This window comes from Leptinotarsa decemlineata, unplaced genomic scaffold (genome assembly GCF_025532065.1).
Source record: "Leptinotarsa decemlineata unplaced genomic scaffold, Ldec_3_MD MMD2_tig00000218_RagTag_RagTag, whole genome shotgun sequence".
In the NCBI taxonomy this organism is placed as follows: Eukaryota; Metazoa; Arthropoda; class Insecta; order Coleoptera; family Chrysomelidae; genus Leptinotarsa; species Leptinotarsa decemlineata.
Window position 1 is genome coordinate 6,146,058 of NW_027412545.1, and position 144,179 is coordinate 6,290,236.

Here is a 144,179-nt window from a genome sequence, read left to right on the forward strand (position 1 = left end):
CTTTGTCAAAATGAATATCTCTGAAAATATTTTATGGAAGCATGTTTTTAATACGTTCGCTCCAAGATGAATATCAGCAAATGGGGAATGTTCCTCCTGACGAAAATCAAGTAGTTTTCATAAAAGAGCTCTAAAACAACGCATTCTAAACTTATCATTTTAACCTTTTTCTTTAAAAAATAATTTAAATATTTAAAAAACAGGAATGAAGTAATGCATTCAACATTTAAAGGGATTCGTTTCTATTTCACCATTTGACAACATCGGTTATAGCTAATAAAGGACAGAATCTGTTACCTGAATGAGACAAACAAAGATGAAATATTCCAGAGACGTGCTGTTCTGTTTACTTATCTTCCGAGTTTCGAGACATTCTGTGATATATGACATTTTGTGCACCTAACTAACCTATCTTGCTCTATACATATAAATAAATAACAAAACAACTGTTGTTTATGTGGCTTGTGGAGGTGGTATTGAACTATGATTTATATTTTGCCTCAATTGTTGATTTATAAAGATAATTTTCCTTTTTTAAAGTAGAATATCAAGATAACCTGAACTCCGATCTAACATTCTAGGCGCTGTTGCCAATATGTGAATTTGAAACAAATCCTTTCAAAAATGAAAACCCAACATTTGAAACATCAATTCGACTACTTTTTGAAGTGAATTTGAAAAACTCATGAATTAAACTCAACTTTATTTTGTTCAAACTTGCATTTGCTGTAATAAACCAAATTGAAGAACATTCCACATTAGCTATTGATAAGTATGAGGCTTGCATATTAATTTAAAACTCCTGGGAATTATTTTATGTGGCTTGTATGTTCATTTGAAATCCTTCTACTGAGGATTCTTTATGTTTGCAGCAGTCAAAATCAAACTGTATTCCTACCCTACTTCATTGTTATTTATAGGTAGGTACTAAACGAAATATTTTTTGCCTCGATATATTTCTTCTGAATATTATTTGTCTATAAAGAAAATGTTCATCCACTTACTTAGCTGTTTGAGAAATGGAAATGAAATAGACATGGAATGTCATCTGTACAAATATACCAACTTAAAAAATATGTGACCCAATTCTGTGACTCTACTGAATGAGTGTACTCTAATTTTTTTCATTAATTCACAAAAAATAAGTCATTTGTGATAAAAATCCGATGTATAACAATGGACAAAAAAATAATTTCACTTCTTGAAACTGATTTGTATTACAAACTCATGTGACGAACAAATTTTCAGCACATACAGTTACAGTACCGTAACTTCAAAAGTAATTACATCAATCTCAATATGAAATTCTGTAAACCTCCGAATCCGCGATTTTCTATTTAATCCAATAAATCGATCATTTTTGAAGCTAGGAAGGCAGGAAAGTAGGCAAAAACTTTCCACAACTTTAATTTTTCCGGGATCAAAAGTTTTGTTAATCCGGACTATAATATTAGATCAGATTAGATTACGATATTAGTAGGATAGGATTAGTTACTCCTAACCGAATGACCAAAAAACAAATATCACTCAATCTAATTTTTCACATCCTTGACATGAAAATCGTAGGTATACCAAACTTATAATAACAAATTTTCCATACACACAGACTCGGTACGTACCATTCAAAATATTTCTAACAAACTCAATACAAAATTCTACCCCTGAATATATGATGTATATTCCTTATTTTTATGGAAATTATGGCAAATCCTTCAATGTAACAAATTTTTTATAATTCAATATATGTGTAAGTTCAGGATATAAACTCTACTTTGAAAATCCAAACATACAAATTCAAATTTATAAAATTAGTAGGATTATTCTTGTGTTTTATGATATATGAAATAATGAGAGCACTTTTTACTGACTGATGTGAGTTAATTACGTGAAGAAAGAACCTTCTTTCTGTACATGATCTATACTCGTACAAATATGTGTAAAAAGTTTTTCACTGTGGATATTTTGTTTTTCCTTTCTTTGGAAGTTTCCCGCATTTGTTGTATCATGTTGATCTTTTAAGTTTCTTCTCATCTTTACGTTGTTTAAGAATTCCACTTACACAGTAATCTATCAAATTCCTAGTTCACTTAGAAGTTTCTGGACCTCTGCTTCAGAAAACAGGAGGAATGTTTGGAGTATTAACTGAATGAGAACCACGTGGTTTCCTTGTAGTTATTATTATCGTACTCGTAGTTATGTTCTCTCTTCCGTTCTTCTGAGGTTTCCCACAATTTTGTTCAATGGTGCGGAAGTAGAAACCAATTTTTTTGACAACTTTACATCAATATCTCAATTTTGATAGTTGTTAAGATGCCACAGGAAATTTCTTATTGATAGAAAAGAAAAAAAAAAAAGAAATTATTCACAGAAAAGAATAATTAATACTGCAATAAATCATCATCTTCGTTTAAAATAGATACGAATTGAGAGTATAATAAATGGGAATCGTTATTTTCATTCGACAGTTTGTTTCATTCCATTTTTGTAATGTCAGGTTCAAGTTTTGTCAATATTTTCAGATAAAAGAGTCCAAACCTCTAGAATTCAACAAAATATATTGTCAATCACTCTCAAGGTGGATTTATCTATGAAGCGGGATACACTATATAAATATTCATTTTATTAGTTAGTGAATATGGTATCCACGTGCATATGGAATATCGGAAAAATAATAATAACACTGGATTATTTCGAAAAAAAAAACGTTTTGGCTCTCACTTCTATACATAGTCATATAAAAAATTGTAGGGAACTTCCAATGGAAGTGAAAAAAGATTATGTTCAAAATAAACTTTTCACAAAGATGTGTAGATCATGCATGAAAATTAGGTTAGGTTAGGTCCGAAGTGAGTGGGTCTATCCGACCCTAAATCGCAACCCGCAAGGGTTTATTGTGGCTCACACCTATTCACAAATAAACCCAGCATCTTGACGAACCTATTAGTTTGTATGGTGAGTGGTCTTTCAGGTCAGATGAACTCTAAAAACTTGATTCGGTCCCCAGTGGGGAAGGAACAAAGTATATGCTCTGCTGTTTCATCGTTAATGAGGTAGTCGGATAGTCAAGGTGCAAGATTCCCACTTTGATACCAGCGACAATCTTCCCATTCAAGGGTTTCTGCACGTCAGCTACACCTGACAATGCCTTAGATTCGCCCTTGCAGGGCTTTTTTGCTTCTGGTTTTGGTGAATCATCACTTGAGCGCAAACGTTTGCTAACCTATTCATGGGGGGTTTGTTCCTCCACCTGAGAGTTTGGTGCAAGGCGGTTCCATAAGGTACCCCACTCTTGAGGAGACGACTCAATCGTTTCCTGACTGCACCACCAAACCTTTTTTTTTAGGTTCACTTATTGGATCAGGAGTTGGAGAGTTGAGAAGCTCTCGTTCCTGATCTAAATTTACAGCTAAGTCAGTTGGAGTCGTAAGCTCGACATCCATCTCCTCTGTAAACTCTGTGGACTCTGTCCATAAAAGTCCCACGAGTAGCTAAGGAAATAAGGTTAATCACAGCAGAGCCCCCGCATTACCGTGATGTTTCGACGAGAGGGCGCCCGGTATCTCGAAGGTTCCGTAGTGACAGCTGACAGGCTCAGTGTCATTCATCCTCTCAACACGGATACACACACCTTGGGATTAAGCCATCGTTGGGATGCCATTTAGTTAGGGAATAACAGAACCACAAGTGATTCTGTCATTCTCGTATCCAGCGGGGCTACGTGGAAGCAGGCATTCGATGGCCGGTTTGTTCAACCCCCACATCCCAAGCCAATGCACTCGCCGAAAACAGCATGCAAAGTGGTTCAGGCAGTGAAAGATGAACAAGGACAGCCAACCCGCCTGCATGAAAATTGCTTTCAGATACAAACTGAAAAAAGCCTTCTCAAAACAACTACTTTCATATGAACATTGAATTATACAAAAATCACCTGTTCCTATTCAGTTTGTACTCCAATCATTACTTGAGGAATTGAATCAGATATCATTCATAGGAAAGCTACACGATATTGCATGTGAAAGACATGAAACTTAACTTACATACATAGTCCTGTCATCCTCTATCATATACAATATTGTACAGCTTTCCTATAAATTACATCAGTTTCAATTCCATAACGATTGTTTGGAGTACAAACTGAAAAGGAATAGGTGTTTGATTTTTGTGTAATTCAAATTTCATATAAAGTAGGTAGTTTTTCAGAAAATATTTTTCTTTCGTTCAATTCAATATTTATATGAAAGTATAGTTTCGAGAGGGTTTTTTCTTCTTCCTGTTTTTATCTGAAAGTTATTTCTTTGCATGATCTACACATCTTTGCGAAGAGTTTGTTTTGAACTTGATTGTTTTCTTTCTTCCTTTGGAAGTTGCCCACATATTGTTAGTTACCCATTTCTTGATTTTTGGTTGTTTGACCTGAGTCCTGACTAACTTCTGGATAGTATCTGCGTTGAATCCATTATTATGACCTATCTGTGTAATTATATCTACATATAATAAAGTAGATTTTGTCCAATATGTTTATGAATATGATAATATCCTATATTAAAATATATTTCTTCTTGGGTTATTTCATGCATTTTTTCACTTTTTTCAAAAGAGATATAATATTAAGTGTGAATTATTTATATGCCCTGTATATTATTTTTAAATATTGAAATGCCGAGTCCATCATTGATAAATAAATTGATAAACAATATTCCATATTATGTTTTCTGCAAGATTTTCTTCTTGCACATATACCTATTGAAAATTTATATTTTTGAAAAGTCTTGACAAGGAAAAACGATTCAATAATCAATATTTATAGGTACCTATTACATTATTCACTGTCATTTCTTTTCGAGTTTGAAAGCCGTGGATTTTTGGAATATCTTCCTGCGTTTCGCTGGCGCGAGTGGCTAGCTTCTTCAGAGGCTTGCAATCCGACAGCATCGGACAGCAAGAAGGACCTCTGAAGAAGCCAGCCACTCGCGCCAGCGAAACGTCAGGACGAAATTCCAAAAATCCACGGCTTTCAAACTCGAAAAGAAATGACACTGAAAACCTCAGCCGTGAAAGTCTAAACCATTTTGTCTATTACATTATTTTTCAAATATGGATTCACCCCGTTGGAATTCATGAAAAAAGTATTTTCGAGAATTATGTTCCCACTCAAAAGATACGTCTCTGGATGAAAACCAATTTCGACACGTCTTTGTTGATAATTGTCGGATTATTGACTATGAATATAGGTGCGGCGGCTTTTCAAGTCTATGAGGTAGGTATAATAAGATTTCGACAAGCTGTGAAGAGGAAAAACAAGTTTATTAGCCATTACGCAAAATATGGCGTGTTTTGAAATTATTATTTGTTGAATACCTGTATAGTTTTCGATAAGCGTTTCAGGTTTTTGATGGAAACATTTTTTATTGTATTGAGGAGCATCCTAGTTGAATATCGCCTTTCCATTTACCCACTTTAATAAAATAGGTTTTTGATGATAATAAAGACTTACATTCAACGTGAAGCATTCGTGAATGAAAAATGTGTGCGTCTCGGGATGCTTGACAGAAGTGATAACTTGAACTCTAAGTTGAACTATTTAATATTGAAATTGTTCAACTTGAGAAAAGCTTAGGTTATTACTTAAATTTTAAATTATATATTGAGATAATATAAGGAAAGGTTATTTATTATTAAAATATTTTATTGATTATTTCGTGTATGTACATATATTATAGCTACCATAAGCCAATTGTTACTTTTGTAGGAATAAATAATGATACTAATAATTGGGAAAGAAAGTTTTTGGCTTGCTACTACTCCATCTTGATACAAAAAACAAGGACGAGGGAATCTTCCAAGGAAAGGAAGGAAGTAATCAATTTCAAAATAAGTAACTCTATACATGGATGTGCAGATCATGCAAAGAAGTAACTTTCAGACACAAACTGAAAGAAAGTCCTCCTGAAACAGCTACTTTCATACAAACATTGAATTACACGAAAGAAAACGATTCTTTCGAAACAAATACTTCTATATGAACACTGAATTATACAGAAGATACTTTTCTCTACTCAGTTTGTATTTCAAACATTCGTTGTGGAATAAAAAACTGATATATTCACATGAGTTCTACTTTAAATGAATGGTAATAAATTGTACTCACATGAAACACTGTCACCCTCACTGGTATACACCGATGTTTCGCCTTAAGACACTTGTCCCAAGGCTCTTCAGTACCAAATTAGATAACATTATAGAAAATACACACAGTTATTCATTCACAAATTACGATTTTAAATGTCACGGAATAAGATTGATCTGCTTATGTCATCGATGACATCGTAATGTCATTCATTCACCTATTTGATTTAATCCCAGCCAAGAGGAATCTTATTTGAATTGGAGGGGTTATATTTTTAGGAGTGATTAATTTTTGGGAAAGTTTTTGGCTTTCTACTATTCCATCTTAATACAAAAAACAAGGACGAGGGAATCTTCTAAGGAAAGGAAGGAAGTAATCAATTTCAAAATAAGTAACTCTATACATGGATGTGTAGATCATGCAAAGAAGTAACTTTCAGACACAAACTGAAAGAAAGTCCTCCTGAAACAGCTACTTTCATATAAACATTGAATTACACGAAAGAAAAAATTCTTTCGAAGCAAATACTTCTATATGAACACTGAATTATACAGAAGATACATTTCTCTACTCAGTTCCCAAAAATTAATCACTCCTAAAAATATATCCCCTCCAATTCAAATAAGATTCCTCTTGGCTGGGATTAAATCAAATGTGTGAATGAATGACATTACGATGTCATCGATGACAAGCTCATTCCGTGACATTTAAAATCGTAATTTATGAATGAACTGTGTGTATTTTCTATAATGTTATCCAATTTGGTACTGGAGAGCCTTGGAACAAGTGTCTTAAGGCGAAACATACCAGTGAGGGTGACAGTGTTCCATGTGAGTACAATTTATTACCATTCATTTAAAGTAGAACTCATGTGAATGATATCTGTTTTTTATTCCACAACGAATGTTTGAAATACAAACTGAGTAGAGAAAAGTATCTTCTGTATAGTTCAGTGTTCATATAGAAGTATTTGTTTCGAAAGAATTTTTTTCTTTCGTGTAATTCAATGTTTATATGAAAGTAGCTGTTTCAGGAGGACTTTCTTTCAGTTTGTGTCTGAAAGTTACTTCTTTGCATGATCTACACATCCATGTATAGAGTTACTTATTTTGAAACTGATTACTTCCTTCCTTTCCTTGGAAGATTCCCTCGTCCTTGTTTTTTGTATCAAGATGGAGTAGTAGAAAGCCAAAAACTTTTCTTTCTTTTCCGACGAGAGAAGAAGAGCCTGCCTACCGCTGACGTATGCGTGAGAGAAACGGAAGCCTGTAATGTATGTTGCAAAGTAACACCGCCAGTGTTCCAAAATGGTTTTTCAACGGTTTGAAAATTACCTGTATCATTGATTTTTCGGTTGGCCAACGATTGTAGTGTAACATTCATTGTATACTAGTAATTTTGGTATTGTCACCCACCAAAAAGAGGCAATTTGTGACATATTTTGTAATCTGAAATCGGAAAATATGAAATGTTCCATTGAAAAAACGATGATAACATCATTATTCGAAGGTATGGATCACCCTATATATTACAGAATTTAAAAGCTATAAACCATATATACGATTGAACCACATCATATTTCAATTTCACTAGTTCGGACTTCCATTGTAATATATAAAATGATTTGAAACCCTGAAACAAATAAAAAAAAGAATTAAAGATAAATAGCTGTAAGTAACAATTATATTGAACAAAAAAAACTAAAATGAAATAATAGTGGAATATATAACAAGTAAAATTAAAACAATTGAACAAAAAATAAAAATAAAGGAATACAAAATGAAAATAAAAATAAAAATAAAAAAGTTAAGAGATATCAAGCCGAATTAGTTCACGACGTTTCGATTGTTAGTATCCACAATCGTCTTCGGGTGATGACCGCATCCACAATCGAAACGTCGTGAACTAATTTGGCTTGAAATCTCTTAACTTTTTTATTTTCATTTTCATCTTTATTTTCATTTTGTATTTCTTTATTTTTATTTTTTGTTCAATTGTTTTATTTTCACTTGTATTTCATTTCACTATTATTTCATTTCAGTTTTTTTGCTCAATATAATTGTTATTTACAGCTATTTATTTTCTATTCTTCTTTTTTAGTTGTTTCAGGGATTTCAAATCATTTTATATATTAGACAATGGAAGTCCGTACTAGTGAAATTCATCATGAAACATTGTCAATCACCTTCAAACACATCATATTTCAGTTTTGAAGAATGGAGAGTGTAAAATAGTCGATTGAAAGTATATCGATTAGTGTTTTATTGTTGATTTTGAAGTGTAATCAATTGAAAAAGGAATATTTCAACATTCTTTCATTAATTTTCGAGAAGGTGTATTATTCAGTTCATCACATGAAACTGTGTTTAAATACTAATTTTAATAATTATTTCCAATTATTGACAATAATACGCTTATTTGAGGAGAAAATGGGGTTAACAAAATAGTCAAGTTGAGGTGATGTAAGTAATTTCACTTTCTTTTGCTTTCTAGGTAATAACAACAGCTGTCAATTTTGGACAAATTATAATAAGTGATTAGTAGAAAGATTCAATTTACAATTATGTTGACAATCACAAGAATTACATAAGTTAGGTTTATTATTTCCGGTTTTTTATTCGAATTTTCACTACACTTTGAATGGTCGAAAAGTCACTTGGCTGGTATAAAAAAATTAAAGTGGTTTTATTGCATGAAATAGAATATAATCAGTTGTTATTTATTCAATACTTGGTCAGATTCATTTTCACGAAAGATATTTGGGAAAAACTATTATTGGGTGCTTATTATCTTCATTAATATATACAATGGAACTCTTTACAATGATTTTTAGAATTTTTACATATTAGTTATTATGGCCAAGGGCCCATATATTATTAAGTAAAATGGAAGGGTATTCCAAAGTAGAACTATCATCATTTACACCATTTTTATTACATAAATGTACCTTCGAAATAAGAAAATACTCAAAAAAATAGTTAATCATAACTACATTTTGAACATACAAATGAAGGTTAGGTAGGCAGGTAGTCACCTTCTTTAGTGTATATTATGTATTGAACATGTCGCTTCGAAGCTATAAGCATAGATATGACATTTCAATATCTCAAAATTTTCACAATGGAAATGCTATGTGAGACGTGAATCTCTTCATCTTTTTTTAGTTGTTGGAGTCAATGTTCTCACTTCAATGGTCAGTCCATATTATGACGTCCCTGGGCTATAGATAAGTACTACGTATTCTCCACATAAATGGCAACAGCCAGTTTCAAATGCCTTTTCTGTTTTTTTTTCTTCATCATTTGTTTTATTTTTTTCATGAAAATATCTGTAGTTAATTTTTGGATAGGTACTGTAATTTATTAAAATAGGCTTTATAGTCCTAACCATATACTTATATTAATTAAAATTATTGCGATCTGACAATGAATCTTCCAATCAAGGTATTTGTCTACCTACAGGTATAGATATAAGATGTTTCAAGGAATTCCCTTGAATCTACATTTTTTAAATCGAATTATCAATTGAATTTTGATTTGCAAAGCTTTCTGTATGGGATAAAAACGAGTTAAATTAGTTATATTTTCTGGATTGAAGAATACATCGTTGATCCACACCAGCTGTATGAAGTCTTCAAAACAATGTTACACTTCAATTTCAGGATGTCACCTTTTTTTCTGATATTAAAATATTAGAAAAAAAGTAGTAGGTATACTCTCTATGCATAACAAATAATTCATAATGGACGTAAGAAAATAAATGAAAATTGTCTATTTGGTACATAGTTTCATTTCAAGTTTATTATCAAAGTTGCAAGATAAAAATGGAATCTGAAATACTATATGAGGTTCTCGATTAAATCCAGAAATCAACATCTGATTAATGTATCATTGCCTTCGAAATTATTCAGAATACGTAACTATCTACTTACAATGCAATATCTGAAGGTAAAATGACCTTTAAATGAAAACTTGCACAGTAAAAACATGTTGGAATGTGAAATTTCGCTGTAAAATCATGGTGGGGTGTAAAATTCCATTGTAAAATTATGGTAGAGTATAATATCACGATAGATATTTATATCGCAAATTCAGCCTATCAAGTTTTATTTCATCGCGAAAATGGGTACACTCAAAATGAAAAATCACAATGAAAAATTCCACATTTCTTTTCGTGGTAGAATTACCTACATGGTAATATTCCGCATGGAAAGTGAGATCACATACTCGTTAATTGGGCGGTAATTACATTGCCGAGGGTACCGGCGGATTTTTTTTTACCAGTACCTAATTATGAGGAGTTGCAAACAATTATCGATATTTTTTTTCTAATTTCTTCCGAGACAATTCAGATAATCTGATTGATTATTTTTATTTTATGGTTCATTATCAAAACAGTCTTGTGCCCTTTACTGAGATCGCTGAAGATTCCAACAGGATACTCGCTTGTCTTGATCAATTGATCAAGTTATTTATAGTAACAAGGCTGAATTTGTGGATATGTTTGCACGGAATTATTTGTCAATAATTTCTCTTCATTCTAGAAATGCATAAGGTCTAGAAAGCTTAAATATCTTTGAAATACTCGCGGGTATTGTCACAGGCCTATAGGTAGTTGTCTTTTTTTTGCCTATTTTGGTTTTTGTGAAGTGATGGAATAAATTTACCCGTCTTCAGTTTATTTGGAAATATTCCGGTTTTGAGGGATATATGTTTACCTACAAGAAACGTGATTGATTCAATAACACAGTCAATTAATTGATTTTTACAAAGTTTACATATCAACGAAAAGGTAAGTGGTGAGCGACCTGTTAGAGGAAGGAGAAACAAAACTTCAGAAAGATTAAATTAATGGATATAGCCACTATGTACATGGTATAGCGGATCATCATGAAAAATGAGAAATAAAACTTCCTATGATTTTATACCACTTGAATTCATTTAGTAGGTAGGTTACATCCGCAAGCGTAGGTATATGCTCATGAATTTTCCAGGATTTCAAATAATTGGAATAGAAAGTTTTATTTTCCCACGTTTTGCCTCCCCAAATTTTTGGGAAGGCATAACGAGGCGTCTCCTGATGGGTCCGCCGGCCATGATGATACCTACCTAAATTCTGACTTCAATGTATAATACAGATTTGTCAAAACTCATTTTGCATGGATACCTACCTTCAAACTCTGAATTTATCATTTATTTCACACCATCCTAAAATTTTAATCTATTTTTATTAAACCCTCAGATCATAAAATATTTTAATGATATACCTACCATAAGGATTGGGTAGGTACAGGAGTTCTTATTTCACGTCTTTCAAATTTTTATTTAGATGCAGTATTTTGTACAAAGAATTTTCCTAAATATGTAAATGCTTCAATATGATATGTACCTTTATCTATCATGTAGGTATATTTTACCTTAAAAGAATGGGTTTTTAGGTAAGGTATTAATTCATTTAACGCAGCCTTGTCATAAAATAAACTGAATTCACGTCAACTATAAAGCAGTTGAGTGTAAAAAGTCGTAAAGAAAAATAATTTACATTAAACACATGCTAAATAATCTCTTAAAACAAAATCTCATTTATCTCCACTCCAACAAATGACATAAACGGCGAAGTACAAATTAGACAAATGATTGGTAGGCAGACACATAAAACAAAACGCCATGTACCACACCTCTGACCAATCGCGGGATACGTCGGCATTTTTATAAAGGAGCGTCACTTTACTCCTAGCACTCCATTGGCGCGGGCATTAAATAGCGGGCGGGGCTTGCTAAAGAGCTTGTGTCGAGTAGATTGGCATGTAGACCTTCACTTGTTACCAGATCTGTTAAAGATACGAAGGTACTTCACGTGCTGTCTATACCTTATTAACGTTTGACGTTTTTTGTTATTGTCGTCATAACACTAGTGCTCTGTGAATAAGTGACTGAAACTGTTTTGAGTTCCGTGATGATGATGTGCTATTCGAGAGGCCATTAGTGGTTTATGGACTGCTTAAATGAACAATGCAAGATATTGGAAATTCGCCGAAAAACTTGAGTACCGCAATGTCGCCATACCTTGGATCAAAATACGAAAGCCCTATTTCATCCCGGTCGCCTAGTCCCAACATCATGGATCATTCTTCGAACCCGAATGACTCGAAATACATGTCAGACGATGAAATCAGTGTGGGATGTCCAAGCCCGGCTTTGAATCGGTCCAGGGAAGTTAGTCCAACCTATTCCACTAGCTGCAGATGTCCCGAGGACCCCGAAGATTACTTCAAACCTCTCAAAAAACTGAAAATGGTGGAGGTTGAGGCGGAAAGACGAATCTCACCGACCGTGGAAGTGGAAGAGCGGCCCGATGGCGTGAAAAGTTTTTCCATCGTGGACATTTTGAACCACAAACCCTCGAAACCGCAGTGCAATCGGATCGTGAGGCCTTGGGACACCGATCCTGAAATTGAGGCTCACCAGCAAAGGTTAGAGAATTTCCATAGACACTTGAAAGTTCAGCAGTTGGCTCTGCTCAGGCCAGAATTCGCGGCTTTTAACGTGAGTTACACTTCAGAGACTGGAAGTGACAGATCGTCGAGTGTGGCCAGCGACTGTTGTTCTCCAGACATCGTTGCTCCGTCGGCACAGAGACAAAGGCATCAGCAACAAGGGAAGCAGCCTGGTGGACCTTTGGATGCCCTCTTCCAAATGACATCAAAGACCTTCGATTCCACCGCGGGAGAGAGTAGTACAGGTAGGTTTCAAAACATGTTAGTTTTTACAGGAGTTTCATTATTATCAGTTATGCCTATATATTTCATGTTCCCACGACGATTCACGAACGTGTTTCATTATATTTTGTTAATTAATACCTACTTATAGGCACAAAAGTCAAAATGAGGATTAGCCTCATGCACATGAAATTTTTTGAAATAAGGCACATTATTAATTTGATACTGTGTACAACTTCACGTTGTTTTCGACAACTCAAGTGTAAAAAGTGGTCAAATTAACCACCTGTAGATATCTGTATAGATACTTATAGAATCAAAGTCAAGACATATTCAAGCCTTGAATTTTTTTCGTGTCAAATAAGGTTTTCAGTGCCTATATAAATGAATAAATTTAAAGACGGAAATGGCAAAGGTATTCTAGATCAGTTTCGAAACCCCGCAATTTGCATCATTCGCTCTTGTTTCTGAAAAAAAAAAAACAAAAAAACGATAACCTATTCTTTGTTCGGATCTGAGATTTTATATTCGTTTTATTATTATACCATATATCTATACAGTATGAACTTTTTGCCACAATTCCTAAACGAAAATAGTATATTCTTATACAAAGGCAAAAAATTATATATATTCACATTCATCCAAAAATCCTTTACCACCCGTGTGTCATATACGCTATATTTTAAAAATGGCTAAATATCTATATCATTAAAAAAAGTACTGAAGTATTCATCTATTACAATTGCCAAGGACAAAAAGAGAGCAAATGAATTTGGTAACAAACTTGCAAAAGTGTCACTTTTGAGATACTCAGGTTTTTCAAGTACTTCGCCTGAAATATAAAAAACGGCAAGTACCTATATAGATATTGCTTGTAAAAACTTTTTTCCGGGCCAAAAAGTAAGTTGATTTTTCGCACACCAATCGACTAAAAGGTAAGTACTTACTATACCTATGATGTTCTATATCGAACCTCTTTGTTTCATAAGCTATCTATGTATCTACATAAATTCATTTGAGCAGTGTAAATTGACCGTTGGACCAGTGAATGATAATTTAAACACACGGCTGTTTTGTAAAGTGTAGATAACATTTTGGAATGTAGGTTTTCACGGCTGGCGTCAATATTTTGGTTAGTTTCTTGGTTTCTTCTTTGGTTATGGACTGCGGCAGTCATCTCCAGTGACGCGGTTGAAGTAGTCTTCTAGAAGTGTCAACTGAAATGACCACGCCACTGAAGATGACTATTGCAGTTGTAGTTGAAACGTTTGGAGATTATAAACAAAGAAGACCGCGGCAAAATCCAGAGACCAACCAAAACATGTAGATGAAATTGTCACCAAAAGATACCTACCTATGTCATGAAATTTCATGGCTTTTGTTTAGTCCATCGGATACTTATATATTTGAAAGAATTTTTCAAAATAATCATCAGTTTGATTTGAGAATAGAATTACACAATTTTGATTGAATTGGTAGATTTGAATATTTGATTATCGAACAATTGAAAGAAGACGAAAAATATTACTTTCGCCATATGTAGATATACTCCTATAAAGGTACCTACGAAAGAAAAACCGAATTATTTTTAATTTATATTTATATCACAGATGATTTTTTTTCAATTCCAAAAATTCCATTTTCTCTAACATTTCATTCGATTTTATCGGTCTAAACAGCACTATAATGTAAATAAGGATGTCAGAACACCCTGTTCTCAATATACCTACAATATGCAACAAAATATCTTATATTTTGGTAGGGAAATATAAATACATTACCGTACCTATAGGTATGTATAATTTCATATTAGTTTCATAGCTTTAGAGCCATCCGTGTTGATCTTGCGTGACGAAATTATGGTAAGAAGCATTGTTATTTGTTCTCTACCAATAATACACCGGGCGATAGATGATATTGCCATCAAACCAAAAAGCTGAATAAACATTGCGAATACTCATCTTCTCATTATTTGGTCATTTCGTAGGACGTTTATTGCACTTTTGGTACCTATAGAAGGTGTAATAGGTACACAAAGTGTGGTGTTCTGAAATTGAAAAAGAGTAGTTTCGAAACCTAAACATCATGCATGAAACTTATCTAGGGATATACCTATCTATATACTTACCACAACTCAGTCAATCAATATGTATAACGACTCACTTTTTCTAAACATTCACCTATATTCAACACAAAATTCTTGGAATTCTGAATCGCTTTTATCATAGAGAATGGATGTATCAAAATTACTGGAGTCTTTTCCCAACAAAACACCGTTATTTTAACACCTCGACACGTAGTTCGATCACCAGGTGATCATCTTCAAGAGGAAGATCAAACTGGAGGATCAAGAGGAAGATCAGTTTGATCTTCTTCTTGAAGATGATCACTTGGTGATTGAAACACGTGTCGAGGTGTTGAAATAACGGTTTGGTGTTGGGAAAAAATTCAGTAATATTCATTACTACACCAAAGGTTCCAAACAGTGCATCTCGAATGGATCTATACCTACATCGAAGAATCCAACAATTTCCAAATGTGCTTTTTTATTGGTGTAATTCTGCTTTGTTTATTTGATAAAATTGTCCGATGAAAATCCATAACTAACATATTCAAAAAACACTTCATTGTGAGATTTTCACTAGAGTTTTACAAAAACGCAACACGTGTTTCGTCATACAATGGCTTCTTCAGGCGTATCTTTACTCCCTGAAGAAGCCCGATGAAGCCATTGCATGGCGAAACACGTGTTGCGTTTTTGTAAAACATGTTTAGTGAAAACCTCACAATAAACTATTTTATTCATACGTCTGCTTTGTTATTTTCTATTTCTGTCAGAACTTGTTTCCACTTGTTATAGTAATTCAAAATTTTTTAAAATCAATTTTTCCTTACCTTCCATCTTCTTCGATTTATTTATTCTCTTTGTTTCAAGTCATAGTGAAATTACACAGAAACCTAGAACCTTCTGGTAGTGGTTTTGGCTTAATTCAAAGCATCAGATCATGAGTGGCAAACATCACCAGTATTGTGCAATTTTATCTCGGAAAAGTTTTGTCATCAACTCTGGCGTACTCCACGATTCAATTTTTATCATGATATCCCTTCTGCTCCACTCACAAGATGTTTCTTTTTGTTTTTTACAGTCAAAAAGAGAGCTAACGAAAGCTACTTTGAAATCATCTGGTGTCTTTTCTGAATGTATATATGATATTTCAAGTAATGAAATTAATTGAAGTGTCATCAGTTCCATCATGATGATTCATTTTGATATACATAATAGGTACCATATTTTTTGTACAGAACTGATATTAAACTATTCTGGATTCTCGGATAATCGGGTGAGAGACGTCTTAGAATGTTGTACAAAATGCTTCGGTCCCGTCTCTTAACCTTAAGACCTCTAGGTCTTACTATAGTCTTAATCATTGATGAAAGAATTGAAAATTCTGCCGATTTCTCAAAGAACAATTAGGATCAATAAAATCCTCTATCACTTTACACTAAAATGCCAAAGATTAGTAACGTCTGATGTGTAGGTATTTCAGAATCAATTTCTTCTGAAAAATCCATGCATCACATCTTCATCAGCCTTCGTATCAGTAGATATTGAAGAAATGTTCGTTTTTGTTAGACTCAGTATTACTGCTCGCAATGTTCGTGTAAATATGTTTGCCACAATCAAATTTGCTTCCCGATTTCTGGCAAAAAACACCTCTTGATTGTGAGCACATAATAATTACGACCTTTCTCGAGTACTATTATAATTTCATTACAGAAATATTATACGGGGCAGCTGTTGTTCTTAATTTTCATCTGAACCTCTGTTCTTACAAAAGCAAAGATAAATAGCTCTTTTTCCAATCCGTCAATTGTAGAACGTCATCACGGTTTTCTCTTGAAACAAGGTACTTATGATGCACTGTTTGGAACCTTTGGTGTAGTAATGAATACTACTGATCATCTTCAAAGAGGAAGATTAAAACTTAATCTTCCCCTTTGAAGATCACTTGGTGATCGAAACACGTGTCGAGGTGTTAAAAATAACGATTTGGTGTTGGGAAAAAACTCCAGTTATATTGAAACAAGGTACTGAATCAAACTCGCAGGGGTCAGGATCGGTTTCTGCTCTCGGTATGTTTCATTGGACATTAGACAATCAAATATAGTTCTGTAGGTTTTTTTTTAACTGGCCACATCAATGATGTCACAATATGGCTATGCATGTCATTCATATCAACAAGCTTGAATATTCTTTGGATAATGAAGGGATTACCAGAGTACATTTTTGGCATATAGATATTGATGAGCTTTTCTTGAATTATTGAATATAAGCTTGTGTTGTGAAACTCTGGGCTTCTGACATTCATATGAATGATAAAATCAAATGAAATCAGTATACTTCCGTTAATTGCAAGCTAAATTTTATTAATGGCGTATGGAACCCACGTCATAAGATTATAAAAGTTGTGTAATTTTAAAACATAAATTCTTGCCAGAAATTTGGGTATAGTTGATTGAATATTTATTCATAAATAGGTACTTACAATACTAATTCTTAGGATCTACTTTCTTTAGAGTTGAATATTTTTTGTCGTTTATCCCAATGACACACCAGAAATGGACCATTACTTGGCAGTACGCAAAATATATACAATTGTCGATAGATAGAACTTTTACACTCAATAATTGAGCATGGACATCTTTCTCCGGCCCCTGTGAAGATGCCATGTTAATGGGATCGACAAAAACTCAATCATTCATCCTGACGGCCGGGTCCCCCGTTGGTCTCTTGCAAATGCAATATACTGCAACTTCCACACGAAAAAGGCAACTAGATGAAACCATGGAGTACAAAAATGAAGCATTCGTGAACAAACGGCTCATTCCAGGACATCGGCTACGGAGGCATATCTTTACCGGCATCAGGATTTCGAATTGGAGTGAGAGTAACCAGATTCAATTCAATACCACAAAAACGCAGGCATCGGTTTTCTCCAAGAAGATAAATGTTTCCGAACCGGATATGTCAGGTCAGACAATTCTACTTTCTGCTTCGATAAGTTTGTTGGAGGTTAAAATGGACACCAATATGTCTTAGCACAATCATGTCGCTAGAATAACAAAGGCTGCTTCTCAAAAGCTTGAAACACTGTTCCGAACCAGAAAACTGCACACACCTCAGCGACATTTGATGCTTTAATAAACTCAGATCAGACCTTCTTTGCAGTATTGTTCTCATGTATGGAGGTCAACCCCCAAGCATATCCTGAAGTTTCTGGACTCCATCTAGAAAAGAGCTATTCGCCTTTTTGGAGAGGCGAACATCACATGCAACCTTAATAGCCTGTAACATAGAAGAAAAATTGGAGATTTGTCTCTCTTCTGTAGATACTTCAACGGGAAGTGTTCAAGTGACTTGGCACAGTTGAATCCACCAAGAACGGTACATATCAGAAATATGCGACGGACTGTGGCTGCTCATCGTTTCGAGGTTCAGCTCAGTACACCTCGAACTTCACTGTTTGAGAATTTTTCATCTGGAGAACTGCGTTTATGTGGAATAAACTTCCTGAGAAAGTTTTTCCAAATGGATTTAATCTCCAGCGATTCAAATCCAATGTGAATCGCTACTTTCGCACAGGCAACGCTCTGAGAACGCCGTTAGGATTTTCCTGTTGTGCTTGTGTTTTGTCTTAAAAAAAACACTGATAGCTTTGTTTCGAACTGTCATAGGTCTCATTGGTGGTATTAGGTTTTAGGCTGAACCAATAATGTTTGTCTTCAAAAGACAAGCTTCTAAAAAAAAATAACCGTGGACAACCCTTCTCACAAGCTGGATCATCTATGGGATCAGCAAAAAACTGATATCGTGTTTATTCGAGATGAATAAAGATCTCTCTATGTAGTCTGTTGCAAAGTCAAGCACTGTATTGACCGCTGAACGAAAACTTGCAGTTTTTACTGCAATGCAAATAAATGAAACCAGAGCCAAATATAATATCAGGTAGCTGTTTCGACCTGCGATATACATATTATCAGTGGGGTTGGTACCATCGCAGTGAAAAATTGTACAATATTATAAATAACTCTACAGTATTGCAATTAGATCCTGATGCATTATTGATGACAAGATGGGATGACCTAGATTTATTCAAATGAGAAGACAATTGAACTGAGGCACAGAAAATAAGGAATGAAATAAGTTAGTAAATGTTACGCTAACCAAAACTGTTTTTATCAAACATCTTACTATATAAATATGTAACGATAGGTATATACAGACTCTTTGTGTCAACTAGATAATACCAAAGCCATTTTCTCCTAAATATTTTCTGTTCAAATATAAATGTTTCAGTTTCTAATAGATACAGCTGGATATATAAAAATATATTTGATTTAGAATGCACTTTTCATGTGACTAATAAAAAGATATCTCATATGTCAACTAAAAGTATTGGACATCGATTTGAATTACACTAGGTATAGAGAAAATAATGATTTATCAAAACTCAATACTTGACATACAAATATTTATTGATAGTTTGACTTATTATTAAATCAATTTTATTAGCAAAACTGCTACTAATTCTGCTGATAATGTCTAAGATTTGGTGTCAGAAGTGTATTTTACTTTCATACAACAATTCTTGCCTTCGAATCATAAGTTAACATGCAAGACTAGAGGTTTTCATAAAAATTGTGCACTTAACCAATGCAACCCCTTCGGAAATTTCTGTAACAAATTCCAGATTATTGTGCTTGATTTTTTTCTTAAATATAGATTTTGGGTGTATAATTATCCAATAATGAATGATTGGTTGAGCTTTGATATTCTGTTATTCAAAATCATTTATGACTGGTGCGATATATCTCCACAGTTTGGTGTCAGGACTGTGGATTTCTTCTTATAATAGAAACATACTCGCCACTGAACCATCTTGTAGATATAGCTGGAACCATTCAAATCAACACTTCAACAATTCATTCAACAGAATTTGCCTTTCATAACAATGTCAAGTTGTGTATTTTTGGTGGAAAGAATATAGAGGAGACGCATGTGATATACTTTGGAGGTGGGAGCTTACAACAGAATTTTAAATACCACTTGCCAGCAATAACCATAACCCACACATATATTTGTATAATTTTCTCAACAGTAATATATTTTGTTGGATTTGATTTTAATAAAAAATCGATTGAACTTTGATATCCTCTTATTTAACATCACTAATGACCGGTCCGATACTCCTCTAGAGTGGAAACAGCACGGCAATTTTTTCCAAACATCAAATTTTTAATCCATAATCGTGCCGGTTCACGCCTTCTTCATAACAATAATTTCAGATGATAGATGATTAGTTCTAGTTCTGTGCACCTTTTATAGCGAGCTGAAGGCGATGCAACGCGTATTCTTCCTCCGTTCTCCGCACCTTTGCCAAGGAACACTGTAAGACCCCACACAGCGGCAATTTTTAATTTAAGACCGGACTATCGAATGCTGTTACATTAGTAGGTGATTTCTTAATATAATGTAGTTATAACTTTACATTCGGTTTAGCCGTCCCTATGGGTTGTTTATCTTCTTCTTTTATCGATCGACCACCACCGATAATTCACATATTTGAAGTGACGCGTTGAAAAAGGTAATTTCACTTCTATTTCTAATATTGCTTATTATTATTATTTTTTTTACCGTAGTATGTGCTGGTCAGGCCCTATCCCCCGAAGCCCCGATACATTCGGGAGGGCGCGCCAGCATTATCAACCAACGACCACTCCCCACTCGGTGGGGTAAGTGATCATTGGATCCGAGAATCATGTGCCCTGAGCAAGAACAGTGAGCCGAGAATGACAGCTTTCTGCATCTGTTCGGCTCAGATTTCTGCCTTAGTGCGGCAGGCCGGTATGATTTTGAGATTCGAAAGTAGAGAGGGCATCATTCCACCAAGGACTCCAATACTCAGAACAACCATCATGATAAAGTCTGCGGAAGTCGAAGAGAAAATCTTAATATTTTATCCGTTTTTTCCTGCCCATTCGGAGCTGAAAACTCCTGGACAAATATCGTCTTGCTCTGGTGGTCGAGAAGGACTACATCAGGCTTATTAAGTTGTATGAGCCTGAGGGTGGGGAACGAATAGTTCCAATAAATTCGGCACTTCTCGTTTTTCACAACGATTCAATATCCCCCGAAGCTTAGAGCAACACCGGTGTCTCGTCAATACCGTAAAAGTGGTTAGATGGTAATATAGCACTCTTAGGGCCGCGTTATGTCGATGGATATTGGCCGAGACCGCATATGCTGGACATGCTGATCAAGTGCATTAGGGTCTCGGGCTCCCCGCGGCAGGACCTGCACCTTGTGTCAGGAACCTCTATACCCATCATGCAACTGCGGTAGACTAAGGTTTTGAAAACACCATCCTGGTAAACCCTGATGAACCTTTCAGTTTCCGACTTCAGCTCACTCGACTTGAGGAAAGCGAAAGTCAGGCGCTTTGATAAGTCAAGATTATTAATGTTATTGAAGAAGACCACATTCATTAGCTTATACTTGTGTTTCCGCAGAAGTGAGGTGATCTCTTATATAAGCTTTTTGCTGAACGGGTTCCAACTCGGTGATAGAGTTGAGGTCACCTCGTTCAGTGTCGAAAACTAAACCGAGTTCATCAGCTGCTCGGGCAGCTGCCCTAAAGAAAAATGCTCCAATTGCTGCTCTCTCATGATCACGGACCGTGCAGAGAGCAAGGGATCCGAACTCCTAACAAGTTTACAGGCTATATCCAGTACCATTCTCCAAACTCGAAAGTCCAAGGCCTCCTTGTTGTCGGGGAAGTACATCTGTGAAACGGACGACTTGGGATGCAAAATCCTATAGAAATGCATCATTTTTCGGGTCAGATAATGATGATTTTCAGAACTAGATAATTTTGAGATTCTTCACATGACTCCTACATAATCTGAATTTTGAAAGTTTGTGTGTTTATATTTTCGCTTCCTTCTCCTGGAAATAACTAACACATAATCCTCATACACCAAGACTAATCGACCGAATTTTTCAAAATTTTACTTTAAAGCAAACAATTCAATGTATAATAATAATTCACCAGAAACTTCCTCAATCTACGGCCTCAGGATTTGATCAAATTGCTACACACTTAGGTATCTTGCATAGCAAAATTTCGAAAAATATGGATTTGCACACATTTTATTCGATTAAACTTGGTGCCCCCGGCATAAAATTCTCGAATAATTTTACTGGCATTGTAAATCACTGTCTTTCTCCAACATACTCGAAAATAATACCTTGGTCAGTTTTTCATTATTAATTTCAATGTTATAAAAAAAAACGGAATATTGGAATCGATAATAAGTTTACATCAATTATATATGTTCCACTATTACGTCAATCATAATTTTCCGAGCAGTTTTTGTTAGATTGAATTTTTGATTTGAACATTTGGTAAAAAAAATAAACATTTTATTGTCAATAATTCTTTTTAGGTTACCTGGATTTATCGACTTCATGAACCGTAATGACAATGATATTATCTATATAAGTGTTTTCAATATCTATGTTAAATTTTTCTTTTTGAAACTTTTGCATTTTTGAAAAGTACTCAACATGTTTATCCAGAATAGCATTCATAATGTTTATGTCCTATAACCTTCCATAATATAATTTATAAATAAATACTCATTGTTTTGGATAAGGCAACCGGTATAAAAACAACTGATTTCCGATTCAAGGCTAGTCAATTTTATGGTCTTGTTGACAAATGTTTTCAACCACATAAAAATATTTCACGACCTGAATGGTATTTTCTTGTTTTCTCAAATTTCATTTTTACTGAGTATTTTCACTTTATAATCTCGATAACGAATTCTTATCGTTTGCACACGAGTAAAGTGTCAGAAAACGTCTAAGTAGTTTATAATTATTAGTTTCCAGTCCGCTATACATTACTTACAGCTAATAACAAGCTGCTCAGAAAATGCCTATAAAAAACTCGTTTTAATAAATTATTCACGGTGCGACCTTGGCGGATACGAGTTCTAATCACTCCAACGTCAAAATACATCTGTTTGATACATTAACGAGATTACGAAATAGTTGATAGGTGCCTTATGAGGAATATACCTACTTGGAAATGATTTTTCAAGTAGAAAAACTAGATCTATCGATGTTACTTGGGAATTTCGCTATTCTTTGGGAGGAATATTATTGAAATTGAACAGAGAAAATTCGTATATATTCAAGCAACATTTCCTTGTGGAATTTTCACGGTTTTGTGAACTGTTAGGTGGGAATCTCACGATAAAATTTTGCTTGAATTCTTTATGGATTTTCATCACATGTCGCCCTATAGAGTCAAAAGAATGCCGTTGGAATCTGTTGTGACCTTAGCAGAGCATTTGACTGTATCCATCACGACATACTACTGGAAAAGCTGTATAAGCGTGAAATTTTTACTTAAACGTACACAATATGTAGCAATCGACAATCATTTCTCACAGCAAACTGAAACAGACAGTGGTGTCCCTCAAGGGTCCATATTTCGGCCAATTCTGTTCCTGTTCTATATTGATGATTTGGATAAACTTTCTGTACCTGCATCCTTCACAATGTACGCTGATGATACGTCGTTAATCATGTATTTGAAAAAATGGACTCTTCCTTGCGTGATAAATGCAATGAGGTGTTGACTCCTTTGAATGAATGGTTTTCAGCAAATTACTTGTTTTCAAATACTTCGAAAACGGAAGCACTGAGGTTTAACCATATCCAAAAAGAATGTAAGTTGTAATTCCAAACAAAGTAGTTCGGATCAAACAATTTTCTTGGGATTACGAATAGATAAAAAACTCAATTTTAAGGCTCACTTCCATTACCTAATATCAAAGTTGAATTCGATTGCCTTTCAATTTAGAAATTTGTATTGATCAATAGATACAGCTCTACTAATCATTAGTTGGGAGTAGGCTACTATACGATGTGATATTTTGGGGTTTACCTACCCTGGCAAAAGATATCTTCGTGGCACAAAAACGAATTTTACGATCAATGACGGGTTCAAGAAACTGAAAATATTAACATTAACATAGTCATATCAGAGTTGAGTATGCTAGTATTCGACAATAATGATGAAATATATGTGAGGAACAAAATCATAGTTTCAATACAAGACAAGAGAATTATTTTTCAATTCCATTTGTAAAATTCAAAATAACTCATCAATCTCCCAGTCATAGGGCGCCTAGAATATACAATGTTCAAATGTGAGAAACTGCTTGACAAAACAATCATTCAAACATAATTTGAAATACTTTTTGACAGAACAGAGTTTTTATAAACTGGAAGAATATTTGTCGTGGCAATTTGTGGTGAAATCAATTTTTTAGTATTATTGTATTTTAAATGTAAGCAACTGACTTTTTCCATATGGTTTGTGACTGTCTTAAGGAAATGAATGACTATTGTTATTATTATTATTATTATTCCATTACATGAAGTTTGTATTTCTGTATAGGCAGTATACAGTGCATCAGGTTAATGGATCAGGATATACAAGTAAGTTTGTCTAAGCTGGCCAGACATTATTTTGGAGCAGTGCTAACTCATATTGCCATTCGAATTGCTGTCAATAATGAAGGTTTCTATGAAACGATCTCCAACCTCCAAACATTAAAACTTTTCATGTCATTAATATGCTTTTTCTCATCGAGAGATAATATTTCCTAGTCCAATAGTGACAATTTTGTCGATTGGCCATGATTTCGAATGTAAATCACTGACCAGAAAACAAAACATATGTTTTAATTGAATAACATTCTCATTTAACATTGCCATCTTGATCACAGAAACACGTTCTTCTTTTAAAATCGTTTTCCATGAGTTTCTCAGTATGTTTTATCTATTTTCAATCCATATGTTCGAAAAATTTGTAGAGTTGTTATTTTACGCCTTTTTGTTGAATGAACCATTTTTTATATGCAGTTAACGAAATTGAAACGACTATAATACTGATAAATAATGTTGTCATAACAGTCCGGCATGAATTTAATAAGGCTAGGCAGGTTAATTTAGGCAAACAAAAATTTTTTTTTAGTTTTTTGTTTAATATCGATAGAAAGAAATGCTGAAATGAATTTTACTTACTTTCTCATTATTATAAAGTAAATGGGAAATAGGTATTGAGTGTATTGTAGGGAATTTTTGTCAAATAATTTTTTTTTTATATGTTAATGTTTCACAAGAAAGTTGTTGTATAAGCCAGTTATATGATCAACCTTGAATAAATGATGCCTTTATCAAATGATGTCCCCATTTATTTATTATTGATTGGCTGATCGCCTCATAAATTTACCCACCCAAGAAACGAATTTTAGCACCTCTTCTGCCGGAGTAAAAAAACTTTCTGTAAGAGCTGAGGAAAGTTTCAGTTTTCAAGTGTATAGAATTCATAATTATCTATTGAAGTTTTGAATCAGAAACTCAGAAAATATAAATATGATTTGAACTCTCTAGATAAACAAGTAGATAATTACTGCTAACTTGACTGATACCAAATGTCAGCTGTCTTAAGAAATACCGACCTACATACAAATGTAGAATAATACATTTAGAGTCTTCTGGATTCCTTGATTTTTTTTTTAAATCACATGTTGGTTAACAATAGAAATTACCGGAATGATAATTCAATTTGATAAACGGTTTAATATATTATGAAATTAAATCCATATGCCGTTCTCATTTGATTGGCCAGGTGATATTTTGCTGGAAGCAATCAGAAAATGTATTCATGTAGAGATTATTGTGGATTCGGATTTCAAGCATCTGCCTTTACCTGACTCCACTTATAAAATGGTCGTCTTATTAGGATTTCAAAATGGTTTCTAAAAAAAATTAAGTGGTGACTGTTCCGATATAGGTAAAGTTTAACTCATACACATACATAGATGTGGTATTTCAATTCAAAATATGATTACATTATTTTGAAGATTCATATACGGACATGAGATTCGGTGAAAAATCCTGTATTTAGTTATGGCCTAAACTTCAATATAACTGACTTGGAACGCGTAAAAATATGTTTTTGTTATCGTCAGTATAGGTTAGTTGGCTAAATATGACAAGACGATACGGCAATGATATACCTGATACTTTATTTTTTAATTTAATATGTCAAGAAGATGCAAATGAACAAGAAATGAAAACAGAATATTTTGGGGTTTCATGGGTTCAATTGAAAACAAAGACACTTGAAAGGATCATTTTACATACAAATTTAAATCAGAAAAAACTTCCTATTTATGAAAGATAGGTAAGAAGGATTAGGAAAAATGATAGAAAAAAACTTGGTGAAGACAAATCAACTTAAGAGAATAGTGGGGACAAACCACCGATAATATAAACATCAATAAAAGTAAATAAGGAAGGGAACTGAAAGTAACAGAAAACAATTTTGATTCATAGACTATGTTTCACAAAGGCTACTCTTAAGTCCCCCAAAATGATTCAGGAGGTGATAAATAGTTAATATAGAAAGATGACAATAGTAGTATATAAATCAAAAGTAACAGTGCCAATAAATGAACAAATATCAGAAAGTTGCGATAAATAAAACGAAAGGAGGCTACTTTGCTACTCACAACAATACGAGTGAGAAAACAAAAACTACAATCACCTTATCTTATATGGCTGAAACCAATACAAGAGGATACGTTTATGCTCCATGGATAGCTGAGAAATAAGCAAAACGAATAGAACACACAAAGAGAAAAGCAGCGTACTGCCAAATAACAAGAAATAAGAAATATGTGATAACTTGGGTACTATAATTAGATAGAAACAAGAAGTTAACAAGAAACTTATTCACCTTATACTATGCTGTTACTATTTTGAAATAAGGTACAAGTAGAACTGGAGGTAAACAATTCAATGGCCATAAAATGGATAATAGCGAAGAAACAAAAGAATCGAATAACCTCAATGAAGATCAAACAAGTACCCATACCTGACAAAATTGAAAATAACAAAAAACATCTGAAGCAAAATGTTGCGAGAGAAAGAGTAAAGAAAAGTTAAGGAATGAATGAAAATGAAATAGGTTGAGACAAACTAAGTGTATGGTTTCCTTCCCCCCTGTAATAAACCACACACTTTTTGGGACTATGTCATTAAAAAAACATAGTCTCCAATTACACTTCAGTCATGTCAAAAATTATATAAAGCACGCAAAAAGTTTCAGCACTCTCGCAACATCACCCTGTGTGTATAAAATAAGTTGTTGGTCACTCAATTAGCTGAAAACCGCTCAATATTTCCTTCCATCGGCGTCTTTGACCATCTAGCCTCTCCAATTAGTGTGAACCGTCGCCCGAGGCACCGGCGGCTTCTTTGATGTTAAGAATTACCTGTTACCGCTTAGACTGTGATTAACTTTCTTCATGCCACCCGGACTACCTCACAGTCCGGTTGTGTTGCCAATAAGAATGTGATTAAAATATTTTAAAGTGTTACTCATTAATATCTTTTGGATATTCGGTCACCGTCTAAGAGTGTTTAGTTTTTTAATGTCCCAGTCGTGTATATCGTCAGTTTGAATTTGAGTTAATCGCATTTTTGAGTGAATGATACAAGCCGGATTCGTTTCAAGAATTCAATAGGTACGAAAGTTGTAGGGTATTGTTTTGGAACGTAGCTAATTGATTTTCGTTGTGTGAGCGTAATTTATTGTTGGATTATTTTTGCCTTGGAGGCAGTACTCGAGAAATTTATTACAGATTTATTCGTTGATCTTTTATCGTGCATGGAACATAATCGATTGATGTACTTGAGGTTTTAAATTCATTTTGTTTTGAGGATATTGAAATATATCAATTATTTTCTATATATTTCAAGGTCACAATAAAAACTGAATACAATATAGTCCAATAATTGTATGCCTGTTCGATAACTATAATATTGGTTGCACTTAGAAAGGCCAAGACAAACAATAGTCATGGCAGGTACCAAAAAATATTAATTTCATCGTGAAAAATACTATTTGGAGAACTAAACATTATTCCCAAATATAAAATCATAACCGCCTATTGGAGTTTTTATTATTTTTTGAAAAATTTTGAATTACTTCCGTATAATATATATTTTTTCATTGTTTGGAATCATTTAAATTTCGGAGGAGCCAAAATACCACATAGCCATAATAGCAACTTCTGTTTAACTTTCGTCAAATTTAAACATACTTGTACTTCATATTTGTTGTAGCAATATTGTAATTTTTGCAATATATTTGTAAACAAACATAGTGAAACTAAAATATAACAAACATTTTCAAGCAAGATTAGGCCGATGCTTCTGAAGTTTTAGCTCGTTTAGTATTGGAAAAGAAGTCATAAAATGAGACTACAGGCAGACTGTACAGTGTATTTCTTTAATGTCCCCCCCTCCCCTTTTATTTTCTGAATGGGTCAACTCAAAAACTTGAAATTTGGAATAATGAAATTATTGCATGGATACTTTATTTTGAAGTGAAATTGACAGATGAAACTCTCAAGATGGCGACTGAGAGCAATCTGGTAAAAAAATTTAATGGAAAAGGGGGGTTTTGTGATATCATTTTGAAGCTCCTTACGAATGAATCACAACACTAGAAAATGAAGTCAATATCTTCACCTACTACAAAATGGCGGAACATTTAATAATTCCTGAAGACAAACACATTAATATCGATATCTCTAGAAATATTCCTTTTTATCTGTCATATGGCAATTCCAACAACCCGATAAGATTGTTGGAAATGCCAGTACGATAAAGAACATCAAAGTTCAGTTAGAATGTTCTCATTTAGTTTTAGGTTCTGCTAGTAGAAAGGTACCACGTCCATATAATCTCTAAAATGGTCAATTCTCGTCCACTGCAAAAACAATTTTAAGCGATTTTTATTTACAGTGCGACGTTTAACTTTCACGAGACCAAAAATATTTTCAATGAACGTTTTCCAAATCATCCTATCTGTAGAAAATATTTGAGGGAACTTGTATTCAAATTCACAACTACCGGTAGTGTACATAACAAAAAGCTCCCAGGTCATCCGTCCATTCCGGAAGAACAGCAGCAAATAATTGGTGAGATGGTAGTAAATCCTGAACAGTCAATTTATTCCGTCGCGAATGTTTGTGAGGTGTCTCCTTCCACTGTGTGGAGACTTTTGAAGAGGAATAGGTATCATCCATACGAATACCAAGTAACTGAAGATGACCCTGATCGAAGAACACAATTCTGCGAAATCATGACGGAAGCCATTACAGGGCATCCTACCTATCTCCACAATATTTGTTTTAGCAACGAATGCACATTTTTTTTAAACGGCAATGTTCACAGACAAAATTGCCGTTATTGGAGTGACACCAACCCTCACGTTTTCCGGGAAACACATACCCAATATCCAGAAAAAATTAACGTTTGGGCAGGAATATTGGGAAACCATATTGTAGGACCTCTATTTATTGATCAAAATTCAGAGGAACAAGGAACTGTATTTGAATATGCTGGAAACTACTGTTGGCCCTCTCATCACTGAAATCGTCGAAGCGAATCCTGATGATTTCGATGTGGATATTGTATTCCAAAAAGATGGAGCACCACCACATTACTCCAGACAAGTAAGAAACTATTTGGATACTACTTTTCCCGGTCGTTGGGTTGGCCGTCGAGGTCCTACGGAATGGCCAGCCCGCTCGCCAGATTTGACACCTTTGGACTTTTTTATGAGGCTATTTGAAGCAAACGGTGTACGAAATTGAACCTGCTTCAATATTGGATATACGGTAGAGAATAATCAACATTTGTAGATATATTGACTGTCACTGTGTTCGAAAATGTCCGGGTGAAATATCGGATAGGGTGTTTATTTGTCAAGAAGTTCAAGACAATTATTTCGAGCATCTTCTGAACTGACCTTAAGCTTATTACCTCATATTATGCAGTTAAATTTCAATGTATTCAGGCAATTATTAAAAGTTCCGCCATTTTGTAGTAGGTGAAGATATTGACTTCATATTCTAGGATTGTGAAGTATTTGTCAGGAGCTTCAAAATGACGAGTCACAAGACCCCCTTTTCCATTTAATTTTTTTCCCAGATGGCGCCCAGTCGCCATCTTGAAAGTTTCATCTCTCAATTTCACTTCAAAATAAAGTATTTATGCATTAATTTCATTATCCCAAATTTAAATTTTTTGAGTTGACCCGTTCAAAAAATAAGAGGGGGGGACGTTAAAGAAATGCTCTGTATTTTCTAATACCCCGACACTAATTTTTCACAAAAATCATTCCGAACAAGAATTTTGTTTCTAACGTAATATTGAAATTTTAACGAATATTTAGATAGATAATGATAGAAAGTACTATCCTTCTTTCTCTTAACCGTATGATATGTAATTTTTTTTAATAGTAGAAACTTTGGATTGTGAAAAGTTAATAATGGAGGTGTTTGAAAATATAATACCTTTCTACTTTGTTTTATCGTCATTTCACCCTAAACGACTCTTCATACCTTTAATGAATTATCAGTAAATCAGCTCAATATGCCCTAACAAAAGGTGAAATATTCATTCAATAAATATTTGTTCAAGCCAAGTATTCTTATCAATATTACTGATCTGGTGTTATTGCAGTTTCAAGTGCAATTCTTTGTTCAATGGTGTGAAAAGCAAGTCAAACTGAGAATGGTGATTATTTATTTCACACCATTGAAATAATCTTGAGTCAATATGACCGCGGAAACTTCTGAAATTCAAGGAAACATTTGTTTTGGATCAAGGGCGCTTATATGAAGCCAAACCAACAATCGGATCTACGATTTTTACAGGGATTCCAATAAAATGGGACAAAAGGGTGTGGAATAATGGGGTGTTAGTAATAAAAAATATCATGAGCACTGGTAGATTCGTGTCACAAAAAAATATCAACATTCATGATGTTTTAGACATGATTTTTTTGGCTAAGTAAGAACTAAACTATATTTGAAACAAACGTTTAGAGCGCTATTTATAGACTCATGGAATATACATCATACAAGTTGAGCAAAATATTAATTTTTTTGACTGTAATAATATTTTTGTGAGAAGAGAAAAGGATTTACAATACTGGTGACAAAACCAATTAATATTTTTTTGTTCCTGGAATATCTTCATCACGAATAGAACTTACTAAATCAAAACTGGAAATAAGTGGATACCAGTAAAAGGGTAATTAAAGGGTGGTTGATTCATTATATACAGATAAATGATTACATAACTAATAAAACACAAATTTGATCAAGATATACAGTTGGGTTGACGAAAGAATACGCATGCGTCATCAATAAAATACACATATAAAATTAAAAGGTTTGCTTTCCATCATTTGGCAGTTTAAATTGCTTACATGTTGTTTCTTGAAAAGTTTTTATGATTTCATTTCCTTCATACTTCACAAATATATGTTCTCATAACTAATATAGTGTGTAGATAAATTTTATCGTTTCGTATACTGAAATATTTAAATTGCCAGATATAGAAGTTGAAAAATTAAATATATAATGTTTTTACAATAAATAAAGTGCTAACGAATTTTATGAAACTGATCCAAAAATATAACATGGGAATGTCACCTAGTGAATTTAAAAAATAAAAGCAATAGCCATATCATCACGATATGTTGACTCAGATCAGATGCACATATTGATGACGCATGCATATTGTCAAATATGGAAAATAATCATGAAATAATTTTAATTCATTTAAGCGAATACACGAATTGGGAGATGTTCCAACCTCAACTTCAATATTCTAAAACAAAAACACTTAGTATTTAGAATTCCATATTTTAATATTCCAAGCTCATAGACAAAATGGATACGATCACAAGATATAGAAATATAAAACATTTTCCAAATACGCAAATTTTGCACAGATTGCATACTGAGCATTTTACCTCAGTACAGTGACCTGATCAAAGTTGTAATGTCACAGCGTATAAATCTTCATAAATATTGAGGGAGGTCAAGATCATAGACAGGCAGTATTGAGAAATTCATTCAGTATATATTGATCTTCAGAAAAGGCTCCAGAAATGCAGCACATCTTCTTTTTTTCGATCCTGCTGGGTGGCAGTATGATGTAAGTTTTTGGTGATTTATTGTATTTTTGATTAACATCATAGTGTAAGTTCATTCCGGAAATATTTTCCCCGTTTCGTTACAATAAATATTTATTTATTTTTTTAAATGAGTTCTTTCATTATTTGGATGATGAATGGGTGAGACAGCGAAAGAAATCCTCTCGTTAATAAGTCAAGCGAGTACTGAGTTGCGACAATATTCTTTCGTGGACCCAACTGTATGAGGAAACATATCAAGTCAAAGTCAACATAAGAATGCTGCTAAAGACGAAATGCCATAAAGTCATAGCCACTTCGGCTATTAAAAATTTACTATCCAGATAAGCATCATTTCTTGGTCTCTGATCACAGATTTGAGTTTTTAAGAGTGTAAATCTTGATAATATTCAAGTAAATTGTCATCTCTATAAAATATTATGCCTATATGGCATATTTATACGGTTACCTTCATTTCAACTCACGAACATAATAAAGATAAAAACATTTGAATGTAAAGTAAAAAACGCTGTAACCATTTTACGAGTACTTCATGTGTTTGAAGCCCTGAAACCATTAATTGACATTAGAAACACTTTAGAGGTCTTTGTCGGCTGCCCTCTGGCGGTGAAATTAAGTTTCATAGTCGTAAGAAGGAGTTATGGCTCCTAACTTTATTGTGCCCCTCTGGAAAACTATTTCAGCTGAATTTATGGTGACCATTGTCTCGGTTTAATTTCTTCGACATTAAAACCTGTCAACTTGTGGTGCGAAATACTGTTCAAATTATATAAATTGTAACAATTTGAACTATGTCAATAAATTTGTTTACTTTGATTAATTCTTCATTGTGACACACGTAAAGATGCAACTGAACAGAATTCACTTTCGTTGCTTCATCTTTTTTATCATGTTCATGATGTTGAGTGGTTTAAAGATTTCACAAGTTTATTGAAAAGGTTTCTTCATTTAATGTGTTTTGGATTACTAAACATTGTTTTTTCCTCCTTGTTGATATGTCCCCTAGATCTAGATTGCAAAATCATTTCATGTTTAAAAAATGTATCAGTATTTTTTCAAAGATCCCATTTTTATAGATTTTGAAAACCTTGATGAACTGGGTGAACCCAGAAAAAAAGACTTAGACTTGGCTTGCAGAAGAAATAATAATTTAAGCAAATTTATTAAAAACAATATAGACAAAACTTCAGTAATGGATAGATCAGGAGTGTATAAGTTCACTCGTGGTTCTATGCACAATACTTTATATTGGCCAAACAGGGAGAACCTTGTCCCAAAGAATAAAAGAACGTATGCGTGGTTTCTTGAATATGAAGACCACTTTCATATTTACGAATCATATTTTGGAAGAGGGACATCAGTTCAACCGTGGCTATGACATATTACATTTGGAAAGGAAAGGTTTGAAACTCAGTATTTTGGAATGCTTGGTAATTGATAGATTTAAGACATTGGATTGGACATTAAATATGTACTAGTAGATCATATATGATTCAAATTGTTTTAAAAAGCACATCCTAGGTAGAATTTACTCAGTATGAACACGTCTTAGGCACGTCTATATAGTTTACACTGAATAGTAAACTATTCAGTGTACACTATAAAGTGTTTCTTAAATATTTTCGGAAACGTTTTTAGTTAGATCAGCTACTCTAAACAATTTGTAGATATAAAATGAAAAAAAGTTAGATATCTGGAATTACCAAACACATTATAATTCTACTGTTATTTCGAACGCTATACTATTATTTGTAATAATGGCAAATATAAAGGTTTTACGATTGATATATGATAATTATAATAGTCTTTACCGTGATCAAACAGTGTTCATAATCACTTCAGGTGGTCCGTAAATGCACTTATATTCATCTTCCTATATTTTTTACTATGCGTATATTGAGTACCTCAGAAGGAGATATGTCAATCTTGTTTATTATTTTCCAAAGATGCTTCAGTACAATTTGCAAAATCTGTACTTGTAATGAAAGGTAGAACTAGATTTTTCTGGTCTCTAGATCGAATATGTGCTACGTGTTCTTTGAAATCAGTATTGACAGTACGTTTAGTCCGACCGGTGTATTTTTTCCACAGTCCCTACATGTTATTTCATATATTCACGACTTCTTGTTTTCCAACATCTCATCATTAGGGTTTTCCCTAACATTTGTTGAAGATAGCAAAACGTTTACGTTCAACTTTACGAAAGCTGACTGACATTGAATATTTGTGACAAGGAAGCTCTAACCAGTAAACTTTTAGGATTGTTAGGATTTTAATACTGACTCCACTTTTGGAAAACTACATTATCCACAGACGTAACATTGGGGGTCCAATCGAGTGGATTAGTTATTTTCTGTAGTAATTGAAACACACGCGAAATTTCTGAACCACCTGGATCTTATATTCACTGTTAACACAAGGTAAGTAGAGAAAAAATCAAAGGAACTGTGAAAGAACAAATCCACATTGAGGATAAACCTGTTGCTGTGAATAGTTTTCAGTGACGGAAAAGTCACTGAAAGTCATGGTGTTCCAAGTTTTCGATGAGCTACCTTTTTGCTATTCCAGTGAACTTATTATGACAGAATATACTGAAGATCAATTTGATAATCTTATAATTGATGCAGCTAGTAGAATTCTTTGGAATTTCCTTAGAAAATATTTGGTTTCTCATCCTTAAATTGTAAGTACTTATTTATAGTCAACCCATTTCATCAGATGTTCATCAACATATAAGACAAATGATGGGATTTCTCATCTTTTCTAATGAATCATAAACTTGATTATTATCTGGAGTCTGGTGTTTGTCAATATTCAGTCATCGAATAACAAACTCAAAACGGTTTCGGCTCTAATTATGGAAAGAGGACAATGTAATAAGTAAAGGGCAATATATACTTTTTTAGTTAAAAAAATGTAAATGTGATTTGTAACAGAAGTTAGAAACGACCTTTCTCAGCTGATAAATAATGAAAATTGAGATTAAAATTCTAATTTATTTGTAATCCTTTCACAATTTGCTTCAATCATACCCAGTGTTTTTTCTGTATCGATTCAATTAAAATTTGTCTGTTGATTTGTCGCTCTGCTGCAGAAGAAAGCAAATCAACACGTCATTTCGTACCGAGCACGGGTGTCTAGATATATTCATGTTATGATACCATTAGTTGTTTTGTTGTCCACATCAATTGAAACTGATTCAATTTCAAATTCCATTCTCTCTTTCGAGCTTCAAATGAGGTTTATCCGAAAAAACAACAACCATTCAACGCCGAACACCGATGCGGAACGTCCCTCTTGTTTAGACATTCACTAGACCAAGAAAATTATAAAAAATACGTCGTTAGGTTTAACAAGAATAATTCATTCTGATAGATCTTTATCGGCGTTGATGAAAACGAATAGTTCGTTGTTGAAGTGATTTGCAAAAAACGTAATGTAAGAACTGATTTTGAAATTACAAAAGATCGAATATACGAGAGGATTTGTCGAAAGTAATACCGTTACTGGTTGCTCTAGATTGGTTTTCCTCAAAAATAACAAAGATTTAGATAAAAAAATGAATATTTATTTGAGAAGATTTTCAGGACGAGTTGAATTCGTTAAAATTATTTCCTGAAGTATTCTCATCTGAATGCATCGATATAAGAACAAAATTTCAATTCTCAATTTAAACCAATTTCATTGAGGCTTACAGTTAATTTTATCGCTATTTGGCAGAAGCCTTTTATTGCGGTAAAATTCTGTTTTGGTAGCATTTGGTAGAAATTATCATTATAAAAACTTATTTACGAAGGTGTATATCTGAACTGCTCTTATCATTACAGACAAACCCCAGTGAAACGCTTTTAAGTTTACTGACAAAGTCTCTCAAAGTCTCTCAAGTATTGAAAGAATACAACAAAAACACTATTCTCCTACACTAGAATTGCAACACTTTTCTCAAACTTTTCATTAACCAAGTTGGCGTCGTGTAGGGTCTATTAATATATATTTTGTCAGTATGAACGCGATAAACTCAAAAAATACTGATGGGATTTTCATACGGTTTCAACTTATGGAAGGGGTGATTTAAAAGGAAGGTGTTTGTATATAAGTTATTAATGTTTTGTGAGAATTGATTGAAATTTGACGATGTTATGCATGAGAAGTCTACATTTTTATCAGGAATATTTCCGAATGTTCCAAACTAATCACAAATATTCCAGAATGTTCCTGAATCCTCTGGAGAATTTTGTCATTTATGAAGAAATAAGATGAGGGATTGGGAATCAGTTTATATCACCAGTAAAATGCCACCTCTAACAGCTTTCACCAATGTCAACAAAAATTGGTGGGACTATACTTACTTTTCTACATGCATTATTTGCTGCTTCTTAGAAGTCGTTTGATTCGTCCAAGTTTTCCAAGGCTCTGGATAATACTGCAGTCTCAAGCGTTTATTGCATTTTTCGTCTCATGTCACAATCCTGTGCCCGGTATTGGTTTGTACAGTTCCCTTGTGAGATGTTTGTCATATTTTTCTCAGCATACTCGTATTATACCTTGAATTTTCTATAAATTTCTTGATCCAGTGCCTTACATTCGTTTAGAGATCACGAATTGTATTCGTCTTCTTAGTATTTTATATTCAGAAGTCCTTATTCTGAGACCGCTGTATTGAAGAAATTCTTCGGTTATTTACTCATATGGTCTCTTTAAAAGTTTTTCCGTTTGTGTTCCCAGGTATATTTATATGTTATTGACCCATATCCCCATCGTAGGTAGGCTAATTTATGGAGTTGATGATTCATATGGCATTTGCCAGTAAATCTTGAGTGTATTGGTACCCAGCATAGTCAATCTATTCCTACCGGCTAACGCATTCAGTTTTTCACTGCATTATTAGACTAGTTTCGATGCCAGTCTTAGGTTCATCAAAACCTAGAGTGTAGCATGACTGCCTGTAAAATATTCATCCATCCATTTCGGTGAGACATCCAATGAAAATTTCTTGTACATTGTAAAATTATATACGCCTGTTTTATGGTATAAATGTTAGTTCCAGGTCAATCAGGGAACTAGTGTCGCTTCCAGATTTCAATTGTCTTTACTTCAAAATTTTAGAGGTCTTACTCTCAATCTTGATTCTCTTGAAAAGACTCATATTAACATGAAAATAAATTTCAACACACTCTGACAAATTAAGGCAACCCAAAGGACAAGATGATGGAAACTGAAAACTCCAAAATGTATGTAATAAGTACGGGGATCGCGAAAAAAAAGTATGTTGTTTGAACAGAGTAATGTTTGAAACTCGTTTCAAAAAGAACAAGGCACATATCATATTTCGAAGAGATTTGGTATCTGGATAAATTCTTTTTGTTGAATATTTTGAAAACAATTTTTGATTTTTTCTTTCACAAGATAATTTTTGTCTACTTGTCTGTGGGTTAAATCTACATAGTGTTGAAATTCATGAAAATACATCTGGAGTCGCCGAGAATTCTTGAGTTTGATTCAAACAGAAGGGGACTTCATAAAGTAATTTGTAATAATTGAAGAAATATGATATGACGAATGAGTTGGATATTGTGGATACCATTCAGTATCGTGTTAAACATTTTTAATTCCATTTTTCTACGTGCTGGCTTCAACGTGTGATTCTTCAGTACTAATGAAAAATATTTACGATGTTCAAAATCGCTAACAAAAGGAATACAATAGTTTTTCAACATTATTAATTGTACAATTGCAAAAATAGATAGTTTTGATTATTATGACTCGCATTTAAAATTGTTTCATTGATTTTCATAAACTGAACTATCCAAAGTAAACTATTTGTTCAAAATTACACTTTCCTTTTTACAGCAAATTTCCTGCTGGAATTGGTGTACCTACCCTCGTGAAAATTCCACTACAAATATGTTAGCATAACTATTTTAATAATAAGCCAATATTGAATCCCTAATTCAAGTAATGCAAGGCAAAATTTCCATTCAGAATATCTCATAAACTAGCAGCATTTTCAACAAACGTGTAATCAAATTAGCATATGAAACTTATGTTATGGTGATCCTTTGAAAAACCACGTTGTCCGATATCAAGATCTGAAACATGGCCAAAATGTCTTTCCTACCTGACGTGAGATTACCTTTACGAATCGATGCATAGATTATACCAAAAATAACATGAAGACAAGGCAATCCAGATATTTACGATATTCCGACTTTGGTGTGAGATTATTCACGGATATTTGTATCGTGTATATAGTAGAACGGCGGATGAATACTTTTTGATGAAATTATGTGCTTAGTACAAAGGCGCTGATGGGCCATACAGTATTTTTGGGAAAAAAGTGTTTTGGTTTTCACTACTTTATGTTTATACAAAAAATTGTGGAAGACTTCAAAAAGAATCTTATGCGCGATCTACACAAAGATGTGTAGATCGCGCATAAGAGTTACTTTCAGATACATACTATGAAAAATCTTGTTATCCTCAAGAGCGGACTTCGAAGTTATTGAATGAAACACTTGTCTTATTACGCTCACGATCGGAAGACCGTGGGTTCGATTTCTGCCTCGACCAGATATTTTTCTCGAGAGAATTTATCTGGTTGAAGCTGGGATGATTCTGCAACCGTGTTAGGAATCACACGTTAAAATGTAAGACCTCGTTAGTCCTTGGCTCGCACAAGTTTCTCAACTTCTGAGAGTTGTCGTTCGTATGAGGGCGACAGCTGATTAATGAAAAAACAGATTTTAAACAGATTTTTAAACCTCATCAGCACCTATCAAAATAATATCACAAGGTGAAGAACTCAATTCTTTCATAACATTACGAATTTATGTCACGGATGAGAAAAATCTACTTGTGTCACGATGACAGTGCGTAAAAACATTCAAACGCTTATTTCATTCAAATCCAGCCATAGGAATCTTGTTCAAATTGAAAGGGCTATATTTTCAGGAGAAATTAGTTATTGGGAAAAAAGCTCGTTGTCTTTCACATCTCCATCTTTATCAAAATACTGTGCAAAACTTCAAATGGAAAGAAGAAAGTAATTACATGAACATTGAAATATAGAAAAATAACTTTCTTCTGTATGGTTCATTTGAACAACTAATTGATCGCGCTCATTTATTCTTTCACAATATTTTTTTTCTATAGATTGGGTCAGTTAGTGAATAAAATGAGTGATGGAACAAAAAACTCTTTAGGTCGGATTTGAAAATTTTGAAATTTTTTGCTAATTTCATGCATTCAGGAAGCAGGTTATAAAAGTAGCCAGCATACAGGGGAGATTTTGTGTACCATGTTTTGTTAAATTGATTTATATGTATGTTGTTTTTATATCTAGTATCGTGCTCGTGAATATCGCTATTTTTTGTAAATTTATCTTTATTATTTAATGTATAAATTATAACTTATATAAGTAAACACACGGGAACGTTAGAAATATTTTCCTGTTTGAAAGTATTTTTACAAGATTCATTATAATCCATGCTAAAAATGAGTCATAAATCGTTTTTGTAAAATGAACACTCGTGATACTTCAGTTGACCATTTAATGATATTACAGCTGATTGCCGTGTAGACAAGAGCGTAATACATGTTTATCAAGTGGTTTCTATGAAAGTTCGATTTGATACAGTTTATTCAGTTTTTTACATATGTTATCGATTTGGTTGTTGAAGGTTAATTTGTAATCCAGCTCCATACCAAGGAATTTGTGCTTTTTGATGTTAAGATATCAGTGTGGCCTAAGTTGAACTTCATGTTGTTGAAGTGTTTTTGAGACTACTGAATTGGATAAGGACCATTTTTTCCATATTATTAGTAGATAAGCAGATAACCACTAAAAATCATTTAATTTGAGAAATAGTGTAATTACTGAAATTCCATTCTTCTTTTACGCCAAAATCTATAATTCAGTACCTGAATAATTATATATTTGATGGAACACAATAAGTCTTTTTCGACAGAGTTGATAAAAGTAATGGTGGAACAATATACAATTTCTCAGTTATAAAGTATCTTTAACTACATCGTAAATCAATTTTCAGACTCTGTTCCACTATATTCGAGCTTTAGTCGATAAATACGGTAGCTGAGACTCACTCCGAAATGAGAATGTTATTCGATGATCACGTAGAGATAATTTTTAGTCGGCATCAAGATTTGAACGTTCGGTAGCTCCAGCCACCACGTACAACACCGCAATTATTTTTAAATTGTGAGAAAATAACGATTTGCCTACGCCTATCAATTCTGTTATGTAGTCGCTCACATTGCGAGAGTTGAACAACGGCGGTTAAGTATTGTGTTCTCACAAAAATCGTAATTGGATTGTGGTTGGTCGATTTTTTCGGAATGTACAGGATGATCATCAATGAGAACAGACCAGCGATCGTTATCGCGAAAACTATAAATTTTGCAAGCGATCAGAACGGGATAAATTATTTATTCATCAATGAAAAAGTTGCTGTCGTAATGTTTTATCCACACAAGTGCAAATATTTTTCTATTTCACGATCGAAAGTCGAAAACCAGAAAAGATTCCTCAGTAACAGAAGAAATACTTTCTTTAAGTATCCGCATCAATGGAAAGTTAACAGAGTGATACATCCTACACATGTCAATTGGAAACTATCAGAATTTTAGATAGTAATCGGTCCTCAGGGCCCTTTCAGATACGACATCTACCGGACATATTGAAACTAAGTCAGATGGTGAAATGAAAAAATTTTGACAGCTTGTTTTCATATATTGCAGTTTCTTGTGTTTTCCGTGAGTGAGAGTGGTTTATTTTACCTATTCATCAGTTTATTATGTTTATCATTAACGCACTAAAAGACAAATTCACAGTCGAATAACACAAAAACCCCGAAACAATGAGCATAACCTACATTTAACATTCAGTTAGTCCGATCAACTGTTGGCGTTTGAGTAGCGTCATCATCGGTAAAAATGTATCTCTTTTGTACATAAATTCAATATGCTGGAGCTCCAGAATGTCGATAATTATGCAGGATAGGGCTTGATATCCATACATCAAGTGTTTTGCATTTTCAGTTGCACATTCACAATGCCAATAACTTTTTCTATCACTTTCCTATTCTTAAGTGTTTTTGGTTCAATCCTGGAAGCTATTAAGCTCACTTTCACAATAGGCTAGTTATGTCAGACACGTTATTCCAATGATGACAAATGACAAATGTCAAATGCCAAAAAATTGTGAAATAAAAATTTAGGTTTTAGGATTAGTTAGGTTAGTTTTCAAGTTATAATATGCTTATTTAAAATAGCAAGGGTTGAGTGGTAGAGCACCCTCGGGTGAACTCCCCCTTGGGATTTTTGTGTAACAAGATGAATATCATGCATTTTATTTTTCATTGAAAATAAAGACATTATTATTATTATTATTATTATTATTATTATTTTCATTGCCAAAATTCTTATTTCATCCGGCTCTTTGAAAGTCTTCATAAAGGTTCCGTATCTTCATAGGAAAATCAATTTTCCTCAGTGCATTGTAGGGTTACCTGCTTCTTTAGTTGTCAGTTGTCCTAGAAAGATTTTTCAGCCCCAAGTCCACTTAGTCAGCGCCCAATCCAGCTATTTCGCCGTTCCTGCCAAAATAATATTTGCCGCCATTTACCCATGCGTTATTCTATAGACGGTGTAATTTTTGTAATCTACTAAAATATGATGTAAAATTTCAGTAATGTCAATAGTAATATATAATATTCTAACAACTTTTGTGTAAGGTGTGTTTTTTTTTTTGTTTAAACATCTTTTAAATTTTCGCCGCCGACTCCACGTCGCCCACAATTTTGCCCCCCCCCTCATTTTTGCCGCCTTGGGCAATTGCCCGATTAGACTCCCGTGTTAATTAGCTATCTGGAGAAACCTGAAGAGGCTGATTCCTGCTTCTGTCAATATACAAATGTGTAATTCAGCCTTTCCTTTAGATCATTTTGAAAATTGGAGAGTACTTAATCCTTTTCTTAATGAATATAAAGCAGTTTTTGACCACCAACGAAAAATAAATTTATTAGTATAGTTTTTGGCTTTGTCTCAATCATATGTCAAACCTATGAAAATAAAAAACTTTCGAAATATGAGTGAGTATTACTTAAATTTCACAAACTCTAGACAAACTATATTGGTTATGGTGGTTCTAATCATCTTCAGATAATTTGTCCCTGAGATAATCAAAGGTTAGGTAAACGCATGTTGTCTGCTGTAAATTTGAGTTTGGATAACATTACACTAATCGTATACTCGTACTTGTGAACCATAGGACTCAGTTAGTTAACTAGATCAACGCTATTTTTTTCTGGAACATGAGACTTGCAAAACTAAGCCTGACACTCACAAAGTGATCGTTCTGTAATTCATGCGGCAACAAAGGCACCTTTCACTATCCGATTGATTTATTATGTTGTCGAGGTACCTTCAGCAGAAGACAATGTTTTGAGAGTAGTCATGTTGTTAGGATTTCGTGTCCTGCTGCTTCAGTTCAGAAGCTCTTCAGCTTTCCTGGGATCGAGCAAAAATCTTTCAGTTTTGGTCTGGTCTTCATGTATTGACTAAAGAACCAATTGAAATAGCAGTGTTAGAATTGACGTAATATTCTTCTCAGGAAGACCAACTTATAATACAAAAATATGACGAACAAACATTTCCTTCATATTAACTTTACCACGTTACTTTCCATTTAGTAATGATTGAGATCGATTTTTGTTGTTTTCAGCGATGTTGGATTTGGACAATAACTGTTGTATGCACCAGCATTACGTTTTCCTACAAAATTCATTTAAATAATTACTATTCATGTTTAAAACTTTTTCAAACGTAGCTTAAAATCAAATTTTTTGCATGTTCCGTATTATCGAGCGAAATGTTAGCCATTCTCCCAACCCCAAATTACTCCTAATTCCCATGAATTTCGTTATTTTTCTTTCATATATGACTGATTTGATTCGACTGTTAACCACCTAGTGACTGACCACATTTAATGTCGCTCACATTCACTTGGAAATCATTACTATAATACCTAATTAGGGCTTATTTACATCAGAAATAATTACAAGCCCGATGCACGACTTTTTATATGGTTTAAGCGACGCTATCAGCGATCTTGCGTGCTTCATGAATAACTCCATCTTCCATGAAAGTTCCTCCACGAAGCGATGCCTGTATGCACCTTGTTTCACAAATCATATACTCACGAATGCATCAACTTCATACATTGTTATGTATGTGGAACTATTTTAGCCGATGTGATATAAAATACAATATGGCGGAGTATAGAGTCGATTTTTTTCGGGAGAATACAATGGCCAAATATTGGAACCGAATGACGAAGAAAAAGTACTTTCACAATTTGAAAATTAATCGCTATGAAACGTTTCACATTTAGAAAAAAATATATCCTAATCAGATCGGATCGAACAGAAGAATTCTAGCTAGAAATTTATGTTTTACAATACATTGCCTTTTTGCGGAGCTATTCAATCTCTCAGAACAGTAGATATCGTTCTTTGTTTCATTATAACTTTACGAATAGTTTATGATTTCTGAAGTCCTTGCTAAGTACAGTTGAAAATTTTAATAGTAAATAATAGTGCATCACTTGGGATTCAAATCAAAAGAAACAGGCCTTTGAACAATTAAAAAATGTGTATATTCATCATCTACATAAGATAGAAGGGTTCCTAATTTTTTTGGGGTTAAAAGCAATATTAGAAAAGAAATGAAAACAAAAGTTGACAAAATAACTAGACCATTTTCATTACTCTATAGATGAAAAAAAAATGAAAAGAGAAAACTCATTTTCACCTGTGGAAGTTTAGTTTCTGAAAGTTTCTCATCACTGTAAGTGACAGTCAAGAAAATTTCATTACAATTATATTCTATAATAATTCTAATAATTTTGGTAGAAAATTTTCAATGAAAATTTTGTACGTTTGTCACAAAAATACAATTCATATAAAATGAAAAATATCATAATTTTTTGATTTTTTGGGAAAGAAAGTTTTTGGCTTTCTATTACTCCATCTTGATATAAAAAAACGAGGGAATCTTCAAAAAAAAGGAATAAAGTAATCAATTTTAAAATAAGTATCTTTATACATGGATATATGTAGATCATGCAAAAAAGTAACTTTCAGACACAAACTGGAAGAAAAATCCCTCCTGAAACAGTTACTACTATTTTCTACTCAGTTTGTATTCCAAACATTCGTTATGAAATAAAATCAGATATCATTCACAGGAGCTCTACACTAAATGAATGGTAACAAAAAATGCACTTACATTTTCTTGTATCAAGATGGAGTCATAGAAAGCCAAAAACTTCATTTCCCAAAAAATTAGTCACTCCTAAAAATATAACCCTTTCAATATAAACATCAATAAATAGTGGATTTTGCAACAATTTAACGATAAATCAAATATTTCATAGAATTGGTATTATCAAGCAATAGATAAACTTTATAAAAACAAAAAATAAATAAGATAGTATTCTAGAACAACCACGAGAACTATTTTTCATTAAAGCAAATTGCAATATCTATACTAGAAAGTAATGTTATATCCATAATATTCATTTTGAACAAACAAGAATCGTAACGATTACAATGAAAGTTTATACATCCCATTACATTGGGATGTATAAAATGAAATTTTTGTATTATTCACATCTTTATTGACAGAGTCTTAGAACATCTCATATTCTACTTGAAATATATCCATGGAAGTGACTGTTCAGAATATACTTTTTTATTCATCTCATACTTTGTGAGGTTAGAGTTCCTGAATAAATTTGACATTTGTATTTTTATGTGATTTGCTGATGAGAATAGATGAATTGTGGTTTTTATAAAATTCACTTTAGAGTCTTTGTCAATAATGAGCTCAATAATTTCGTTAGTAATCGAATATACAGTAATTTGTAGCAGAAAAGGCATGTTTCGTGCATTTCCAGAAAAACTAAACATGAAATATTCGGCAGAGATTTTATATGAGCTGTTGTACTGATAATATAACATTATAATGAAGGTATAAGTGAACAGGATTTACATTTTTTTTTCAATACGACATGCAGTCAATGGTGCGTTCTTTTCAATACTCTCCAAATTCGACGGTTTGTAGGAAACTTATACAAAAAAAATGTTTGTCTCCTAGCTTTCATTTTGACTCGAACCAGTTATAATAATAATTAGAGCCACCAGGAGCCACCATCGTCTGAAAAGATATGCTCCCCTATCGTATAGTGCCGAGTGCAGAGGAAGTGAAAATGTCTCATCATCCCCTTTAGTTGGATAAAACAAAATGAATTAGCGTAATCGAAGGAGGATGATGAAAACACTTTTATATCGAGAGTAGAACAACCAGCTTGATCTGACAAGGCATTTTCTCACTAATTACCTTGGTTAATTAAATACCGGTCTCTGAAAATAACCCTCTGATTAATTAGGCGGTTCTATTATTTCAGCTCGAAGAAGCAAAGTAATACTATGAAAATGGTGTGGTTAAATTAGTCTCAATTTTGAAAATAATCTCAACAATTAGTTTTTTTTTGTATGCTTTGAAAAAGTGTTGTGTGAAAGAAGAAATTGATATTAAGGACAGGAAGTTAATAAAAAAATTAAATATAAGTTGATGAAGTTGAGGAGAAATATCTATATGACTTCACCACAAAAAATATAAATACTTATTCAAACATTGTGAGAACGGACGATATATTTGCACTGGCGACAACTTTCACATGAACAATAAATTACGGTTACTTTCATGTGTAAGAAAACGGCTCAGGCGAAGCTCTCTGGCTTACAGAGACAGGCTTATCTGGCCATCAGTGGTGCCATCAGTAACACACCGTCAGCAGCCATGGAGATCCTTCTAGATCTACACTCTCTTCACATTTTTCTGGAGATTGAGGCTGGATGGACTGTAAATAGACTTGTGCACATTGCCAATCGCACAAATCAATTTTATGAAGAGTGCAAAAGACTGTTTTTTGACACTGAAAGTCACAGCATTCTGGAAATAACCTCTGACTTTATGCCTCCAACTGTCAACTACGAAATGCCTTATAAAATTAAGAGTGGTTCACCGATAGATCTAATACACCTTCAGATTCTGGTGCAGGTGTTTTTTTGTCTCATACCCAGGACAGAGGTATCAACCTGCCTAGGAACCTATGCGGCTGTAGTTCAAGCGAATTGTGTGCGGAGAAAATGGAAGAATCCAAACTCATACACAAGTCAATAAAAATATTCTCGGACAGTCAAATGACGTTGAAAGCTTTCGGCTCATACCGAGCAACGTCTAAAATGGTAGCAAATTGCCAAAACAGATTATCTCTGATCTGGACTCCTGGCCATACTGGCCTGGAAGGCAATGAGGCTGTTAACTCGCTTGCAAAGAAAGGTACTGCAAGCAGCTTTATCGGGCCAGAACCTATCATTGGCATCGTTTTAGACTTTGCCATGTCAAGAAGATTTGTGAACTTCTGGCAGAATCTTCCAGGATTGGCTCACCTCATGTCGTTTATTCACTCTTCGAAGCTTGATGCCAAACAGTTGTTGGACTGTCGTAAGGATTAACTTCGATGTCTAACAGGCCTTCTTACAGGTCACTGTTATTTGAATCATCATATGGAGAGACTCGGACTTTGGAAAATGATGAAACAGGAGAGCACATATTTTGTGCCTGCCCCGCTGGGACCGTACTTTTACCATCTGACCTGAAAGACCACTCACCATACAAACTAATCGGCTTCTTCAAAAAGCTGGATTTATTTGGTCGAGTGTGAATAGGTGTGAGCCACAATAAACCTTTGCGGTTTGCGGTGGAGGGTCAAACAGACCCACCCACATTTGAGCTAATCCAACCCAATCCACTTCCATGTGTTTGCCACAAATTTTTTTATGGAGACGGAAAAGTGAAAGCAAAAAATTCTTTTTTCCTAATAGATAATCTGCACTCTAAAATAGTCACTATTTTTCTCTTTCATCACACAAATTAATGTAATAAAAAATATCTATACATAATGGGGTTTACGAAGGGTGTAAAACTCACAAGATATTCAGTCTTTTATTTCAAACTGAATCACTTCTCGTATTGAATTTGCATTTGATGATGAAAAATATCTAATAATAGCCTTCCTGCGAGAAACTGTATTATTATAAATAAATTTGACTGGACTATAGGAAACACCCAATATCCAACCACTGCACGGTAACGTTTTGTCGGTTTCCCTTTTTAGGTGTCTATTTTGTTAAAACCTACTTAAGCAGATTACATTGAGCTTACGGGAGACACATATTTCACAGAGTTTTATGCTGTATTTTGACACTCCATAATGTTAAACAGAAGAAAGGGCCGAACCTCTTGAAATACATTCGAATTGGCACATAAAATATTTTGACTGTGTTATCGAGATAAATTTTGATTTATTGTGACAGATGCGTTCTGCGTCATTGAATACAAAGTACCGTAATGTTTCACTCCTTGAACTCATCGATTTCTTGTTGTACGAATGTCTGACTAAACTTTTATATTCATTTTAATTGAGTTTTTTTAACTCTGTGAATGACGAAAACCTCTATTTTCTATATATACTAATTACAATAGTGTTTGAGGCTTACAACCATCATGAATATTTTCAAGTATTTTCAATTGTATTTTATTTTTGATAAGTTATTATTACCATTATTACCATCTGTCAACTGGGTTAGTTCATCTTTACTAATTCCAGGTTTTTTACTCAAGAATAAATAAAAGAAAGATCCTGATCGAATCTGTGGAAAACTAAATGATCAATTTGTTAATATCGGTAAAAATATTGGCAAAAATTTTGCCTAAGAAAAATATTCAATATGTGTTGTAATATGTACTGAAATTGAAAATGTTGATAAATAAAATGTAGTTTATAAACTGTCGAAGGTGAATATTCTACGATATTATTTTTTCGAAACAGGTGCTGGACAATTTTGATAATTAACAGTACTGAAAATTAACTCACAAATTTCTCTTATATATGAAAATGATGAAAAACTAATGTGAAAATTATTGGCCTCTTTCTTTTTTTCAATTCTTTTTCAACTTTTGATACGATTTCTCAACTCTTTGGAAAAACTAATGTTAGGTACATGTTCCGCAAATCAAGTGTTTGTATCCATAAACGTTTGAAATGGTTGACCATGAAATTTCACTCAATAAATTGGTCACTTAATGTACACTACAAGTTCTCTGATCAATCCAGAATCATTTTTTCAATAGAAACAATATTTTCATCAGAATTCATACAAGTTCCTTTGAAGAACACGCGGTGTACCTCACGGATCCGTCTCGGGACCTGCTTCACTTCTACTATATTTCAAATCTAGTTACTCAAGCATATTATTAAATTTTTTGCCGAAGTCATTATTTATTTTTGAAAAACCTACGAAAACTTCCAAATGTATATTGGGCATATTTACAAAAATTCAATTTAGCCACATCAACAAGTATTAAATTGAATTTCAATAAATAAAATAATATACGTTTATCAAAGAAAGAAATGTTTCATTGCACGTTCTATTCCTCATACATAATTGATATTTTAGCTATTCATTCTAATTTCATTTGTTCTTCCATAGATTTCGAATCATATTTGAACTATATTAGACAATGATAGTTTAAACAAGTGAAATTCACAAATTTTATTGAAGTCATGAAATTTTTAGGTTAATAATATATGCGTTGAAAAGAAAAGTACCTAGAGCAAACATACAGAAATAAAATGAGAAATACATTACCTCAAATAGGTTAACTTATGTGGGATAGCAAATAACTGGAATTCAGAACTCTTCAAATTGACAAAATAAATCTACACATACCTTTATGAAATATCCTCTTTGGAATCAGCAACAAACCTTTAAAAACGAGATTTGAAAATTTTTGCTGTTCCGTTCAAAGTGGAATTAAAATAGGTAACGTGATTTTTACTGAGACAGATGATATTGATATTAAAGAATATCGAATTCAATTTTCAGAATGGATTAATTCTAAAATTCGAAAGTAGGGTTGGGAAGTTGAAAACGGATTTTCTCAACTGAAAAAACGAATATGTAATTCAATCTTTCATTTATTTTATTTTTTGACAGTGTTCTTTGCAAAAAAATTGACAGAGTCAAATTGGAAAATACAAAATCTTGAAAATTCTTTTTTTCTTCTTACAACGATGAACTATAATTAACTAACAAACGGCTATTTAAAATAGATTAATAATTCGAAATATTCTGATTATTTCCCTAAATCAAATTACCAACTAAAAGCGTTACGCGTAAATACGTTAGCACAATTTAATAATGCGACAGAGAAGTTCTGTCGACATGTGTCTTGACAGTGAGAAAGGTGTCGAAAGAAATATCCTCCTCTCCTCGTTGTGTTGAAACGTTCATGAAAGAATCGAATATGTTTTAAAACTTCTGAAACTAATTTTAAACAGCAATTAGTCTCACGAGTGACTTAATGAAGAAACGGATAATAGTATGTGACTGCGTATATGCCGGTTATTATTGCTATTTGCACTCATTCAGAGTTAATATTCATGTCTGACTTATGTGACCATTCAAATAAAAAACAGGATAGATGATTTTTTTTCAACCAAATACTTTCTTTAAACTAACCCAAGCTCAAAATATTTTTGGAGTACGTTGATTGTTCAAATGATACAAATTCAAATTCAAATTTTATTGAGTCTTTTTCCTGTTAACATTAACAGATTAGACGAGTCTTCAAATACAGAAAAAAATACACATTTTAAAATCACACGAACACAGAAATTTTTCCACAAAATTCGTCACCTTATTTGCGACCACTTTCTCGATAATTTTGGAAAAAATGCAGAGCAATGACTCTGTAGTTTTCAATACAGCATGGGTCGTCTTTTTTGTAAATCATAATCACCGAGGCTAACTCCATGCTCGAAGGGAATTTCCCTTGGGTGATTCAGGAGTTAATGATATGTGCTAAAGTTGGTGCAATAATAAATACGGATTCTTTAATAATTGAAACTGGAATTTTATCCGGACCGGTAGACCTTCTTGTTTTGTAAATGATGAATTATTTCCGCAACTTCACTCTCAGTGACAGGTTCAAAAAACATAGATTCGCATGTGCTCTGTCCTGCTGTACAGGTCGTTGACAGTTCTGAACCAAAATGATGGAATAGTTTTTCTTCAACTGGTGTTGATAGATGGTGGCCAAAGGCAGATGCCATATCTAGCAATTGAATCAAAGTTTTTCCATTATAGATTATTTCTTTGATATTTTTCGATTGTTTGCCTTTGAACGAATTTACTATATTCCACACCGTTTTAGTTTTCTTTTGTGATGCTTCTATGAATTTGCCATAAAAGGCTTTTTTTTTGGGATTCATCTTGGGATTTGACAGTTCAGGTGTTCCAAGAATTCATTGTTTTCTGTGTTTCTGTGGCTCATTACCATTAACAGATACATTGTATAAATTATCTCGATCAGACTTGACAGATCTGGGTGGATCTTTGATTACAAGGTTTACACGATCAGACATGACCTTTAAGAATACTTATACTCAGATCTTCTCTCTTCAACCGATGGAAAATATTCGAATGGTAGGGATGGTAGGATGTTTTTGACGTTACTGTAACTAATCTCACTTAACTTGAGCCTTTTACATATTATAACGTATAGTTTGGTGTTTTTTGGTAAAAACCAAAATTGGCAATCATCCATTGTATTTGAAAGTAGTCATGTCAACCAAAAAGACTGAACATTTCCTTGGCAGTGATCATCATAGCCTAAGTAAATATTTTTCACCATTGAAGGGATATAAACAGAAATTATCTTTTACTGGGGGTACATTCTCTAATACTTTCAATCAAGCATGGTAAATAAGTAAGAGTTACATAATATTGATCAAAATTTCCGTCTCTCATCTGTTTGTTTGTTTTATCTGTCTGTCTAAATGCGATAACCTTGAATTATCGAACGGATTCTCATACGTTTTTCACCAATTAATGAGGTGAATTGAAGAGGCAGGTTTATGTTTATAATTAATTGACGTTTTGCATGAATTGGTTGAAATACATCGATGTTATGCGTGAGAAGTCAGAGCTGTGGGGCTACCCGGGAAGCTTTCATCGAAAACGCTGTCCAATCCCTTTCAAATATAATAAAACAACTTACTACATATTTTTCTTCTGAAGGTTTACAAAAAAGGTCCGTGATGGCATATAACATATAGCATATCTTTTGAGCATAGTTCACTTGTTCGCTAGACCCAATTTTATCTTCAAAATGAAGGATACATAAATGTGGAAAGCTATTTAGATGAATGCGATATAATTTCTTATCAAATAAATACGCTTATTGCCTTAAGCACTTCATTGTAATTGTTTTTCATATTATACCATTATCTCGCTAGAAAGTATATTCAAATAGCCTCACAAAACGATGCCACACGCATAACGAAGAAAGGTTGTCATTGCGTTGGTTTTGTTTCACATAGTTAATCATTTTGAAGGACAAGGTCGTATTTTTGTTTTGTGGTATCTTCAAGTAGACAGGTTTCAAACAAAATTCCAAAATCAAGACAGATAGTTATGAACATACTTTTCTTTAGTGAATTTTATTGCACGTAATTATAATTAGTTATGAACTGATGAGAACTATAGTTTTTCTGACAAATTATGCATACAAATAATAGTAATAAACACCCTTATCATTTCTGAATTATAAAAATAGTAATCAAATTGGCAGATAGAGAAACAAATTGAGAGAAGATTAAAACGAAGTTGTATTTTCAAAACAACAAATCGATATTATTGCTTTCAACTTATCCTTACAAATCACTGTGTTGTCGAATACCTTTTCAATAATCAATGTAATAATTCCATGAAGATTTGGCAAATAAATGTTATTATTATTCGGAGTTCGGAGATATTAATTAGAATATATTCCCGAGTGAATTCCCAACATTCCCAAAAGTTTAATGACTTGCTAAACTTGATGATAGTTTGAATTGAAAGGGGTATATTTTTAAGAGAGATTAAAAAATGACGGTGTCTGGTCAAGAATCTGAGATATGAATATATTGGCAAAATTTATAATAAGTGTTACTGACAATTGGATTAATGTCTTTCTGAAGTAGGGGCAAATTCAATTCGGGGCAGATTTAGTAGTTTGTACTTCATTTCATTAATTAAAATTATTTTAGTGAAATCCATAAAAGCCAGAAATAATTCGTATACATATACCTGAATAACATTCATACAGTATTATACATCATTTGTAAAAGTATATGAAATATACTGTTTCATTTCATCACATCCTTGTGAAGTATTTAAAATAATGATATGATGAAACAAAGGTTACCGAAATAGAAAAAATACTCGAAATCAACTGAAAAAACGTTCAATTCATCTTTTTGGATCGTGTTGGTTTTAATATCCTTACTTGCCTTTTAATTGAATTTTCTAACGGTTGGGATAACATGGCGACAAAGCACGTCTTCTCAATTATATGCCAACTAAACAGAAATGTCTCCAATGCTACACTTACAATAATTAGTTCAATAATGCATAGAATTTATGCCGTATCTAATTGTAAATATAATGAATACATATTTGACCACATGCCTTCCTAACGCCAGTGTCGAAAGATCTATTGAACTGATTTGTCTCCAGAGACTTCAGGTTCTGTGCAACCATTTGACGTTTCTCGAAGAACTAATATATTTATTTCTTCCGCATTATTTGACACAAGTAGGCGCTAAACATGTGCTCGAGATTTAGGAAATTAACTGGGTATTTAGTTGGAAATAATAAGTTTTTGCTTGCTGACAAAATTGGGTGTTGAAGGATTTATTCATGTGATGGATGTGGTTGAAGAAATGTAGTGGATAAATAATTTGAAAAGTTTGAAAAATAGTGTTTTGCTCGGTTGAGATACTCAAAAACCTGTTTTTTTTTCAACATATGGTGGCACTAGTTCAACCTCAAAATATTGGGTGGGCGCCTAATATATTTGTTGAGTATTTACTGATGATATGAGATACGAATCAGATTGCATTCCCATATTTTGTATCTGAAAATAATGAAGAAAACTCAATATTTGGTAAAGAAATCTGTTTTTTCGTTAACCAGCTGTTGCCCCCTACGAGCCATGGATTGTCGAGGTTTTACCTTTCAAAGTACGATTCCTAGCAGGGAATCGCACGTGGAACGAAATATCCACATGAAGTTTTGATCAGGTACATTGTCCTAATCACTAACTGTTTACTGAGCTTGGATAGGTTAGTTCAAAGGTGAGTGGGTCTATTCGACTCTCCAGTGCAACAGGCAGAGGTTTATTGTGACTCACACCTATTCACACTCGACCAAATGAACCAACTTTTCCAACGAAGCTGATTAGTTCATATGGTGAGTGATCTTTCAGGTTAAATGGTAAGAGTGCGACTCTGACAGACTGTGAAAACCTGATTCGGGCCCCATCGGGTTAGGCACAAAGTATGTGCTCTGCTGTTTCATCATTTTCCAAGCAGAGACGGCACACTCTGTCTTTTAACATATGATGATTCAGATGACAGTGCCCTGTGAGAAGGCCTGTTAGCCATCGTAGTTCATCCCTACTGTAGTCTAACAATTGTTTGGTATCATGCTTCGAAGGATGAATGAACGCCTTGGAGTGTCATCCAGGTATCCAATGTCCGTTTGGCAAAGCCTAAAGCGATGCCAATGGCTGTCCGAGTGTCCGAGAATATTGTTATTGGCATGTGTATGAGGATGGATTCTGCCAATCTCTCCGCACATAATTCAATAGCATAACTTTCTCCCTAGGCAGGTTGATATCTCTGTCCTGGGTCTGCGACGGAAAACACCTGCACCAAAATCTGAAGGTGTTCTTCAACCAACAACTATTTGATCTTAATTTTCCCTTCTCCCGAAGGATCCAGTCCTTTCCACTCGGGAAAACTACTGTTTGAGGCAGTTCGTAGTTGACAGTTGCAGGCATAATGTCAGAGGTCATTTCCAGAATGCTGGTACTTCCAGTGTCAATCAGTAGTCTCTTGTACTCTGCGTTAGATCGATTTGTGCAATTTGCAATGTGCACATGTATGTAGTCCATCTAACCTCTCTCTCCAGAAAAATGTGGAAAGGAGGTAGATATAGAAAGATCTTCATGGTCGCTGACGGTGTGGTACCGATGGTACTACAGATGGCCAGACAAGCCAGTCTCTGTAAGCCAGAGAGCTACGCCTGAACCGTTTTCTGTAAAGTCTTCGACATGTCTGGCTAATATAGCTAAGTGAAGTAGTGTCATGACTTCAATGCTAATTTTAGGATAAGTTTGAAAATGGAAATCGGAAATGGTCAGCATTTCACAAAGTCTATAGATTTTATTCAAAGAATCTTCGAAAAAAAATCATTGAACTATTCACTACATGCAGGGTTTTCTTCTACATGTAATTTTACTAAAAAGTCTTGGAACTTGAAGGAATTTCACTATAGTTTTCACTGTATGGAGTTTTAGTCAAGGCGGTGTCGAGTGGTTTATTGAATTGAGACAAAAACAACGATATGAAAGTCTGCAGAGTCAATATTTGGGTTAGTTTTTGTTAATCCCGTAGAAATTGAAGTCATGTCAATCAAAAAGTACTACAATATGAACAATACATGTGATTTTTGATATCGGTGAATTTCCCATCCTGCTTGTCTGGTGGATTTGTCTTTTGAGGGATGTGAGTCGTATCTTTACACTTTCTGTTAAAAAAGAACTGAATTTACATACTTTTATGATAAACAAGAAACACAGACAATAATAAATGAAATTTTCGAGAATGATTATTTTTCAAATTTTCGTATTTTATATATGCCGACTCATGATACTTAATTTTTGAAAATGCTTTTACTATGTTTTCACAGCCCTGTATAGACCATAAAATGAAACTCTTTATGGTTTCACGACGATTGACCTTCGAGTAACTCAGGACACAAACAAACTGACGAGAAACTATTATATATTACTTTATAGCCTAACGAGAAGTTGAGTTCACTTTTTATAGTCATTATCGGGATTAGATTATGATGGATCTCATTTCATGCGACGTAAGGCGGCACATTAGATCTAGCCGACATGGAAAAGGTTCCGCAGAACAACATCGCATCGGTAACATGCACAACCCACTTCTAATTGTAACGTGATATTTACCAGACGTAGTTAACCACTAGTTAGTATCGTTTACTAATTGTAACTTGGTTGTAGTTACTTTAGGACTCGAGAACCAGGTTATCTTAATTTGGCAGGAAGACTCTTACGGCCTCTCACATATTCCGACAAATTGGTAACACAATACTTGCTATGAATATCTTAAAAATGTTTGGCCTATATGCCCCCGCTGCTAAATATAATCTCGCTGATACGAAATGTGGTTATTGATTTTTTCATTTGAAACATTCTCGTGCTAAAATCCCACCCTTTCTCAAATTGAATTCGTGCCACGTCTGTCACTTTCATTATAACCGAAGCAGAGAGTAAGGAAGAAAAAAGTCAAAACCTTTCAAGTTGAGTTTGAGATTCTTCAAAAATATGGAAAGACTCACCGTTCAAGTATGTAACTGAAGGAGAGAATACAAAAAATATCAAAATCATATTCTATTATATTGACCCCGTTAAAAAAGACACCTGCTTTTCATTCTGCTTTATCACAAGTTAGTGTATTTGTTAGTATATTTTCATTCTTGTCATTAGGTACAGGTAGCTTAGAAAATGACAATAATGTCAAAAAAAGTCGAAGTTTTGACATCATTTTCATATTTTCTACAATATTTTGGTTTGATTATTACGTATAAATTAAATTTTCTCAGTGCTAAGAATCGCTCGATAAAATGTAAGACCTCTTCAATCTTCAGCTACCCCCTACAATCTACAGAAGTTTAGACTTCTGTGGGTTGTAGGGGGCGACAGCTGAATAACAAAAAAACTGATATTAACAGATTTTTCATCTTATAAGTATTGAAACATTTATTTATTACCAGTGTCTTCGTTCAAGCAGTTGATAAAGCGGAATAATAATATGTTTTGTAGCAATATGATTAATTGCTATTTTGCTTAAGTTTTGTTATGGTAACGTGCTTTATGAAGTTGCAATTTTTGGTACATAAGGTTTGGTGAAAACGATAGACAACATGAAAAGCAGAGAAAGTTGGTGCAATAAATTGTTGTTGTAGGTTATTTTATTAACATGGATATGTAATGCGATCAGACAATATTATATAAGACGATAGAACCTAGAAAGTTACTTAGTAACTTACAGTATTTAGATATCTTATAAAATTAGTTCTGAGAATTATACATATACTTCCCATAGTGATGCATTTTTCATTAGTCTTAATGAGTGTATCGTTTGTAGTGATACATTTTTAATATTTGTTCTACAGATTTTGAAGTTTGTGATATCCCTCGTTTCTTTTGGCAGTATGTTATGCAATAATATATTGTTCTTTGTGTATGGCATTTCTTGAATCGAGGTTGTGATAAATTTTGTACGTATCTAGTATTTTTTTATCTTACCGGGCAATAGTTTGATTTATTAGAAAATATCCAAACGAGACAATGGTATGCATTCAGGCTTTAAACGTCAAGTAATTTGGTTTCATTATACAATCGTTTTGTATCAAACCGTCTAGATATTTATAAAATGATTTTAATGAAAGAATTTTGAATGATATTTAATTTTCTCAACCTTTTCAGTACTTGGCAGCTACATAATGTTTTTGGGCAAGTAGGTTTATGAATGTGAGTCATTTGCATATCGGGTTGTAGAGAAAATGCAATGCATTTTGATTTTGAGACTTTGAGGTTGAGTAGATCTTCATTTTTTCTAACTTTCTTCGGGTTAGTTGAATACTTGTCGCCATGATTCTGCTTTTTAAAAAATGGCCGTATCGTCCGCATATGAAATGAGATGGTCTTTGAAGTTTGTAGTTTCGGTTATACTATTGATATACACTGGAAATAAATAGTATGGGTCTCAAAACTGTACCCTGGGGTACCCCAATAGGGATTTCACGAGGAGAACTGATGCTGTAGCCAATTTTGACAGTTTGTTTTCTATGTGACAGGTAATTTTTAAAGATTTCAATTACCGGGCCTCGAACTCCATAATATAGAGTTTATTTATCAATGTTTTTGTGAAAAACCGTGCTGAAGGCCTTGGCAAAACCTACAATACAGTTAGACATTTATTGGAATCATCCAGGGCCTTTGTTGTTTGAGAAATTAAATATAATATAGCGGATTCTGTATGTTGATTTTATTCTGCAGATTTTGCGTTTTTATTTTGTCAGCGTCAAAAGTGTGAGTATATTCGTGACTGGACGAATTGAAACAAATCATTGAACAAAGGAAAGTTAGTCTGAGTGGTTTATTTTTTTATTATGATTATTATTACCACTTGAATTCTGAATAATAATTCTTACAAACTAGTACAAAATTTATATCAACCCACATCATTTGTTTATCGATACCAACATCTTTTCCTGCTCATATCAATTGAATAAAAGCTTGTTTCGAGAAGTTAGTCCATTATAGTATTATCAGATTCAAACTTTAGTAGATAATTGAAATATGATTTCATGCCTTGGCATTAATATTTCAATTCAACGATTCGTGAACTTTGTTGACTCTAAAAGTAATTCGCTTAGTTTCACTTCACTCATCTATAATTGCCGGTTATAGAAACTATAAGTATACCTAACCGAAACAACTTTTCACTAAACACACCCTCTTCCATCAGATCAATCTATACGGTCGCCCTCACAACTCCTTAATGCAAATGTAATGCAAATCATGACATTTTATTCGACCTTAAAGGAAAACCATTAGGTTCGTGCCTACATGCCTACGTGTAATAGTTTACTTGCTAATAATGTTAAACCCAATCTATAAATCATACTAATAGTACGTCAGTCAATCAGAATAGTTATTACGGTAGGGATAAATTGATTATCAGAAATAGCAAAAAGGTTAGTCAACAGTCAATTATCATTCTAACTATTGAAACACGTTAACAGTCAGGTCTCCTTCTTCCATAACCTAAATCTGTTTCAACAATTATCATAATTTTTAGTTTTGACTGCGAATGTCATTGAACAATATATGGAACTTCTGTGGTAGATATTGTTTTTTTGTTTTCTATCTGTTATGATTCCAGTATATATGCAGGATATTCATATGTAATTTTTTTTTCATAGATTTGTTTCAATTCAGTTCAAAAATGGTTGATGGATTTTAACGCACTTGTTACGTCACTGAGATTTTTATGAAGAAATTAAATATCTCGAACGTTCGCGCACTGTGGAATCTGGTAACTGCCTGCCAGAAAACAGCTACTTTCCCGGCTAATACCACGCTGGCCACGATGGAGTAGTGATTAATCATCTCTCAGACAACGGTTTCATACATGCAGTCGAGTCCAAGACACACTGCTGTTTGAGTAGGATCTTTTCTGCACTGACGAGAGGTATTACCTCAAAACCGGTTTGTAGGTGATCCGCTCAATTGATTTCAGCGTGGTTCTTCGTCCGCTGGATGAACGAGAATCAGCAGCAAGATTATCCTCCGAAAGGTATGTTGCATAAACGTCTGTCGGATATAATTCAATGTTCATCTTGCTATTAGCCGGGAAAGTAGTTGTTTTTCGGCAGGCATTCACCAGATCGTATAGCTCATCTTATAGTGTAGATACGTTAAGACAGATGAATGTTTAGAGATTTTATTTCGAAATATTTATTTTTTTAATATGTGTGCATATCTCCTTGATACAGTCATCATACATCTTTTGATCTTCTACGTTCCCAAATATTTAAAGTTACAACTCATCAACTACCTCTTTGTGTGATTTGAATTTCAGTTCATCATTCAACAATAATAATGAAAATATCTTTGCTATTGAAATTGTTTTAGTAATAAAAACGATTGAAGATAGATAATGGATCATAATCACTATGGAAAAATTAACCACAAATCACTCAAAACCAACTTTTGGAAGGTTGTTCAGGCAATTGATGTATATACAGTATCTTTGAGTAGGAAACGAATCTAAGTTACAATATGAGTTTGTTACCAGCCAAAATGTTTGCGATTAAAAAAGGTTAGTTGTCTTATTGAATGAATTACTACTATTATTATTTAAACGCAATGACGACAAAATGTATTTGAGATATTAGTGAAAATATTTCAACATAAAAACAGCTGCTTCCAGGACGGGTGTTTCAACCAAACAAAACACTGAAATATTTATAAAGCAATAACAAAACTGGAAATAAAACGACTCACTACATTTATGTTTAGAAAGGTCATTGAAAAATAGTATTGTACCTGACTTTCTGAAGTTATATCAGTTGGAACATAGTTTCCACTAGTGAGGCATGATGGTAACATAACTGGTAAATTTCTCGCTAGTTCGAGAGTGCCACAAGGCTTCAATGTAGCAACTCTATCATTTTTCATTGTGAATTGTATTTGAAAGTTCTGAAGCAACAACTGGAAGTTAAGAATCAGGGTTTAAACGTATTATTTTTCATGAAGTATTGTATAAGTTTTAACCATGTAATAAGATGGTCTATTCACATACAAAACATCAAATAAATAAATAAATCAGTGGATTTGTACGAACGAATTTCCAGAGACCACCATGATCACTTCTCTAAATGAATGAAGTCTCCGGTGACAAATTTACTAGAAGTCGGTTTAGACTACTGCAGGAGTTGGTCTGTCACTTTGGTGATTTATCCGACTGTTGTACCCCTGGCCAATATGTCACTATTAGAGTGACAACTCCTTTAATCTGGATTACACATTATTTGTTTGTTTGTAGACGTTTTATTGCCTCACTGATCGGCGGTGTTCATCTAAATTAAGATACACGTATATACGATTCGAATTGATCTGGAATGAACGAAATAAGTGAAACAAAGAGAAACTATATTTTTATGTAATATCATAATTTTAATCAATATGAAGTACAAACATTGAACATTGAGTCTGCACCATTGGTGATTGGTAGCATTTTCAATATTCATTGTGATGAAAGGAATCTAAAAATAATTGGGTAACACATTTTTGCTTTCAGAAAGCTCACAATGAATATTTTTCTGATAGAAATTAGTAGCTCAATCATAACAGCTTATGAATTTTTTCGTGAAGCTAAAAATATAAGATGAAAACCGAATTTTAAAGGTAGACTGGTATCATAAACCAAAATAAAATCAACATTATAAGGAATTTGAAATCAAGAGCAATTGCCATTTTCAATTCTGAATTCCATAACAAAAATGTCCAATTAATTGAGAATTACATAGTAAAAAATAATTTTCCTAGAGCCCTTAGCAGAAAAATAATTAAAGAAAGAAGATTCTCCTCCCAAAATACAAGGGTGAAACCCAAATATCAAAAAATTCCATTTGCAGAAAATGTATCTGTTAAACAATACCGAAGAAATAAAAGTGGCTTCTTCAAATGAAAATAACAGTTGGAAAGCATTTTTTCTCGAAACAAAAAACTAAAACACTACAAGAAATACAATCCAATATTGTGTACAAATTAAACTGTCACAAATGTCACAAATGATATGTTGGTCAAACAGGGCGGTATCTTAAAACACGACTTTCAGAACACATGAGAGACTCTAAGAAACTGAATATGAAAAAATCCCACAGCTCTCGTTGAACATGAAAAAGAATATGGACACATTTTTGATTTTGATCATCCAACTCTTTTAGATGTTTAACCTTACTTATCAGAAAGACTTTTTAGCAAAATGATACATATCCTCAAATGCGATATTGTTAACACTAGAAGAGATGTCGATGGCCTCAATACCGCATATTTGAATTTGATACGTAAAATACCTGAATAATTTACACTTTTTTCATTCTTTTTCTTTCTGCCATTGATTAAAAAACAGACACCACTTTATCAGAATCAGAGATAAAGCCATTCGTTTGTTTCATATCGTTTTGTGTTGGTGTTGTCTCGAAAATTTGTTGTTTGCAATGTGTTTTTTATTTTTTAAATACGTATCTAATATGTCTGATGATTTTTAAAATAGTATTATCATCAACACGAAAAAACTACTTTTCGGCGAGTATTTAAATGAGAACTCATTATTTCTTGTGAAATTGAAATAAGTTTTGTGGAAGGTATATTCATGAAAATTCATTGTTACAGATCCCTGAAGGATAATTTCATTAAATTCGAAACGTCGGCAAGAATACAATTGTTTTTTTTTTACAATTGTTACCCAACCAACCCCCTTTTTCAGAAAATGATTGGGTCACTAACCTAGTTAACTAAAAATATAAAAGTTATAAGGGGCCCATGAAAGATGATTTTCAACTTCATTATTCCAATATATTTTAGATGAAACGATAAAAAAATGTTTTACGATTTCATTTAAAAAAACATAATGATGTAGATAATGTACTGAAAATTGAAAAATAATTCGAAAGGTCCTAGGTAGCAGTTATCACGTCATTCTCCTCAACCATCTACGGTATTGATCAGATGAAAAAATAATAAAATCATTGGGCGTAGCGTAACCTGAAAAGGGTGGTGTGATGACTGCTACCTAGGACCTTCCGAGTTATTTTTTAGTTTTTAGTACATTATCTACATCATTATTAACATTATTGTTGTTTCCTCATTTCCTTTTCAAGTTTTCAGTTTTCATATTTTTCAAAGTGAAATAATATTCTATTAGTCGAGCCCTGTCATTTTATACCCATATTGAGGTGGTTGTGAAACAATATGTAATCCGCCATTTTGTAGGTGCAGCCATCTTGGATTTACAATGATACAAAATTTCTTGAATTGTATTGTCATCAAAACTAATTGTGTGTACCAAATATCAGATCAATCTGTCAACAGGAAGGGGGTCAAACTTCAATTACTAAATTTGATCCAAACAAACAAGCAGGGCAAGCTGAATAAAGGAGTTTGAATAAAAATGGTCCACTTCTTTTCAAAATTACCTTGCAGCAACTATTTCTTTTCTGAATATATTCTTGTCCCTGATGTTCAACTGCAGTAAAACGTTTCAGCACGGTGCTGTCATCATTAGCTTGTTATTTTTCCTGTTGTGAGGATTTCACATCAGCATAGCGTCCTTCAAAATCTCATCTCCATAAAAGAGTCAAGAGGAATGAGGTCAGGAAACCAGAAAAGATATCGAAGGCATCCATGCGTTATAAGCAGTTGTTTCATCCTTCTTGAAACACGAATCGCGCCTAGATGTGGGGTAGAAAATCTAATATATAAAAATGGATGTTTGTTGGTTGGTTGGTTGGTTGGTTAGTTGGTTGGTTGGTTGGTAAGTGATTAACTTCTACATCGCTCAACCGATCGTGATGAAACTTGACATGTATATGTAATTTTTCATAGAGAAGGTTTTTGGGCTATCAATTTTTCTGTAACTCGCCACTAGATGGCGCTGTAGAACAATTTTTTGAAAGTACTGTTCAATAACGCTGCGCACGCCTAAATTCGTTGATTCTGATTCTGTCAGAACATTGGAACAGCAGCGAAACAGCAACATAGTACTAGTATCCAAGAAATTTGAGGAGTCATTATAGAATAATGGTCCGATATTTCTTGATCCAATTGTTCCGACCTAAACTTAACACTGAAAGCCATGATGATGAATTCTGGTATCTCCTTGAAAAAATCGAAATATCGAATTTCATTTTCACTTCAACTGCTACCTTACACAAAACAATAAAACCATTTGTTGAAAAAAATATCATTAAATTGTTTCCTTTGATATTTGTAATTAAATAATCAACGGCAAAATTGAAATTTCTATAATTCACTTATATTTCCGAAAGTAACCACGTTCCGTTCTTAAAACCCAACAAATTCACCTGTAAAAACTCCTCAGACGAAAACAGGTATATTTCTTTCGACGAAAGTAAAAATAATGAAATGTCTAAATATCACATTCGAATACAAACACAGGATGTTTTCATTGAAGAATTGAGTGAAAAAACTGCGTAATCATCCGCCTAACAGTGCACTCAAAATTTATTGGGAAAATTAATTAGAATTAGAAACACTAACTTGTCGCTGATTTCTCAACGTCATAGATAGATAGATAGATAGATATTTAGGTATTTAAGTAATGCATGTCACTGTACCAAGAATTAAATCTACCAAATGAAAACTATTTGTATTGATTCTACTAAAAAAAAAAACGCTACACATCTAATTTGAATTGAGTGAATTACGTTTCATGTGAATATCTCAAAATATTGTGCCCAAACTTTACTCCACTCCTCAAGCACCTGCTCAAACCCGAACAGTGATTATAAATTCCATTATTCACCAACAAGACCTTGGCTTTCGAAATCTATCCATCATTTTCAGTATACAAAGGTAGCAGTGAATGGAAGCGATTTCACACTTATCTGCCATTGAGAACATTGTTGAGGATCAATCGGCGATGAAGCCTTACTTGACCAACATTTATATGGATAGCAACTGCCGACTTAATTTTGATAAGTACAGTGTTGTAGGGACGAGACTCAGATGAACTTGTGCAATTTTCTCATTGAAGTTTCTAAGAAACAACAATATTTATTGCATATAGTAATGCTGGTGAGATGGCAGGTCTAATACCTAATAATTCAGTCTCATTTTTGATTAGATAAATCGACTTTGTAAGAGTCCAATTAGTATAAAGTCTAATTTTGGGAATGTTCTGGAGTATAGTTTATTGACAAAACATTTTCCCTACATGAAATAGTAACATTCATTCACATTGTTGAATATTAACTCCAAAATCTCAGATAAATTCTGGTATATATTGATAATATTTAAAGTAATCGTAGATATTTTTACAAAAATTTGAATTTTCCATTTCTTTCATTAATTGACCAACTACATAATGTGATCAAAGATGTTAGAATAAAGTAATATTACCTTTTAGCTTCAACCAACCAACTGAATCAAGCAAGCTACGAGTCTTCTGCAGCCGAAAATCGGCCAATTGCCTGAATTGTGGATCACTGGTTTTCATGCCTAATTAAAAGTTCTATATAGAAAATACCAAAAGACCCTTGAACGTCATTGATCAGTAGATATAAAAAGTCAAGTGATATGAAATCGAAATGGTTTATAAAAACAATTCTTGGTCTAACTTTAAGTATAAAAATTAGATTTTGAAAGATGTGTAGAACATCAACCTGGAACTCCTATCAATAGTCTTCACAGAGGTTTCCACTTACCATCACTTGAATATTGTATTATGAATAACTGATGAAATATTTCAGTTTCATTTTTGCAAGTTATTTGTAATCCAATCTTACTCTTAACATTTTAACTTTTTATTTTTCAATATCTCTGCTTTCGTTGCTTTGTCACTTTGTCTGACCTGCAATTTCAACTTGCTCTATCAAGTATCCAATATTTTTGAACAGTGGATCTCTCAAAAAAGCTTTGACTCTAGATGATTCGTAGTTTTACCGTACTGAAAAGTAAATTAATGTTTCTACTGAATAAAAAGGTGATTAATACTTGAAAGCAAATTCGATCTTCTTGGATTAGATGAACTATTTGTAATATAGTTCTTTCACATCATTCATGGAAAACACCATTTTCAAATTTGTACAAATTCAGCCCAGCAACGTATTTATGTTGAAAAAAAGGAAACCACAAGGAAAATCTTCATATGTTATGAATGTTGTACAAAAATATTTTTTTGTCGAAGAAATCAGAGTTTTTATTGACTGTTTTTAGGGAATGCTAACTCCAAAAAGTCACTGTGATTATTTCTTTCAAAGCATTGAGTCGTTAAAAAAATTGAAGGCAACAATGAATTATCAATAACTTGTCCTTATGTCTGTACTGGAGTACAGACATTGCCGTCTATCATAATATATTTTATCAGATTTTGGCGGAGGAATTGATATAAACACCATAGTGTTGTCATATATAGTTTTATGAACAAATGCCATGATATAATTTCATCTTTTTCGTGTAACATTATAAGTTTTTTCATTTTCAAATCTAATTAAAAAAATTCTTTTTTCCGCTCTTAGTTCAATCATGTACGAGTATACTTCATAACATGGTACGAATATCCTTATTTACTTTTGAAATCCAAATGAAATGAATCATAATTCGATACGATACATTATATTGGATTTAATCGAAATTTTGTACCTATTTGATGTTCTCTAACAAGCCAATAACATATTCAACATTCATCGTACTATCGTTAATCGATAGCGTTCAAAGGATTCACATGAATCCAAATTTTATATGATTAATAACCTCTTCGTATCGGAAAGATTATATCGAACCTCATTTCCTGCCTAACCAGCCTGTCTTTGTGCAACGGACGGTGTAATTTTCTTTGAAGTTGGTTATGTGTTGTCATGTTGCACGAGTAAAAACAGTATTTTAAATGTTTTACCAACATTATAGATATTTCAATATGATATATTACATGTGTGGTTTCTATAGGAATATTTCTATGATAACCGTTGTTTGCGAAAACAACGTGAGCTGCTTCTTTCTCTATGTCTTGAATAAATGTTTCAAAAATTAACTATCAATATACAGAATGTTAAAAAATGTGTGATTTATCAAAGTTGTGCTTTCAAACCTCAATATCTTTTCCAAAATATTTTCACTCCACATCACCAGAGTCTTCTTCATAAATATGAGGTTGTTTCAGTTTATACCTGGTGTTTCGACAGTTATGAGGAGAAATAGTATAATATCATTTTCCATTCATGCTTTTACCGAGTGGTGTTTTTTAATTTATTTCCAAACTTCACTTTATGATATGATTATCGGCAACCAAAGCGATTCTATTTTTAACGTTTTTTGTTTCACACAGTTGATCCATCACATGACATATTTCCATATATCAAGAGATATTTCAGAGGATGGGTCTACAGTGAAAAATCAACAACACTAGAAAAAATGGTCTATATTACAAAATGAGCGTTTATAGAAATTCTTATAGAAAATGTACTTTATTTAAGATCAGCTTAATATGGAAGATTGTTCAAACAATATTCATGAATTAATGGCTTTTAACATTGACTTTATTTTTTATCTGATTTTTTTAAGCTCTGTTGGAAAGGCATTTCTATATTTAGTAAAAACTATGACTTTTCGGATTAGCACAAAAACGAAACAGAATATGTTGTTCAAAATATATTTAAAAAATATTTTATGTTCAAATATGTTGTTATGTTTAAAATATGTTTTTTCCTTAAATCATCTATCGCACCCCTACGAACGATAACCTTCAGAAGTCGAAACTTGTGCGAGCTAAGGACTAACGAGGTCTTACCTTTTGACCTATGATTCCTAACACGGGTTGAACGATAGCAATGGAAAATCGAGCGTTCAGTCTGGGGCTTGGACCATCGACTCACACATCAGCCGATTGACTGAATGAACAAAGCACCCACGTCGAAACGCCCGGCTACCGATGAAAAGATCGGTTTAAACCAATTGAAAGCAAAAGTTTGAAGTAATACTAATGGAAATAATTCCAGGGCACTCACTAAAGATAGAATGAATGAATAAATGTATAAACAGAAAAGTGAACATCTGAACAAACATTTGATGAACAAATCAGTGGAACAAATCAGCGTATGTATTTGAAATGAATGGACAATGAACAATGAATCGGAAAGAGAACGGATTTGATACAGTTCAAGAGCGTTTTTGAGAAGCTGTTGATCAAAACACATATTTTAACACTTTTAACCCATACACAATGATTTCCGAAGAACTTTATTTCTGGATTTTGTTAGATCTTCAGTGATAGTGATATGATACCCTTTTAGTTTCCTTTTGTTTTTCAGAACCATTCTGCAATCCTTCATAAACGACATTTTTTACATAATAGAATACAACAGGATATTTTTCTCTCCCAGCCTTAGAATTGATCAAATAACAACTGCTATTACGTATACAACTAAGAAGTGATCTAGTGAAAGTTTTTCAATGAAAACACCACGAACCGTTTCAAGAGTAACTATATTTATCCCTAACCTCCTTGAGACCACACATTGTCAAATTCAGCAACTTCTTGTTTCAATCTAGTTCATCATGAAATTTCTCATTGTCCTCAGACAACTCAAGATTGTCATCTGATAACTGCTTGATTTGATATTTCTATAATTTTTTGAAGATTATTTTTGTGTCATATTTTTGGTCTTCAGTGTAAACCATGGAAAGTTAATAAAAGTTATTCGTTTAGAACAGAGGCAATGTGAGATTATTACATGAGTTTCTCATGAATTTACATCACTGTTTTTGCTGAAATACATTTGAATCATCCTCATTTTACAATTTTCAAATTAATAATTGTATCGATATCATAGGTAAAGCAGATCCTATGTAAATATCATATGTCAGAGCAGACATGGAGAAGTGAGAACAAACTTTCAGTAAAACAATGAGTTGAGCCATACGTGTCGTTTGGGCTTATAACGATCTGAAAATAAAAGAACGCGCCCATCTCGTACTCTTCAGACCGCTCTCTAATCTTGCCTAATTGGTTAACATTACAAGTTGTACCACGCATAATAACCCTTTTTTGTCATTCAATCATGTATCATTTGCCTCGCCAAATAATACAGTATTTATTTTGGAACTGTACGATTTTTACTTGGAGACTCAGTTTGCTTTGAAGCCATAAAGGATTGGCTGTTTTGCCGAAATGTGGTAAAAACAGGTAGGAAAAGAGATCATTAACTTTTTCCATAGGTATTTGATGTTTGATTGTAACGAAATGTGAGAACGTAATGAAACTTGCTCATCCACGCTGAACTCACAGTTTTTATTCTGAAATTAAATGGCAAAGAAGGAATCCTCACGAACACAAAAGTCGAAGTAATGAAAATGTTTCTGCCAGTAGCGGTCAAAGATATTTTGATTTTTTTATAATTCTGTTCCACTAGCACCATACTACATATATCACATACTAGGTTCGTTCCAACCTTGAGTCACCAACAGATTTCCAACAGTTTGTAAATCGTTGTCAACGCGCATGTCTGTTAAATATTGGTTTCTGATTAATTTGAAATTTCTGATTGGAACAGCTAATAGTTCAAACTGAAGTTTGGCAACAAAAGCTTTAAAAAAATCTAAACAAGTGTATTTCTGAAAAGTAAAAGAAGGTTGCAGTATTTTTTATCTCTATTCTATTCACTTATCAACATGGAACTGGGAGGAAAGTAGGTCACCGCAATAATTAATTTGTGTATCCTCACGAACACAAAAGTCGAAGTAATGAAAATGTTTCTGCCACTAGCGGTCAAAGATATTTTGATTTTTTTATAATTCTGTTCCACTAGCACCATACTGCATATATCACATACTAGGTTCGTTCCAACCTTGAGTCACCAACAGATTTCCAACAGTTTGTAAATCGTTGTCAACGCGCATGTCTGTTAAATATTGGTTTCTGATTAATTTGAAATTTCTGATTGTGGAACAGCTAATAGTTCAAACTGAAGTTTGGCAACAAAAGCTTTAAAAAAATCTAAACAAGTGTATTTCTGAAAAGTAAAAGAAGGTTGCAGTATTTTTTATCTCTATTCTATTCACTTATCAACATGGAACTGGGAGGAAAGTAGGTCACCGCAATAATTAATTTGTGTATCCTCACGAACACAAAAGTCGAAGTAATGAAAATGTTTCTGCCACTAGCGGTCAAAGATATTTTGATTTTTTTATAATTCTGTTCCACTAGCACCATACTGCATATATCACATACTAGGTTCGTTCCAACCTTGAGTCACCAACAGATTTCCAACAGTTTGTAAATCGTTGTCAACGCGCATGTCTGTTAAATATTGGTTCCTGATTAATTTGAAATTTCTGATTGTGGAACAGCTAATAGTTCAAACTGAAGTTTGGCAACAAAAGCTTTAAAAAAATCTAAACAAGTGTATTTCTGAAAAGTAAAAGAAGGTTGCAGTGTTTTTTATCTCTATTCTATTCACTTATCAACATGGAACTGGGAGGAAAGTAGGTCACCGCAATAATTAATTTGTGTAATTAAAGATGTTCATATTTTAGGTACACTTAAATAATTCCTAATTTTTCCTGCGCCAGCAAATACATATTTTATTTTATAACAATTTTTGCGGGTTATGTTGTTTGCAAGTTGCATGAACATAAAACAGAAACAGTAATACGGAATACGCATGCGTCAGATTAATGGTTCCATCTTGGATGGAACAGAAAACTGATAGTTTAGTAACGGTTGGAAACTCACGTTGGAACGCAATCACATTACTGCGCAGAATCCTGACTGTCAGAAACTGTTTCTGACGCTAGTTGGAACGAACCTTAAATCTTGATTGTATTAACTGATTTTAGTGGTTATGACTATTATCTAGTTGACTTTGGTAATAATATGGCTTACGATTCAAAACATTCTCAACGTAGTGTTCTTGTTATCTTCTAGGCTACTACATTGAGAGCTTCTATTTACATTCGCCAGTTAAGAGGCTTGCGAAAGATAGTATCTGAATACATGGATTAGACAGAACTAATAATTCTTTTCCATATATAGAGGGTGACGATTAATTTTGACTCTTGGAGGAATACCATTTTTTTTCAGCTTAAATATCATCCCAAATATTTTTCTCCCAATAGAGGTCGCTTCAATTACGATCTCAACTAATATGAACTAGCCTCGACTTATGGACGCGTGTCCATGAGTCGAAAACCAGGCAATTTTTGCATGTGCATTCTACGGCGACTCAGATGGAAAAGCAGCGATTTCAAATCTATACTTTCAACATCTTCAAAACCATCATTTTTACTGAATTATTAAATAATGACTAGGACAACATGAATATAGGTATATATCATCATATTGAAATGTAACTGGAAAAAATATAAAAATTTGTAAGGAATATCAACGTTGAAAGCATCATTAAACAATTTTCAGCCAAGGAGTTCATTTTTTCTGCCTTTTCCTTGCCATCTCCGATTTTTAAGTTATGGAGGTTATGACAAAAAATATTTTTTCAGAACACCACGAGTGAGCCAAAATAGATCCAATGACATTGTTGATATCAACAATTATAGAGTGCATTTCATTAATGTCCCCCCCTTTTATTTTTTGAAAGGGTTAACTCAAAAAATTTTAATTTGGGATAATGAAATTAATGCATGAATACTTTATTTTGAAGTGAAATTGACAGATGAAACTTTCGAAATGGCGACTGGGCGTCATCTGGAAAAAAATTAAATGAAAAGGGGGGTCTTGTGACACATCTTTTTGAAGCTACTAACAAATGATTCACAACCCTAGAATATGGTGACAATAACTACCACAAAATGGTGGAACTTTTTATAATTGCCTGAATACATTGAAATTTAACTACATAATATGAGGTAATAAGCTTGAGGTCAGTTCTGAAGATGCTCGAAATGGTTGCCTTGAACTTCCTGACATATGAACAACCTATCCGATATTTCACGCCGAACATTTTCGAACACACTAACGTCAATATCTATACAAAAAGTTATTATTCTCTGCCGTATATCCAATATTGAAGCAGGTTCAGTTTCGTATACCTTTTGCTTCATATAGCCCCATAAAAAAGTCCAAAGGTGTCAAATCTGGTGAGCGGGCTGGCCATTCTGTAGGACATCGATGGTCAATTTCCAATATTAATGGCCAAACGTTAATTTTTTCTAGATATTGGGTATGTGTTACCCGGAAAACGTCAATTTTATCTGTGGGTATTGCCGTTTAAAAACCTGTACATTCGTCACTGAAACAAATATTGTGGAGATAGGTAGGATGCCTTGCAATGGTTTCCGTCATAAATTCTGTTTTTCGATCAGGGTTATCTTCAGTTAATTGGTGTACCATTTTCATTTTGTATGGATGATACCTATTCCTCTTCAAAAGCCTCCACACAGTAGAAGGAAACGCCTCACAAACATTCGCGATGGTATAAATAGACTTTTCAGGATTTACTTCCATCTCACAATTATTTGCACTTGCTGTTCTTCCGAAATGGATGGATGACCTAGGGGATTTTTGTTATGTACACTACCAGTAGTTGTGAATTTGGGTACAAGTTCCCTCAAATATTTTCTACAGATAGGACGATTCGGAAAACGTTCATTGAAAATCCTTTTGGTCTCGTGAAAGTTACGCGTCGCACCATGAATAAAAATCGCTTTTATTTTGTTTTTCCAATGGACGAGAATTGACCATTTCAGACATTATTGACGTGGTATCTTTCTACTAGTAAAACCGAAAACTAAATGAGAATATTCTAACTGAACAATGATGTTCATTGTTGTACTGACATTTTTAATGTTTTTATAAACAAAAAATAACTTAACAAACGTCATCGGGTTGTTGGAATTGCCATATGGCAATTAAAAAGGTATATTTCTAGAAATATCGATGTTAATGTGTTTGTCTACAGGAAATTATTGAAAGTTCCGCCATTTTGTAGTAGATAAAAATATTGACTTTTTATTCTAGGGTTATGGCGCCCAGTCGCCATCTTGAAAGTTTTATCTGTCAATTTTACTTCAAAATAAAGTATTCATGCATTAATTTCATTGTCACAAATTTCAATTTTTTGAGTTGACCCGTTCCAAAAATAAAAGAAGGTGGAAATTAAAGAAATGCACTGTAAAGGTTCAATGGTTACTTTACTAGCAGCTGACAAATTCGTTTCAACAAATAATTCAACCCAATTATATTTCAATTTACTTCAATTGTTTGATCACAAATGTTGCAAGAAAGCTACCTTTGAAATATTAAATGTGCTTTGTATGATTTTTTGACAAAACAATGGATAAACAAACAAAGATGCGTAAATTTGATTCTGATGATGTGAGTTTGGGCAACAAAATTCTCAAAAATCTGTAGCAGTACCGTCTTGGAAATATAGAAAGGAACGGTCAACTAAGGAATAAATAAATTAACGGAATTGATATGGCATAAAATGCAGAAGTAGTGTTACAAAGAATGATTTGCTGGTCTTTTTTATGGCACGAGTTTTGGTACAGATTTTGATATTCTTAATCATAGTATTTGTATGCCCTTTGGTGATGAAGGATTATATTCAGAAAAAAGTAAACGTAATCAACATCTATAAGTTTCTTCCCGCTTCATACAAATGAACAGTTAACAATTATAGAATAACCCTCCCTTGCAAAGATAATCATCAGTGAATGCTCACCAGGGGCAGTCCTCACATCAAAGCAATTACAATTAAAGCTCGATTCCAACCCAAAAATTATGATACCTGGGTAAGTGTTGCGGGTAGAGCCCAAATGACAGGTTCCCGTGCAAGAAATTAAGTGGGAAGGAAGCTTTCTGTAAAAAAATGCACTTGCATTGGCAGATGTTCCTCGCTCTCCCCTATTTCGAATAATTTGGGGCGTGTGTTATTTATCAATATCCCTGATCTACACTGCTTAGCTGAAATACTGAGTTGCTCGACGTTAGGCGGACCCATTTGATAAAAGCTATCGCAGGAAAACATAAACCAGGCCCTTATAATGTGGTAGCCATGTTTGCTGAACACTATATGACACCCTTTGTTTTAATGGTTGTGCCGCTATTTAGGAGAGACAATAAAATGTTTTAGTGTGGACATGGGCGTACCCAGCAGCTTTGAGGGAAGAAAAAAGGCTTTGAGACAGTGAATTATAGTTGTGGATAAACTGGATAAAATATAAATACTAGTTGTTGCGCGCGACTTCTCCCGCATAGAATTTGGTTTGTCACATTAAGTTTCGTGGCAGACCATTTGAAACAAATAGTTACAATATTTTTTTATCAGCCCAAAACTATCCAACTTCAAAACTGACGAAATTCAATACAATCTTCGAACCCCTATTTTTCCCTTGGGGGTGTAAATTCCAGATTCTCTTAATTAATAATAACTCAATCAATGGGTACGCACTTATACAATATCGAATAGCATCAGCAAAAAAACTGCAAGAATTAGAATAAAATACATTAGTAATCCTACTAATCTTACTCCTACTAATATTATAAATTCGTAAAGGTTGTGAGGATGGATAAATGTAACGTATGTATTTACTTTTTTTTACTTTTTTATGCCTCAACATCTCAACGGATCCAAATGTGAGTTGTTATATAGATATATTTTGACCTGGAATAACACATAGGGTAGGTTCCCACGGTAACGCGGGTAAAACAGCGGGGAACAGCTAGTATTATATAAGTGGGTACCTATTGATGATTGACACTATTTTATTAACGTACAGCCGAAGCTACTGAACCCAGAAACTTGAAATATGCAGGTAGGTTCTTTGTATAGCGTAAATAAGCATGATAGAAAATAGGGGTTATTAAAAAATATTGTAACTATTTGTTTAAAATGGTGTGTCACGAAACTTAATGTGACATAAAATTCTACGCGGGCGAAGCCGCAAGCAACAGTTGGTAATTTATATTTTTTCTTTAAAAATACAGTAACTAAAAAAATATGCCAACTGCACTACCTATTGAAAAGCTTCGAGAATCGAATTATGTTAACTATAAAGAATTTTCGCAAAACTAACACAACCGTCAACGACGTCTGCCCTCACGCGACTGCCCGCATTCGGACCACCTCCGCGCTTTCCCCGTGGTCTTACAGACGCGACGCGTGATAGCTTATTTCGTTGCGTCAAGATAATCTTATCGTGATATCTTTTACACGATTCGTACAAATTACTTAGTGTAAAAGACAAAATGTGTCTTTATTGAATACTTAAAACGACAATTGTATCAATTTTTATAAGAATTTGACATATATTAAAAAATGTACATTTTAAAAAAGGATCCACCTCAATTGGCTCAGTATTTTGTATATAATGGCTACCACATAAGAGGTAGATACATGTTATCGCGAACTTTTACTCAGAATTATTTAAAGTAAACAATCTTACGGTACATTATCTTCATGTAACTCCAACGGTATAGGCAGCGCACGCCAAGATAGCTCTCAGGGAGCAAGTATTTTTCCGACTTATCTAATACTTATCGTTATATTATGAACAAAATTATTCTGACGTATAAGCTGCATTTATATAAATCCGTTCAGCCGTTTAGACGTGAAAGAGCCACAAACATATATCTATCCTCAGAAACTTTCACATTTAGTTCAGTATAGATAGATTGTCTTTTAAGACCTAAAGACATTTTTAAAATCACTAATTTGCTGAAACGGTACGCTACTGATTTTATCGAAGAGCTTAAGGAAATAAACATTTTATTGTGCAGTGCAACTACTCCTATCAGTATGGAATTTCGTATTTTATCGCTTTGTTTTAACTGTTTTTGACACTTCACATATTATTCCTGATTGCTTAATCCACAATAACTTGATCTGGTTTTGTTATATATTAGTTGCAGAAGCATAAACTTAGATACATAATGTGAACATATATGCAAAATTTGTTCAGCTCGCAGATTTAAGTTCAATTACTCGTTGTTAATAGTCATGCATATTGAAGCATGACTATGTGAACTTAATTTTGAGTTGGAGCCACCATTGAAATGTTGAATCTTTCGGTTTCGTTAGCCACATTTTTTTTAACTAAAGAGAAATAACATAATGAATCCTCTAAAATGAGTTTGGACATATGGTAAAGAACAAAGTGCATACAGTTATTCGTCAGTCATATTCTCACAGTTTTTTTGTTGTGGTCAGAATAAGAAATTTATCAATATATTTATCACAAGGGGTATTTTGCCATTTGAATTTACGCAATTTTATTCATGTAACATGAAATTTTGTGTCTGCCCAAGCACGCTTGTGCAGATTGTTTTACGCTATTGAGAGCAAATAAAACTTGCTCTGAATTCATTACATTGCATCTTGGATTTAGTGACTTTACTGTGATTTTCAATGTGACCACAATTCCACAATCCACCTGCCCGAGTATATTTCTGAAATACATTTTGCCACTTGCATTTGTGAGGCACTATATATACTAGTCTATACTGGGTGAGTCACAATTAATTGTTAAATTGATCAAAGAAATTGGTCCATTGCAAGAATATTCGCTAAAGGATGATTTAAAGAATTTGTTGTATTGTCCTTCATTCAAAATACATTGAACTGAATACGTGTATTTGACATGAGGGTGAGAAACTGAATGGCGAGTATGACAATAATAGAAACATAAAATGACAATTTACTTCTTATTTCCATTCTATACATCCGCTGACCACCTGAATGACCACATCACTCTGCAAGAGTCCCATCAAAAACTCGAGAAGAACTCTTAGGTTACATTTCAGTGGTAGACCCACATAAACGCAATATTTAATTGCTCGTTGACATATGAATGGCTCATGCGTTATGTGTTCCGAACATTTGAAGTTGTTAAATGATGGGGGCGGTGCAAGCTGTTTCCGCGATGAACTATTTCATAGGACGTTAGAGAATCGCTAAGTATAAACTTCGTGATTTTCCCAAGGCGATGACACGTTAATGAATTTGAAACCAGATCGAATGAGATGGGGGCGCGTTTGTTAACCTAGACAGTATGTGAGAAATATCGTGTATTATGATTGCAACTATTTTCATTTTGATTTGATAGGTAGCAAATTAGAATTTGGAATTTCTGGCGTAAAATGAACCTAATGAAAACACTTTTGCACGCCAGAACTGAATCACTGTCTATTGACGTTTTGCTAACCAAGTTAGCATCATCAGGAAAAGATTAAAACGGAATGTAAGAACAAAGTTGAAGTATTATGTATACATCTGAATAAACTATTATTTTTGGCAATGAGTGTCATTAAATAAATGCACTAAATGAATTCATCCACCAAAACATGAAATTTCTCATCAGAACAAATTGCAAATAGCAGTAGTTAGCAAAAATCAATCAACAGAAACAAAAATCTCATTTTATATCGAATTTTTACCTCACAACCCTGTGTAGTTTCAGTATGAATCAGAATGTGAATGATAAAATGTTACCAACATTGAAAGTTAAAAGAACCAACAAAATATCAAAAAAATAAAAAATACATTGGAATTTGTACTTGAAAAGTCTTGAATAACAATGAGAAATAGATTAAAGCCAGAATGTAAATATGAAAATTGAAACTTTTAAGTTTTAACTAGTAAACATAATACCTTGATGATAGTTTTAGGAAACGAATATTTGTAGAAAACTATATAAATATCAGATTGAAATAGAAAGTTTGCAACAACGTAGATAATTTTTTCAAGTAGTGTGAATTGTAGATTCGTTACTATGGAGAATGAAATAGATTCAATTTTTTATAAATAAGGGGAGAGGGTGTTTAATCTCAAAAAGAAAGGTCACGAACAAATTTTCCTCTGAAATTTGGTTCGAAAAATAACAAATTTTTTAAATTGTTCTATCTTTTTGACAGAGTCTTAGAGTCACTGTCTTTAAAAATCCTAGATAGCTACACTGATCTGCAATTCTCAATCAAGACTTCCACTCGATAATAGCGAATTACAGTCTACATCTACTCACAGGTATCACATCACTTTGTAATTGTCGATCATTCATAATATCAAATATTTTATTAGTTTGTTGGTTCTAATGACAAAAAATGATATCTGATTTTTACTTGTAATTAATACGAAAGAGAGTAAACGACGGGCTATTTGCAATGACACCTTTGTTGCTGTTCAAAGATTGGAATCGACTTCTAAACTTTCAAGAGCTTCTACAAATCTGTTATCATAACAATCATATGAACAAGAAAATGTTTACATTACATTTTTTTGTGAATAATGATGTAGAAATGCTACATTATTTTCAAATTCACATTTAAATTGTATTCATTAGTATTCAAATTTCTGCAGACCCCACGCACAGGTATATCCTTCTGTGGGAATTCTATATTTATTTGGAAATTGACTCGTACAATTTGTATTTTGTATACATTGAACAATGTATTTTTGCCAATAAATATTATATTATATTATTTGGGACCTTTCGTTGAAACAAGACACTCCTCTTCCTTGCTGCTACTTGTGTTTGGTCCAAAATAATTGATAATTCAATTGAGAACCCACTGCCTTCAGAAGTAAAAAACGTACTCAATAAGTGTAAAAACGTCACAGCTATTTAATCCGACAGCACCTGAGATATAAAACAAAAACGGCAAGTCGGTGAGATCAATTGCCTCACCTATAGAATTCCCTACGTATAAAATAATAGTACGGTTCCAATCTCTATCGAGGACGAAGATTATATCTCGAGGTCTCAGCAATACTTCTAGTAAAACGTAGTAACAGACGAAACATTCTATTCCACTCCACCATGACCTATATTAGCCCGAATTCAATCTTCCTCTTGAAGATGATCACTTGGTGATCGAAACACATGTCGGGTTGTTAAAATAATGGTTTCAGTAATATTCAGCCCGGATTTTGATCTTTCTGATTGTGACTTCGACCGTGAAAGCCTATGTTAAAAAATACTACAGAAAAGGTAACCTATAAAATAATTATGGTTTATTTTTTTCATTAATAGTCGAAGAGAATATATTTTGAAAATAATGTAGAAAGAGTGCCCCTGAAATACAATTGTATGTGGTTGAAGAAGATTCAACTTAACAAGGTTAAAGCGAGAAATACAAATATTTTCGTATTTTTCAGCTGATGACTTTAGTGAGATTTTTCATAACATAGACTGAAATACTACCTCTATGGTATTAGCAGGATGCTACACTGAAATATCAAACTGTGAATCAGTGTCTTAATCTAATATCTGAAGACAGTGGCATGTAGACTAGATGTATTATTGGCCTCCCCGATCACCTGATTCAACACTGTTGGGATTCTTATTTGAAACAAGAAGTTCAAGTAGATCATTTGCCAACATTCAATATCTAGAGAAAACCCCTTTCATCAACAATGTGTGACATTTTCTTACCGACATTGTTATTACTATTCTACTTACCAAAGAACTACGAGTAAAATTATTCTACCGCAATACCGTTCATACAGTTGTAATACATGAAACCAGTGAAACAAATCCAACCAAATGAAAGATTCTCACGACTAAACCGAATAAAGAGCAATAAACATCCCGCAACATTAAGTATCCCGCAGATTACGTACGAAATGATACCTACATAAAAAAATAACGGATTTTCAACTATAAACTGTAATTTTTTATAGCAACGATTCGAGAAGACTCGTAAAAATCATCAGGTCCTTTCCGAATGCATTTGGAGCAAGCACTAAACATGGGTAATCTAGGCAATTTAAATAAAATTAGAAACCGCTAACACATTCATGAGCTGTTAAGTAATTTGAGTAATTTGAAAATACTGAAATAACGTGAAAGCTCTTCTCACGCCAACCTCACACTTTGAAGTTTAATATAGAAATCGACGTTTCAGAGTGTGGTTCATAAAGAATAAAAAATGTTTTTTTTAATCAAAATTTGAAAAAAACCTTCAACATTTAGTGCATGTTCGAAATCAGTGGCAGGTCAAAAATATTAGATTCATTAAAGGATTGAACTGGAACTTCTGGCGTAGAATAAATCCAAAGCAAATCTCCTGAAGACGCAAAATTGATTGGTGAAACGTGCATTGGAATAATTTAATGAAAGAATAAAGTACGTTTATTTCTTAAAAATAACAAAATGGCTCCTGTATGTATTTTGATTTCAATAAAGCCACCACAATCATATCACTTTGATAAAGTTTTTCTCAAATTGTAGGGTACTTTTGAAATTTACTTAGAAATTGTACCAAATTCATTTATGTTTGCTCGATATTATTATTTGCTAATTTTATAACTTTTTATGTTACTGCTAGGTTGAGTTGAAAAACAGCACAAACTGAACTTGGCCTTCTAGCGAATGTTTCATTCCATTTAATTTGTAATTATTCGAAGAATAAAGTCAATTATCATGCAAACATTTTTCTATAAGGCAAATGCATAAAGAAAAGTCATATAAAAAACTGAGTTTAAGTATAAATTCGTATGATGATGTTTCAAGTAGGTAAGTATAAAAGATATTGAGAAAGCACACCAAAACTTCAATAATGGATATGTAAAAAGAAATTAGCAAATAAGTGCTTAAAATTTTCAGTTTTCATTTGTTTTAAAACTTACCAATCACGAATTTTTGTTGTTAACGTTGTCTGTAAAGACAGAATTATTTTAATTTGTGGTCATGGATATAAAACAATGTATAAAGCTGTAGAAAACTAAAAAGTGTACATTGAAACGAACATTAATTTGTATAATTCAATATAGCGTCTACAATATAAGGTATGATTCTTCTATGTATGCTCAAGTTGAAGTAGTACACTAATATGATTTTCATCAACATAATCTGAAGATAAATCTAGCATGGTGTTGTAGCATACCAAAAGAGTATAGATACTGGTGAAATGAAAACTCAGTATTATCAAAAATCGATTATTTATTGTGATGCATCAAATGATAAACTGTTAAAATTACAATTGAAAGACAGACACAATTTATTTCTCCAACATGGTAGTAGAACCGTTAGATTTTTTTTATCGAGACATTGAAACACAATGCACTTTTTACTAGTATCTGAGGGTTTTATTACAAAAATATTTCTGTCAGAATTTCTTTTCAATTGAATAATAAGCGAACAATCAAATGCATCGAATGAAAATATGGAAATGAAGATACTAGTCGAGAATTTTGTTTTTTAAATATTTTAGTTTGTTTTCTGTTTCTACATTTTTGGAACATTTTGTAGAGATTTGTTCTTACAGATTTCAAATATATCGAAAAGTATTTGAAATACTTGCTTGGTTTTTTTTTAATAAAATCGTGAAGGTATTTCATTCTTGAACGAACTCAATAGTTTTTCAGTTGTCCTGTCTGCTATTTCACTGAAGCCATTTTAAGCGTTTGTTCGTACAATGAAAAAATTCTCTTAGTTGCACACTGTATATTTCTATAAAGTTATCGAGCATCTGGTACCGGCTCAGTTTAGTTAATGTAGATTTCCCCACCACGAAAACCCCACAGGAAGTAATTTGTACTTTTGGTTTATATTAATTATGATATCTCACCCCTTGTGCGCTCTTATTTTCTTGTCATTTGTTATAACAAACACCACTGGGGCTCAATATGCTGAAGGTTCGAGCTGTCGAATTGCGGTTTATCAATTACATTTTGTTAAAACACTCGGACAGATGTTGTTTCCTCCGGACATTGATATATCAATCAAGCAATCATAGAACAAAAGTCATTCGAACGGGCCCACAGGCCGTGAAACGATTCTACTACATTTATTATATGTCGAGAATGGTTATTTTAGTTCCGTTATTAGGGTTATCTGGAGTATTGCTGTTATATTTGCGGTTTTGCATTTCGAAAAACATTCATTAAAGATTATTTACATTCTTTACAAAAATGTATTTTCACATTCACATACCGGTTGTACAATCGTTTATAGTTAGTTTTACATCTCTAATATATATTTCAGATCCAGCAAGTACAAATAGTGTATTTCTAAGCAACACACTTATTTAAAGTAATATACAGGGTGTTTATTGAAAATGCGGCAAAAAATTAAGGGACTATTCCTTGGACTATTCTGAGGATAGGGCGCTTTGTTCTGAATATATGGAGCTAAAAATAATTTCGACAAAAACAATTTTGGTAATTTCAAAATTATTAACGTAGCCGAAATAAAAGTATGGCGTACTACACTGGACCTAGTATGTAATAAAAAAAATCAAACAATTCCGTTGGTACCTATCAACAACATTCCGATTACTACAAACGGCTGCAGACATTCAATTTGAATGTCTCGTAAAAAACATTACCTACATGTAATTTTTGGTAATAAATTGTTATTGGGACAAAATATCCTTAGAATAGTCCAAGGAAAAGTCCCTTGAATTTTTGCCGTTTGTTTAATAAACACCTTGTATATGTATGAAACAGAAATATTCGATTTCCTCACTCATCAGCAGGAATTCAACCTTTCATAGACCTCTACAACCATAATAATAAATCAAAGTAGTTCACTAAACGGAAGTTGAACTGAAAATTTAGAAGAAATTTTAGATGAAGTGAGTAACTATTTCCTCAATTGGTTGAAATATAGAGCACAAAAAGTAAAAAGTCATTTGCGATCCAATACCAGACAGCGTTGTTTCTACCCGTTATCTATGGTATTGACAGAGCACTCAATCTTCAATCGACCACCGACGAGATTCGTATTCCGTCTCAAACTGTAGTTTTCACTGCAAGGCAACTGAGTGAAATACAGAGCCCAAACACCATGCATTTGTGATTTAACACCAGATAGCGCTGTTTCGACCCGCTATAGGTATCATCTGTGGTGCTAGATTGAACCACAAATGCATTGCTGGACTCAACTGTCCTCAAAGAACAAGCCTGAAAAAACAAGGGCGACGACATCTCCCCTTACGAAGACGACATCTATAGGATCTACAGAGAACTCATTCCTTGAATATCGAAGAAAGTCGAAGCTTGTCAATGTAAATCACCGCCTAGAGTCATACGAGAAAAAGGAGGGGCTATAAAAATGACTAAATCATTCGAAATACTGGATAACTACAACAGTAGGTATTGGATAATTTGGATATAATCCACGGAAAGTAAAAAAGCCGCTATGGATCAGTTAAACAACGACGAAGATTCTAGAATAAGAGTTGGAGAAAATGAGAGTCAAACAATACAACAAAACACTTGTTATATAAAGGATATTACACCATTAGAGTTAAACACACATAAGGTTTTATATTGAAGGCGAGTGCAACGGATTGAACGTTAAACTATCAAAACTGTTATTTGTAGATGATATGAATTTTATAGCAGATACGAATAGAATCTACAGCACAACCTTGAAGAATTAGAAGAGTTTGAAAAAATTACACGATACCTACACGAAAAGAAAAAAATGAACAAATAGGACATTTCAAAAACATTTTTTTTAGGAACAAAACACAAGAAGTACAGGAAAATTCTTAAGGCGCTCTCAAAGTAGTGCCTGTGCAAAAGTAACGATTCACAATGAAATTGAATCGCTGGAGATTGAATCCATTTGGAAAAACGTTCTCAGGAAGTTTATTCCACATAAACGCAGTTCTTCAGATGAAAGAGTTCTTAAACAGTGAAGTTCGAGGTGTACTGACTTGAACCCCGAAACGATGAGCAGCCACAGTCCGTCGCGTATTTCTGATATGTACCGCTCTTGGTGGAATCAATTGTGCCAAGTCACTTGAACACTTTCCTTTGAAGTATCTATATAGAAGAGAGACAAATCTCCAACCTGTCTTCGATATTCCAGGTCATCGAAGTTGCATGTTTAGAGCATCACGTGCAACCAATCAGGCGGGTCAATGTGTACCGCTAGGTGGTCAATAAATGCAGCATATGAATTTGGTGACCTTCTGTGATATTATTTTGCACCACATAACATCAAAATTTCGGGATTCCAGCATTTCCTCTCGTTGACAGGAGATATCGCTTCTGATAAAGAGATTATTCCAAAGATACGTCTGAATCAGGAGTGGAAATCATAGCCGGGATATAGAAAATTGACGAGGTTTCTTGAAACCCTAACTTTGGTTTTTATGAGCAAGACTATGAGGACTTTTTGCTTGCAGATGTTGGTACACTGAGTTCATATTTGAGTTGAGTCCTCTGATGTTGCAGAAATCAATTTTGAAGTTGCTAGTCGGCCTCTTAGCAACTGCAGTTACCATGCTATTTCCCTGTGGACTGATGATAGGAAGATCCTCGAATAACTCCTTCAGGATGATGCCCTTGAATAGGCTCCCCTATCGGAGATCCGATTGGGGAGCTATTTTACCTTCAGAGTATTTTGACCCTAGAAGCGATATCATGCATTTTTCCTTATATTTCCACTCTTGAAACCGGAAACAGCGACACATCAACGAAATGTTAGCCCGAAAGCTGCCTAAGCCGTTGCCATGGTATCTCACCGGGCGATGCTGGGTGGTACCAGCATCTACCATCTCCATACGAGAAATTATAAGAGAAAATTGCACTGAGGCAGTTAAATTTTCACTTAAAATTACTACAAGATGCTGGATTGAAACCGGGAGGCTGTATTCTTCTTAGCTGTTCTTTCATACGAATAAATGAAAGAAATATAGTAGATGGAGACATACTTGATAGATTATTAACATTATTGAGATGAAAAAGAGCCAGAAGAGAAAGAAAAGAAGGTACCAAGAGCGGAAGAACACGAAACTACTCTGAAAAGTAGAGAGATAACAAAAAAAGAAAAAAATTGAGAGAAATAAATGCAGGCTTCAGCTAAAAGTGGAAAGATTTGAAACATAGTGCATTTTGTGTAAATAATTCATCAGCAATGGTATCAGAAGGTTGTTTTATTAATTTGAGGAATTTACCCCTATTGATGACGAGTAGGAGTAAGTATCTAGTCATTATAAACAAACAACTTTCCATCATCTTGATCTGAGAGAATGAATCTCCTTCGACGGCAGTCACAAATTCAGTGCGAAACATCCCAAATCATAAGTCAGATGTCCTAACAGAAAACAAGAAGCGACCAAAGCGAGCGAGACGGTGAATGGAGTGAGGGTTGTTAACAATAACTCTGCGGGGTTGACAGTGTCGTAATAAATACGGTCGCGCCCGACGCTCGCTATTTTCCACCCGATTTAGCCCTGATGAGAAAATGAGAATTCCTCCCGAGCACGGGTGCGAGAAAACTCTGTGACGTCATAAATCCTTCGGTGCGGTACACTCCGGACATTAAGTTAAACCGAGATTGAAAGTCCTTCATCCTGTTCGTCCAGACAACCCTCGAAAATCAAATTGGCAACCTGCATAATATGAGGCAGATAGTTCAAGTTTTTTCAACATTGTTATTTGCTCAAAAAAATGTCAATAAAATGTGAGCTGTGTGACAGATAATTACCTTTATCAACCATTATATTAGCAAGCATACAGAGATCATATCTACTCCGTCTATTTCATGAAAGGAAAAATGTGTAAAATTTTTTCTTCACAGAACACAAAACAAAAAAGTCGAAAAACAGTCATAACGAAAAAACATTCACTAACGAGAATATGCGTGCACTGATGAACGAAAGTCACTTTTAGTGGAGTAAATCGAGGTTTTTTATCGACTTTTTTGTGTATTTTCACCTTCCTCAATCTGAAAAAAGTATGATTATTATTTCATTACTCTGTTTCTACTTATGTAATTGTTCGTAAACAAACATGAAAGAATGTACGTTCTAATCAGAGCCCTGTAAGTGTAATGCTAAACAATCGTTTGAAACATAATAATTCGTCTATTTTGCTACCAAATGAATATAATTTGTGTACTATTGTTAATCCATTTTCAGTTACTCAAATGATTCAATTTTTAAAAGCAATCGCTTTTAGTTTGAGACCAAACTAATTTATAATCATCCGTTTTTCATCACTGAGGTGTAGTATTTTCCTTCAAAATATCACTATGAATTTAATAGCTTTCAAATTGTTCTATTTATAATAAAACAAAAAATTTTAAACAATTCACAGAAAGAACTGAATCTCAGATAATTTACATTAAATCTGAAGAATATTCATCTTACAAGAATGATCAAATATGAGAAATTGATACAGGAGTTGAAGTAACCTGAGAAAATGAAGGCGATGACAATAAAGGCGATGAACCGAAGGAAGACTATGATTCCCTTACGTCTTCGTGAGGTGAGATTTCGTCGCCTTCACTTTCTCAAATATGTCCTTCTAGGGCAGTTGAAATTAGCAAATGCATTCGTAGTTCAGCCTAACACCACTGATGAAACCTATAGTGAGTCGAAACAGTGCTATCAAATATTTGATCAGGAGTGCTTAACTTTAGGGCTCCGTCCTCTAATCACCGCCTAGCACCGAAAGCTGCAGTAAAAGATAGAGGACGAATCTTAGTCGATGTCGATGCTTGTCTTTGCCATCCCCTCGATCCCCTAGGTGTCTTCGCCTTTAGTTTCTTATACTGTTAAAATTGAAATTGTGAAACATGTTGATAACTGTTTTTATTTTCGTCCTGTATTCATTTGTATGCACTTTGCCAAAGAGATGAACTACGTGCAGGCACTATAATAATTTTATCGTAGCATAGAAGCTACTTCTATGATATTTAATTAAACTAAATTCATCCAACTCAAAAGGAACACAAACAATGATAGATGTGTGATCAAAGTATGATCACCACGCACATTTGCATCTATTGGGTAAAATAAACAAAGCCTCCTCACCCTGAACAATCAGATTTAATTGTACTCGGCTGGCGGAATTCATTGTTACAGTGTCGGAGTGGTCAGTTATGTTTTAACGCCTGTGGTGTGTACACAGACAGTATTCTAATTTTGAAGTTTGAAATTTTTGAAATTTCAGGCACTCATATGACTGAAGAAACTGCTAGTTTGTGTTCGTACACTCCGCCTTAAAAAAATTCTATACACAGTCGCATACTATTAGTTCAACTCTGTACAAGCAGTCTTGCCTGGGAAATCGTTTGCACTATGCATGATAATGTTTTGGAGCACTCTGTTGTTTGGATGGCCGGCATTTCAAATTAATACTGGATAGAAAATACAAAGTCTAAAAGTAGTGTCTTATTATTGATTTTTTTTTCAACTCATTGACTGTTGTCTTTCTTGGCGCTTCTCACTATTATTAAGCTCGTAAAAATTACATCTTACACAGTCTAAAAGTAGTGTCTTATTATTGATTTTTTTTTCAACTCATTGACTGTTGTCTTTCCTGGCGCTTCTCACTATCACTAAGCTCGTAAAAATTACATCTTGTCAGCATTTTTATATTTCCTCGACTTGCCCTAACAATATAACGGTGTCTGCGGTCATACAAGAGCGATAATTTTCCGTAATTTTCTGCGATACTTTCGAAATAATACACCAAGTTTTTTTTTATTTGGTTATTTAACAACGTATATAGCCAACCCGTAAAAGATTGGATTTGGTAAAGCCGGTTCTGCAATCCCAGTCGCTGCATCTTGTTTTATAGCTTGTTAATTATGTGACTCCACTTACCACATTAATTTAACGAAAAGTTGAATTTAATTACATTATATTAATTTAAGTAAAACGGTCTAGGTGTTAAGAAACAGAAAGAGGATCTGAAATGTGATTTTAATTGATGGTCTGTGGTCACACGTTTATCAAAATTAATTTAACTGTCCTGATTTTTCATTCTGGGTGATGTAATTCTAGGTAGACTATTATTTTTTGAAAAAAAAAATCAATCATAGAAATGATGGGGGAGCTGATATAAATGGAATTTTCAATTCGTCTGCCTACAGTCCAGAATTGTGGTTTAGAACGAGTTAGGTATAAAAAATTTGTAATTTCTCCTCTTTTCTAATGTTTTATATTTTCTTTTCTCATACATAAACTGAACATTAAAATATATTTTCTATGCATGTTTTGCGGTTCACCATTCATTGCTAGTTAGTTAGTTACAAACAACTCCCGATGATGGCAATAAGTAGCGAAACAATGGCTGAGAATGAATTTTCATAGTTCTTGAAAAAAATATTATCAGTTCATAAATATTACAAATGTAGATCTTGGTTTTAGATTATGAACAAAATGTTCATGAGGATATCAAAATTTATTTTATTTCACGAAAGTATTATTTACAATTTGACTTCGATCTCGTTGAACTGAGATTTCATAAATCTGAAATAACATTTTCTGTGGAATTTTTTCATGAATCTAAATCGCCAATTACTCCTTCGAAATGATCTTCTTTTGTTAAGAGAAAATTTTATTTCGCGAACGAGAAGAATCCACTTTCACAGCTGAACTGTTTTATTACAGGAACCTTTACGAGGTTGTTTGCGAATAAAGGAAATCTATTTTTTAGAGAGCGTTAGTTAGGCTACAAGAATTTTCATGTCGCGATTTTCTAAAGGAATGGTGGGAAATTCCAAGACGTGTTTGTTTATGACTTTGAAATTGATTTCGTTTCGAAGCTTTGGTATAGTTGGGAATTATATTGTTTGTTTATCAACATGAACATGAACTTTGATAATTGAATCTGCTTTATGTATTGCTTTACCCTGTCAAAAACCCCAATGATCTGAAAAAGTTCAGACAATTTAATATAGTTTGAGAAACTAAAAAACACGCTTTTAAAGAATATCGAACTTAAAAGTGGAAAATATTTTTTAATAAGCTTAAAACAATAACGTATTGTATTTCAAGCGATGGACGCTTGAAATACAAAAAATAAAAATATTTTTCGTTCGTTATTGTTTTGAGCTTACTTAAAAAAAATATTTTCAACTTTTCTGTTCGATGTTCTTTAAAAGCGTGTTTTTTAGTTTTTTTAACTATATTTATATTTCATTTTTTAGTTTCGTATGCTATAAAAGCATGTTTTTTAGTCCTTTTAAACTACATTTATTTTACCTAAACTTTGGGATCAATCAGCCATATATTGTTTAGAAAAATGACCATTGATATTTTCCGAATCCGGAGAGGAAGCCTGAAAATCGACTACCAAGCCCAAGGCAGCAGGTGCGCAAAGGAGGGTTACAAATATGGCAGCAGGCGCGTGTGTTAATGAAAAATATACTTTTTTTAAATGAAGAAATACATGTAAAGGGAGTTCGAATTATATCAAGGAAGTTACGTACAGCGTCATCTGCCCGCAAATAGATCAAGCAATAATGTCGACATATCAAGGAGGTTACGTATAGCGCCATCTGCCCGCGAATAGATCAAGCAATAATGTCAATAATTCTGTCAAATACAGATCCTGAGCTTGAGAGTTACAACCAAACAAGCAAAGATACATAAATACATACAGGTGAGGCTAATAAAAGCATGTTAATGTTAATAATAAAAAAAGGATGAAGTTTTGCATTGCTGTTCTGACGATTCATCTAATATTCTCTTCCCATGAAAGAGTATTCATGGAGATCATAACTTCCAGTAAAATTAATAATGACACAGGTGAAATAGTGTATAGCTTTTTTGATTTTTCTGGTGCGGAAACGAATTTGAGTGTTATTAGCATAGAAGTAACCCAAAGCCTCATTTTACCTTGATCACTTTGCTTACTCTTGTACATCTCCAGTGATATCTAAGTGAATTTATATATTTTGCAATATAACCCAGTGGGAATTGTATTCTTTCATCATATTAGCTTTACTCACCTATTTTGCTACTAGGGTGAAATCATCAATCGTTGTTTAGAATAAAAAAAAGGAGAACGTATTTGTTAGTTCTTTGCTGGTCAAAAAGATCTTGCTGGTTCAACGTTTAATCGGCTACTTTGTTCCAACAAATTCGGATCCTCGCCTGTTAGAATTCTTTTTTTTTCAAACTTTGCGTTGAAATTCACGAATTTTCTTTCAAATTGAATTGCAACAATTTTTGAATAGGTAGGAAAGTTTTGTAGTAGTTGTCTCCAATCCTTTTTTCATTTTTCTTCCTAAGTTAGATGTAGAACCACCAAACACTTTCCGTCATCTAACATTTCACGAATATGCTCAATAAAGAAGTTTATGTCGAAAAATCTTTTAACTCACGAAACACGAAAAATTTCCTGTTGCAATTAAGTAGTAGGAGGGGAAAACTATCTGAAAGATCTCAGACTTCTTCCAGATCTTAGTTGGTGGCTTGAAAATGTGTAACTTTTATTGTACTTATTCCATCTTTGTTCGTCGTTATCGATACCGAATGGATATATTTATTTATTTGGTGTTGAAGATTTTGGAGATTTTCTTTCTGTGTAATTTTAATTGGTAAGGTTCCACGTGGTTGTTGCTTTAATTTTCGTCTCATGACTTGTTGGATGGAGTATAATTTTGCTCGGTGAATAGTGTTACCAATAAAAGTTCTTATGCTGCTCATAAAGTTGGTTTGAATAGATCTTTTGCGTGAAGTCAAACTGGGTTGAGTACAACTAATTTCCTTGATGGACTGTTGATTAAAGTGGTGGATGCATTCAATAGGAGGCAACCAATGTGATTATAATATAGGCAATAAATGTTTTACCAAGATATAGTACAGTTTGTCGAATTCGATGGTTGAGAATCTACGATAAAAGTTGTAACGAGAAAATACTTCTTACAAAATTTCCCCACCAATTTTCTAGTACACATTCGTGCTTCTCGCTACAAATTTATTCTCTTCAAAATCTGTATCATGAGTTTTAACTATGCCGACAACAAAAAATTTCAGTAACTATGTCACTACTGTTCACAAACAAATAGACTAGAGTAAAAATATAATCTTGTTAATATGCATAGTGATTCATGAATAAAATTTTGAATAAATGGGAATTCAAATTTTTTTTGAGCTAACCAATTTTCATATCGACTAAAAATACCGATACAAGTCCTAAAATCGATTACGTGCAAAAAGTAAAAAATGTTGTTGATTTTGGATTCAATTTTGCAATACTGATTCGTATTTTCAGATTTTAAATTTGATCTTGGGATTCCAATATGTATGATGCCTTTATCTCAGATCACACTTTTTATCTTACATTCATCTTGGGATATCTGTATCTACCTTACTTTCATTTTGGAATCACGACTTTCATCTTGTTATTCTAATGTTTTTCATGGAGATCTAATTTCTGTCATGAAATTTTGAACTTTGCATTAAAATATCGACAATTTGTATCACAATATTATCTCGAAAATCTAGTTTACGAAATTTTGACTTTTTTTCCAATTTGTGTCTTATTTTGAGATTTTAAATTTTGCCTGATTTTGTGAATCTAAATATTCTTTATCTTAAGATTCTAATTTCTATTCAGTATCAAGATAATTTCTCGTATTTAATTTGCAGTAATCAGTTTCCATTTTACAATACCCAACGAAATTCTATTTTCAGTATCCGCACTAGGTAATTTTGTGACCGGTACGTCCCTGGATACATACATTTTGAGAGATTCCGTTCGTTACGTGTGAGTGTTTTTATTGGGGGCTATTAGGTTGGTATGATGAAATCTCCTGAAAATTGATTTTAATCAGGAAGAGTGCAATAATTTATTTAAATGATGTTTGATTGTATTAACGCAATGGTTTCTGAATTATATCGTAACAACCTACTTCGTTTGTTCAAAACTTTTTATAGTGGTCGGTTTGTGAAAGAAGATTGATATTTCCGCTGGAAAGAAAAAAATAAAGAAATTGTATGGTAATGGATGTACACTCGAATATAGTCTTTCTATTTCATCCATTGGAAGGTATGAATCGAACGACTTTCACAGTGATAATTATCAAAAGTATATGATTCGATCTCGGAAGGATTTTAACCCGGCCTGATATTAATTTTTGATTATTTCGGTTAAAGAGGATCGAAACTGTAAAAGTTATTGGATACGTAAATTTCAAAATTTACTATTTTTTATTTATAAAACAATACCTCCAAAACTTCAGAGAAAACTATTTAAAGTAGACAATAACTTTCTTTGAGGACAAAACACAAGCACTACAGAATAATCCTTAAGGCACTCTAAGAGCGGTGCCTGTACAAAAATAGCGATTCACATTGGATTCGAATCGCTGTAGATTATATCCATTTGGAAAAACGTTCTCTGGAAGTTTATTTCACAAAAACTCAGTTCTCCAAATGAAAGAGTTCTTAAACAGTGAATTTTGAGGTGTATTGAGGTGAATCTCGAAACGATGAGCAGCTACAGCCCTTCGCGTATTAATGATATGTACCGCTCTTGGTGGATCCAAATGTGAAAGTTCTTATAGAAAAGAGACAAATCTCCGACCTTTCTTCGATGTTCCAGATTATCAAGGTTGCAAGTGATGTTCAGGGTATGCTTAGGGGCAGAGCTCCATACATAAAAAAATATATAAAAATACAATACATTTATTTGCCCAAGAGACTGACAATAATCAGTATAGGAGTCGTCCTTTATTACAATAGAAATGTAAACCTAAAAGTATTCACTAAGTGAATACAAACATTTATCTAACAGGAATTCCTTCAAATTTTTTTTGAAAATATTTATATTATTACAGTCATTAACGTGTATTGGAAGAGCATTAAATAATCTCAAACGTAAACAGCTTGGCGCACAAGACGTTAATTTGGTTTTTGCAAATGGTATGACATAGTTTTTAGTTTGTCTTGTATTGGAAGAGTGATATTTACTAACACGGATGAATTTATTTCTGTTTTTAAAAACATACAGGCATATTTCATAAACATACAAAGACACAACAGTTAAAATTTTATATTTTTTAAAATATTCGCGGCAAGGTGTCCTTTTTGGGAAACCAATAATACATCTCGATTTCAGATTATAAAACAAATATTTTATGGAGTTCAACTAAGAGACAATTCCAGAGCAATGGAGTTTCCAATCGAGATGCTTATCAACCTCAATATCTAAAAATTTAACATTTATTTTTTGTTCTATCTGGGCATTATCAAGATGAACGTTCATTATCTTTTCTGCTTTTTGTTTGTTATGAAAACATATAATGTTGGTTTTGGTTGGATTAAGAAGTATTAAGTTTTGAGAAAACCAGTTATTCATTGTAGAAACTACCCTATTACATTTGTTTTCCAAGTCGATTGCCAATTGCCGACAAATGTGCTGACGTCAGCAAAACGATATATTGGATTCTTTTTTTGATTTACAATAAAAAGAGAGTTGAAGACAATATGGATTACTGGGGAACACCAGCGTTGATGGTAAAAGTATTCGAGGGATATCCATCGACGGCTACTTGTAGTGAACCTTCTTTCAGGAAGTTGGAGAGCCATACACAAAAATGATCCGACAAGCTGTAGCATCGAAGTCTGGCCAAAGGCCTTAGAAATATCTTGACTCTCGACATTTCGCAAAAAAAAATACTGGATATCATTTTTGTGAACTCGTCCCAAGTGAAACAGTTAAGTGATATGGCAATATTTGAAATACTTACCTTCGAGCGAAAGTTTTGAGGTCGATGTTTTTTTTATGAATATGCAGAGGCGTAGTTGAGCGCAGGGAGGCCTCTACACAAAAAAACTTTTGCCTTTAATTGCTAAAGATTCTCAAAAGCTAACGAAAATATACCACAGGATGTTTCAGTGCTCACCATCAACGTTTAAAATTGCGTAACCTCACTTGGATTTGACGCTTGTTCAAGCTTGTTTTTTAATAACCCATTTGCGATGAATAAGTTTGATTCGTGTATACTAGAGTTTCTCTAATCCCTTCCCGCGAGCTGTCAGTTACACCACCGACAATTTGTGATAAATAAACGGAAAATTATTTTCAATTCATCCACAACCATCTGGTCTTACCAGTATTTTCGAAAAATTAAGTATTATAGAAATAATTCATGACATTTTGATTACTTTCAATACGAATCCAATTTCATCGATTTTGTAAGATGTGAATATCTGCATAAATTTTTCAACCACAAACCAATCATTTTTTTATTGTCAAATTGATTATGTAGCTGTAAAAATACTACCAGGAAGAAACGATTACAAATAATTAAATGTATTGGTATAGAACTAAATTACAATCTTCAATGACACTCATATTTATAAACCTCAAAATACTATAAGAATTATTAAAAAATTATAATTCTATGAAAGATAACAAGTTGAAAATCCCATCACTCAAAGTTGATTATTTTGGTGAATGATAAGTATTCATGAGTAACACAATACAGAAGTGGTTACAGAAGCGAAATCGATTATTCTGCTACCTTTTCGAAAATTCTTGAAGTAATGATGTTATTTTCTATAGTTTAGAAGAGTTTTATAAGCAGTATAGGAATATATTGTGTTCGGTTAATCTTTTACTAAATTATAATATGACAACTTCAAATTAAGAAAATAGAGATAACTATAAAAGAAAACATTTCTATCAGAAAAAGGAAAAACCTCACAAAAAATCCATCTGGATAGTATTGGAGTATGACATGGATTACCCGGTACTTAATGAAAATCCATAACGTAATCAAGATACACTTTACAGTGTATACACAGAGATTTTCTCTGAAGATTTTACAAAACTGCAACACATGATCATATCTCAGGAAGTAATTATAAAGTGAAGCTCTGTTGTGGCTTTGTAAACTGTTCAGTAAAAATCTCACAATGAAGTGCATTAAAACATAAATGCATTCCAAGAGAAATTGAAACTTCAAGACAATAAGAAATTTCCAATGATCAATATGTCACTTATTCGAAACCTTGACATTGTATATTACTTGAGAAGTTTCAACTTCATTTTTTGGGGTATCAAAGGGATGATTGTAATTGTTGTTATTCTGTTATCTTATATTCTGTTCGAAAGAATGTATTGGCACACGATTGGCTAGTCACTTTCACTTATTACTTCCGCTGTTCTATGATGAAATTACATTTGGAGAGTCTTTAAAAAAAATCAAACTGGAGCATCAACGAAACTCTTGGTTATGACAAAATACCTGTTATTATAACCCGAGAAGTGTTTTTCCTTTTTATTAAAAGACAGCTCGAAGTTCTTCATATATCTACAGACTAGTTGATTACTTTTCATCAGTGACAATGAAAAAAAGATGAAAATAAATATTTTATATATTTTGATGTCTTAAGCGACCACCATTTTGGTTTTTTCATGCAAATATCGATATCAAAAACGAATCTAAGTCGACATATTTATTTTAATTTGTTCGATTGATAACCTATTTATTTTGTGGCATTTCATATTAAATATAGGATAGAGAAAATAACTTTTGTGTGATTTCAACTAAGATTTTCAATTGTTATGACCGGTTTCGGTTTATTAAACCATTTCGTTAAATCCATGGATTCTACACTGAAGTTATGTCTTCATTGTTCATTATTTATTCTCCAACTCACAGTCAAATCTTCCTTTGAAAAAGGAAACAATATTTTTGAGGAGTTGGTCAAAGTGAGTTATTGATTTTTATAATTCTTACCTTTGTAAGGACTGAATATTGGAAACCTCTTCATGAATAATCCAGAGAATTAAATCCATAATAATTCAATTTTTATACTAAATTTTTATGTTGGTACCGATGAGTAGGTGATAACTACTTACTGTTTTATTGATACATGTGGGCAGTTCGGTTAGTTTGGTGGATATGTCAGTAACATTCACCCTTAGAGTAAAAAATTCACTACAGAAATGGTGTTGAATGAATCACTTATTTCATCGTTCTGGCCATTAAAACATTATTGAACGTGTTTTACGCTAATTTCCACAATTCATCCTGAATATAATTCACCAACACATTTATATCAGCATGAAATAACAACATTCAATGGTATGCTTCACAGACTATTAAATATTACACTTACAGAAAGCAATTTTCGAACAATATTGACTTTCATAAAACAAATTGCTGTCAATACGGGTTACGATGTAGATGTTAATAAATCTATTATTTTAAAAAAATACAGGAAAGTAACTGTTGATAAAAATATACTTAGGTCGTTTTTGAAAAATATTTTCCGGGTAGGATTAAGAACAATTGATAGTATCAGCAAATTCCCTTAAAACGATAAAGACAAAACTTCAGTGTCAGATAGATCAAAGTATACAAGTTTTGGCCTCAACTATATATATATATATATATATATATATATATATATATATATATATATATATATATATATATATATATATATAATGTTTTTTAATAAAACGAAATCAATGTATATTACATTCGGTATAAAATGATTTGAAATCTTTTAGAATGCATGAAAAAAATATGTTTAAATCTGTTTTCCGTTAACCAGCTGCCGCCCTTCTACAAATTACACCTCTTACAAATTACACCAAATTACTTGGATTGATGAGGTCTTACCTATTAACGTGCGTTCCCTAGCACGAAAAATCCATTGGTGAAAGAACTAGGCTAGGATGAACTGCTTGATAATAATATATTACATAAAACAATACAAGGAAATCAGAAAATGATATAAATGGTGTATTATATAATTGAATGTTCAAAACCACTTTCTGAAACACATAGGAATATAGTAATGAATACAAGGAGAGAGACAAATGGATACGAGAAACTGTGGCTGTACATGCATGAAACTTCTATTTGAAATGTTCAACATAATAACAATAACTTTATTTTTAGAGCTTACCCTAATTTTAAGTCATTTTTACATATGTTGAAAGTACTTTTTTTCTGTTCGATTACCCGTTAACTAATTACCCGGAATAGAATTGCCTAAAAATGGAGAGATATTGATGTCAGTAATTTTCAATCGTTCACCATGAATTATAGAATCTAGCTGTTGAAGAGAAACCTATTCTTTTTATGTAAATCTTCGAATAATGGGCTAATCACGAACGAGACAATAGTTTGATAAGCACTGCACCTAAACGAAATAATTGTTCATCTATTAAGTATACGGTTACTTTCGGTTGAAAACCGGAGATATTATGCAAAGTGCTTAATTTTCGACAATAAAGTTTCATCATGTCTGTTTAAAAGCCCATTTATTAGCGCTATAATCTTATTCGTATTTAATTGATTAACGAATTTTAATGAATTTACAAACAAGAGAGCGCTAAAGAAATCGTATAGAAAACACCAATGCCATTAAGATATCTTTATTACTGCCATCGACGTTTGTGTATCTTGAAAATAGTGGACTAAAGTATATCGGGGAGGTTATTTGGAGATAAATGAGTATATTATTGTAATTTAATGTCTTCATTTGCGTGTGGGATAACTCGAGAATCCCTGAGGGCAATTTAGAACACGCTTGGCTAGATTTTTTCCAAGTACCTACATTCCTTAATATCTGAATTAATATAAGAACTAAACGATGGGAAAGTATGATAAAATGTGATGTGATAAATAGTATATGTTGATTAGAGTAAACGAGCTTTTAAAACTTATTTTGGAGAACAAGCGGCGCATATTCGAACCATGGGTCAACAAAAAATGCCGAACTGGTTTCTAAAAAGCTCGCCTACTGACAGTGGCAGAAACATCCCAGTTTCAAAAATCATATCAGCTTTCTCATCGCTGTCCTTAAATGGAAATGAAAGGCAATCAAAAGTAAAGTCATCAAACCAAATTTAGCAATTGTTAATACCATCTCCAAAGCATTCTAGCCATTTCTCTTTTAGTCTGATGTCAGTTTCAGCCATTTCTTTTTTGAAGTTTCAGGTACTAGCAGTATACAATACTTCAAATGTGTGTTGAAAAAGGTGCTTTTCCGGTGATCATCTGTCGCTTCCTCAGATGTCGAAACTTGTGCAAGCAAAAGATCAACGAGGTAAAATCTTTGATTGGGAATTTATAGCACGAGTCAGACGGTACGCAGTGAAAATAAAAAATGCCACAACTGGAATCGAACCAAAGTTTACATGGTGGTGGATTACCAATTCTGATAAACTATTCATGTATATATTGAAGAGAATTGGATCGGAAATAGTTCCGTTAAGCATACCATTCTCTACTTCTTTAAATTTACTGTGTGACATTGATTTTGAAAAATCTAAATCTGTTCGATGAATAGTGAAGAGTGTGACTCGCTATATGTATATATCAAATACTACATACATGAAGTTGGTTTGCTTCTGCTTGAGTTAATCTCGGAGAAAAAAAAATCATTCATTAGAAAACTATGTTTTACCAGATATTTACATAGCTATAAGATTTTTAAATTCTCAACACAGCCATCAATTTTTCATTATTTGTGATATTTATATAAGATGAAAGTATTTACAGTACTGAAAATTCTAATTGCAAATGATTAATTGAAAAAACAAATTTTGACCAAAAAAAAACATATTTTCAAGCTCGATACTGTCCTAATAAAAGGTAAAACTGTAACCTCTGGCGTGGAGTAAATGAAGAAATCTTCGATTTTATCTCCTGAAAACTCCAACACTTGCAATAAAATTACTTGATCCAAACATTGACTAGATTTTAATTTTAGTACTATAGAAAGGCTCGTCGTCAAAGGCTTTGGCCAGATCAATGAACACATATAAAGATTGTTTGGTACGTCTCCTAGGAAAGGTCCAGGATTGCCTATCGAACGGATGTAGACAAACGAAATCCAAAGCTTATCTGAAACCAGAAATAAGTTTGTCATGTTTAAGTAATAATGGTGGAAATCCATATCATAAAAGGAAAATTGTTTTTATAGTGTTATAACAATTGCTACGTAATATATCTATATTTTCGTGTCGCTTCTGTTACTCTCGCTATTCTAACAAAAGATATACAACTAAGTCCTTCGATAATTTACCATTGTTGACATAACCGACTGTTTAGCATCCTTTGTGAGGCTGTATTGACCATTAGAGCGGCACCTTACCGTTGATCACTCGATTCAACCGTCACAAAGCTTGTCGGAATCCAACGAGGCGACAGCAGTGTTTATCTCGATTTAGGTACTCAATCCTCATTATCCTTCCACACAGGTGAGAGGATAATGAGATCAAAATTAACGGATGGCGTGATAACAGGTTACGGACCACCCTGTACATGTAATGCAAATGCACAAGACAAGTACGAGGTATTATTATTAATGATATTGCCAAATCATTCCATTTGGTTGGTCAAAAACGTCGGCTAGCTTGGACTTGGCAGGTGTGACTAATATAGGCCCTTTGATGTTCAAAGCCGACACTGGACCATTTCGTTACCGATCCGCTTCGAACAGGTTGAGTTCTTGAGGGTTCACCTGGTCGACTTACTTCCCAAGTCGGTCTCACCTACAGCAGTGTGACTCCGAGTTAATATTTTAAACTGTAATCTCGTACTTAATATTGAATTTTTCGGGAATTCTTCAGATGTTTGGATGCCTCCGAACGTTTCGTCTAATGTCTATTCTTCTGGTCATTTTTACACCTTTAATTATATAGATGTTCGGCATTAGTGGAACTTTCACACGCCGGAGTAGTATGGATTAATTGTTTTACTAATTGAATATTAATTCGAATGTCAGAAGAGAATGGTACCTGCTGTGAGCGGCACTTTTACTGAATGGTTTGATTTTATTGATAAATGCTATTGTGGGACTAGTGAGCCATCATCAGGTGGCCATTTTCAGTTTCAGATTACCAAGTAATAACCTTCAGAATTGGTAATTAAACAGAGCATACTGTAAGCTGTTGAAATTCACCATTTCGAAGATCACTTGGAAAAACTGAAAAAAGCGAGGAGAACATAGTGAATGAATATATATATATATATATATATATATATATATATATATATATATATATATATATATATATATCGCTCTCACTTATTCTCAAAACAATAAAAAATATAAGGAATGACAACGAAATATTTATAAACGAGAAATAATCAACCTTCATTTCCAGATATATAATAATAATAATATCTAGAGATCTTGGGATTGGAGGTGTTGGCTTTCTGCCTCTCCAGCTTTATACAAAAAATGTGGGAAACTTTCAAAAGAAGCAAGAGAGCAACTAATTTCAGAATAGAGTCTTGCATGGTCTAGATCTTGCATGGAAGTTACAGTTCAGTTACAAACTGGAAGAAAAAGCCCTCTCGCCCTATTCAATATAATCGATGAATATTATACCAAGCGCATCCCAAAATACTGTTACTGTAACCTTGCCAGTCGACTGTTGGGTTTTTGGATGCTTTGGAGTCGGTTCGCCACGTGCAGTCCACTCAGATGACGATCGTTTTAATTCTGGTATAAAATGATGGAGCCATGTTTTATCCATTGTCACATATCGATGCATAAATTCGAGTTTTTTAGGATGGAACAGCTTTAAACACTGCTCAGAGCCATCAATTTGTTGTTGTATTTGATCGATTGTAAGCCTGCGCCGCACCCACTTTGAACAGAGCTTTACATAACCAACTATTCATGCACGATATGTCCAACATGTTCCTTTGATATCTTTAGAGTCTCAGCTATCTCGATCAACTTCACTTTGCGTCATCCAAAATTATTTTGTGGACTTTTTTACGTTTTTGTCGGTAACAGTCTCTTTGGGGCGCCCAATGCGTGCATCTTCCTCGGTGCTCATTCCATTTCGTTTAAACTTAGGACACCATTCTGTTGCAGCCAAGCATTGACTACAACAGTAATTTTTTCTCCAAAAAGCAATGCTTTATCAACCCATAAAAATTCTTTTTCACGCATTTTCTTCAAACTAACAAAAGTAGCTTCACTCAAAATGTTCTATCCCAAAAACTAATAACCCGACAGTTGTGGAATTTGTACACGTGTCTTCCGAAGCGCCATCTGTGTTTTAACCACGCAGTCGTGGATGTTTGGGCAGCCATTGCTAGTCATGGTTACATATTATTATTGTACTTATGTATGTATATATTGCTATCAAGTTAGTTTCACTCACATATTTGTATCAACTACTTACTGTTAATTATTTTGCGTATATCATTCACTTCATATCATTTCATATAGCTTATACAAAATGAAAATAAAGATAAAAATGAAAAGTTGAGAGATTTCAAGCCAAGTTAGTTCACTACGTTTCGATTGTTAGTATCCACAATCGTCTTCGGTTGATGATTGGACTGATTCCTCCGAGAGATGACTATTTATGGGTCGTTCGAGTACTTTCACTTATCTCCGCTTTTCATTTTTTCCGCTTCACTGTTTTAGTTGGAGATGACCGTTTGGCGGGAGTTGGACATTTTTCGCTTGATGATGGGTTTCCATATGTTGCGTATTTCTACGCTGGCTTGGCTAAATACGTTGTTGGACAATATGTATGCGGCTTCCTTGAATTTTATCCTAAACCAATATTCCTCTCTGTGTAAGATCTCAGCTTGGGACTACTCGATGTTGTGTTGATGGATCCAAACATGGTCTGCTATTCCTGATTTGCTGGTTTCCCCTCGCTGTGTGTGTGTGTTTCTTGTGCTCGGCAATGCGAACATTCAATGGCCTCTTAGTTTCACCAATATAAGATTTTCCGCACTCACAGGTTAACCGGTAAACGCAATTCTTGGAATAGCAGTCCGCGTTTCGTGGCCTGATTTTCGTGAGGCTACTACGGATAGTGTTACCGGATTTGAAGCAGGTTCTGATGTTGTACTTGGAATCAATTCAGCTTATCCTCTCCGATAATTATCTGATGTAGGGAAGTGTAAGCTCTGATTGTGACGGCTTCTCTTCCTTGCTAGGCTCCAGCTGTCTTTTAGCCAAAATTTTTTCTACCGTCGCTTCGGAGTAGCCATTTTTTTGCTTACTATAATTGTTATTTATTCTTCTTTTTTAGTTTTTTCAGGGATTTCAAATCATTTTATATATTAGACAATGGAAGTCCTAACTAGTGAAATTCATCATGAAACATTGTCAATCACCTTCAAACAAACCTGTAAGTCACTACCGGATTTAGGATCAACCCCATTACTATAGTGAATTATGAGCATTATCGTTTTTCCTGAATGAAATTCGCTTTTGCATTAATTTTTCAGTTCAGTATTGCAGTTAATAAAGACGATTTATCATAATTATTATTTCACGATCGTTTATCGAACTTATTCATCAACAAATTTCATTACACACATCAATGAATTGGCATCAGGACTCACGGTTAGCAATTCATAAAGATGTTACACAAACCTGTATAACACACTCCACATCCAAGGCAGATAAAAGGAAGTTTACATTAAAAAGAACTCGATCGTGCGATGTTGAAGCTAATAGACTACGAAGCGTTGAAACGATGTTATTTTTAACGGGACGTCGCTTTGATTTAACGTATTAAATCGGAGTTAACAGTTGACAGGAGTATTTAAAATAACATACATTTCTGCTTCTCGTCTTGAAACATTTATTACCTGCTTTCTGACGCGATTGCTGGGATGTGCTGAGAAAAAATCACTTTAAAGGCGACCGCGGTTTAATTGCTCCGCAATACATACCTAATAAATCATAACTTCCACGAAACAAACGAAAACATAATAATCACGTGTAGGCCTATGCAAATAATTTTGGAAAATAGTTATAAAGGAAAGAAACTACGGAAAAATGAATTGATATCGATCCATGGTACGGGAGATGGATTCAATTTTGGGGGTAGTAAATGATTTTCGTGATTTACACTGAAACTAGAGCTCCTATACGGAGGTTGTGGGAAATATTACAGTGCATTTCTTCAATGTCTTCCTTTATATTTTTTGAACGGGTCAACTCATGAAATGGAAAAGGGGGTCTTGTGATACATCATTTTGAAGCTCCTGACGAATACTTCATAACCCAAGAATTTGAAGTTGATATCTTCACGTACTACGAAATGGCGGAACGACAAACACATTAATATCGATATTTATAGAAATATTCCTTTTTATTTGCCATATAGCAAATTCCAACAACCCGAAAAGATTTAAGTTATTTTTTGTTTATAAAAACGACAAAAAATATCAGTACGACAATGAACATCATTGTTCAATTGAAATATTCTCATTTAGTTTTCGGTTTTACTAGTAGAAATATATCACGTCTACAATCTCTAAAATGGTCAATTCTCGTCCATTGGAAGTAAAAATTGAAGAGATTTTTATTTACGGTGCGACGCGTAACTTTCACGAGACCGAAAGTATTTTCAATGAACGTTTTCCGAATCGTCCTATCTGTAGAAAATATTTGAGGGAACTGGTATCCAACTTCACAACTACCGGTAGTGTACCTACATAACAAAAAGCCCCCAGGTCATCCGTCCATTCCGGAAGAACAGCAAGTGCAAATAATTGGTGAGATGATAGTAAATCCTGAACAGTCTACTTATTACGTCGCTAATGTTTGTGAGTGTCTCCTTCTACTGTGTGAAGACTTTTGAAGAAAAATAGGTTTCATGCAAACAAAATTACAATGGTTCACAAATTAATTGAAGATGACCCTGATCGAAGAACAGAATTCTGCGAAAGCATGACGGAAACCATTGCAAGGCATCCTACATATCTTCACAATATTTGTTTTAGTGACGAATATACATTTTTTAACGGCTATGTTCACAGACAAAATTGCCGTTATTGGAGTAACAACAACCCTCATGTTTTCCGGTAAACACATACTCAATATCCAGAAAAAATTAACGTTTGGGCAGGAATATTGGTGAACCACATTGTAGGACCTCTATTTGTTGATCAAAATTTAACAGGGAAACTGTATTTGGATATGCTGGAAACTACTGTTGACCTTCTCATTCGATATGTTCGTTGTACAACAACATGTACAACAAATGTTTGAAATAGAAACTGAGTAGAGAAAAGTATCTTCTGTATAATTCATTGTTCATATAGAAGTATTTGTTTCGAAAGAATTATTTTCTTTCGTGTAATTCAATGTTTATATGAAAGTAGCTGTTTCAGGAGGACTTTCTTTCAGTTTGTATCTGAAAGTTACTTCTTTGCATGATCTACACATTCATGTATAGTGTTTCAAATTGATTACTTCCTTCCTTTCTTTAGAAGATTCTCTCATCCCATTTTTTTGTATCAGATGGAGTAGTAGAAAGCCAAAAACTTTCTTTCCCAAAAAATTAATCACTTCTAAAAATATAACCCCTTTTATTCTTTCTGTTATATAAAACCATTTTTTTTTTACAATTTTCATGTTGTTACTATTTTGGTTAATTTGTTGCCTTTCTAACAGGCTTCTGCACTCCACTAATGATTTCATTGGTTGAAAGAAATCGAAATTGTAATAACCTGCTGTATGAATATTGTGCATTATTTCAGTACATTACCGCTGTTTTATTGGATGCATTCCTACAAGTCAGTTGGCCCTCTGATAATTCGCACCATTAATACTTATTATGTCAACGCAGTGTGAAATCCAGGGATGGATCTGGTGATGTCCGTGATGGTATCCCAAAACTAGGAATGTAACAGTTCTATATCGATTACCTACATTTACGATACTTAATAGATTATTTGATTAATGGTTCAACAACTAGTAGCCATCACATTTGAAAATAATTTACAAACGATGTATTAGCTAATATACCAAAAAGTTTGAATAATTTTACAATAGAACCAAAGACTAACTAATAACTGAGAAATTGAAAGATTACGAATCCATCAGTTATTATTTCAATCTTGTCAAAACATTATTTTGAGGAAACGTACAGAAATACAAAATGTGATTTCAAACAATTTCATAGTTCAACACTGAAGGAATAAACCAAAGTTTCAATTCATTCAACGAGATCACACCTGCTCACAAAAATTTTATTCAACAGCATACAATGAAGTAATATAGAACATTACATTAACTTATGTCAAGAAAAAATACGTTTATTAGTAATAATAGTAAAACATGCAGTTGAGAATAAGGATAGTCACCTAGAACTTGTTTCGATTTTGCTCATGAATTATGAATTTATTTTATTCATAAGTCAAAGTATACCACCATAATTAGAAGTATGACACCTCGTGTGAAACAAATCGCTAGACCTTACAATTTCGGAGCAGCAATTTATATAATAAGGATTTCTGAGATTTCTGGTTATAATTATAATCAATAATAGATGTATTCATCTTATAAGCCCATAATCTAAGAATTTGTTTTGTTCTCTTCCGAAAGCAATATTGTGTCATGAAATAGGGATCATATTATTGAGCTGTAATATAATATTACAAGAGTAATACTACTCGAGTCAAGTAAACAATCCTTGAGACTTAAAGAGATAGATGTTTGTCACAATATGGTTCACCTCCAGAGTTTAAATGAAATATTATGTTTTGGTTATAGTCCCAACTAACACCTCAGGAAGTCATTTTATTTGCTGTAACATCCACGAGGAAAAGATATAGCTGAGTTTGCTGCGAATAATGACTATTTTGTGGGATTTTTTTCCCTCTCAGAGTCCTGTTTATGCTCCTTGTTCGATTCACCAGTAGAAAAACTGCATAATTTCGATGTTTACGAACCCTATAGGGTCTATAGGAAAATCAAAAAAATGAGTGGTAGGGAGTGTTTATATCTCCGATAACGTCTATTCTCACCAAAAAAGCTGTACGAAACAAATTGTTATCACATACTATTTCGAAACCGAACAAAACGAAAAGATATACGCATCTAAGCGTAAATCAGTGTGGACGAGAAAAATGCTTATGGCATGCCATATCTATGCACTAGAATTTAATTTTGCAAATTCTTCTTTGGTTGCAAAAGTAAAACGAGCTTTCAGAGAAAGTTCGTTTTGTTCTTTTTCCGTTCTATTCCTTACATTGCCACTCAATTTATTCATCGATCTAACAGTAATGACTTTTATACCAATTCCATGAACTAGAACAATTATATACCTTAAAAGTCGACAGCCACTTTTCTCATATAACTCAACATTTGTTGAAAGTACCTGTTATTGTTCTTTCGCCACAATGATATTGCTGCATCGTATTTCACCACTCCATTCGTTCAGCAACAAATCAAACTAGATATTTCGTGATAAATAGTTTATTGTTCAATAAATTGCTTGGAGCCGGATAATAAATAATTCGGAACATGTTAACATTTCTTATATTACGAGTTAGTTTAATTGTACTGAATTCCATACGTCCTTTCACGGAAACATTCATTTTCTTTGGCCTAAAAAAGTATGAGTACACTTCTGTACAAATCAACCCTGCCTTTTGTCCTCCCCTTCTTCAAACATGGAACATAAACAGTTGGGCTATTATAGCGGCTGCTAAGTTGGCTGTGATTTTATTGAGCTCAATTGTTTTGGTTATGCTCCACCACTCCCATAGAATTCACGAAGATAATTAAAGAGCTTGTCGGCATCTGCCTTTGAAGATTTTTACGTATATTAGTGATCATATTCTCGGTAAAGGCCATTCAAATCTTTCGTTTCTTATGGATATAATGTAAGATGATGGAAAATTGATTATTTTTTAAGAAAAAATTACTGATGATTGTTTCCGTTTGGTCTAACCAAGTAACATTTTTATTATTCTATTTATAGATGCATACGTGTCCATGATTCTGGCGGTAAACATAATGGGTTAGTGATCTAAACATTATATTGTTGATGATAACATGAATAATAAAAGAAAACTGTTATCCGACTACGAAAATAAGCAACCCTAACCCGACTGGGGATAAATAAAATGCATCAACAAGAAGAAAATAAAATGTGAATTGCTGCTCTTCGGTGAGACCAGTGGTTTCTTATGTTGGATATTCCTGTTTATTTAATTCTGTTGAATTACTCTTGACAGTTTAACAACGATAATTTTATAATTCAATTCAAATGCCTTAGTCGTGGGTTATCAACCATACAAATTTTATTGACAAATTATGTGATGGAGTTGGCCAATATTTGATAAAAATCGATAACGTATTTAAGTAACACTTTGTAATTTTCTCACTGGAAAAAACCGCAACACCTCTTTCACTATAAAATAGCTTCTTTAGACGTGTTCATATGAATGTGTGGCGGTTTTGTAAACAGTCCAGACAAATAAAACGTATTTCATATTCTGTATTTTTTTTAATATTCAAAATATATTTTATATATATATATATATATATATATATATATATATATACTTAAGCCGACTAGGATTTTTGTCGGTTATTTTAGAAAATTTGGTTTGGTTTCATATAAGTCCAGTTGAAATAGTTTGATTGATAATTGATTGATATGCCCCAAACAAAAGGAATGAATGTTCTGCAATTTGGTTTGCGTCTTCACAGATCAATCGGAGAATTTTAAGGTTATGTTATGTACGCTAGTCAGCCCTCTCAAGTATCCTCAACATACACTAGTTTTTCAACTGTGATGAAATCTGTGCAGGTAGAACATTGTTATTGTTCATCCATAATTTCTGAATGTTAGTCTTTTGAAGCAAATATGACTCAGCAAGTGATAATCTTTTTGCTATTTCTGAAAATCATGGTTTAATTAACGCTATCAAATCTGACTGATTACCATACCTATATGACGAGATGAAATGCATCAATTTTCCTATTGACGCTCAGCAAATAGTGATAGTGGCTTGAGATGCCAAATTTCCCTCGATTCACTGTAATTGTTCGATGGATTTTCTTGGGACTCTTTTCTTTCAGATTTTGGAAATGCAAATATGTTTCAATGTTTTTTTTTGTTTCAGATGGACAAAGCCACCTGAATCTTTTCAACAATAGGCAACAACCAAAGAAAAAACGGAAATCAAGAACGGCCTTCACGAACCACCAAATTTTCGAACTCGAGAAGAGGTTCCTCTACCAAAAATATCTCAGCCCTGCCGACAGAGATGAAATAGCTTCTAGTCTTGGCTTAACCAACGCCCAAGTGATAACGTGGTTCCAAAATAGGAGGGCGAAACTAAAAAGGGACATGGAGGAACTGAAAAAGGATGTGGAAAGTGCGAAAATTTTGAGTGCGCACAAGAGTTTTTTGGAAAATGTAACGGACTTGGGTATTCTAAAAAAGAAAGCTATTGTCAGTGAGGACGATTGTCCAAAGAACTTGGTGGTGTCTGAGAAGTAGGTTGACAGTACTTCAAAAAAAAGAGAAAATTGAAAGTTAGTTGTCTTATCTGTATAGGGATATAAACATTATTGGTGAAAGATAGTTCAAGTTTCTTTGAAATTTTCAAGATCAGAAAATCATAAATCTAATTTTGAGTAACTTTGTTACTCAATTCATTGATAGCCTAGCAACTTCCTATATTTAACTCTGAAAACAACTGAAGATTCTTTTTACATGTAAAAACATTTCTAAAGTCCATAAAAAAACTGGACGGGTTAAAAATTATAAGAATGTGAAATGCCATGAAATTCTCGTAGACTATTGGTGGCTTAGAGAATTTATTAGTTTTTGTAAAAGTGAAGTAGTTTCAAAGAAAAACCAGTCACACTTACATCGAGTTACTATTTTCCGGTTCAATACCTACTGAAGTCGTTCCGTTTTCTTATCCTCTTTGTCGATAACAGCACCATTCATGAATTGAAACCTGAAATATTTTTTGTTTTCAGTACCTAATTTCCTAGTCCGCTGAAACTTCAAGATAGCGTGCTGCAAAGAACTGGAACTTTTCAGTACAAATAATATTTATAACAACAGAAAACCAATTTTGAATTTGATGTTGTTTCAAAAAATAACCTTCAATATGTTGTTAATTTCAACTGTATCATTGCGATTTTCTCTTATGATATTTTTATTTCTGTATAAAGTTTTGTTTTGTACATATTGTAAATAGTGAATGTTTTTGTAAAATGTGTAATATATCGGCAGAAATTATTATTAATAATTTATTTTCGTTCGTCTATTGTCGACGGGTACTTGCAATATTTCAATTTGTATATTACAGAAAGCTTTAGTACTTAAATGTCTAGCGTCAATGTGAATAAACATGAAAATAAACATTGAAATGTGTTTCATTCAAATGATTTCATCACCTAAGTCTAGTAAGACAACTCAAATTGATAGGTGAATCAAATAAATCTCTCCGAGGCCATGAACAGACAAAAAAAATCGAAATGAAACATGAATTGCCACACTTCATTGAAATTCAGAAATCTCAATATTCAAATCAAAACTTATGGGTATGATGAGTTATTCTTTATTCGAATCGAAACGTTATTTTGAAAGTAGCAATTCCATTGGAATCGAGATAAATACATTTCGGGTGCCGGCTCTGCGGTCTCGTGTTGAGGCACGATAGAATTTTACAATGGAATCCTAAGGTTGAAAAATACGATATATTCGAACATTGTATTTTTGTTAATTGAACTTTTGAGGAAATGTTCTTGGAATGATGGAATTTCCCACTATTCAGGTGTTAAAATTAATATAATTTGAGAATTGATATTCTTATATCGATGCATTCAGCTGAGAGTATTTCAGGAGATAATACTCGAATTTGCAAATAACACTCGGCCTTAAAAATTTCTCAGATGAATTTTAATTTTTTTAGACTGAAACTTTTTAATTTTTGAGCAATACTAATCGAATAACCAGCACTAGATAAACCACTCGTTCTACTGACTCGTGGTTCTATAATGCTGGTTGCCCTCATGGCATTGCTGAATAACAAAATTATGCAAATTTATCGATAACATTTTGAGGTCATGTGGTATTTCGGTAATTTGTAAATTGAAGAATATCTAAAGGGTAATATATGCTATCAACAAAAAATGATATATTTAACATAAAAAATAGCAGTATGATGGAATAATGATATTTTCAAAATCTGTCAAGCAAGCATTTGTTGATTAGTCCCATTGATGATCTATGATTTGATATATTATACAATATTTGTTCAATGTTATGTTGCATACAGTGTCAGAACAATTAGTGGTGGTCCATTTATATAGGGTGTAACATGAGAACGTTAAAATTCTCAAGTAATGTATTCCTGAGATAATTAAAAAAAAGTCTCAATAAACTCACCTCCGGAAATGCTTCGTTTCGAAGATACAGAGAATTGAAATTAGATTTTTTTGTTATTTCCACGTAGGAAATCATAATTTCGTTTTAATTTTCATTAAACATCTAGAGGGCGCTGCGTACGCTGTAATTATTTATTTCAAATTGCCCTAAATTTTTTGATAGTAAACTCTTAGTACTTTTCATGACAAAAACTAATTTCCACACCTTTTCGAAGTAAATAAGTACCCTTCCTCAACAACGCTGGAGGTGATCGTTTTCGAGATATTTACAATTTTCAATTTCGTTTAGCTCCTAGAGGGCTGAGTGAAGTTGCTGAAACATTACAAAAAGTGGGTATGTAGTAGATCTCGTCAAAATAAACAACTTTTTTTATGGAATATTCATCGAAAAATCATTCGTTTTCGAGATACTTACAACTGAAATTGCAAGAAACTTATGACAAAGACCAAACATGTTTTGAAAAATTTCAACAATTTGTATTTCGAAAACGAATGATTTTTCGATGAACATTTTCTAGGAAAAAGTTGTTTACTTTGACGAGATCCACCACATACTTAGTTTTTGTAATGTTCTCAGCAGCTTCACTTAGATGCCCTAGATGCAGCCCTAGATGCTAAGTAGAAAGCATGGATATAGAAAATTGTAAATATCTCGAAAACGATCACCTCCAGCGTTCTTGGGGAAGTGTATCTTTTTTACTTGCGAAAGGTGTGGAAATAAGGTTTTTTCTTAAAAAGTAAAAACAAAGTTCACTGTCAAAAACGTGTCAATTTGAAATAAATAGTCTCAGCGTACGCATCGCCCTCTAGATATTACATGACAATGAATACGACATTATAATTTCTCATATAAAAAAAAACCGGTTATCAAATTTCGTGCGAATAACTTATTTTTTGCAAAAGTAATGTTTCAAAAACGAACAAAAAAATCAATTTCAACACTTACAGACTTTTTTCTCTAAATGGTCTCAGGAATACGTAACTTGAATATTTTAAAGTACTTATGTCACACTCTGTATATTATAAGGAACTGAATGTGGAGGAGAATGTTCCTAATTTTTTTCGTTTATATTATTGCAGTCTTCTCATTCCAATACTGCATTACGAGTAAAAAATTCTTGACTCATATAGTTCTCATCTTTCTGCTAAATACACAGTCGATTAGTGGTAATCGACAGTTTGAACTGTTGAATATAACGAATCAAAAGTTCGAATATAATCAACAGTTCAAACTTGTGATGCCCTGTTTGGAATCTTTGGTGTAGTAATGAATACCACCGAAGTTGTATCCCAACATCAAACCGTTATTTCAATCAATCATTCTTCCTCTTGAAGATGATCACTTGGTGATTAAACCACGTGTCGAGGTGTTAAAACAACGGTTTGGTGTAGGGATAAAAATCCACTAATATTCAACAGTTCAAACTGTTGATTATCAAACTGTCGATTATACATATTCGAAATTACAATCGAAAAGAATACATTTCGGGTACCGGCTCTGCGGTCTTATGTTAAGGCACGATATAATTCAACAATGGAATCCTAAGGTTGAAAAATAGGAATTGTTCATACATTTTGTCTTTAATAATTGTACTTTTGAACAAATGTTTTTGTTGAAATTTACCGTTATTCAGGTGTTGAAATTAATTTAATTTCAGAATTGATATTCTACTCTTATATCAATGCATTCAGTTGAGAATATTCCAGGAAATAATATTTACAAATACCACTCGATCTAAAAGTTTTCTCAGATAAATGTAATGTTTTTAAACCGAAACTTTTTTATTTTTGAGCAAAACCAATCGATTAACTAACAGTAAATAGAACCACTTGTCCTCGAATTGTTGGTTTTATCATGCTGTTTGCCCTCATGGCATTGCTGAATAACAAAGTTACGGAAATTCATCGTAATATTTCTCGTTAATCTTTTTTCTAAAGGAAAAAGAACAACAAGAGTTGATATATTGAACATAAAAAAATAGCAGTAAAAGAAATTCCAACAAGTTAGTTTGGTGGAATCAGTTTAGATCATCCAAACTTGGGTAATGAAACATGTGTCAATGTTATTTTATATAGGAAAAGTATTTTTGCTGAATTTATTTGTCATCCGAAGTTCCAGCTTCACCCAACAACTCGTGTTTTTCCGAGTTTCAAAAATACTATTCTATTTGTCTTCAGTTCTGAAATTTATTTTGAGGTGACGAATACGCTGGTCATTGTCTCAGTCATTTGACTGTTCCGCAATTATATTAATTGATTCCATAATAAAAGATTTCGTTTCCACGTTCAGTTCGCCAACGAGAATTTACTGGGACTTTCAAATGTGCCTGCCAGTTATAAAAATATACACTGAACTGAAATATCGAATCATTACCTGGTATTTATTCATCAGTCTCATTTCGAATCTTTTTTTAACCTTCGTTTCCCGCTACTAAGGTAATAAAAGTCGCTCTTCTGAAACATATCACTTTGAAGACTTCATGAGATGAAATGCATATTTGCGGTAACACAAACTATAATCTAAAGCGACAAGCGGAAATAACATTCAAAAATGAAGTTAAGCATGTGTATCGCAGGATTGATTCATCATGCTATCGTGAATAAATTGTATAGTTCAAGTAAATGATATAGTGCAACGTAATATAATAAATATTTCTTTTATTTAGGTGGATTCAAATAACAGGTTGATAATTGAAAATACTTCTGAAAACTACTTACTCACATATATATACAATCGATGGCTTCAAAAACATTTCACTAACTTTCATCGAAAGCTTCTGATAATTCCTCTCCCATTATTCCAATTATTTTCAACGCTTGATGCTTTGTTCCAATTTTCCCCCAATCAACTAGATGGGAATGAAAAAATAAAAATAGGACAAGTCTCAGTATGGTATGTCCTTACTTTTCAGTAATACTCTCAAGGGTATACACTTTTTCAAATGTTTTTGTCTGTAAAACTTCAAGTAGTTGGTTTTTGGTATAGTAATCTTCAAAATACGAATTGTTATCCATTGAAAAACTTTGTATTTCATACTTCCTCAAATTTTTGTTCGGTACTTTGATGAGCTGTCGATAGGAAGCGTTGTCGAATATTCGCATCCAAATTTGGGAGCGATGTGTTTTCAAACCATTCCTCGAAAATAGTAGCTTCTATGTTCTTATGATAATCAACATTGCAGTCCTCAAGTTTTTCCAAATAATTTCAAAGAATTCGAAACCCATCCATTACTTCCTCCGTAATACACAATGATTAGTCGCGATCCTTTGTTTGCAGATATGTTAGGCGTACACATTCTCGAACCATCAGTCCACCCTTTCGTAACTGTGTCGTGAGTGTCATACCAAGTTTCATCCAAATAGAAAATCTGCCGTTGTTATTGTCTATATTTAGTTATTTACTCTGAGTATTTGTTACGCAATTCCACTATTCTTCTGCTTTCCATAACTGCTTGACCAGTGACGGCTCGTGCATTGGAGAACAGAGGAGGCTGAAGTCATAAAGGCTATATACACACAGAAAAGCCCGCCGGAAGCGTGAAAATTTTTTGGGGTACCGCAAAATTGAGTATTGCCAAAAATTATATGTATAAAACTGACCATTAAAAACGAAGAAAAAGTGTTGTTCATGTAAATGAACTCTTCTTAGTCAATAAATAATATTTTTCTCTTTCAATATAACAGTTTTCTTAAAAATTGCTAAAAACAATTGAAAGTTGTGATGTACCGGTAATATCAGTAGTTTCATCAATTTTCCATGCAAAAAAAGAAACACTTTCAATCTCCTTGCTTATATTTTCCTTAATAATATATGCCACACTGTCTATAAGCTAATTTTGGATGATTTCTGAGGTGCCCGTGAAACGCTACCGTTTAAAAAAGTGCCAAATTGTGAATCATATTTGCCCCATAACATTAAAATTTCTTTGCGATTGCCGCGATTAATCGAATCTTCGGTTTCATCGTGTCCGCGAAAAGCTAATTCTTGGGAACCCAAATAAATCGTAATATCGATGAGTCTTTTTAAATTCGACCGATTATCCCTAACCTATATTTTGTTTGCTAAACAATTTTAATTTACAAGACGAAAATATATGCTCCTTAGATTTAAAATGTCTCTCGGTAGAACGAGGTAAATTTTTTAAATTGGAGTGTCCTATTTTAGACCACGTTTGGTATTCGGTTGTACGGAAAATAAAACACAAGGCGAAGGTTTAATGGAGCCGGTTAACCAATCAGATTTATCGTACCAACTAATATTAAATCCTGGATTTTGTCAATTATCTGACGCTTTAATTGAAATCAAATTTGGTTGAGGCATTTCCAGAGTTTTAATAATGTAAAATTTATTATCATAAGATAAAGACTTGAAATTATTTGTCAGCAACCAATGGATAATATCGTCAGATTTTTTAATTTCGTCCAACTTATCCATAATAAATGGAAAAAAAACTTACCGAAAAGTGAAAACCTGAAAACTCCTTGAGATTGAAAAAAAAAACACTTTAAAAACACATTGAAAATATAACCAAAAAGCACTGCTATAATACAACACTGCCTGTTTTATACACAAATAACAAATATTATCAAGAAACACTAAAACAATTTACAAAAATATTTTTCAGTTCCGGTCCGTCACGGCATCCCGTCCGAATAATTAAATAAAAAACAAAAGCAGTCATACACTAACGCTAGTTGCACACACACCGATTTTGGCCGGCCAGTATAAAATCAGCCGATATTTTATTGGTAGCGGGTGCTTGCACACTCACCGAATTTTTATCGGTCAAACAGTCAGTTGCTTTGTTGTCGTAATTAGCACGCACTACCAAAACGAAGTTAATGCGTAGTAACTACAATTTCACCGAGCATTCGGTAAAAAACCGGTGAGTATGCAAGAGTGTATTTAGTCATGTACGCCACTCTTCCCGGTACTGCCGGCGATACAGTGGCAGTGGACGGCTACTCACCGGTATTTTACCGGCGACGATCACCGGTCGGCGTGTGTGCAAGGTCCCGTTCCCACATGTGGTTCACTATTGGAATTTGGACGACCAGTACAAAGTCAACCGTCCAAAATCGGTGTGTGTGCAACTAGCGTAACGATTAACGGATACCAACTGGAGGCTAGCCGCCTCTAACGCTATAATAATTTGTGCAACTAAAATTACAAATCGGGACGTATGGCGCTGGTTGGATCGGTCTCGTGGGGCCTGTGTTTTATGAAGCGGTCGGAGGGTTGGCTCCCTTGTAACGTATGTTATTTATTATTTAGGGTTCATGGTTTATTCGTTATTCGTTCATGGGCGGTGAGTTTTGTTGATGCAGGATACAGTGTGGTACGTACTACGTAGTGAGTGATAGTGTTTTTTCGGGAATATTATGTATTTATATTGAAAATTAATGGTGAAGTAATGATACCAAAGCATTTTTAGGAAAAAATAATCACAATTGTTTGTTAATATCTTTTAATTTATTGCGATGAAAAGCCTCAAATTTTATGGGTAGACTAAGCCTCTCTTGCCTCCTCTGACGAGCCGCCGCTGTGCTTGACGTTTGTTTATTATTTTAAATCTAAATCCCAGTTTCTTTAACCAATTCTGAAGTGTTTTGTCACAGCAGCTCACGTTATGGCCGAAATTATTCAATTTCTTCCTAATGATTTCAATTGTAGGAATCTCATTGCTTTTGTAACAGTTGTATATTGTTTTTTTCAATGATTTTATTAGATGAAGATCTTAAGGTTATGGTAATCCTGTATCACATCGCGTCTTGCGTTCATGGGGTTTCTTTTTGACTATTTTACATATAGCTGAGAAAGAAATTTTGGTCAAATCTGTTGTGGCTTGTAATAGTTTTTTCCCTCGAAAATAAACTTGAGATGTAGATTCTTATATATATTGAAACATACTCTTCGTGTTTCAATATTCAAATGCATCCGGATCTTATTCACTGGTATCTCTTTTTCGCATTGTTCACTATCGCTATTGGAATCACTACACTGGAAAAAGTCTGCGTTGTTATCACACTCGTTATTACTTTTAGTACTTGTCCATATGGACGCCACATTTCAAACAGAACAAAAATTTTAAGTAATTATAACTGCACCAATATCAAATTTCAACACTCAGATCGTGATCAGTTCCTGAACTGAACATTGTTGACACGACGACGATAACCATCCCCACATTCCCCGATTTCTATTCGACACCGTAATATGACTTCAAATTTAATTTTATGACTCTTCAGCCAATCATAATACTCGGTTAGTAAAATTTATCCAATACGAACCGCCAAGTCTACAGTCCACATGGAATAGATCGCTGCCGGTTCATTTCTATGTATTAGTTTTTTTGGCCTTTGATAGTGCCGCCAACTTTAAGAGTGCACAATATCGGTTACTTCGACTACACCTAGACTCTAGACCTTTTCTCGGTTTAACAGTACTGAGTGAAATGTCAGCCACTTTAATATTCTTTTATAGATACAAACTCTGTAACAAGACCGTTAGCATTCAATTGGTTGTCTAATTATATGCATGTGCACTCTAACTATGGTCTAGCATTTTAAGCTATGCTTAATTTATGAATTGATGGAGTTAGTGAAAGGAGAATGACCCGTGGGAGATATCAAGAACTGATACTGATTGACTACTATGATAATGTATAAGATGAAAGGAAAACCTCAAACTTTATAGTCAGGGGACTTATTATACAAAAACAGTGAAATAATTGGAAATTATTGTATTTCACAATCACTAGGTAGATACCTGAATGAAATGTAAAGCATAATACTCTTAATATTTGGACGATTTTTTTAATTATACAGTCTGTCACATTTCAAACGGCATCATCCTGATGGTTTGGAATCTATGGCCCGTTTTGAGAAGTAAAACTTTCAAATTGCAGTACTCGACGAGGTATATACAGATATGCTGTTGACAGAAAAGAATCATTTTATTCTCAAAGCCTACCACACCCTGCTGAATGGGTGAAAATTTCTAAAAATGCCATTAGGCATTTTTTTCTCAGAAAAGCGAATAGTCTATTCGATTTGCGCATATTTTGAGGAACCATACCTATACCAAGTTTTAGCTCAATATCTCATATAGAATGTTAGTTATGCATGAATTTCCAAATTCATGCTTTTTTGACTGTATGAAAAACTGTAGATTTCATAGAAAAGGTGAAGTAGCCATTCAATGAAAGAATATTTCGCATTCTCAGGTGAGAAATTACATAAGTTGTAATCGTTTCATGGAGTTGTCTCTAGTTCGACCAAAATCAGAAAATCAAAAGAAGAAAACGTGTATTCAATTTCAGAAAAAAACCAATAACTGGAATGAATGGAACAGTTTCTTCAGACAAAAGTGTTTTCAATATATCCCCATTAACGCTCTATATATTTTTCATAACGTCGTCTCAAATGTTGGCGAGTCTTCCTCAATTGTTCTCGTGTTATTTCACCACACTTTTGTCCTATCGTCTCCTTCAACTTGATCAAGTTTTGTGGTCTGTTTCTATGAACACTTTTTCCCAAATATCCCTAGAGAAAAAATCTTATGGAGTCAGATCTGGTGATCGAGGAGGGCAACCATTAGTCGGCTAAATAAATATTACTGGAGTTTTTTCCCAACACCAAATCGTTATTTTTAACACCTCGACATGTGTTTCTATCACCAAGTGATCATCTTCAAAGAGGAAGATTAAAACTGTTTTAATCTTCCTCTTTGAAGATGATCACTTGGTGATCGAAACACGTGTCGAGGTGTTGAAAATAACGATTTGGTGTTGAGAAAAAACTCCAGTAATATTCATTACTACACCAAAGGTTCCAAACAGTGCATCATAAGTACATTAGTGGGCTGTTCCTTCCAATCCATCTTCCTTGAAACGTATCATCAACAAATTGCCGTACAGCAAAACTGTACAAAAAAAATTGAAATAGCCATTATAATGAGAAAAATTTTGAATATTCAGAGACGAGGTTCTATCATCGTAACAGGTACAGATAGGTGTACCTAGTTCAATAAAAAATTAAGAGTTGAAAAGGTATTATAGTGTCGTTCATTGGTATAAATAGTCAATCAACGATTGTTAAAATATCCCTTTGAGTTCTATGCTTTTTTCGAAACATTTGGCTGGAACCAGTGACAAATTTTAGAAAAATTCTCATTATTTCATTTCAAACGTCCAATTCATAATATAATTAAATCAATGAGCCAGACATTTTTTTATAGCAGGCTTTGAAAATAAGTTGTGATGATGCTCCTTTAATGAGGGCAGCCGCAGAAGACTTCAATAGAAGACTTCCAGATCGTGAACCAATTTACCAAATCACCGTCTTCAGGATTTATAAATTATCAACTGGAATTGGGGAAGTTGATGAAACATATGTACCGGGACAAAGAAGAAATCTAGAGACAGATGGGCAAGTTCCTCAGTATGTTCAAAACATCCAAAAAATAGCTTGAGACAAATTTCACACGTTAATTCTAAAAAACGTTCATACATTTGCACTTAACTTACACAAGAGGCACTCCAATGAAACAGCGAATAAGGTTCACCTCTTTAATTTCAATAGTTCGGAAATCGTTGAAAGAACAAAAAAAAATAAAGATTACCACTAATCATACAACCACTATACAAGAAAAAACTTTACAAGTGAAGAATTCTAGGCATTTTGTCGAAGAAGCACTTCAAATCATACAGAGGAAGCTATCCAAAGACGCGGACCAAGTGATCATCTTCAATCATCAATCATCAATCAATCTTCCTCTTGAAGATGATCAATTGGTGATCGAGGTGTTAAAATAGCAGTTTGGTGTTGGGATAAAACTCAATTATTATTCATTACTACTCCAAAGGTTCCAAACGGTGTATCACAAGTACATGGTTGAGATACGTTGGCGACACCTTCATAGTATGGAACCAATCGATTACAAAACTAGACACCTTTCTGAAGCACCTCAACAGCGTAACACCTTCCATCACCTTTACAATGGAGAAAGAAATCCACAACGAATTGTCTTTCTTAGACGTATTGGTGAAGAGGACTAACACGAAGTGGAAAACACTTGTATACTGAAAACCCACTCATACGAGGCAGTTTCAAATTCCCAAAAGAGGAATCATCAAGACTCTAGTGGATTGTGCTTTCGAGCTATGTAATACGAAGGAAGGCTTCAAGAAAGTACTAGACGTTATTAAAAAATTTCTTTCAGCTAGAAGACAGCAAGAGTCTCGCAAGGAAGAGAAGCCGTCACAACCAGTGCTTGCCCTTCCCTACGTCAGAGGATTGTCGGAAAGGATAAACAGAATTGGGTCCAAGTGCAACATCAGAAGCTGCTTCAGATCCGGAAACAATATCCGTAGCAGCCTCACGAAAACCACGCCATGTAACGCGGACTGCAATTCCAAGAATTGCATTCACCGGATACCATGTGAGTGCGGCAAATTTTATATCGGTGAAACTAAGAGGCCACTGAAAGTTCGTATTGCTGAGCTCAAGAAAAACACACAGCGAGGAGAAACCAGCAAATCAGATAGTGGAGACTAACAATCGAAACGTGGTGAAGTAACTTGGTTTAAAATCTTTTCAATTTTTATTTCATTTTCAATTTCAAATTTATTTTTGCTTATTTTCATTTTATTGTATTAATGGCTCAATAAAAAATTTTATTGAGCCACCAATAAAAAATTTTATTGAGCCATTTTATTTAAATTTTTGATTTCATTGGTTTTTTCAGAGGTTTCAAATAATATTAGATAATGGAAATCCGAACTAATGAAATTAACTATTAAACATTGTCAACCACTTTCAAGCCAACGTTCACCTGTTTGTTTAAATATTATTAAATATATCAGAGATCAATGATTCCAAAAAAATTGAATATTCTATACTTCTTTTCCGTTTCCTCGATAGGAATATTTATCAATGATCGGAAACAAAATATACATGCATACCCCAGGGTTGCAATAAACCATTCAATAAACTCAATTACAATCTTGATTGTAGAACGTCTTCTAAGAGCCTGATTTTTAATCGACCCAAATTATGACGTCGACCACTAACTTGATTTCGCCATGAGTTTTTTTGATTTTGTCTGAATTTGTCTTGCAGAACTCTAACATAAAAAAACTGATGTAAAAATCCTAACGAATTGATGGTAAAAGTTATAGAAAATTACTCTACGTAAGTAATTTAAATTCATATTAACATTTATATTGTACTTTCGATGTTGGAATATATCCTGCTTGGTAATTATCAGAATTTCTAAATGAATCACCATTACGTGTTGTTCGTGTGAAGACAGGCACAAAATTTTATCCTTCCACATAGAATAGGTTTTAGTTCAAAACCGAGGAAATGATATCACCTGTTCCATCAGTGCCTTCAAACATATACACAGAGGGCGCCCACTGATTGTGAGTATGTTAGTGGAAAAATGAAATTCAACAAAGGCAAGCATAAAATGATTTACTGAAAAATCATCAGTGATTATAATATTTTCAATAGTACCTCGAAATAAAAAAAAAACGAACAGAAAATACTTCAATTCATTCAAATATCACAATAGGATATATGCACAGTATATTTAGGTATTCAGGGAAAAACAGGCCATAAAAACAATTTATCATTTCCTTTCATGAACAGAGTGAACTGTCTGAATATCCCGAAGTAACAAAATTAATTGCAACTAGTCAAGCTTCAGTTGATTCAGTAGGATGTACTATCGCGCCACCTATAGACAAAGTTGGGAAAAACTCGTCAAACATATACTCCGGGTTGGGAGTCAGAATCATAAACATATTCAGGAGAGGTGGTAATGAAACACCCTTAGGGCCGCATTATGTCGATGCCACATATGTTGAACACCACATATGTTGAACATGCCAAAAGTAAGTAGGTACTTTAGGGTCTCAGAAGGTTCGCGGCAGACCCTACACTTGATGTCAAGATCCTTCATGCCCATCGAGCGACTATGGTAGACTAAGGCAGGCCATGATGAATCCTTCAGTTTCTGACTTCAGCCCATTCGACCCGAGGAAAACGAAGGTTAGGAATTATAATTATTATTTTTGTAACTTTTTTTGGTGTCAATGGCATCGACTGCTTGGTCATTAGTCTCGTTTTCTGGTTAGACAATATTAGAAACTCCAACAGAAACCTAGGGAGCATCATGACTATTCGCAGTTCGTCAGACATGTTATGTTGCAGAATCATCCCAACTTCAACTAGATAAATTTTCTCGACAAAAATATCTGCTCGAAGTTGGTATCGTACTCGATATGTGAGTGGGCGCACTACCACTGAGTCAATTCACCGCATTATTATTATTATACGTATTGATATTATTATTATATTTTTTTTTCAAAGGGGAAAGCTGGTCGGATCCTGTCCTCTAAGCTCCAACACAATCGATAGGGTGCACCCTCATTAACACTCTCCACACCGTGGGGTAAGTGATATTATTGTTATTATTATTTCGTACTGTGAAATAATCTATATGCAAATTGTGATTTCTTCCACTTTTTCAGATACTGATAAACCAAAATTCCAAAATAAATATCCCAGTCCAAATATAGGTGTACTTGCTGTCTGTAATCCAAATATCAATTGGGTATACCTCTACAACACTTCTAAATAATTTTTTGACAATCTGATACCTTCAATTGAAATTAGAGTCTACCATCCGAGTGGACATATTCTTTTCGATAATGCTTGAAATAGTACTTACTCTATCGGCGTGTTTTAAGAGCAGTCTACACCACTGCAGCAAGGAAAGGATTGCGGTTCATCCGAAATCAGTCAAGCCGACACTTCGGTAGGTGTTCGCGGCCAGGCGGAAATTAAAGAGCGGCTCCGGGCCATAATTTGAAATCAACCCGTGCCCATTTGTCTAGTTATGTCGTTATCTGGGCTAATGACAGGCTCCTAGCTCTAATCGCGGTGTAACAAACGGACCGACGGACATGAGACCACCCTTAATTCGCTCTTTGAAATAGACATTTTCTTGAAATGCCAAACGGAACAATGGATTGGATTTCGGGTAATGACGTGTGGGAGTATGAAAGTTCGTATTTTTCAACGTACTTTTACAATGTGGTGATTGGAAAGTCTGAGATTCATGTCTAGAAGAATGAAGAAGGGCAATTATCATACAACTTTTCTGTGATATTTATCTTTTCTCCTGAGAGGTCTTTCTGCATTGCAAGTCCGTTCAAAGTTTTTCATTTTTTACAGAAAATATAATACAGGGTGGCTAAACGTAGAGAAAACAAAGAGGTTATCAGGACCTTTGACAACATATCAGGAAAGCGCAAGGACCAGTCCATTTTTAATTAGAAGCGAACAATTTTTGGGTTTTTTTTGACTTGATACTTCATTCTAAGCTAGACTGACAATCAGTCCAACATTTTAAAAAGGCATAAAAGATTGAATATGATTTTGAAACCTTGAAAGTTTTTTTGCAGTAGTGATCGAGTTTTAATATTCCAACTGATATTTGTTTAGGTAGCTGCTTTATTAAATTGAATTAATTGAATCTTTGTACTCTTCTGCTTGAAGAAAAAATTGGTAGAGTGAGTACTACTGTAGTACTAGTACTTGTATACTAAAATAAACTACTGTAAAGTACTGTAGTACTACTTTACTGAATTAGTCTTAGTCAATACGGACACTCACCGAATTCGGGTATATTTTTCAATTATTTTCATAAGCTTCTGCCGAAACATTACCAACTTTGACCTGACATACATGACATGAGTTTTATCGTTAGACATCTTGGAAAACATGTTTCAAACACAGATTAAATGATTATATTGAAGGTGATTTTTTTCAAAACTTAGTTCTTTAAACTAGTGAAGATTCCAGAACATATTATTGAGCAAAAGAATGAAGGGAATTCTGAAGTACTAAGGATTATTTTCCAACTGGAGTGAGGTGTGATTTTCACTGTGGGGTATGTTGAAACACTTTCATGAGGCTAGTTGTAACTTGTTACAATTTGTTCTATGAAATTACGCGGAACGTAATTAAATTCCTTCTTTTCATGTTTTGAATACTTTTTTGTTGAACTTAATTTACAACAATCTGACTCTGAGCCGACTCCTGAATCTTGTGGTTTTCAAAAGCAAAATGATTTCTCTCCATCTGAAATAAGACCTTACCCGTAAGCTCCACCACGAAAATTGACTAACCGCCCTCAACGTAAAAGAAAATGCTGTTTCCTCACAGAGACGCCAGAAAAGAACGAGTTACAAAAAGAATATGAAGAAAAGTTAAATAAGATTCAGAAAACACAAGATACTAAGAAAGGCAAGGGAAAGGACAAAATAACGATACTAAAGATCGCGAAGAAAGCAAAAAGAAAAAGATAGTTCAAAAACAAGGGATAGAAAAAGTAAAAAAGAGTTTTATAGTTTGATTCGGAATCTGAACCCGAAGAATGGTTTTGCTTAGCTTGTGGGCAAGCTTATGAAAATTTAAACGAGGAATGGATACAATGCATCATGGACAAGATGTGGACGCATGTAAAATATGTAAAATGTGTAACAGGAAATAAGATCTCATTTTTGTGTCTCAATTGTAATTCCAGTAAGACTGAATTCATATTTTATCTATACGTCAATTGAAATGCTGAATACTCAAGAAAATGAGATATTCTTGTTATAAATGGCTGTGAACGTACAGCAATTTTTTTTTAGTTTGAGAAAGAATATGTTTTTGTTAATTTTTTGATATTTTTCTATTTGATTGAGAATAAAACTAGAGAGTCTGAGTTTGTTATGAGATATATAATGCTGAATACCCTAAATTAATCAAAAGTCTAAGTAATTAAGATATGAGTGTGAGCCTAAAATTCCTAAATAGTTCAAGTAAAGAAAGAGCGTGTTATTTGTTAACTTTTCAATATTTTTGTGTTAGATTAAAAATGGAACTTAAAAGGTTGAACCTGTTTAAGTGTGTCTGAAATTTTTCATGCCAAATAAATCTCTATAAAATATAAAAATGGTTTGAAATTCCTAATATTATAAATTACTTCAAGCCCCGGGTAAGTTGTAACACTCGTCAGTTTTTCTTCAACCCCGTTTCTACAAAAAGACGTTACAGGTTTGATTAAAATTTTATTTAAAATAGATAGTTGAATAGTTGTTAATGGGAATAGTACTGCTAGATTTCCTAAATACCTAATAAGTAAGCTTTCATAGTCAAGAGACCAAAAATTGTTAAAAGTAGCCCCCCAAAATATTGAAATAATTTTGAATGCTGAGTCAATAAATACCTCGAACACTTCAACATAAACACCAGCAAGGAAGTGACAATGACGATGAATCATGCCTACTTCCACAGCCTTCTGCAATTTGGTATTGGGTTTTGGAGTGCTTCTGTTGATTGAAATTCCTTTTTTATTATACAAAAACGAGCAATATGAACAGTGTTTGGTCTTTCATGTTAAAGAGTCATGCCAAAATTACTTCGCAAATCATAAAATATTCACTATGTATAACTTAAACAAATCTGAAGTTTCACTTCTTATTCATAAAATAGAGGTTCTATGTCACGTCCAGCGGACTCACATTCATTTTAAGCGTGACATCATTTCATAAATGTTTCGAATATCAGATACAATAAAACGTATTTGTATATGGCAATCAAAATTTACAATTACCTTCCGTCTACCATAAGACAATAATCGATGACAAAATTTGTGATTAAATTGAAAAAATCATTGCTCCATAATGTTTATTATAGTTTACACGTATTTTATCGATCAAATATTTGACATTATATTTTTTTGTACAACTGTCATTAAAATGACATTTCTGATGGTTATCAAAAGTAGTAAAAGTTGATGTTTACAAAGTAGTGTGTTAAAAATATTTTTGCAATTATAACAACTGCTGATATTATACCTTGCGGTGTTGAGGAGTCTTGTAATATTTAAACTATCTGAGTGGACAGTTTCATGAGCATTAACATTTAATTCTTGAAGTGAAGAGGACGATCCTGTAATGCTGTAGATAGCTGTTGGAATTATTCTTTCACCAATAGCCTTTTTATAAGAAATAGATTGATCGATGTAAACCTGAGCTACTGTTGTAGAATTCCATCCTCCGTGTTTCTCAATATCCGTTATATTTGCTTCTGATTCTGCTAGCAAAGAAGCAGAAGACCTTATGAAATAATGACCTGTATATTCCTTTGGTTCCGGGAGGTTCAGAAATTCAGCAATGGCAGAAGGCATTTTACCAAATTATCATCAGATATTTTTCATCTGCATGGCGCCTCATTTATAAACTTCTGGACTTGTTGTTCAAAAACAAGAGTATTTGATTTTTTCGGCCTATAACATTCATTTTTCTACTTCAAGAATGCTATTACCTTGAAATCTTTGCTTGTATTAACACCATTTTCAACGAGCGCACTCGACTTTATCATTGAAAACTTGCTCCACAAAGTTGACGAGTTCCACATTTTTTATTTCTCTTCTAGATATGCTAAGAAGACGGTTTCGCTGAAATTTCCTTTGACGTTTTTTAGTCTACACCAGATAAGGAAATTAGAATATGCGATGTCGTACTGCTGAGCCGATTCTTTTGGTAACAATTCAGTTACCAAAAGAACTCTTCAATATCGTCGGGAACACACAATTCTTCACCATTGTTCTTCATTATGTAAGACATTGAACACCAGCAAGAACTTTAAATGTGACTTAAAATAAAACGCCTCAGCTGTAAACAATATTGTTTGTTGGTAACCAGGTGATTCGGCGTCACCGGACACGGCTACTTCACCGGAAATGCGATAACATGAAAATGAGATATCAAAAGTGTTTTTATAGAAATATTAAATTTATCTATTTTATTATGAAAAGAGGACAGTTGTACAAAAAACTTAGTATGATATTTGTGTTTAAATTAAGTTTTATTTTGTTCGTGAAATTGCTCAACTGGCTACGCTTGTTTCGCAAACTTTTTCACTCACAAAATAAAACTTTACTTTTAACACTCATATCTTAAATACTATTTCAAAAAAATAGTCACTTTCCCTAAATTTTGGACAGCACATACAGATTCCACGTTGAGAATGAAATACTCAGGTATCTGTATCTTTTGGGAATTAAATATCTATCTATAAATCTATCTGTGTTATAGATTTTCATCAAGTGTCGGCCATGTGCATCACATTTCAAAAAATTATTTTCTGGAAGATGAAAAATTAACTTTCTATAAATTGAAATTGTACAACGTTACTGAAAGCCTTTATGGAGCTACAAAGTTCAAAGCTTGCTGAAAAACAAATTTGCATATTCAAATCCAAGTTACAATGTTCAGATTTAAATCTACACAATAAAATACACATCCGTCAAGATATAGATTTGCGAGAGCATAAATGTAAACTCAATAATCTTGTAATAGGCTATAAAAAGTTCAAAGGACACGAAAGCCGACTCGAAGAAACTGAAATAAACAGATAATTACTCACAGAATCGGTTTGTTAAAACGGGAAGCTTCCTACTCTGTTGATCAATCATTAAACCTAACTACTGACTTTGATTGCTTTTCTAGAAATCCTTTATTTGTCTACAAATCATATTCATTTTGCGAATTAGCAATTAAAATTAATTTATTTTCAAATTTGGGTCCCTTGTAAGTTTGGTGAAAATACTCGATAATGTCCCACCTTTTCCTAAAATATTTTGGTCTCACTAAAGATACAAGTTTTTCTGAAACTTTCCTTAGAAAAATCGACAGCCATTATGAAGTCTGCATCAAATATGTATTATTTTCACCACTTTTTGTGATGATTGAAAATTGATCAGTGATCTCAATTAAATTGTTCAGGTCATTCACTATCTATGTTAATTTTCAATTGATTTTTTTTTCATAACTTTGAAAAAAAATAGATTCATAGACTCAACCTCTAACGGAAGCAAGAAACTCTTTGGAAGGTTCGAAATAGATGAACATTTCAACCTAGCAGACCACTGTTATAATATTCATGCAGTCATTGTTCACTGTGGTTCTGGCGTTGAATGTGGTCATTATTACGCCTTGGTCAAAGAAGAAACGGACTGGTTTAAGTTTGACGATAGTCGTGTCACGAAGTGTTCTGGCGATGCATTGAATTTATTGGAGCCTCTGGAGACACCCTACATTTTGTTTTATGAGAGAGAGGACATTGTTAGATCAAGATCTTCAGATGATGTGGTGCTGCAGGTTTTTCCGGGTTTTCCTGCAGCTGAAAAAGCAAATGCGCCACTGGAATCAATGAAGTCGCCCCGGAGCGCCAATTAATTTTTATTGTTGTATTTATTTTATTTTTAATGTCATAGATTATAACACATGGATATCATTTATTTTTATATTAAATTCAAAAATTCCTCTGATGATTCGAAGAGTTTGAAGTTACAATCGCTATTCAAAGGAGGATCAAATATTGATAAAAATTTTCAACTTTAGAAACGTACATTTTTTAAAATAATTCTGCTCTACAAAGTTTCATTAACTCAATCAGTTTTTTTAATCTTACGGAAAATATTTTCGATTTTCTTGACAAATCTTATACAATCAAATATGTATCAACATATTCATGGATTCAACTACTTACTAGAATCCAGTATAAAGGGCTATGAAATAATAAGATCAAAGGTATTGAAGATATTATTGTGTCAGTAAACTCTCGCACACAAATGTTTGGGACCTCTATATTATACTGGTTGTAGCATAAAAAACTTATTGATTACTTGGATGTTCAGATTAATAACAGACAGTTTATGGAAGTTATATATTTTCATGTTATCTTTCTAGTGGTATCTTCAATAAATTGAAAAAGACTCGGTCACATGTAGGTAGACTGGATCTTATTCATGAAATTTGCAAAAAACATTTAGCCATACTGACATAATAGTAGAAGAATGTTTTATGAAAATGAAAATACAAGAATATTCACACACTCCCACACAACACATTCACCTGAAATAGATTATATGTTTTACATTACCTTTTGTACTATTCTCTCAGCTATTTTTGATAGTAGGTAAATACCTATAGTCCGTTCATAATTTGTCGATAGCACAAAATGAGGGCCCAAGTCATAAAACGGTTGTAAAACTCGTAAAATCATAGGCGGAGGTTCCTGAGGTGTTTATTCATTAAATATAAAGCTTCAGTTTATATTCGAAACTTGCCTTGAAAGGGTGAAGTTGTTTCGAACGAAAATAATTTTTGGTTTAGTACATTTTTTAATCGCATTTAATTTACGGCTCGTTGGTGTTTCGGCGTCTACGGCAGTAATTAACGTCTCTAATACTTATTTTGCGAATTTTGTGCAGTGCGTGAGTAACTTTTTTTCATATTCCTACAAACATATACGTACCTTTCGTTCCTGCTTGTTTTGTTTGATTGCTTGCGATGGCTTCGTCATCATCATCAACATCATCAAGTTTTACACCGGTACTGTTGCGTACAGTCAGTAAGTCTGTCTATTCACCAAGAGAGAAGACTATTGTTTTGAACGTTCACGATGCTCTGGTTTCTCAGAATCCCACAAACACTGTTCAGAACATAATCAAGAGTTGTGCCAACATGACGGGCGTAGGGGAGTCAACAATATATAGGTTCCTATCAGAAAGAAAAAAAAAGGTATAGCTAACCCAAATACAAACGAATACTTAAAGAGGGGGAGAAAACCTATTGAAATTGATGAATTTGCCAAAAATGGTATTCGAAGGAAAATTCACGAATTCAAAATTTTACAAGAAGTTAGAGACGACCCGGATTTGCCTCATGTCGGACGAACCAAATTGTGGCAAGTTTTAAAAGAATTAAATTTCCGGTGGGAGAAATCAGACCGAAAATCACTTTTGATTGACCAGGAAGAGATAATATGTTGTAGAAGAAAGTATCTAAGATCTATACGAAAATTTCGGGCTGAAGGAAGGCCAATTTACTATCAGGACGAAACGTGGGTAAACGCAGGTCATACTCTCACAAAAATTTGGACAGATAAAAATATATCAAACTCCAGGCAAGCCTTTATGGAAGGTTGGTCTACTGGTATTTCCCCACCCTCTGGTAAAGGCAGTAGATTAATAGTTTCTCACATTGGCAGTGAAAAAGGATTTGCTAAGCATGGTTTGTTGGAATTTGAATCCAGAAGCACAAAAGACTATCACGAGGAGATGACAGCTGATGTTTTCGAAGAGTATTTTGAGCAGATGATTGAACATATACCACCAAACTCAATTATAGTATTGGATAATGCACCTTATCATTCACGACTAGTTGAAAGACTTCCAACGACTGCGTGGAAGAAACAGGATATCATTGACTGGCTGCGGAATAAGTCCCTGCCTTACTAAGATGGAATGGTTAAAGCAGAACTTTTAAAAATTGCCCGGCAACACAAATCTAGGTTCAAGAAATACGTAGTTGACAAAATGGCGGAAAGACGAAACATCACAGTCCTTAGACTTCCACCCTACCACTGCGAATTAAATCCAATTGAACTCATTTGGGCACAGATGAAAAGCAATGTGGCTGGAAAAAATACGTCATATAAAATACAAGCTGTACGTGAATTGTTATATGAGTCTTTACAACATATTACAGAACAAAATTGGCGAGATGCAGTAAGACATGCAATAGAAGAAGAACAAAAAATGTGGGATCTTGACTATATAATTGATGCGACTGTAGAGACACAATTTGAATAGTTTTGTAAGTAATCGTAGTTTATATCATCTAAAAATAGGTATTGATTAAATAAATGTATCTTTTACAAATTGCAAGTAACTTATTATTTTTGAATAAAATAAAGAAATTTTTTTAAAATAAAAATACAGATTACAGTACCTACAGTTTAAGAATATTAATATATTTATTTATTCAAAGTAACTAATGTTTTAATCATATACTCTACGACACTGATCACTCATTTCCACTCAAAATACCTACATAATTGGATTAAAAGTTTTATAGCTGTATTGTATTTCTTCAGATACAAGGTGGGTTAGTCAAAAACATCTTAAACTGCCAGTTTTAGTTTGGTTTTTGTTATTATATCATATTAGCTGTCCTCTCTGTATTTCAGTTCTCTAATGAGGGTCAAACTTGCAGTGAGCTATCAACAAATTATGAACGGACTATAGATTCAAAGTAATTGTTAGTCTTTGAATTTATGAATTCAATGCAAAATGTAATAATCGGTAAATCATAACATGATGCATTTGTACGAAGGTGTAAAAAAGCTACTAATCATTTTGAAAAAAAAAACGAACATTATATCACGTAAGCGGGGAAGTGCCACATATTTTTATCTTTTGTTTCTTGGAAATAACGACTTTGAAACTGAAATTTTGACGTTTGTTTGAAGGTAGTTGGCAATGTTTCATGGTGAATTTCGGATTTCCAAGAACAAATACAATTAGAATGAATAGCTGAAATATCAATTATATTAAGCAATTAAAACGTTAAATGAAAACACCATAAAACGTTTAAGGTAGTCAAGATACAAAATGAAAAATGTGCACAAAATCTGCAAAAAATTTGCGAAAAATTTAAGATATTAATATTCTTTTCATTAAAAAAAAATTCAAACCAAGTTACTTCACACGACGTTTCAGTTGTTAGTATCCACAATCGTTTTCCGCTTGATTATTTGTTTCCATATGTTGCGTATCAGTACGCTAGCTTGACTGAATGCGTCGTTGGACAAAATATATGCAGCTTCTTTGGACTTCCTCTTAATCCAGTGCTCCTCCCTGTGAATGATCTCAGCTTAAGACCACTTGATGTTATGTTGATGAGTTCATTCCCTATTTACTGGTTTCGTCTCGTTGTGTGTTTTTCTTGTGCTCGACAAAGCGGACTTTCAATGACCTCTTACTTTCATTGATATGGGATTTGCAGCACTCACAGGGTATACGGTAAATGCAATTGTTAGAGTCATAGTCCGCGTCTGTTGGCCTAGTTTTCGTGAGGCTGCTACGGATGGTGTTTCTGGATCTGAAGCAGGTTCTGATGTTGCACTTGGACCCAATTTGTTTTATCCTTTCCGATAATCCTCTGATGTAGGGAAGTGCTAGCTCTGGTTGTGACGGCTCTTGCTGCCTTTTAACCAAAGTCTGTTCCAACATCACATTGGAGTAACCATTCCACTGAAGATTTTTTTAATATAAAAATGAAATTCTTCCTGTGTGAATGAGTTTTATCATGCAATTGTTTGATATTCAAAAGACCGTAGGGTTTTTACATTTAACAAATACTTTGGAAGTGTCCCTATATTCTTTAGTGAACTTTTTTGTCTGGTGGATTTCAGTATAATTGCACAAATATATTTTATGTTACTGTCTGATATCATATCACCCGGTTAGTATACTCAATTTACTTCCTTTGAATATTTTCTAATATTGACTTGTTTTTGAAACAAAACCTCTAGAATTTTTTTATTACTTCCAGCTGACGGGAGTTTGTATTCAGTACTCCTCACCATCCAAGAATTTATTCCATAAGTAATGCGACTTTCCACCACATTGGAACACATTTTTTTTTAGGATCGATTACCTATATATTTCCGTCGCCTGAATTTATTCAATATCAGTATCAATTTATTCACTATGAATTCATCATCGTAATTTTCATCGTACGTATTCGTCCAATTCTGATGTGGTAGTTTTATAATTGGAGAAGATTTCTTAAAATCAACTGAAGATATTTTATAGTTCAACTAGTCTTTTAACAGAGTTAAGGCTGACTCTGTTCCATTTCATTTTTCAGTTCAGTCCAGTTGTTCGTCGAATATATTATGACAGTGTCATCTGCGATGACAAAAATGCTTTTTTTATTTCAATGGCAATTGACTCAATCAAGTGTTACGTGAAAAGGACGGGACTAAGAATTGACCCTTGTGAATGTACACACTCCATTTTTAAAATATTTTCTTTTATTCGTATGTTTTGTAGTGTATTGAGCAGAATTGTATGACTAATGGTTTCGAATACCTCAGATAAACCTAAAAATGTTTTGAAATACGGTCCAGGTTTTCCTAAATAGGGAACGTTAATTATAAAAAAACATCTTGTGTAGGTTTACTATCTCTAAATGCAAACTGCATGTCCAATAAAAACTTATATTTCTGTGAGTCTAATATTGTAAAGTTAGTTATCAAAAAGAGATCGATCTGTAATTAGACACTTAGATCTTGTTCTATTTTAGTGTAGGTATACATTTTGGCCTAGGAAATATTTGAAAATTTTAGATTAAATCTGCTTGATTTATATTTCTAACAAAAACAGTTTCATCAACTCTAGTGTTTATATGATTAAAAAAAGTAAATAAATTTATAACAATTTCATTATATTTTGCCTGGAATACAGATTCGTACAGAATTACATAGAAGTTATTTTTTCCGAATCAGTATTCATCTCGTGATAAACACTCATAAAACAAATTTAAAACTGACTGGAAATCACTATAGTCCATTTTTTTATCGCTCAATAATAAAATCAGAGAAGCCGCGGGAATATAAAGATCCTTCTCCGCACTATCGGTCGGATCGAGCTAACCATTCAAAGTGCACCGTAAATTAGCTAGCAGTGTTTTGTCACGGGAACAATTGGTCTCACACCTAGCCGACTTTGATCTTTCCGACACATAAATCTAGCCACTTGCCTAATGAAAGGTTGTGACGTCAGCGTGGACTTCTTTTGGCCGCCCGCAATCTGGTAAGTGATGTCTGATTTATCGATTTTTGCAAATGATCTATCTTTAATGGCTAGATTTGTGCTGAGAAGAATCAAGCAGAATTGGGCGCAAAATAGCAAGGATTATGGACAAAGAAATCAATTTATACTATTCGTTGAAGGGGTAGCAGAAGAAAGGAGATATTCAGGTTTTAATCAAATAGGGCTGAATATACTTGATGATTTGTTTAGTGAATGTGAGTTTATTTTTTTATTTTTTCTGTTTTGTTCAAAAGTTAATCTTTTTTGTCTCATGGGATTCCAAATTTCTGAAAGGTAAAGTTTTGTACATCACATTGTTCCAGGGTAATTTTTATTGAAGATGAATTTTGTTTGACATCTAAGAGGTATGACAAACTATGGAAAAATCTATAGAAACAACTGCTTTCTTGATAAATCGAAATTCTTTATATTTTCATATTTCTTGTCATATTTTTTGAAAATTATTTCCACATTTTCAATATACAGTGTATAAAAGCCAAATGGAATAAATTCATTATATCGGTTACGGTACATATTTTTACTAAATCCCGAAACACGTCAAATTTAAATTATAATTTGACATTCTTCTACGGAAAAATACTACCCCTACCTTCAACCCCTGTCGAATGACAGGTACCACCCCAAATTTTTTGAATGGAAAGTATAGGCTTGTGATATATCGTTTGAAAAAACTCTTCATTTTCTATTCAAAAATGTTATCGCTTTCAAGTTTATTAAAATAATCAAAATAAAACAAATTAAAATCATGTGGTTACCGAAATTCGATAAAATACACTCAAAACATATTGCATATAACTCATTTTATGTTGAGGTATTGATAATAAGAAAGTAAACAAAAACTATAGATGGTATCTTTTAACAAACTGTAAATAATTTCCGTGGCAACGTTAGCTGAAAACGTCTTGACAATTTGTTTTGTATGTTACAACATTAGTTGTCAGTCAATATTTTAATTCAAGTTGAAAGTCCGTCAACTTCCAGTCTGACAAATGGTTAGATTAACGGAAATGCATAAAATAACAGTTTTACAAATAATTGGTTACGGAGATAAAACCCGAACACAACAGGAAGTAGCTCGCCTATTTCATGAGAAATTTCCTAATTTACCGCCCATATCTCAAGGAACAAAAAGCAAAATAGAGAAGCAGTTTTGCGAGCTTGGTCATGTGAACTCAAATTAGATGTGATGCTTGAGTTTGAAAAAACCCACATACATCGAGTTGACAGACATCCACTACATACAATGTTTGCCAAACATCGATAGTAAACATAATAAACGAAAATAAAACGCATCCCTATAAAATTATACTTACTCAAGAGCTCATTTTGATAGAAGAACTTATTTTTGGACATGTTGGACATCCAATTAGAAAACGTTATGTTTTCTGATGACTGTACTTTGTCTCTAAATGGACATGCTAATCGGCAAAATTGCCGCTACTGGTCAACGGAAAATCCTCACTGAATGAGAGAATAACACACACAATACCCTCAAAATACGATAAGGTTTCAGCAGGATGGAATGAAGGTGTTCCATCCTGCTGAATTAACAAGTTAATCTGTTTAAAAAATCTGTTTGAAATATGTTTTTCCGTTAACCAGCTGTCGCACCCCTACTAACGACAACCTTCAAAAGTCGAAACTTGTGCGAGCTAAGGATAGACGAGGTCTTACTTTTCAACGTGTGATTCCTAACACGGGCAATACCTGGCAATCGGTGGATAGAGAGGTGAGGGTCGATTGAATAGCCAGCGCGATCACCTGATTCCATCATTTGATTTCTTTTTATAGGGATATGTAAAGAGCAATGTGTACAAAACTATGCCTTCAAATTTGAATGCTTGCGTCAGGTCGGTCACGCCTAATATGTTGAATAATGTTGGAAGACAGTTTTATATTGGATTAAGATGATGGCCAAGACGTTCGCGGGCAACATTTTGAACATCTACTTCGTAAACATCCATAGTTTTTTTTCGTATTCTACATTTCATCACGTTCTGCATTACATTTCAATTTTTGACTGTATTTTATTGAATTTCGGTAACCACATAATTTTAATTTATTTTATCCTAATTGTTGCAATGAACTTGAAGGCGATAACATCTTTGAATAGAGAATGAAGAGACCTTTCAAACGATATATCACAAACCTATACCTCTAATTTAAGAAATTGGGGGTTGTACCTGTCATTCGAAGAGGGTTGAAGGTAGCGGTGGCATTTTTAGGTTGAATAATGTCAAATTATAATTATCATTTGACGTGTTCCGGGATTTTTTTTCAAATATCTACAGTTACCAGAATAATGAATTTATTCCATTTGGATTTTACACATTGCTTAACATTCTTCATTTATCTTCTCTTATTCATGAAAATAATAATACAGTTTTTTTAAATAATAATACAATCATAATTCTTTCGTACCCTTTTGATTAGTCCTGTCTTTTTCCAAACTGACTACAGATGACAAGTTCCATTCCATTTTTGTTGAATTTTGATAGTATTAATTCATTTTCATATTGTCTTCATCAACAAAGGCTTGGTCTTCGAATTATTTATGAATTCATATCACCAATCACAAAACTGAATCAAAAAACTCAAATATACCTTTAGTACTTTCATCTTCAATTTATAATATTTTATTTCGTTGGCATTCTACGTCTGTATTTTCTGTGTTTACTTCTTTACAATACTACCTTGACGAAGGAGTCTTCACCGCCAAGTTATCCTGTTTATAGTAGAACAGAATATGCGGAGAATCTATTGAACCATATATTCCTGTAACTATTAAATCAAAGTTAATTCCTAACTATATCATTCAGTTCGAACGTCAAAGCATAAAATTTATCGGAATCAGGTCTTGAATCGGAATAAAATACAACAGCAGATGGTTTCATATCAAAATCATCCTAAAAAATACTCACTCAATATTTGTAACTTTACTTGAACTGAGCAAAGTGAAACATTTCAAATTCAAAATCAAAATCTATAAAAAATCAGGATTTCTAGTTTGCAATTCTCAATCTTTCACTGCACTTGTTTTTTACAGGTTTGAAACGCAGGATTCAAAATATAAATATCAAAATATCTTCACATTCAATGTGAAGGTAATAAAATATATTACCTTCACGGCTTCAAGACTCATTTTCTATCAATATCAATATTATTTATCTCTTTTATATAAATTGGATGGATTATATTTTTAGGAATATTTGGAATACGAACGGAATAAAAAAAATGTTTTTCGTATAATTCGGCGTTCATATAAAAGTATTTGTTTCGGAAGTAAGTTTCTTTCGTGTAGTTCAATGTTTATATAAAAATTACTGTTTCGAGAGAGCTTTTTCTTCCAGTTGGTGTCTAGTTTGTGTATACTTCTTCTCGGACAGTAAGTAAAGCGGCGTTGGAAGCTCTTGGCTCCTATCGAGCAATGTCTAAATTGGTAGCAAATTGCCAAAAATGACTCTCTTCGATAGGAAGACTCAACAGATTGTCTCTGGTCTGGATTCCTGGCCATAGTAGCCTAGAAGTCAATGTCGCTGCTGACTCCCTTGCAAAGGAAGGTGCTGCAAGCAGCTTCATTGGACCAGAACCTGTCACTGGCATCGCTTTAGGCTTTGCCAAACAAACATTGAACACCTGGATGGCAAGAAGATTCATGAACTTCTGGCAGAATATTCCAGGATTGGAATAAACTCACGTTTATTCACCCTTCAAAGCTTGATTCCAAACAGTTGTTGAACTACAGTAGGGATAAACTACGATGTCTTACAGGCCTTCTTACAGGTCACTGTAACACATATGCAGAGACTCGCACTTTCTTTAGAAGATTCCTACATTTTGTTTTTTGTATCAAGATGGAGTTGTAGAAAGCCAGAAACTTCATCTCTCATTTTTAATCTAATCATTCCGGTTCCTCAGTCTTTAATTTTGGGTTTTGAATCTCATACTTTTGAATAGAACTGGCCGATACTTGATGAAAATAAATCCATATTAAAACTTATTAATACAGTTTATTTTATGATTTCCGCTATAAAGCGTAAAATAATTTTACGCTTGAGAAAGTTATTGTATAGAGAAACACTTTTCGCGATTTTTGTAAAACCATTTATAGTGAAAATCATACAATAAACTGTATTAATGAGTTCTTTTGTTTTTGCAAATGGAGGTTTATCAACATTTCATTTCAATGGAGGCCCGAAACATAATTGTGTATCTACTCCATTTATTTCCATTATGCCTAGCTCGCTTTTACTGATTATTTCTATCACACACTTTCAACAAGAATGTTATCCCTCTATTAATGTTCTTTTAATACCATATCAAAGTATTGGTTGATATCCTTGACTGGATGGGCTGCATAATCTCATCATCCACTAAAGGTTCCATCAATAGGTGTAACATGATAAATCTCACACTTCAGAAAAGTCCATTGTCCTTACAAAAGAAAAGCTTCCACGCCTATGTCCTTGGCGTTCATGAATTTAGAAGCCTCTCCTAAATGGTCCTCTGGGGAAGATGTTATTGGCTTTTATGGCCAACTTGGTTGTTACAATGTCGAAACTAATTCGCAATAAATTATTCTTCTATATTATGTCAAAAGTAACATAAATGCCTTTGTGTTCTGTGAAAATAAAATAACAAATGGTGGTTAAATGAAGTGAATCAATTTGGGTGTGGCAAAAAATTTTAAAGGCGTATTATAAATCGCTGAATTGAATAATTTTAGGTTCAGTTCAACTATAAATCTACTTACCTGAACATTATTTTACTCATTGCCTGTAAGTATCTGTAAATACTCACCATTGATTTTTGAGAAAAATAATTAGTTGCAATCAAATACATACAATAATTTATCAGGTTTCGAAGCTGATGTCGAAATTGTTAAGTTTTTTTTATTTATTCATCTCTCACTCCTTAACATTTCAGTAACTCATTGAATAAATAATGACTCAACATTCAATGATTTGACTTCCTTCTAATTTTCCAGAAAGAATCACGTACAAACAACAACTAAAGTCAACTAAATAGCCGAGAAATGAAACAGATGAATATGTATTCCACACCAGACGCACCAAGGTCTCATCAGTGGGATTGAGCTGGAACAGTCAATTGTCCTAAAAAGGATAACCCTGAAAGTGAAGGTGATGACATATCTCCCTATAAAGACGCCATATGGGATAGACAGGAGTCTTAATCCTTGAATACCAAAGATTAATGAGGTTCTCCAAGGCGGTCAGTTACAAAACTAAGCTTCAACATTGACCACTGCTGAGACCTTGGTAAGTCGAAACAGCGCTGTCTGGCATTGGATCATCTAGTTGCCTTGCAGTGAAAACTGCGGCGAAAGACAAATGATCAATCTCTGCAGCCGATGTCCAAATGTGGCTTTGCAGCTGACCGCTTTTGGGAGCCAGGTTTATCTTTAATATTCGAGGACTAAGTCTTCGGTGGATCTCTTCTTCGTAGAAGGATATGTCATCACCTTTACTTTCAAGCTTGTCCTTTTTATTACAGTTGAGTGATTCAGCCTAGCACCACTGATGAGACTTTGGCGTGTATAAACATCACTGTCTGGTGTTAGCTCACAACTTCATCTGGATGCAGTGAATGACAGAGAACACATTTCGTTCGATGATCGATGTCAAAGATTGGCTTTGCAACTGACCGCTTTGGGGCACCTCTTGTATCTTTGATTATCAAGACGAGAGTCTTATGTCGCTCCCATAGATGGCGTTTTTTCAGTGGGAAATGTCATAACCTTTACTTCCAAGAAACCGATAGGAACTTCAGAACCGTTGAAACACTGGGAACCAACAACACAAAATGGTCAGGAAACAACAACTGACAAGTTATGGAAGAATTTTAGGAAGTGGTACGAAACGAAAAATAACTTCAAAAAAATTGAACCAGAATAGATCAAGGTCAGCATAGTATCAGTTGCAAACGATACAGTTTCGAAAGTTTTATTGGAGAGAAGTTATCGAATGTAGGTCTGACTAGAGGATCTAATCCTGTTTAATTTTAACAAATTCTGGTTTTGATAAACACTCTGCACCTCTTCACATACTTTTGGGGGATGTCTATTGATATCAACCGTGTCATACGTATTCGCAATATCCAAATAAAGTACTGAAAATTCTAATGATAGTGTTATAATATGAGGTACACTTGCTATTTTCTTATTTTATTGAGGAAATAGTGGTATTTTCGTAAGAAAATAGTACATTATTGCCCAGGAGGAAATTACTAGCTCTCTAGTTTGCGCAGTTGTTTCGATATAATCAAAAAAATATTAGAGATTCAAAGATTTGAACAAATTACTGAAGGTTTTATACTTCTCATCGATGTCCTTTATGGGAATATTTATCAATTTGATCATTAAAAAAAATATAAAAGCTTACCCCAGGTTTTAATTCATTTAACCTTACAACTCCTGATCGTATTCCTATCTCCAAGAACCATCAGGATTTTCTTCTTTCTACTCCTCTGATATACGATCCAGGATTCTGGTAATCTTTATCCGCAGTTATCTAGGATCTACGTGTTCTGATATACTAACCGGTTGCTAAAGGACTGTCACTTTTGGGATCTGACTTTGATTTCTATCTCTTAACAATAACTCAAACTTCAAATTTGATTTCGCCTTGAATTGTTTTCTGTTAGTCCGAAGTTTGTCTTAAATTGTCTTAATTTGCATGAATTTGCCTGGCAAAATTCTAGTATAAAAAAGGAAGAATAAACTTTTGGAACGACTCTGGCTACTCAATTAATAGTAAAAATTGACTAATATAGAAAAGGACTCTACATGAGTGACTTTAATATCAACATTTATCCCCAAAGTTGCAATATTTCCTGCTTGATGATCATCAAAATTTCTGATTAGGTCACCACTACGTCCTCTTCATGTGAAGCCAGGCACGTCCCCCACACATATAATCAATTTAAGTTTGGAACTCAGGCAATGTTACCACCTCTTTCATCAGTCCCTTAAAACATGCACACAGAGGGCGTCCATGTATGACATCCTCGCAAACGAGGATAAATATCCTAGTCTGTACTTCACTTCACGTTAATCACTACGACCGAATAAAAGAAGAAGAATTCACGATATTAGTTTGTTTGTCTAACCGTAAAATCATTAAAATAAACAAAATGAATAATTAATAAGGAATTTGAATATGAATGGTAATGATGCAGACTGTTCAGAGGGATTCTAGATCTATGAAAATAATAATTTAAATAATTTAAATAATTTAAATAATTGGTATGTTACAATCTTCAAGTTAACATTGACAATTTTTGTTGTGTTCAGTTTGTTTTCCAAGTAGTATGAAATGAAAAGTGGAAAATGAGATGTTACAATATCTTGTATCTAGCAGACAATCAGTGTCCGCTCTTCATCCCTCCTAGATTTGTCGATTACTGCTAATAGTTTTAGACTCAATGTCCGTGATTCATTTCGTGGTTTGTTTTTTCTTCAGCGTTTGTCAAAACAGTTATAATAAATTGAATGTGCATGAATTCCAATATTCTGAGATTAAATTAGGAAGGAACTTGTTTGGTTTCATGATTATGACTCATTTATGAAATCCATATCCATAAACTGATGATGATTCTTTGGTTCAATTGAATATTGTGTTATGTAATTTTGATGGAGTTATTTTAGGAATATTTATTTTATATTCTGACAAAGAAAGAATCTCACCGAAATATTTCTGTAAACACTGTATATTGGCCAGTTCTGATGTTTGGGAATAGTGCTTGTTTTGGATTTATTCTACGCCAGAAGTTCCTGTTCTTTTCCATATATTTTAGTTCATTTGTTTAAATAATCAACAGCTCATCAAGTGAAAAACACATTCCCATGTCAAGTATACACTATTTTGTAGTTAAAAAACTTTCGACATATTGTCGTTAGTAATAACTCATTTCAAAGTATGAACTTAGCAGATGGTAATGTTTGAAAATATGCTCAAGTTATTTCCAACGGGCAGTAGAGGAGACATCAACAATACGTTGTAAAATTTTATTGTTGCATTTAACGATGAAAACGATTACTCGACGATTATGTAAATCACTTTTTAAAATATATTGATAACTGACCTTCTATCGCAGTTAGGAAAAGTTTCTTCATCTTGCTTCACAATTTGAGTTATCGTACGATTCCGAAATGATACATGATTTCTTTGGCTAATTACGGTGAATCTAGCATAAGTGTTGATCTCAAGGAGTAGATCAAACACAAAGGAAAATAGGTTTTCTTTCACTTGCTCAGAAAAACAGATTGGGTGAGTTATGGTATACGAAATGGAGCTGTCAGCGATTTGTATCAGCGATTTGTTGTTTACAAAAATATGTGTTGAAGTAGTTTAACTTCGTGATGCTACCTCCAGGTGAGTATAATGTATCCAGAGTAAGTTCTCATTGTATGTAATATAGATAACATCATTTTCATTTTTGTTTTATTATGACTTGATTGTAGTCGAAATCCAACTTTGTTTGAGATTGGAAAATATGAATAGAATTGAAAAATGCCTCCTTACCGAAAGTTGGAAATTGAACCCCTTCTAAATACTCCGCTAGTGTTTGTTAAGATACATTTCATGACCCTTCTTTTCGTTTGAACTAGGCTTATTGTTTCGGTACCTTCAGTATATACCCATGTTCCGGTACTTTCAGTATGTGCTAAACTAAAGAATGAGTTTTGCCCAAGTCAACTCATTTTCTGGAAACAGTGGTCTCGAAGGATCAAGGCAGGTCAAAAATGTAAATAAATTCAATTGTAATAAGCAGTATGTTGCCAATGTGCCGGTTATTACCCGATTGGCGGATAATTTGATGCTTCTGCGGGTAGAAAGCAGAAAATTTGTAAAACTCAACGCAAACGAACTTTTCAGAATTTTTTAGATGAAATCATGGAGAAAGGGTTGCCATTAAGCACAGTTCAAGAATTCAAGAATGTGTTTTATGTAGTCACAGAACAAAAATATGTTCTATGCTTCAGATGACATCTGGTGTGTGACACTCAAGCTTATAATTTTATTTTTATTTTACATAATTCATAGGCTTTCACGGCCGGAGTGATGATTTCTGCCGCAGTAGCAGGCGAAACGTTTGCAGACATTTCCAGTGAAATGAAAATATGCTAAGACATTAATCTGGTTGCCTTCGAAAGTTACGGGTCGAGGCAAGTTTCTTGGTGCTTTAAAAGTTGATCCAAATGCATTGAAATTGTTCTGAATTCGTATAAATTTCTTGAGGTTCATTGGCGGTAGATTCGGATACATTTCATTGAACTTTCTACATGTTCTGCTGATAATTTTGTCACACTGTCCAAAAATAATAAACAAATTCATAAGAACTTCGTTTGAATAGTTTTGTTCCATCGTTTTGAAGGTATTTGCAACTTCTGAAGTGACGAAAATATCGATATTATTAGGAGAATGTCACAACGCTACTGTCAAATAGTAATCATGGCCTGCTTACCAAATACCGAATGGAAATACCATTCTGAAGGGACATTTTCACAAATAAATGTTCATAAGTCCGAAACTTGACTAGTTAGGTATAGGTATGATATACATAGAAAGAAAGCAAATTTCAGCAGCTTTCCGAATTTTCAATAATATACAGGGTGTTCCATTTAAAATAATCAAATTTCAGCAACTTTTTCAAGCAAACGAAAAAACAGTATTTTTTTACCACCCTGTATTGAAGTAACGGAGATTAGGCTGACGTGTGGGAAGTGTCCAAGTATCACCTAACTCCAAACCAAATTTCGATATCATAGTACTTCTTAACTAAAAGATATCGGCATTTTTAGAAGTCATGATTTTCGAAGAAAAAAATTGAAATTAATTTTTATTTCGAAAACGGTAACAGATAGGTATAGGGAAATATCAAGAAAAGTTGTCGGGCAATTGTTGGAGATTCCAAAAATAATATTATATACAGAGTGTTCCATTTGAAAAATCAAAGTTGCTACTGCTTTCTAATAGAAGCGGCAACACCGCATTGTCGAAAATATTTTAGTTGGCTAGAGAATGTCCGAATATGCCCTCCATTAAATTTTCAAAGTGATCTGTTGTCTGGTTCACCAGAAACGTCTAATGTGCCATCCACCGTGAATCAGCCTGTATATATATATATATATATATATATATATATATATATATATATATATATATATATATATATATATATATATATATATATATATATATATACCCTGACAGCATATATACCCTTCAAACTATCAAATTTCATTATTAGAACGATACCGTTCTACTTCAATAATTCATAAACCTTTTCATTTCAGTGCGGTCTCGTCTGCAGTTATAAAGAATTGCCTGAATCGTCTCAAAAGTAACGCAGTCGGCTAACACAATATCTCACTCCTCATGATCCATCTCTTAAATAGTCATCTATTGAGTCCGTTAACCTCTCTCGCTAATGCCATTTTAACTAAGAGTGCTTTTCCAAGTTGTTGGAAGAACGGTGTAATTATTCGTTCAGCAACTCCCCTTCGGATTTCTCTGACCCGAGGCCTACCACCATTCTACTTTGTCTTTCAAAAGTTGTTGAGATGATCATGAACCCAAAGAGTTATGGTGGACGGTATCAGCTCAGAGACTCTGCCCGTAACTAAAGGTGTTCCTCAAGAATCCATCCTTGGTCCTTAACTATTCAATTTATATATTTGTGACTTCCTTCCGGTAGGAAAATACAACATTCATCATTACGCAGATGCAGTTCCCTAACCTCATTGATCGTGATCTACAGACCCTCTTTGATATTTTATTAGCTCATAAATTGAAGTTAAATTTCAAAAAGTCGACAGTGATGATCTTTGGACTGAAAAAATTATGAGACATTGCTAAAAAAAGTCTTCATATTCATATAAATGATGACGTTCTGCCTTTCCTAACTGAAGCAAAGAACTTAGGCCTGTGGTTTGATTCTGAACTGCGCTATACAAAACACGTTACCCATTTGATTCAAATGCCTTTTAACATGCCTTTTACTCGCCAAATAATTCAAACTGAAATTATGTGAGGTGCTAATCATTTCGAAAGTTTCATATTGCGATAGCATTTATGTCCCTGCGTTACTTCAATCTGATTCTATTCGTCTTCAACGAATCCAAAACAGTTGCTTTCGTTTTTCTTTTTGCATTCGAAAATACGAGCACATATCACTCGTCATGAAGGAATCAGGTTGGCTGCAACTAGAGAAACTCAGGATACTGCACCTTTTCACAAACACCCACACAGTGTTGAAGACCGGGATGCCACATTATTTAACGAAAAAATTGAATTCTTTCTCAAATATTAACAGCTTTTCCACTAAAAACAGGTGGGTGCTGGTCATTCCTGAACACAGATCTTCTGTTTTTACTCGTGGCTTCTCATACAATGCAGCTAAATTCTACAATTTCCTGCCCAGTGAATTCAGACTCTACACGTTGAAAAACTTTTAAAAAAGACTCAAAATGCATTTATTTGAGTAATTCACTTTCCTCATGCTACAAGAGCTCATGCGTTTACAGAAAAGATTTGGTGACTGAATAATAATAATTTTTTGAAAATGTATGTATGTACTGTAATTTTCTTTTATTTATTTTAAATTTCTTTTTTTTTTCTCAAAGGTTGAGTTCAAAAACAGCTTTGCTGACACTCCGCCGATTCACCTCAATATTTTTTTGTATATTCTGTATGTTCTCACTTTAGGTGAATGTTTTATTATCATTATTATTATTCCCGTGTTAGGAATCACACGTTAAAAGGTAAGACCTCGTTAATCCTTAGCTCGCACAAGTTTCGACTTCTGAGGGTTGTCGTTCGTAGGGGTGCGACAGCTGGTTAACGGAAAAACAGATTTTAAACAGATTAAACAGACAGATATAGTGTCGTGAATCTTCACGTAATATCATGAATAAAAATGATGAAACCAAGTTCAACCAAAAACTCATGACGTTTCAAATGCAGATAAAAGCAAGTGGTGAGTGAATACTCAATTTAAGTATTTGCTTCAAATGTTTTTTAAAAAAATTCAATTGAATGTGATATATTTCTAGGAGAGATTAGTTTTTTGGGAAAGAAAGGTTTTCCCTTTCTATTTTCCTATCTTCACACAAAAATGTGGAAAAGTCCCTCCAATTGAACTTTCAGCGCTAATAATTGAGACCTCCAGTTTCCAATTTTGTGAAACCCTGTATACAAAATCTCATTTTCATTATGAAGTGACGTTTTCAGAATTCACTTTCAGTTTCCTGGTCTGACCGGACATCATCCATTTAGTCTAACATCGATAGCCTCAAAAATTTCACGGAAACCGACATCATTAGTTCCACGACATTGAATACCAGTGAAGGTGAAAGTTAATGCAGATCATTGGACGTTTTTTGCTTGTTCTTTCGCTTTGATTATGTATTTGGGTATTGAAGCATACAAAATCAGCTCTATCTAAATATTTCGAATGAATACAAAAGTGCGAAATACTTTCAAAGTTCACATTGATAAACTAACACTGGATAATTTCTCAAACGGTATTAGACTCAATGTAATGTGTGAAACACAGAAGTCAGCTATCAGTGATAGGTAGTTTTCAACGTTTTGATATCTGAAATGGATAAAATCATAAATCATTTTTTGCTTCAATGTCTTATATTTTTTGTTTCCTTTCATGATGAAATACTTAATGTGTGGATATAACGGATTCATACAGCTAATCATAAATTTTACTAAAGAAAATGGAATTCCGAATGAAACTATCGTATTAATTAAGTTATGATATATCATGTAGGTGTAGGGCATATGAAGGTTACTATAGTAAATGAGTGGTAATTATAATAAGAAGTGGCGTGACAATAACAAAATGTAACAATTATGTAAATTTGAGATGTGATGTCATACAACCAGTTCGAAAATAATAACAGTTCTAGATAATTTGGATCAAAACTTTCAATTTCGCCTTGAAATTACACAATCAGAAATTGA

General features: G+C 33.5%; 1 protein-coding gene across 3 annotated transcripts; it reads left to right on the forward strand.

Moving 5' to 3' along the window:
• The first annotated feature begins 11,958 nt into the window (after positions 1-11,958).
• LOC111503288 (uncharacterized) lies at positions 11,959-107,400 on the forward strand. 3 transcript variants are annotated; one of them, XM_074173320.1, is made up of 3 exons: positions 11,959-12,868; positions 106,145-106,520; positions 107,013-107,400. In XM_074173320.1, the coding sequence occupies exons 1-3, from the start codon at positions 12,139-12,141 to the stop codon at positions 107,017-107,019; spliced, it is 1,113 nt and encodes a 370-aa protein (XP_074029421.1). In that variant the 5' UTR covers positions 11,959-12,138; the 3' UTR covers positions 107,020-107,400. The 3 variants fall into 3 exon arrangements, with proteins under 3 accessions (XP_074029421.1, XP_023013327.1, XP_023013326.1); XM_023157559.2 differs by having other exon boundaries at positions 106,145-106,399; XM_023157558.2 differs by having other exon boundaries at positions 106,145-107,400.
• The last annotated feature ends 36,779 nt before the right edge of the window (positions 107,401-144,179 follow it).

Bases quoted from the DNA above. Each gene is read 5' to 3' on its own strand.
- LOC111503288 (XM_074173320.1), top strand. From the start codon at position 12,139: ATGCAAGATATTGGAAATTCGCCGAAAAACTTGAGTACCGCAATGTCG. The intron at 12,869-106,144 runs GTAGGTTTCAAA...TTTTTGTTTCAG, and splicing joins CGCGGGAGAGAGTAGTACAG to ATGGACAAAGCCACCTGAAT.